Source organism: Anomalospiza imberbis, chromosome 2, assembly GCF_031753505.1.
Source record: "Anomalospiza imberbis isolate Cuckoo-Finch-1a 21T00152 chromosome 2, ASM3175350v1, whole genome shotgun sequence".
In the NCBI taxonomy this organism is placed as follows: Eukaryota; Metazoa; Chordata; class Aves; order Passeriformes; family Viduidae; genus Anomalospiza; species Anomalospiza imberbis.
This window is the reverse complement of record NC_089682.1, coordinates 29,169,570-29,313,748: the sequence shown is the minus strand read 5'-3', so window position 1 is coordinate 29,313,748 and position 144,179 is coordinate 29,169,570. Positions and strand designations below refer to the sequence as shown.

General features: G+C 36.5%; 1 long non-coding RNA gene across 2 annotated transcripts; it reads left to right on the top strand.

Moving 5' to 3' along the window:
- Nucleotides 1-40,489: 40,489 nt before the first annotated feature.
- Nucleotides 40,490-95,751, top strand: LOC137465886 (uncharacterized). 2 transcript variants are annotated; one of them, XR_010994872.1, is made up of 3 exons: nucleotides 40,490-40,688; nucleotides 46,751-46,876; nucleotides 94,280-95,751. It is a non-coding gene; the product is annotated as an uncharacterized lncRNA (long non-coding RNA). The 2 variants fall into 2 exon arrangements; XR_010994871.1 differs by lacking the exon at nucleotides 94,280-95,751 and adding an exon at nucleotides 51,049-51,129.
- Nucleotides 95,752-144,179: the final 48,428 nt, after the last annotated feature.

Sequence of the window (144,179 nt, the reverse complement as noted above, 5' to 3'; positions counted from 1 at the left end):
AAAAATTGAAATTCAGTTTTTCAAGGAGGTCTTGAAAGTGGTGCAAGTGAAAATAAAACAAAACAAAACAATAAAAAGTGATAAAGAAACAGTGATGTCCTGGCGCAAAGAACCCTTGATATACTGTGCTCATCTGTAATTATTTCTATGGCTTGTTACACTGTAACACTGTAACCATAGAATTGTAGAATAATTTCTTTTGAAAAACTCCTCTAAGATTATTAAGTCCAACTAAACTCCCAGCACTGCCAAGTCCACCATTAACCCATGTCCCCAAGTGCCACATCTATATGTCTTTTAAATACTTCCAGGGATGGTGACTTAACTACTTCTCTGGGCAGTCTGTTCTAATGTTTAACAACCCCTTTGCTGAAAATTCTTTCCTAATATCCAATCTTAACCTCCCCTGGCACAACTTAAGGCCATTTCCTCTTGTCCTATCACTTGTTACTTGGGAGAAGAGACTGAAACAACCTCAGTACAATAATTTTGAATGGCCACAGTAGGTAAAACCAAGAGTCTATCTAAATTTTCTGTCCTGTCTCAGGTAAAGGCTGGCACTGATCTTTGAAAAAATAATAAGGCAAGTATAGACTGATAAAGCTGTCTCAGTGTCTGCCAATTGATAGATTCATTCTCCATGCCAGCATTATCTATTTGATCTGTTTATTCAAATAAATCAGGAGCAAAGAAATACCCTGTCAGGGTACCACTTTGACTTAATATTTCCCAAGAGATAAGAGAACAAACAGTCAGGAAAAATGAGGAAAAAAACACCAAAAGAGTTTTTTTCTTCAGTGTCTTAACTGTGCTACCCATTGGGCACAAAATCATTACCTTATTATTTTGCTTCAACTGCGACAATGAATTAAGGGAAAGAGTCAGGACACAGAACTACTTCTTCTCCTGGGTCAGAGCAGCCCTGTGTTGCCCTTTTTAGTAAAGGCTTGACAATAAATTAGATATATTGTGAGACATACATCAAACAGATGGCAGTTCAAGGTATAATGCACAGTACTCAAGCAGGCAAGAGAACAAAGGGAAAAAAAGCTAAGTAAGCTCAGAAGTTTAAGCCAGAGCAAATTATTTATATTTCCAAGGTGCTCATCCTGGCAAGAAACTGACAGTGAGATTTCCCTTGGACAGAATCTGGGTTAAGTGAGGTGAAGGAAAATCACTTTACCAGTTTAAAATGTGTATTGTAAGGTAGACCAAAATCCTAACCTAGATGCTCCAAGCCCTACAGTCTGTGTCTACAGCTCTGTCTTTAAAGCAGTATGGGGTGGTGTGTATCACGTCCTTGGGGTACGAAAATACTTGAATCAAAGCACAGCTCTGAACCCTGAGTCCTGCTCAGCACCTTTTTTTCTTTCTGCTTGCAGTTTTCAACCAAAGAAAGAGTTGAGAAAGATGAGTCTGTAAAGGCCTGTAGTGTTATGGATGCAACAGAAACTCTTTACCTGGTCACTTCACCCGGCAGAACCTGGATGAAAATATTCTAGCTTGGAAATATTTAGACTCTTTTCCTCTTACAATGGCTTCCTTTGGTGCTCTCTGAGACTTCCATAAATAATTCATACTGAAGTACACTTACCATTATGTATCTGCAGAATCATTGTTTGAGTTTTTTATTCTGTAACATTAGCTTAAACATTTTATAAACTGCTGTGCAGGTGACAAGTTTATTAAGCCAGGAAAGATAATTGTTGTACAGAAATAGTGTTACACCACAAGTTTCACAGAACTCTTTGGTATTTATCCTATTTGTCATGTGAAAGAAAGGACTGTACTTTTCCATTGCTAAAGCCACAAATGTAAATATTCAAAAAGACACTTTAAACTGTCCAAATACAGATGGTGCAACATGAGATTTATATTCAACCTTGACCCACAATCCTATTCTTAGAAATTCATTAGGTACCCAGACCTTTCTAGGCTTGTACTAAGGAAGAAGGGAACTTCTCTACCTCCAATCACAGAATTAGTCAATTAAGGTTAATGCTCTGATCTGTTTGACTATTAGCTTTGATAATTTAAACTGGAATGTCTTCTAACAATACAAGACATACCGTCCTCATACAGAGAGCCTGCATACGAACATATGTGGTATAAAAAGGGATGGTTAAGTTGTTCAAAGACCTCTAGCAAAGTGTATGATATATTTTAAACTTATCTATATGAGGCTTTTTACTACAAATTACACTGCTGTCACTTTCATGTAGGTATATTCCGACTGCAATAGAGTCATAAGATCATTTAGATTGGGTAGTATGGAAACTACCTTAGCATATAATAACTGATAGTAATGTTAGCAGTAAATCCTCTGATGAGAACACAGAGAAATATAAGCAAATTAATTTTCCCCATATGTTTAAAACAAAATGCAGTGATTTAAAAACAAGTAGCAGAAATCACTACTCTGAATTAAAATTTTTACCTGACAGGCCTATTCCTTATTTCTAATCTTGTTTCCTTAGTGTATTGTCTAAAATAGTTCATTGAAACTGAGGGTTGAAAGTGCAGTTCTGCATTTAAGATAGTTGTAAAAAATACATTAAACTCTGTGAAGGATCTGGAAATAATTGGTGTCTCTCAGCATATGTCAGTGACAGAAACAGAAACACAACTGAATTTGCAAAGACATTTTAAAACTATGCTTGAGAATGTTTATTACTTATTTCTTTTTCTAACTAGATAAACCTCCAAGATCCCATATTTGTAGCTAGCCATAAAAGAATAAAACTCCCTGATTTCTGTGGTGCTTAGTAATGTGCATATTTTCTTTCAGACTAAAAAATATTTTATCTCAGTGTTTTATCAAAGAATTCTGATGGGATTATCTTCTGTCAGAGTTTTCACAGTGACAATACCCTGTATCAACCCAGCTGTGCAAAGCCCTCGTTGATCATGGCAGTTACTCTTGTGCAAGTAAAATACTTTTGAGTAAAAATGGTTTTGTGGAAGATGGAGGGAGAAATTAATGGGGGACTGGGGCGGTGGGCTACAGAGTTAATAATTTAGCTTTGAAACATTTATGCTACAATGAAATAGAGTTTGATCTGCAGAATGTGCAAGTAGGGGGGTATTTGCAGGCAAGATAGAAACGGGTGAAGACAGCGAAGACAGTGAAGAAGCCCAGTCAGTACTCCCAAAAATTAAAGATCTAGAAACCTTGCTCTAAGAAACTTCTAAATATGAGAAGATGGACACCAAATTTTTATATGATTTTTTTTCCAACTAAATATTAATCTCTTTTGAATACTCATTTCTATCTTCACAATTTTACAAACAGTTCTGAGATTTTTAATAAATATTCTGGAATCACAGGCAGAAACAAAGCTGCAAATATTGGCTAAGGTAAATAAAGCTCCTTCTGAGCACTGAGACAATTTCATATTTATAGTGATCTAGAAAGCAATAGAAAGTCAAGGAGACACAAGAAACTAAAAGATTAATTTTTGTAATACCTGGTTTATCTTTGTCATGTGACTGTAGATAGAGGAAAATTATGCCAGAAGTTGGCTGAGTTAATCTGAGTCAAAAAGCCACTAAAATATGGTCATATTTTAACTCTAAGTTCTGATTAAACTCATATTAATTAAAATGTTGCTAAAAAGGTATATTATACTTCCAAAATGTGACTCATCAAAAAAAAAAAAAAAAGCTTGAATTTTTAGTACCTTAAACTAATTTATATCACTATCATTAAATACTAAGAAAACTACTATTACATCAACACTTATCCCCAAAACATTGCTGACTACACTCATCAGGCTTTTCTCATCATCACAAAAATTGTTCCTGACTGAGCATTTATTCTCACAAAATTTTTATTCCTGCTAAACATGGAGCAAAATGTATATAGTCTTGAAATGTCTCTTGAGCAAACAGTTGAGAGCTATTAATAAACAAAATGTGACATGAAAAATCAGGGTATTTCAAGTGCCCCAAAAGATGTTTCTTGGCAACTCTCTAACGACTTATTGTAAAAATATTTATATTTCATCTTTTTAAAAACATATCAATAATCCTGGAAGCTTCACACTATTATTATAGATTATTCATGATTTTTTATTAAAAAGCTTCAGAAAATACAACGGGGGAAAAAACCCCACAAACAAAATTAGCCCAGCTAATGCAGTCACCAACATTAATAAAAGGTAGCAAACTTTTTCAAGTAACATACAGAATACAGATGCATTCAGTAAATGAAAAAATTTTAGAGGTGATGCCCTTTTTTACCCTCTTCTGTTGTTCCCTTATTGTGGGAAGTAAAATATCATACTATAAATGAAAACGTGAAACTAATCTGTGAAGAATTTATTATTCTGATCACTTTGCTTGTCTGACCAGACATGTTTTCTCTTGCTTAATCTGATTTTCTCTATTTAATGACATCCTTTGCATCTGCCAGAGTGGGTCCATGACCATAACAATGATCTTGATTGCAACACTGCACAGGTAGTATTAATGGATAGGTAAGAGTGGGAAAATACTAAATTGCTTTTGACAATGAATTAAAAAATGAAGGGGGAAAAAAGAGAGAGGTAATAATAAAGGTTTTTGTTTGGTTTCCTGGTATTAAACATTGAAAAGAAAATATTTTAATTTTTAGTTAAATACATATACGATTTTTGTACCTTGCCATAAACACCCAAATCCCCAAGTAATGGTTGTGTTTGGCCCAATGAACATAAGACTGTAAAACAAAATACTGCTGATTTGGCAAGCAGAGGGAACAAAGTCACCACAATCTATCATGCAAAGTGCCATGCAAAGAAAGCGTTTCAGGGGCACAGTATCCACAGAGTGACCAGGACCAGCCCTGTGGCATAAGTCATGCTCTAGCATGTTTCCACTGTCCACAGTGGAGCACCCATGGCCTTAATTGCAAACACTCTTGACTGCAAAAGCAACAGCAAGCCTTGGGATCTGCATGGCTTCTTGCACTGACACTACCTTCCAACACATAGAGAAGCCCTCTAGCAGACACTGCTATATTATTTGCACTTCCATTAAAGAAGCTCACAGATCTTGCCTCTTCCTGGCAGTTGTCCTCATTCCTTGGTCCTTCCAGAAATTGGCGAATTAAGATGTAAAGAAATGAAAGAATAGCTTTTAACTTCCTTGTCATTTCAGTGGGTTCCTGCAGGGTTTGTGCCAACTCAGATGCTCAAGTCATATTTGATTAAGCTAACTGCAATCAAGGAGGAACATTTCCAGGCCAACTCTAATAATTAAATAACAGAAAAAGTACTACCAAATCTGTTGCCCATCATGGTATGCAATCAGAGTGCCTATGCATGTAAAGTAATTACAGCTGTGGTTATCCCAAACACAATTCTGTACAATTAAAAGCAATAGATTTTCCAGCATATTCCCCTGATGTATAATCCTCCTGTTGATTTTTTTCTATATTCTATTAGAAATCATATAAAAGTGTTGCAACTCAGAGGAGAGAATAGTCTAAATATTCCATCTGTGGTATATGTTGGTTGAATCTTATGAATCATATTTATTTCTTTTTGATTAAATATGATTTTTTATTTCAAAGTAGATGGCTATGTATTAAAAACTTAACAATGCTACCTTATAGCATCAGTGTTAGTAGATAACAGATTGTAGATTACGAATGCATATTTGGCATAGGCAACAGTGTTCAATGGCATGAGGTATCCTAACAGATTCATCTGGTTTTCAATCACTTTTGACTGCTTGCAAATACGATACCTCTTTCAGTAGGTGTCAGAGTTTGCAGCTCTCTGCCATGAACTTAGACAAATTTTGTGACAGACTGTTGTCACTCACAGCTGTTTGTGTCTTAAAAGCTGCTAGTAAACAATTGTCAAGGAACCAACCTCGCGTACGCCTAAGGAAAGTGTGTTCTGAGTGAGCCACCATTTGGATGTCTTTATGTTCTAGCCCAGATTCATTCCACAGCTTGTGTTACACTACACTTAACTTTCCTCAAAGTTAATGCTATATGATCCTTAGCATATTTGCAGTTAGGCCAATTTATTTTGGATATGAGGTCCATTTAATTCTATTGTTTGATGGGTAGTTTTGTGGTGTTCGTTTTTTTTTAAGAGAAAAAGATAATGTATATGTAGTCTTACTTAATATTTATAAAGGGATGTATGCATGTATGCATGTTTGTGCAGGTGTACATACATATTTTGCTATTATAACTCTGATTACTGGGCAGTTAGTAAATAAACATCAAGTAAATAGCAAGAAAAATGATGACATTTTTAGAATAAAATGAACAAGTGAATGCTATGTTTTATGCTAAACCAGCATCCTTAGTGCATTATATCTCAATACAGGTTGCTGCACAAGGGTAAGAAATCTAGGATTAATGCTGTAAAAACACCGTTGTCATTTCAAATTGTATTGGATAAATTGAGATCAGTGTGTAATGGTGGTGAGGAAGGGCTGCTGTTTTCATCAGTATTTACCTGACATTTCCTATATGTTAGAGGTTTTAAATACATCTTTTACAGGTAATTGTCTTCTAGCATGGCCTCTGTCAAAGTCCACAATATAATATAAGCAAACAAGTACATTTTAAGTACAAATACAAGCATTTCGGATTATGGCTTCAAAGCAAATCTCAGCTGTAATTCCCATGTATGCTGTTGGAATAATTCTTACTGAATACTGAAATCCTGTTATGTCTTACCCTTCTGTATGATTACCTAGGAGCCTTTTAGCCTGACCACATTTCAAAAACCAGCAGGGTGATGAAAATCAGTGTGCATGTTCCATATAGTCATCTGCTATTCCAGATTAGTTTTAATAATTTTCAGCTTGCTTTATATGATACCACTGAACATATGGCAGCAGCTTCAGAAAAATAACAGGTTCTTAAGACTATCTGTAGAGATCAGAACATAAAAAAAATCCTTGTATGCAGATACATATGAACCAATATAAGCTTCAGTTCTGCATTCTAACTACTCAGCTTTACTGCCCATCTAAGTATGAAAGCTCATTGTGAAAGATACCCATGGAATTAGAATCACTCATATCTTTCATACTTTTTAGGTTTACTCTGGAAAGACCAGACAAAGAAAATAGGGAAAGCTGTGTTTATTTCTTTAATTTATTCCTGTAGAATCCAGACCACAATTCATGAAGGCAACACCTCTTTCTGAGGAGGATTATTCACTGGAATACTGCTGCGACTGTAATAGTAGCCTTCAACTGTAACTCACGATAATACATTATACTTGCTTATCAACTATCAGATCATTTTTAGGTTTTTTATCTAGAGAAGCTCATCTTATCATCTGAAGCACTTGTAACAGAATTAAGGCCTAGTTTGTATATAATTACAGCTTCCACAATTTTCTAGGGCTTACTTGTTTAGAAATAGTCATACCTAATATCATACATACCTAGTGAGAAGTTATGGGGACGGACACAAACAATACTACCACATAACGTCCCTGAACTGTATTTTGACTTCCCTGACTTTATTTTGACTACTGCGTTGAACCTATCATGAGACACTAAAGCTTTCAGCAAAACAGTGCAGTCCGTAGATGGTAGAAGCTTTGTTACGTAACAATATAAAACACTACGAACAGGCTGAACAGGTTACTATATATTTATCTGTGATAGTTACCTTATACTATTATGCATTTAAGTACAGGAACTCCATGATGTTAAATGCAATTGAATTTTGAGATATCCTCCATTCTTACCAATCTGCCACCATGTAATTCAAATGAAAAAGAAATAAAATGCGTTGTGCTCAAAGCTGAGTAAAGCTCATTGTAGCATCAATATGTGCTGTATTTTATTTTAATTTCCCAAGGTCCATGCCAAGGAGTTGTGCATTCCAAAAGTGTCAGTTCATGGTTATGCTTAATTCAATAAGCTTAGAATAATATCATGTCACTGATGTTTTCACTGTAATTGAAGAATAAATTAGTAAAAACAACAAAAAGGATGCACCAAAACTCTTCAATTCCATTCCATTTGACTGAACTTTCACAATGATCATTACTTCTCCTTCTTTCTTCACACCACACACCCCCTCACTAATCATTCTCTGTTTGTATTCTACTGGGTGTACTCTGGTCCAGCTGCAGGGTCTTGTAAGAAAAAGCAGACCTCAGAAGCACCCTAAACAATTTTGTACAGATAACAGGCTGGTCTATTAGTATTGAATACTCAGCTTAGTGGCTCAAATAGAAAAAAAAAAATCAGCTGATAATGCCTTTTTGCAGGATCAGCAATTGTAAGGAATTTTGTCACTTTGTGTTCAATATTCCATTGCATTATGATAGGAAGACTAAATCTGAAATTTTTTACTTTCTGCAATTATAAACTCAATCTCAAGCATAGCATTAATGTCATTATTTGCATGAAATAATATATGTAAAGAGGGAAAAATCAAAGCAAGACAGAGGGTATTTATTTCTCACCCATTTTGTCATCTTTCATATGTCAGTTTTCTGAGCTCTAAATGAGCTCTCCTCCTTCAAACAGTGGCTGCAGACCTGCTGATCCTCCTTGGGATAGTATTGGGATGTGAATCTGGGATATTTAGTAGCCCTGATACAGCAAACAAACTTCAAGACCTCTCCTACGGAGCAGCTACTACGGGGTGCGGGGGGAGGGAAGTGCATTCACAGTGCTTAATCACAGACACTTTCAAGAGAGCAAGATACTCCCTCCACAAAAAAAAAAGGGGGATAAGTGTCTCCAATGAGTCTGATCTTCTGCTTAGGCAGTGACCTAAAGCACTTAAGTGCTCTAGTTATGTGCCTAAATTTAGACAGCGTGAACCCCTCCTCCCCCCTAAGTCTATTGATATCCATAATGACATGACTCATACATCTATTTAAGTCTGTGCAGTGTTCAGTACAACCCAGTGCCTGCTGGGACCTTGAGGTTCTAGAATGATGTGTATGGATCATAATAAAATGCACAGAGTCCCTTTCCCCTAAATATAACTATGCAAAAGATCAGCATTTCCAATTATTTCTATCTTAGATATCTATTTTAGAAGAGTATCAAATGTCCTTTGGAAGTGCCTACTTCTTTGCTGATTCTAAATGGAGACTAGAAGATTAGCTTGGAGTAGATACCCAACTTTCAGGGAGTTGTAGTCAGGTGAGTCAAATCCTACCCATCTTGATTAGGATTACAATTTTGTTACACTAAATGCCAGAAGAGCATACTGACTCGCCCTGATGCATATTAAAGTAATGTCAAAAGTCACTAACTAAAAATAGCCTTTGTTTCCAAGGACTGCTGAACAATGATCATATGAATGTTAAAATAATGAGGTAGTCAGTTTGAGTAGATAATAGGTATTGCCATTTTCTTGAACAAGTCAGAGTTATACCATATAACATCCACTTTGCATGTGTTTAAATGACACCAAAACCAGTTTATCTCTGCTTTCCTTTTAAGAACAGAGAGACATATGTGCTGAATATCCAAGGTAAGATGTAGGTCCTGTGGCACCATTTCTTTCCATTCCAGGAAAGCTGCTGACAGTAACTGATAAATAAAGGACCAAAGGAAATTTTTGAAGGATTAATGGAGAAAGAAACCTCCTGACCCCCATTCCTGTATAATCTGGGTCACAGAAATATCCTTTTTCAGAGAACATGGAGGAAAAAAACCCCATCTCAAATAAAACAGGAAGAGAGAAAAAACAAAATGCTTTTTAAAATTGGCATTTCTCTACTTCCTAGACATTCAGAACTTAGAGAGCATGCCTGAATGACCATTCAAAATATTTCTTCTGGAAAATATAACTAAAATAAACTCACAAAACCCCAACCTGTCAGGAAGCTTCAACTTTATGAAACCAGTAGGTAAGCAAGTAAAATGACTCCAATCCAATTGGATTGAATGACAGAAAGGTAATGCACTAAAGGATGCATACTGCACAAAAGTCTAAAAGCTTGCTCTTACTTGGTATGAATTCTGATAGTCGTTCAATGATCCATGTTAAGATACTGGTTTTTTGTGTTAAAGGATCACATCACTGGAAAACATACAGGAACATACATGTAAAGTCTGAACAAAATCAAGGGCTGATGCCCCATGAAAGTTTTTAAGGTGCTATGTGCCTCTAATAGATGCTTAAACAGCACTATAGTTAAACTAGACTGATAGTTATGTAGAAAATCCAGCAAAACCAGTAAACTGGCATCTTGTTATTATGATAGAAAACAAATAGGGAACTTTTACTTTGACCGACAGCTACCACCAGGTGTTACTGCTTTGTATATTTCTCTGTGGATACCCTAACAAAGACAGTGTCAGCATATGAGTTCTTTTTTCACTCCTTTGAGTGTTTTGGTTTTTTTTTGTTTGTTTGTTTGTTTGGTTTTTTGTTTTGGTTTTTTTTGTTGCTAGGAAATTAACATCCAGAATTAAGGAACCTGGTGATTTAGAGTTGGCACAGGTAATAAAGCCTTGTCACATGACTGATGCTTAGTATATGACCACACTGTAAGCACTGGAATGTGCTCTCATCATATGAAAGTTAGCTTAAAAATTAGCTAATTCAGATGCCACAAACCTAGCTGGAACAACGAGGAGCTCAGTAAGAACTTCCTGTGTGAATATTCACCCACCACTCTGTTAGGCAAAGCTCCATGCTGTGTGGAGTTGCTAAACTGCTCTTGGTAGCAATAATACCTAATCCCGTTGTGCCTCCTCTGCTGTGGTCACAGCAGTGATGGTGGTGTAGAGACAGATTTGGCTTGTTGGCTGTGGAGCGCTAAAAGAGTCACAGGTTATTTTTTGCACAGCAGCCAGCATGTGTGATTCACTCCACAGAGAGCTGTCACTGAGGAAGAAGGTGCTATTTTAATGTCATCAAGATGGAACAGGACTTTGTACCATTTTCCAGCTCCAGTTCCCTGCACAGATGTTAGAGATGTCAGCCTACATTTCTGCTGTAATTTTTCAAGGAGAAAAGCTTTTGTTTCAAAATCCAAATATTCAGTGCAATTTTTTTTTTTAGAAGGAAGGCTCTCCTTGAAACTGTATCAGATCCAGAGATCCTTGAGGATCAGTGTACTTATAATAATACATGGATCATTTATACACTAGGCCATATCATCTCTTTCAGTCATCACAGTCTAATATCAAGGCCTCATGTTCACATGCTGCACTGAGCTATTAAGGACTATCGTGTCAGGCTTGCCTGGAAGAGTGGGGAGCACTTGAATGCATGGATTATTGGCGCAATAGACTGTAATGGTATGTCAATTGTCAAGGCCTGTGTGGGATACTTTCCTATGCGGATCATTAACAAAGGAGCTGACACTCTATCATGTCAGTACAGCTGCCAAGTGTACACACCAACTCTGCATATTAACACCCTTTATGAAATTCTGAGTAAGGAGAGTGTGTGCTCACTGCTGGCACTTGAAATTCACTCCATTTATGTACATTTAATAATTACATACATGCTCATGCTGCAAAAAACTGTGGCAAGAAAAAGGGGATCCCCTTTAAAAAAATTAATCAAGAAAGGTTTTACTAATGAGCAGTGAATTGCTCTTTTGTAGCACTTCCCAAAGTGACCTCAGAATGCTTTACAAATGAAGTAGCTGATGTTATCTCCATGTGACTTGCGGTATCCCTATTTCATAAATGGAAAACTGAATCAAAAATATTAGTTACAGAGGACACTCAAGTACAACCAACACTTCTGAGACCCAGAAGAAGAGACAACAGTGTACGCTACATAAAAACATATTGTGAGAATCTTTATGAACACACAGAACTATCCATCTCTCTTTCTTTTCCTTCTCTGTACTTGTAAACAGAGTTCTGTTTTTGCTAACAGCTCTTCTCTTACATGTACACTAATAGTAATTTCTCCTTTACTCTCTTTTATTAAGAAACTCAATACTTCATAAAAGTACTTCATAACTTCAGAAAACATTTACTTGCATCCAGTAGATGACAATAGAAAGATTACTCTCTTTGGTTTGCTCTCTTAAGGCCATTAAAAGTAAAAAATGAAACTTTTGGTTGCAACATTTTAGTCCTAATATATATATAGACCTTGATCCAGTCTGTTATCACCATCGTTAGTGAGACCAGATTTTACACTTGCACAAGTCTTCAGCTACAGGTAGTATGTTCTCTGCTTATGGAGATTAATTTTCTTAGTTAAGACAATCTGTTTTCTGTAGGCCAGAGCATTGATTGGTTTGTAGGGATTATCAAGAATAACTTTTCCTTACAGGTAGAATTTAAAGACAACCATCAGCATCAAGACATTATTTGGACAAGCTCCATCCACCCTTGAACACTAAATTATTTTGATTCAATGACCATAATGCTAATGGGAAGTTACATATTGATGTCTCTGATGCCAAACTGGAAGGCTGAAACAAAGCCTACTGAGGAAAAAAAAAAGCTTTTTACTGTTGTCTAATGGTCAAGAGCTCAAGTTTTGGGTTTGGGGAAGATATTCATCCAATAAGCAGAATATACAGCAGAGAAAGAAATTAGCAACCTTCTGAATGTGTTTACTTCAGTGAACGTTGCTAAGACTACAATAATGAAAATTTTATATGTAGCCACTAAATCTTTCACTCAAATAACTCGTTAAATTGTTCAGCGTTTGGTTGTACATGCTGGCATTGGTGGGTTGTTGTGGTTTTTACTTTTATTTTGTGGGGGTGAGGCGCCACAACATTCTAAACAAAATATCAAAAGGAATTGAAAACAGTCCACTGTTCCTAAATCTATTTTTACCACATTCTTGCATAAGTGGATAGTTTTTTCTGAAAGAGTTTAAATTGAAGAAACTTTTTCAAGTCCACAAGAATGAAACTAACTTAATAATTTTTTAAAAAGCCAGCACAAACCTCTAGGCAAAGCAATGTGAATTTAAAATAAAAATCAACACAACAACCATCATTTTCCAATAGTCTATTTGGTTTAAAAAGAAGAAAAATAAATCTGTACAAAGACAGAGCTAAATGTAATAAAGAGTTACAATTAATTGTTGCTGAAATTTATTTGTGGAAAGATAGAGAGACCATGAGTCAATTACAACAATGGATAATATAAAAGGAAAATGAGTGATAAGAAAAAGATACAGCTAGAAGGTTTGAAGATTATGATTATGAGACTCCAGTCTGATTTGCTAGAGGATGTACTCACCTTTTGGAGAATGAACACTCCCAATTATTATTTACACGATCAGTAGAACCCAGGAGTGAGATGAGCAGTGAAAACTAGATGTGGTCAAGGTTTACACGATCAGTAGAACCCAGGAGTGAGATGAGCAGTGAAAACTAGATGTGGTCAAGGTTATACAAGCTATAAAACATAAATAACAAGCAAACAGCATTTGTAAAGCAAGTGTTACATCTGAAAGAAAGAGATTAAGTTTAGTACAGGTTCACTTAAATTTATGACATGGTGAGGTTCTCTTCTATCTTAATCTATTTATAGAATCACAGATCACAAAATGGTTGTGGTTGAATAGGACCTCTTGAGATCATCTGATCCACCTTCCCTGCTGAGACTATCATTAACTAGAGCAGGTTGTTCAGGGCTATCTCCAGCTGGATTTTGATTATCACCAAGGATACAGACTTCAAAAATTCTCTGGACAGCCTGTCCAGTGTTCAACTATCCTAACAGTTGAAAACATTTTTTTTGTGGAATTTCCCACATTCCAGTTTATGCTTGCCCCATCTTGTATTGTCACTGAGCACAAATGAGAAAAAAGTGACTATAGTCTTTACTTCCCCATCAGGTATTAATACATGTGGATAAAATCCCCCTGAGCGTTATTTTCTTCTGGCTGAACAATCCCAGCTCTCTCAACCTCTCCTCGTATGAAAGATGCTCCTCTCCCTTAATTTTCTTTGTTGTCCTTTTCTCGACTATCTCCAGTATGTCTGTGTCTTTGTTGTTCCTGTAAGTGCAGAGATGGACCCAGATCTCACTGGGCCTAAGCAGAGGGGAAGGGTCATTTCCCTTGACTGGCTGCCAATGCCTTTCCCTATGCAGCCCAGGAAGTAGCTGGAGAACAATTGCCTTCTTTGCTGGGTCTTTATTATTTTATAAGATTTCTTTCCAGTCAGTCAGCCCTCAGCCTGTACTGGCCATAGAGTCAGATGCAGGATTTATAATTTTTCTTTTCTGCGCTTCATAAAGTTCTTGTCAGCTCATTTCTCCAGCCTGATGAATGTCAACACGGGAATGTGGTGTATTAACCACTCTTCCCAACTGCATATCATCTTCAACTTTGCTGAGGGTCTACTCTGTCCTAATCCTGGTCAGTAATGAAGGGGTTACCCAGTATTGGTCTGGTCTCACTATCAGCCTCTTGGGTGCCTTGCTATTGACTAGCCTTCAACTGGACTTCGTGAAGGTGATCACAACCCTTGGAGCTTTGGAGTTCAGTCACTTTTTAATACACCTGTCAAGGTGAACAATATCCACTGCTTTCTCCTATGTGTTCCGTGTGTCAAGAGTCTTTTAGGAGTGACAACTTACCCAAAATTCAAGCATGGAACTTTGTGAATGGCAAACAGTTAGACAAGTCTCTGTTTGCAAGCATAACTAAAGAGACATAACTTACTCACATGAACTTAGTGCATTGTTTTAGGGGATTTGGAAGGTGTCTATGTCCAACTGGATGGAACTCACCTAAAATATTTTAATTTGTTTTTTTATTTTCTTTCTGAGCATGAAAAGATCACTTTGGATCAAGGTAATCACATTAGATGGTTGAATTCTGCTAGGTTATGATAGTATGGTGATTTCCTTGTAAGTTATATACCTCTGTTGCTGTTAATCATTTCAGTCAAGTGGGGCATTCTTAGTTCACAGCCTGTTTTTGACAGTGCCAGTGGTCATCCATGCATGTGAAACTTCCAGAATCCACAGCTGTTTCCATTACTCTATGGCAGTCATCCAAACGCCTAAATTGCATCAGATGTAGTAGAATAACATGTCACAGGGAACCAAATTCACCAAAACATTTATGAAACTTTTTCTCAGTAATATTAACTGTGGCAACAATTATCAGTATTTTTTAATATGAAACATGCAATATTCTCTGTTACACAAAGGAAAGGAGCATGTGGTGCATGGGATACAGCAATACCAAAGAGTACAATTTCCATCAGATCATGGTTGCTCACTGCTTACTGTAATATTCTAGAAACATGGTTCAGTATAACACTTTGGATTGTCTGCATTTGCTTGAGATAAAGGAATCTGCTTTGATCACTTGTGCCTTCAGACAAGTCCATTAATTATCTATAAATCAGTATATTGATTTTCGGATTTTTTGTTTATAAATGTGTAAAGAAATTGCTAACAGGCCAATCATTCAACTTCATAACCTAAATGAATGTGGCCAGCAGCTACAAGATATTGTGATTTTTGGTAACAAAAGTCTTACAAGAAGTACAGACACGACATTGCCTTGAGAGACTAAAATATTTGAAACATCTGATTTGGAAATCAGAACTAACAAACTGTGTGCTGTTGGCTTTCAGCAGCTAATCTGCTTCTTTTGTTATGATTATGCAAACCACTTTTTATTGTAAAAATAATAAAAATTTAATACACATACCTGATATATTTAGAAATAACATCATGGGATCTGATAGTTTTTTTTTATAGTCTTGAAAACATTGACCTTTGCCTACTATTGCGTTCATGTTAAAAAGAAACACCTTTCTTTCAGACAAATGGATCACTTGGGCCCAAATATTCTAAACATCAATAAAGCTAATCAGGCTTAATATGGAAAGGAGTATTTAACTGAAGATTAGGCTGAGAAAACAAACTGAGAAGCAGGGTCTTCTCTTTCCTCAACTGCGAACTGAAACTGAAGAAGCTTATCATAATCAAGTGACGAGCTGAACTTAGCACTTACAGTGTCTAGCCTTATGAGCAAATAGTGATATTTATTGATGGTATTAATGTTTTTAAATAGGCTTAGACCTTTTATAATACCACCGACATTTCATTTTATGGAACACGGAATGTAGAAGCTGTAAAGTCATGATTAATATTACTAACAGTAATAAGTGGAAGTGTAATAGTCATTTTTGTGCGTATTTGCTTATATTATGTGAATGCCTTCAGTGTCTGAAGAAGCTCAATAGGGATGCAAATTTCCCCAGGTCTGGAAATTGATTGACTTCTAAAAACATTGCTCAGAGGGACAGAAAAGAGTTCAGATTATACACTTTAACTGTTAAATGACCAAAGGCTGTGATAGTCACTTAAGAGGTATGTATCCTAGCTGTGCAATTAGCTGCATTATTTAATCTTTCTCAGCATGTGCTGCTGTTCTGTGGGGGATTTGAATGTGTTCAGCATCTCAGTTCTGCAGAAAAAGATGCTAATCATCCAAAGACTTCTGAAAGAAAATTACAAGATCAGAATAAAACTGAAAGAAGTTTTGAGCAAATGAAAGAAATCAGAACAGAAAATCAGCTCTACCCTTGCCTAGCTTTGTGAAAGACTGCCAATTTTTGACTGTTGCAGCTGAGCAGTACAGTAAGAGATCTGAAAGTGAATTGCTTAGATTACCATTTCAGAAGGTCATCCATCCATACGAATAAACAAAATTTTTAAAATAATAAAGATTATCCTATAGTAGAATGGTACAAAAAGAAAAATGTAATAGGATGGTAAAAAGAACTTTTATTACCTAACTTTCAGGCTAACCTGAAGATAGAAAATTATCAGCTTATCTATGCCTCAATGATCTCCATTCTACTTTTTGTTCTTACATTTCCATTTTATGGTTAAGTAAATCTCAGTACAATGACCAAAAAACTACCCAAAATCACATCTGAGATTATAGATTATAGACCGTACTCTTAACTGACTGACTGAAGTGGCTGTGCTTAGATTTCAAGACTTATCAATTTTTTCCTCTTACCTGTTGTTTTTTGATTTTTTTTTGTTTTAGTTTTTTGTTGTTGTTGTTGTTTGTTTGGGTAAGGTTTGGGGGGGCGTTTGGTGGGGTTTTTTTGATTTTTTTGGTTTTGGTTTTGGTTTTTTGGGTTTTGTTGTTTTGGGTTTTTTTAATGCAATTACGATGAGTGCAGGTAGGGTTGGCAAGAAAGCCAGAAAAAATTGGGAATTTCTTATATCTAAGGTTTTAAGAATTATAAAATAAGGCAGAAGAAAAGGTTCTTTTCCTTTGCAAATTAATTGAGCAATTTTTTGTCTGTTGAAATGGTTAAAAATTAGAATAGTCTAGAATATCAGATATATGTGCAGTATCTTACTGTAAAACCAGTGCTTTTCTTCTTAAGTGTATGAAAACGCAAGCCTGTTTGACATACAAGAACTGCTGTGAAACAGTGGCAACTCACTTCAAAGAATGTACAGAAAATTCTGATTCTAGGATTACTATTTCTGTGGCTGTTTTTCAAAATGGAATAATAATCAGGGAAACATCACTACAGATGCTGCACTTTTCAATTTCTTGGCTAGTGGTTCAGCTCTGTCAGTAATATCTGTACCCTGTTCTATGCTTTCAACAAGAATTGCAGTTTTTCTCTTTAAAAAAGGAGAAAAGAGTTCTCAGTTTTATTCTGATATTTAAAGACTCCCTAGGGGACAGACTACCCTCTCAACACATAAGCCTTTATATCCTAATATAGACTCATATACTCACAGAATAGACTGGAAAAGATGTCTTGGATCAATAATTATAGCTGGTATCCTAGCATTGCCAAGTTCACAACTAAACCATGTACCTAAGTACCACATCTACCTGTGTTAAATACCTTCAGGGGTGGTGACTCAGCCATTTCCCTGGGCAGCCTATTGCAGTGCTTAACAATCTTTTCCATGAAAAATTATTTCCTATTTTTCAATCCAAAGCTTTCCTGCTGCAACTTGAGGTCAATTCCTCATGTCCTCTCCCTAATTAACTGGGAGAAGAGACCAGCCCTCACCTGGCTATCACATCTATTCACATACTTGTAGAGAGTGATGAGGTGTTCCTTGTGTCTTCTTTTCTTCAGACTGAACAATCCCATCTCCCTCAGCCTCTTCTCATGTGAGTCACGCTCCAGGCCCTTCACCAGCACCATTGCTCTTCTCTGGACATGCTTCAGCACCTCAATGTTTTTTCTTGTAGTGAGGGGCCCAAAACTGAGCACAGGACTTGAGGTGTGGCTTCACCAGTGCTGAGTACAGAGGGACAATCACTGTCCTGGTCCTTCTGGCAACATTATTGCTGAGACAGCCAGGCTGCCATTGGCTTCTTGGTGACCTGGGCACACTGTGGACAATGTTCAGCCTCTCTGTACCAGCACCCCCAGGCCCTTTTCCACTGGGCAGTTTTCCAGCCACTCTGTCACCAACTTGTAGCAGAGCAGGGGGCTGTTGTGACCCAAGTACAGGACCCAGCACTTCAGTTTGTGGAACCTCATACAGTTGACCTTGTCACATTTATTCAGACTGTCCAAATCCCTCTGCAGAGCCTTCCTACCCTCCAGCAGATCAGCACTCCCACCCAACTGGTTGTCATGTGCAAGCCACCACAGGGTGCACTCAATCCTCTCATCCAGATCAATGATAAAGATATCAAAGAAAATATTAGTACTGTTGGTACTAAGGGGACTTGAAGAAAATGTGTGAAAAGTGTTCACAATCCTGAAAGACTAGAGGCAGCCAGATATTTGTCATTGTTTCTGTGCACAGAGGAGAAAGTTCATGTGTATCATAAATAAGTGACATATTTCAACCTAGTCTCTTAGTCCTGGCTTCATATTAGTGGATAGTTACCAAAAAGATTTTTGGGCGGATAGTGAACTTATCCTCTGGATTATGGAACTTTAATTGTTCAGTTGAGAAAGAAAGCATTCTGTATGGTAAGAAACTCATAGCAGTTATTCAAGGACAAAATAATTACTAAACAGACAGAAATATTCTCTTCATGTCTATCTGTTTGATCTGCTGAGGAGTTAGAGATTTCACATACTGAGTGGCCATGATTTGTTTTTTGGGTTTTTTCAGTGAGTGTACTTCTTACAAGGGCAGTGCATTTAGACATCTGCAAGAATAAAAATGGTGCTTGGATAAATCCATATATTATATTTATCTATTGATATATGGATACTTACTTTGAAAACTTGACTTCTGGCCATGAATAAGGGTATCTTTGTAATATTCCTCTGAGGGAAAGAAATACAATTAGATCTCTTTTACAAAGATGAAGGAAAGAGATTAAGGACTAATCTTAGAAAGGTACCTGAGGACTATTTACAAAATGTAGCTATACTCAGATATTTCCAGAGTATGATTTACAGTACTTGAAGATGGGCTTTGAATCAACCCGTGGAGTTTCTTTCTCTTTGTCTAACTTTGTGGAGTCATCCTGGGATGATTAGTTCCCCTAGGCTAAAGTTTGCATTTGACAAGATGCAGTGCAAGCCATATTTCAGACATCTTTTCCATTAAAAGAAAAGACATGACTGAAATATTCCCTGTGCTGGCATCCAAAGCCTTAGTCTCCATTTTGGGTCTCTGTGCAATGAGAGGAGTTTGTGGAAGGAATAACCAAAAGCAGGACTCTGCTTAGGGACTCCAGTGGGTAAGGATGTGCTTTGAACACTTGTTCCAGGATATTGCTTTTATTCACTCCCAGCAGGAGGTCAAAGGAGTTCTTTCTGGAGCTGCAAAACAAGTGCTTCTTAGCCAGGTACCACCAATGCACTCTGCCCCCCTTTCTCCCTAACTCCACTTCTTTCACAACTTCTGATGGTCCCTCCCCATCTTCCTCTGCCCATAGAACAGCTGCAGGCTAATCAGGGTACTGATAATTTATTTTAGTCAAGAACACATCCAGGAGACTAAAAAGATGAAATGAGGAGTATTGAGATCTCTCAATGACTGTGGCAAGGGGAGGAAGGTCATTTCATAGAACACTCTGTAGCATTTAGTGTACTGACAGCACCTAAAATGGTTTGTGGAATTCTTTGTAAATGTCTTTTAAGATGGTGGAAAATATTTTGGCAGAGACTAGAATTATCCACCTGTCTCCTGAATCTTAGTCCACTGTCTCAATCATCAGATGATGAAATCAAGAGGAAATATGTTAGAATTAAATTAAATGCAACTTTTTTCCTTGTAGAGACTGGAAGAACTGTCATATGTATAAATGATCCACAGAAACTTGACATTTTTATACCATTTCTAAAGGTTGAATGGTGTCTTATATATATTTGTTTTTACAGAAATATTAGTTTCTGCCCGAAAATTACCAGATGGTTTGGTTGCTGTTCTTCTGCCTATTGAAGCCAGAACATTGTTTGGTTCACTATTTTTTGCCTCTATTAAAATGGAGGTTTTTGCCAGATTTTTAACAGGTGAGATACATGGAGTGATACCTAAAAATCTGTAATATATTCAGGCTGATGAGAACAACAGTGATTTAATCCACATGAATACTGATTTTAAAGATAAAAAAGCACAATATTTTGGGGGGTTGTATTTTTTTTTTTTTTTGCAATTATTTCAAATTTCGGTCAAGAATAAAATAGTGCAGCTGAGTATCTATGGGAAATGGAAACTCAGGGTATGAATTACAAAAGTTAAGAATCTCTTACACCAGAAAGCTTGGAAGGTTACAAGTTTTTTGTTGAGTGTTTTCTCCTTCATTTCCTATGCTGTTCTTAAAGCCTGTGTCCACATAGATCTGTGGATACTGATCATGGTGGTGTGTCTTCACTCATCTCCCAGTGATCCCTGTTAGGGACCTTTGTGAAGTTCAGTGTTACATGGTCAAGTTTTACTGAGCTTGTGGATGTCACAGACATCAGGGCATTCATAAGTGAGAAGGGGAGGAATAGTGACAGGTATTATGCCTATGTCCCAGTGTGGCAGGAAGACAGACACATTCAAGGAACTTGAGAGCTCAGCATTACGCCTGTGTCCCACAGCTTAGATAAAGTGTTTGATTTTAATACCACAGCCTCAAACGTGAAGACAATGCAATAAATACCAGTATTGCATTGTGGTGTCTCCATGAGATATTCATCATTGTCAGTACAGCTTTGACATAGCTCAGCTGTGGGCTTGTAGCCAGCTTGCCACTGCAGGAACTTTAGGGGTTCAAAGACAGCCCAACAACTCTATTTGGGGTGAAATTATATATGGAAATTGAGTGTATGTTAGATCAATGCCTTCCATCATTTAGGTGCTATGTTATTTATTTGAAGCCAGAAAATGTAGACTTGGAATTGTCAAACTGTGGCCTGAGTCTCATGCCTTTCACAGGTATCACCACCCTGTTATAGGTTATTTTGGCAATTCAGATCCCAAATTTTGGATCCTTGTGCTCCATGTGGATGCTAATGTAAGGCCTTAAGAGAAGACATTTGGATTTGGAAGTTCCTTGAAGATGTACTCTCACTTCTACATGAAAAGAATACTTGACATGACAGGCAGTGAGGATATATATTAAATAATTATATGAATACTAAAAATAAATCTACATCCCTCTATCAGACTTGCATTAAAATACACTTTATAACATATGGGAATGAATTTAATCAACAACAAGGCTACTTTTTTATTAACACTCATTTCTGAATGAGATATGAAAATTCCTACAGACTGAAAAGAATATTTTTCATCTGTACCCATAGATAGGTTTGAACTGCATCACTTGGAACTTCTTCCTCTCTCACCCCAGGAAGCCCTTACTGCTTTTTGGAGGAATCCCTGTCACAGAGGGCAGCCCACAGAAACAAATAATGACTCTGTCAAATTTATCTTGTGGATTTTTGCACATTCAGGCTTGTAAACCTCCACCACATCAACAGTCCTGGTGTATTCAATGTAAGTCTGTTAACATCTTATGGGGATCAGAACTGGTACAGCTTGAAAATCATGAATAGGTCCTCTCACCCCACCACCATTCTTCTGTGACAAACACATTGGAATTGGAAATTGCTTCTTTCAGGTTAATGTATCAGATTTCTTGTTGTTGAGGGCAGAACTATATGCCATTGGACTACCTGCTTTGGTCCCTTCTGCCCTTTCTTCATGCACTCTTTTGTGCAGCTTCAGAATTCCACGACCAAAGGGAAGAAGCTGGCAAGAATCAGCGGTTTGTGTACTCTGTGAGTGGCATTATGAGTGTGGGGACCTCACTCAGCAGCAGGCTATAGAAGCAGAGAAATTTATTTGCTCAGTGGTTTCTATATCAGATTGGATTCAAGTGAATTGGACAGGCAAGTGATAATTAGATCAAGTTTGGATTTCACTATATGGCCTAGGTAACCAGGACCATACCCTGCTTCTCAGATCAGAATTGCAAAGATAATGTTTCAGTCACATGAGAAAGATGAGGATGATATATTGGGAACTCAGCTGGTTTGATAAAAGGGTAGCAAATCTCTGCACACATGCACCAATGCAGAGGTTGAATCAAAGAGAGCATTTCCCAGTGTACTTTCAGTGCTCCACAGTGCTTGGAAAAAAAGTCTTTATCAGGTAAAAAAATTAGTTTCATTGGTCTGTGTGGAACAACCATTACCTTTTGAGCTGTAGTTTTCTCTACTATGCTCTGTTTTCTGCTCTGTATAGAGGATAATATAGAGATCAAATTCACTGGTCAAACTTTTAAGGAATAAATAAATAAATATTCATCTCATATCATGAGCATTAGAGCTCTTGTGTTTGACAATATGGAACATTTAATATAGCCTCTTTCATGCTTTCCTGTGTAGCATATTTCTCTTTAGTAAAATTAGGAGGTGGGGAGACAAATTGCAGTAATAAGGGTCTGAAAGGTGTGTAAAACATACGGCAAATAAAGTAATTTTCCAGTGAGTCTGTGATATTGCCGTTTCCTTTAGCAGTGTTGAGTCTCCTTCATAATAGAAGTTGCTGAGGGCTTAGAGTACTAGAAAATATAAAATACCTATGGGACATATTCCAGTACTGTACATTAAATTTGAGGATTTTACATGTGATAAAGTATGTCAGTGTTGCTTACAGGGAATTCCAGTGATACCTCAGCTTTCTTGGACTTATTATAAATCCTTTGTTGGAATTATTGCGGCTGGTTCAATAATTCAGATTAGCCCTCATGTTTATTAATGCACTACATCTGTGCAAACAACATGTCAAGCAGAGAGTTTATTGTAATTGCCTGAGCAAACAGAACCTGAAAGAAGCAATTTCCAGTTACAATGTGCTATGACAAGTAATGAGGTAATTGGCATTCTGTCCTGATTACTTCCACCTTCCTTTTCATCAGGTCTATATTGTGTGTGATAGATAGTTTTATAAGAAATGAAGGTGTTTGATAATATGGTCTGCTGCTGCTTAAGGTTAGTGATTAAAGACAATCATAATTTTCTCTCAGAGATCTTATTAGCTTTAACATTATTTATTCATATGTGTAAGATGTGGGCCCAGAATCTCTTTTTCAGTACTATACATACACTTAAAATGTAAACTCAGCTACAATCCTATTGAATGCAAAATACCTTTTTTCCAAGCTCATACAGCACGTCAACTTCTTGTGATAAAATATGTGCTCAAGCAGATGGATTATGATGAACTACTTCATGTCTATGGTTAAACATAAGCATTTCTGGTATAATATATGCTAATTTAATATCTCAATTGCAGTGTATCAATATTAATAAAATAGTTAAAGGTATGAGCTATGGTTTCACACAGATCTTCTTTTGGGGTGAAGCTGTAACTTTCTAGAAAAAAAGAATATTTTGCACTGTCTTATTTTTTAAATATTTAATTTTTAAATATTTGTCCTCAACCAAAAGCAAACATTTACAGGCTGTTTTTGTTAGGTATCTTTATTGTCCTAGTGGAACATTTGCTTAGTTATTTTTCAATCTTACTGAAAGTATTTTGAACTTTACTGGGGGGAGAAAATGAAGAAAAGAGAGAAATATATGCAGAAAACTCAGAAAAGAACTGTGTGCCTTGTGGCATCAGCTGAAGTATTTTGGACACAAAATCACAGTGTTTTTTTTCATGTATTGCTAAGGATTTGAACTTTAATAATTTACCTTTTCTCATCACAGGCATGAATTGTTGTCAAAACCCATGACACAAAAATAAACACCAAAATAGAACAATATTATGGCAAAAATCACTGTAGCTTTCCATTCAAAACAGATGCATAAAAATTCATTTTGTTAAGATTTTTGAGCAACAAAATGAGAGTTGCAATTTAGGAACATATGAAAACATGCAGATATAGAGAAAGAAAAATCTTGCCTGTTCATTGAACTTTGTGGTCTATGAACACAGCCATCATTAGAAAGACTTGAAGAGAATGTTTCTTCCTAGCTCAGCTAAAAGGCAGTATCTACCCAAAAGTTGCAAAAGCACTTTCACTTAGAGCACAGAAATTGAAAAATTAGATGATCACACTGACTATTTCAGATGAAGCATGTAGGCAGCTGCAGGTATGAGGAACCAAAAGATGGTAGGAATGAAGTCCAAATTTCAAAAATATATTTTCCCATTAATCCTAAAGTAATAAAAGAAGCCAAGATTTCTATATCTGCATGTCAGTACTGCATATAACACTAGGTCAAGGGGTCTGGCTGTTCTCTCTTCTACATGGTTATCAGTGAGAGTGTTTGTCCTTTCCATGGTACAGCTTTTGATGGAGATATCTGCTTAGCTCATACATTGCTAAGCCCAAAAACTTTAGAAAACTTTGCACTAGACAATTTCCACAGTGCCCCTAAATTATCTACTTGTGTGTACATGACTGCTTGTACCCTCTTGCTTTGGGGATTAAGGAAACACTGTTAGGAAGTGGGCAAGGCAATTAATTCAGAAAAAGTGTCAGATTTAGCAGGTTGATTGGCCAGGACTTCTCCCATGTTGACTTTTACCTACCAGGCTTAGCAGAGATGGAGGGTGGTTATAATAGTTTAGCCAAGCACTGATGGTAAAATGATCCAGTATTTTTCTTTCCTCTAGAGAATTAAATAATTTCAAAATGTTTCATGCCACCAGGTATGCAGCATTATTTTGAGATTTGTTAATTTTTATACCACTTCACAAAGGCAACTAAATTAATTAAATTTGTTATTTGCTCCCTTTCAAAAAGCATTGGTGAATGTTTGTGCAGTAGTTTTAGTGATTATCATTTTGGTGTATATTTTGTAGTATTATGTTTGAACTAGATGTTTCTTGCTGTTCGTAAACAGGTCAAGATTATAACTTCACTTTTCCTGTTTGAGTACAATAGTTCCTGTTTCACATGTTCTTATGCTGGTTGCATATGTGAAGTGAAGATGGGGCAAAAAAAGAAAGTTAAGTATGATACCCTTAAATATTCTACCAAAAGAAATACAGGAAACATGGACAAATTGAGAATCTTAGATATTTCTTCAGACTTGTTTAATTATAAAAATGCAGTGATAAACACAGCAGTTCAATAGCCCAAGTGTGGTGCTTACAAGGATAAGAGATTTATACCTTCAGCTACTGCAAAACCAAGTCTTGGTGACATAAGGAAAACTAACCTAGAAGTTTAGTAGCATGTGAAGTTATAATACCTGAATAATACCCACCTCAGTTGTTTTCTCTCAAAGATTACAAAAACACAGGTTCTGGTCATCCAGGCTGTCCATGGGAAATTGCCACTCTACATCAATAAAAATTTGGGAGAGAGCAGTGGAGTTGTCAACTCCTAATTGTTACATTCACAAAAGACTGGAAGGCTCTTCCACTAGCATAGCTGCTCTTGAGCCATTGCACAACTTTATATATTTCCACTGGGAATCGGTCCTTTATGTTATCAAAAGCAGGAGGCATTTCCTCAATTGGTATGAAGGCTGAGGCTTGTAGGTAATGGAGCTTCAAATTGAATTCTGGATTAAATCCATGCTGAGTTGCCAATCCAGTACTTTGTGTTCTTTGCCAATAGCTTTGGCTCAAGTGAAAGAAACAGGCTTTGTTCTAAACTGGTGCAAATTCCTTGGTTTCTGTGATTGTAGCTTGTTCAAAGTGAGTGATCACATATGTGAGTCTTAAGTAGAGCTGTGCAAAACTTGGCAGCTTGAGTGCACAAGGGGTTTGGTGAACCTTCATTTGGCTTCTATGTTTATGGGTTTGAATTAGTGTTAGGAAAATTAAAGGATGAGGTAGGAGATGCACTAAAAGGAAGCATCTCAAGAAGTAAAATGAGTAACAGAGATATCAAAAGTATATGTAATTAAAAGTGAGGGACTGTAAAAATAGTTTGCTACAATTTTGATACAGTCTTATTATTTAAATACATTTGTTTTAGTTTAGACATAATATACAGTATGCAAAGGTACAACCTTAAAGAGAAGTATGACCTTTTTTTTATGTTGTTTTTTTTTTTTTCCTTTTTTATTTATTTTTTTTTTTTCTGTGGAAGTGACTTCCTCACCCACTGGAAATAAGAGCAAAAGTATAACTTTCCAGAATGAACACCGACAATGATTTACTTAGTTTTGCATTGCTCATATTAGGCTTTATAATTTGTATGTCTTCCTTGCCAGAATACTCATACTCATTAGCTGTTTTCAGTTCTTTTTAATTTAAGATTTACACATTAATAAATTATGTGTAAGTCGTAGGCTATGGTAAATGGTTCTGCTAAATAGCTGCCTCAGCATCAAACTGTCTTGGAGGAGAATAGGCCCTTTTAAAGTTATCTTCATACCTTCTTTGTCCTCCAATGTTGTATTAGAGTGAAGAAATAGTAGTAGGTAGAAATTCCTCCTTTTACATGATAGGAATTTAGGGTGAGCTCATTGAGTAACTGATGAAATATACTTAAAAATGTAACTTTATGATGTTGCTTTTTCCACTGTAAGAATTGGCATTATTTCTTAATAACAATGGCAATGAAGTATTCTGGTATGCTATGCTTTTATGGATCGTGGTGTTCTCCTTGTAAGAAAATAATTTTTACCATTACCACATCACTTGTTTTTCAAATGCAAATGTAACTGATTGACTAACTATCATTTTCCCCTCAGTCTCCCTATTCAAAATTAACCTTGTGGTGTTTTTAACCACTCTCAGTGAAGAAACCCTGATCAAGACAGAAAGACAATCCAAAGTACTCCTGTCCACCACCTCAACTGTGAGTGCATGGGACCACTGGAGTGGTGAAAATGGGTGGTTTGCTCCTAATTTCTCCTGAAAACCAACTCTACTTGCTGGATAACCATGGTACCTTTCAGTTGCTTTTAAGGTGAGAAGGGTAGAAACCAGTTTGCATTAAGGATGTGACTATGATGGGATACATATGGAAATTCCATCAATGTGACGATATAAAAGGCATCTATATTTTCAAGGCAAAACTTCAAGATTTCAAACCCAATAAAGAGCAGCATAGGGCAAATAGTAAAACAGACATGGATGAAAATCTAGGATATCCATTAGCATCTGATGTTGACTCAGCAGGGGAATCCTTCCTCTGAGTTGTTCTGTAATCAGTGCTCCTGTATTTATGCATCTCATTTTTCCAAGAGCAAATGGAGCAGAGCTGGTGATTCGTACCAGTCTTTTGCATAGTAGCAATTTTGAGGTTTTAGCCAAATTTGAAGCAAATCCCAACCAGAAATTATTTTAACACAGATGTGTAGCACAAGAATTGTGGCAGAAATAGCAATTTATTTCCAAGGACCTTTCATGTGAAAGGGGCTGTCACTTGTCAGTGATCATGAGAAAATTCATGTCTGCCAATTCTACTGGTTATAGTTTTATTTGACTGGGAACATAAACCTTTGATCTAATAACAAGAGAAGACTTCTATTTCTTCAACATTATCATGCTATTCAGAAATTAGGGTACAGTTTGGGATACAGCTGCAGAATTTCTGATAGGTACACTGGCTGTTTTGTGTTATAGCATATAATTAAATATTTTAGAGCTAAATTTACCACCAAAGAAAAATATTCAGGTACCTCTAACTTTGCATTCAAAAGAAGAATATCGCTATTATTAAGTCAAATTAAATTGAGAGCAATTACAGGGAATGAAAAAAGCCACTCCCAAACTAAGTTGAAAATATACAGCTAATGAACAAAAATAAAGAGGAATGTAGGAGAAATGATGTAAAGCATTGTTTTTCTAAATGGAAAATCTTGTAAAGACAAAAAAAAAAAAAAAAGGAAAAGGAAGAGATGTCTGGCATCATTTATATTAAAATTATCCTACTGCATTAGCAAAAAAAATTAAAAATACATTCCTCCTGTAAAATGCAATAGGATCATTCAGTTGATCCATGAACACAACACAGCTTATTAAAATGCTATAATTTTTTACAACAGTTTGGAAAGAAACATTACATTTTTATCTGACTATTTACATTTTATTCCTTTAAGAACTTCATTGTGAGAGGATATGCTTTGGTTAACCAAAGAAGAATTATAATTTTGGGTAAAAATCCCTACAAAGGAAATAGTGTTTTGAGAAAATCACAAGGTGAAAGTCAACTAATTTGGTTGGCAAGAATATTTCTGTAAGGAAAGGACTTATAAGACACCTTAAAAAGAGGGAGCCAATCCATGTAACAAGAAAATCTCATTGGTTGATGTGAACACTAGCACACACACTGAACATCCCCCTTAAAAAGTATATAAATTTACAAGATACCTCGAATTTTGTTAATGTTGACAGAATATCCTGAAGTGAGAAAAATGAGCAAATGAAAGTAGAACTAGTCTATTAATTTTTGCATTTCCTTTTTTTTTTAAGAAACAAGATATATTTAATAAAAATAATTTAAAAACCCAAAACATATTTGGGATTTCACCGAATGAGTTTCTCACATAACTCTGCTAAAGATTATTTATAACAAAATCAATATATTTTTCTTAACTATTAGTATTTTTATATGTGATTATCAATAACAGTAAAAATAATCATATGAGGCCTTTTCTTATTACAATGCTTTTAAAATCCACCACAGAGTAAATGAGTTGGTAAAGTTAGTAAGGGAAATGATGTAGGATGACTTTACAGGGGAAGATATTTAGGTCTCGGTCTGAACAAATTTTTTTACCTTGCCATTTAATGTATTTCCCAAGAAAGATTATTAAATCTTAGTGTCACCATGGCTAGCACTTAGTCATTCTATAATTCTTCTAATTAGAGTATTTCTTCAACCTGATGTATTGGCAGTTAACAGTTCATTTTCCAGCCAGCTCTTATTCCAGCAAGTCATAATTGCTTGCTACACAGAGCTCTTTACACAGGATCCACAATAAACTCTTTCCTTATAATTAACTACCCTACAAGGAGGTCTCTGGTCAGCAAGTTTTGAGAACTATTTCTTATCTTCTTTCTGCATCTTACCACTACTATAAGGGCCCAAGAAACAACCCATCATCTTTCTATACGTAGTTATGACTTCAAAGTTCTGGGGAAATATTTTTTCCCCTTTGTCATCAAAGTTTACCTTATGTATGGAAGGCAGATGTTTTCTGACTTTCTATAAATGAGTATAACTAGTAGAGTCAAATGTTTTCAGGAAACAGGATTGAAAAATATTGTGAAAAAAATTACTTGGATCCAGTTTTTCTGGGAAAAAAAAGCAAATTTCTATTTTGCTACAAAGACATTTTGAAAAATGTTTAGCACCCCCAACTCATAACCAAAATATTTGTAGTTTCAAAATATCCATGTATATATGTAATTTTGTACAGTGCTGCTCTTCACTCACATAGTTTGTGACTTTTCATTCAATGCCTCTTTGTGGGTTTTTTTATTAATTTTCTTCTTTTGCAAAAATCTCACTTGTTTTCTTTCCAGCTGTTTTTCCTCTGAAACTTGCAAGATGGTCCTATGCTAAGCTGGAATGAATGCAGTTTTGCAGTCATGTTCATGATGGTATATCTTTCTACAAAGCAAGATTTGATCACATGAAAGCTCAAGAGGAAAAATAATTATGACTATCACAAAAGGAATTCAAAATATCAGCAAATTTACAGTTTTTGCATAATGAAGTAGTAGCCTTTTCATTTAGCTGTTACTCATTTTCTCTACCTACTAAACACTTACTCCAATGGGTACTAAATTTGCAATGTATCTTTTTTGCTTATTTTGCTATGATTGTCTTATTTGCTTCAGTGTATTTTTGCCATGTGTGACTTCTGGCTGAATCCATTCAGGGATTGAAGTATCTATGTGACAATTTTGTTATGCAAATTCTCTATTTAAAAATTACTATTATTTCTGAAACATGCAATTCTGTGCTGCATACCAATTGGCAATTCACATTGCAAGGCCTCCGAGCTCCTGAGGGTGGGAAGGGAACACTCCTGGAATGTGGCTCTGGGCCCCTGCACAGAACCTCTGCTTTGAGGAATCTGTTAGTAGTAGAAAAAGTGACAGGGCCAAGTTCAGTGAAAATGAGTAAAAGGAAGAATTGCTGTCATGTTTCTTCAGTGAGCCCATACTAACAAAAGGTGTGTTCATGTGAGCTCCTGCTACTTACTAGGGAAGCGTCTTGGACTGACTACGCAAACAGTTTCCTAAGTGCTGTTTTTGAGTTACGTGGAGTGAAAATTTTGATGATAGGGGTGCAGCAAAGCCATAAATTTGAGCTTCAGGATATGGAGACAGCTCCAGGTGTTCAGCCCCTGAAAGTGTATCTGAGATGTTGTGTTCCCTCTGACCCTAACTGAATTATCTAACTGAAAAAAAATTAAGTTTCATTAACCAGTCTCTCTTTAACCTTTCATACTGGTTAGGTTCGGTAGCATTTCACTCCTCATCTGCTCTTTTCTAGGTTTCAATAGGTTTTCTACAGTTTTCAATTAAGTGTCTTGGAAGTATGTCAGAATCACAGAATCACAAAATGGTTGAGGTTGTCAGGCACCTCTGGAGGTTGTCTGGTCCAATCTCCTGTTTCATCAGGGCCACCTAGAGCCAATTGCCCAAGACCTTGCCCAGATATCCATTGAATATATCCTCTGCAGAATCATCCTCACCATAAAATCTGTTTCCTGATATTTAGAGGGAAACTATTTTTAAGTTGTGCCCACTGCCTCTGGTCCTCTCAGTAGGCACCACTGATGACTCTCTGCACCCAACCTTCAGTTATTTGTACACATGGATTGGAACTTCCTGAGCCTTCTCTTCTCCAGGCTGAACAGACATGAGCCTCTCAACCTCTCCTCATATGAGAAGAGCTTCTGTCCCTTAATCAGTGGCACTTTGCTGGACTCTTTTAGTATCTTCATGTCTCTCTTGTAATGGGAAACGCTGAACTGGACCCAACACCCTAGTTGTGGCCTAATCAGTGCTGTAGAACAAAAGGATCACTGTTCTTGATCTGCTGAAAATATTTTACCTAATGCACCCCAGGATACTACTCACCCTTGTTGTAGCAGTGACACCTTGCTGGCTCATAGTCAGCTTGGTATCTAACAGGATCCTCAGATCCTTTTCTGCAAAGCCACTTTCTAGTGAGGTGGATCCCGCCTCTGCTCATTCCCGGCTTGTTCTGCTTGATCCTCCCATGCACAGGACTTTGCACTTCTACGTGTTAAAATTCCTGAGGCCCCATCAGGCTATTTCTCCAGCTGCCAAGGTCTCTCTGGAACACAGCAGAGCTGCTTGGCATATCATCCACTCCTCTCAGTTTGGTGTGATCTGCAGTCTTAGTGGGGATAGACCCTGCTCCACCATTCAGAGCAATAATGAAGGTGCTGAATAGAACTGGACCTACTTTTGACCCATGGGGTACACTACTAGGTGGTGGTGCTGTCCTCCAACAAGAATTTCCGCAGTTGATCCCCAGCTGGGCCTGGCCATTCAGTCCGCTTTCAAGAATGAGCTGAACACCTGACTACTTCAAAATAGCTATTATAATGCCATTTTTTTTTAAATTTGGTGATTTATACTAGGAAAATTATTAAAGTGACTCTTTGATTAGCTTTATCCCAGTCCAATACACATATAATTTGGCTGTAAATACCCTGAAAATTGACTTTAGTTGGTTTTTGGCCAGAATATACTAAAACTTTGCTTTTCTAAAATGAGCTAAGGTCAGGAAGTCTGCAAGCTGAATATTAACTCTCAGGCCACCAGGAGCTGGTATTCATATAATTGAAGAACATACTTAAAAGTCGAAGTCATAGCATCACTCTAGGGAGGAGAAATGAAAAGTAGCCTTGAACAGATTGTAAATATCAGCACTTTAATATTTCTCATCTAACAAAACATTAGTTAAATTCTTTACATGCAATTACTTCTTCCACAAACCCGGTTAGAGTAAAGGAGTCCTCTGCTGAAATTAAGGTATTATTAATGTAACTACTCATTCAGGCATTTTTGTTTTATTTTAGCTGCCAGGTTAATTTGCTGTAGTTAGGACAAAATTAATGGCAAGGGACATTAATATCTATCAATAAAAAAAATTAGCTGTTAAATTTTGATCTAAACAATCACTTAGGCATCTTAATCAACACTTGGGAAGAATTTTGATATCTTTGTTCATAATAGGAATTTTAAATCCAAATGTTGCCTGGTTCTGGAGGAGCACCTCACCTGGGCAGAGTGGGTGTGATGTGGAAGGGTCTAGAAGGAAGACTAGGCAGGACAGAAGGATTTGTCATTTCAACCCTATCAGTAGTTCTCATGAATTCTGACTTACATGTAAAGGATTATCTCTGAGTTTTACATCTTCATATGCGTATGTAAAAATTGTATCCAGGACCTGAACTGCAGAAGTGAGTGTCCTAGCACAAAACTATAGTGCCAAGTCTCCAGTTCAGTTTTCAGTTTCTGTTCTTATAAATCCTGGCTTTGTGTGGATCCCATGAGACTTCCAGCAGATTGGGCTGAAGTCATCTCACTGCATTGCCAAGAGCCCCACAGTGCTCTCTTGCTGAAGAATACTTGTCAATTTTTACCAAAATAAAAAACTTAAGTCTGTTCTTGAAGTCAACCCATAGACAACAGGTCACTAGATAGCAATTTGTCTTAATAAATTTGGTTTTTATATTCCATTTTAATGGCAATTTTGTATGCATTTTCTTATATGCTTTTGTAGAAGTACTCGTATTTTCATAATTCTAAACAAATTAAAAAGCAATCAGCATCTTCCACTTATTCAAAATGAATGAAATTATAGTAAATTATTTCTAAATGTTTTTGTCCCTCCTCAGCAGAAAGGTAAAGTACTGCTGACCAGAGGAAACATACCTTTTTTTTTTGTGACATGTTTTGTAAATTTTCAAATTGGAAATGTGAAAACATTTAAAATTTCATGCATAATGAGAAGCTTGAAAGTGTTGACTGCAGAGACTCCAGAAACAGAAGTTAAATGTTAAAACTGTTCATAATGTAAGAATAAAAAGTTAATGTAGAGAAAAGGGTTGCCTCTTTTCTTTTGTAAATAAAAATAAAGGAAAATAGGCAGAATGAACCAAATGTGGGAAAATTTACTTCTGTTTCTTGTATGTATTTTAGTTTCCATAAAATTTTTTTTTTTCATTTCAACTACTAATAGACATAATGTTTGGGGTTTTGTTTGGGTTTTTTTTTTTTTTTCAGTACAAGAGCTTATATTTCACAGGTCTGAGGCATTCCCCTAATGACAAAGAGTTAGAAAGGATTTGGGGAAGGAATCAGTATTTCTGCTCTGCGACTTTCAGTATTTAGGGAACTACATAATTGACGTTTACTTTCATACAATAACCCCTAGCAATGCATTAAGATACTGCACATTATAGAGCCAAAAATATATGTGGCCTGCTAGGAGCTCTTCTGTTTTTCTGTATCTGTAGGAAGTTAGAAGGCAGTTTGACTGCAGTGGCCAACAAAGGGATAAGACAAGAGTAAAAGAGATTATGGATAAAAAAATAATCTGCCTACAAAATCTCTTCTAACCTTTTGAAGCTTCCAGTATATCTTCAGGTAATATGCCAAGACTTGTGGCCATTTGGTGAAGAAACAGGTTAAAAATTACTTACAATATAGAAACACAACTGAGTCTATATGTACTTTAGTGTAAGGGGAGTGAACTTTGTGTCAGAGTTGTACTATGGAAAATTCTGGTTCCAATGCCTTTTGTTGTCAGATACTTAAATATTTTTAAAAGTATGAGGCCTTTCAGGATTTTACAGTAGGAAAAAAACGAGCAGGGAGTAGTTTGAGGTTTTCTTCATTTGTTGTGTTCTAAAGAATGGCATTCTGCCAAAATTTAGTTGTCTGTTATGCAAATAGAAGGAAATACCCTGTGGAAATAAAAAAATCACCAACAAATCTTATATAATAGTGGAAAATCCCAGACCAAAAGAAAAAAAATGTCTTCTAGTTCTAGCTGATTAGTTTGGTTTTGCAGCAGAGCAGGAATTGCTATACTTTACAGATTTCAGGGCTTACGATGCCCCTGGTTCAAGTATGAGCGGTCAGCAGAGGCCAGATGAAGGGCCAGGCTGAGACCTGCAAGACTTTCTACCTAAGTGAGAGACAAACTGCTGGATGCTTCTGTGGCTGCTGCAGCAAAAGCAGCTGAACAAAAGCCTACATTTCTTATTAAAAGGAGGAGTGAGATTTCAAAGGAATAATTTTCCTTTGCTTCTGACCTCTCCTCATGCTTTTCTGGAAAAAAAAGCACATGGATATTCATCAGAATATCCTGTATCTAGCAAAGGGGGATTAACAATCCACTATTAGTAGATTGCAATTGTGCTAGTTATTGTGTTAAGGAAAAGTCATGCATTTAAGTAAAATAAGTAAATGTTTTAACTCAGGAGCCTTAATTTCGTTCCAATTTAATTCATAAGGAAAAGAAAAAATAGCAGCAATTGTGGATGAAAAATGTAAGATAGAAAAGACTAATGAAAAAATAAAGTCCAACAGTTTTACATTATACCTTATTCCAGGGTATGAAATTAGTTGGTCCTGACTCTGCTCAGTAAGATAATATCTAGCTTCAGCCTGACTTCAAGTGAACTCTATTGATGAATGGAAAAGTCTTTTTGTCACTGGGGAAGTGCCTGAAAACAATCTGTTCCTGAGAGCAACTGAGTTGTTAGCAGAAAAGGAGACAGTCATCTGAGATGTTCCCTCATGTGTTCTATTGCTCTGAATGATACAGAAAATTGGATACTAATTCTTAGAATGTAAAGATTCCAATAAACTACTTTTAGACAAAGAAAGTTTTCTTATCTGGAATTTTTTCCCCATTATTCTCTATCTGCCTTTTCATATTGTAAGACCTCAAGGTAAGATCTCTCATACATATTTGTAAAACACTTGTGTTAATACAAATACTAAAATCCAACACAGTATTAAATATTAGCTCTTCAGTTATATTAATTCAGAATGGTTCAACTAACTCAGTTCTACTTTCTGTGAAGAGTATTAATTAAAGTAGTCAGTAAACAAAAAGATAATGATGGGGGTTTGAAACCATCTAGACTAGTTTTATCACAGTTAAACTTTTGTTTCATGGTGTTACACTTGGTGCTTCTTCCTATAACTGAAATTAGAGTCCAGGCTACACAAAATAAATGAGCTAACTGAGAGAGGCTAGTCAGGATGTGGGCTATTTTCTTCCTTGCTACTTCCTTGCTACTTTGTTTCCTGCTAGAAACAAAGAACATGTCATGATAGTGTCCTTTCCTGGTTCTAGCAAACCTGGAAACATAAAATGACTAAATAGAATATTTCCTTCTAAGGATTTTTCTTTCCACTGTATTTTTAAAAGTATTAGCCTCACTAGAAGTTGTCCAAATTAATGAAAGGGAAAATATAAAAAGAGAACAACAACAACAACAAAAAAGCATGTGAGAGGAGTAGAGGAGTTCTACTCCCTCTTCCCATTCTCCAAGAGGAGAAAAATTCTTTTCAATTCCCTTCTAGGATTCCAGTGAGTCTCACAAATATTCAGTTGTGGTCTTGACAGCTTCCCAGAGGTCTTATTTTAAGAAAATGAGTCACACCCATCTTCTGAGAAAGCAAATTATTTTAAAACACTCTTGGTTGCTGAAAATCATTATTCTTCTTGAATATCTTAAGGCTATATTAATTGCCTACAGATAAAGATATATTAATTACCTAGTGATAAATTAATCTTTAAAAATGTTGAGTTCCAATAGCAAGGCACTTGAATATAATTAAGAACTTGGGATAATTGAGAATTGTAGGGCACATCCACATACACTTCACATAAGTTTATTCAAGTTAGTCCCAAAAGAGAGGATATGTGTATGCCACACTGCTATGCCACACAGGTATACTAGCTCATGTATAGGATGCTGTATAGTGATGTGAATGTGGTATTTGCACTGGGACTAATTAGGTCACTTCACTTTTCACATTGTGATAGTTTCCAGTTCCAGAGCCAGCTGGGTATCTTTTCATGGTGCAACAGTGTTCACTATAGACATAGTCTTAAAATTATTGTGTATACACGCTTGCCTATTTGTCATGTGTACTGAATGAATTAGGATCCCCACTGGAAAACAGAACACAATTATTCATAAGGCATCACATATTTCAGGATTTTTTATTTGGGGTTTTCTAACTTTAAATGTTTGATTTTTGCCATCTGACTTTTGAAGAAAGGAAAAAACCTTAACATATTTTTATATGTTGTGACAACCCTCCATTCTGTGCTCTAACAAGTATTTGAACCACAACCTTCACAGCTGAGACTGCTATTCCTTGTAGTAGGAGACAACTATTATCTCAGTGGGGAATAGACAAACTGATGGTGTTTAATCAAAGGGTTTGGAGGGGCCCCAGAATAGGCTGACTTCCTTTCCTCAACTTCCTAACAGGGAAGCTTTTGGCCAGATGTGAGGAATGAATTACTTGGATTACTCTGATGCTAGCAAAAACAGAAATAACTTTTCTTTTTCTGTAACAAATTTTAGCTTATATTGCTTTGTATACCTGTACAGTACCCAAACATCATTACTTACAGGACATACTACTCATTGCATCAATATGTGACAAAAAAAAAAAAAAAAAAAAAAAAAAAAAGTAAAATCACTGCACAGGAGCAATGAAAATTGTGTTCAGATGATGAATTCAGAGGTATATGCAAGTTTTTTTTTCCCAAAATGTAGTTTAGGATTTTATCCCTGAAGAAGTTTCTTAAAAAAATTAAAGATAAAAATATTTTTTTCATAAATATGTATTCCCTTTTTACAGAGTTAGCATGAAACACTAAATTTTTGTATCTCCTATGACTGAAGTATGAGTAATTGCACATATAATTGAACTGCCAGATATAATTTCTCTGATTAGGAATGTACAGATTTCAGTTTGGTTTTCTAGCTTGAAACTGATCTACCATCATAGATTTGTAGGTTAACATGATCTCTTGAGATAGATTTTCATTGGTCTCTTTGTGCAAAATAAAGTCAAGCCATTCACAAACACTTAATTCTATTAAAGATTAATTCCATTATATTGTTGCAATCTTTCTGAAGTGATAAATATGACAGCAATGAGCCAGATTCATGTCTGGGATACACTGAATTTCAAAGCCCTCATCTTTAAAGGCAGATTTTTCAGATAGGGAAATAATTTTTCCGGATGTGGACTACAACCACACAAAACCATATATGATTTCAGCGAACTGGAACCAACGTACTCAGTACTAAACTGCCAGGATGTCTGATTGCTCATTAAAACTGCCAGCAAGCTACAGAAAAGTTGAAAAAGACAGTAACAAAATCACTGTTTACATTCTTGTGAACCTGAACCCATCTTTAGTGACTGCATCAATCTCAGCCTCTAGCTCCGGTGCAGAATTCATGACTTAAAGGCTTTTTGCTCATTCATAATTTTCATCATTTACAGATGGCTTGTTTAGACCCTGTTTCATAAGACACCACAGGGGAAAGCTCAGAATATTTGGTACAGCACTTATATCAGCCCAGACCTCTCCAGGGACACCAAGGGAAAGTCAAAGACATTAATAAGAGAGAACCCCTAAACCCAAAAATTAGGTACCCAGTGCAAGGTAGAGCTTAGTTAACTTTAGTATCTTAAACTCCACAGGCTGAGAAGAAAAATAATTATATTTGAAAAAAATTTCCTTTTTAAATCCTGCTTCTAATGGAGAAATCACAAGGCAAAAATTGGAGGAAGAGTCATTGCTGGTTTTAAGTTAAACTAGAAAATGAAAAATAACATGCTTGTCATAGCAAACAGTAAAACTTTTCATCATAGTTCAGACCTACTTGAAAGACTGAGATGTTACTGAAATTGGAAATACCACTGAGCTTAAGTGCAATACCACACAAGTTCTTTCCATAACACATATATTCTTCTAAGTACAACCAATATAAGAAGAATATAAACTCTGAAAGGGATACTTACAAGATAGGTTTAATTAACCTAATGTTCTTCCAATCCTTCAACAAAATGGTTCAAATATTTTCAGTATGCTAAATGTAAATAAATGAAGCAAGTTCATAAATTCAACATATTGCTTTGTTGTCTGTGAAGCTGTACTGATTTTCCAATTGGAGTAATTATAGCAATGTCATTTCTTTAATAAATATTTTTATTAATTTTTGATGCATATAAATACACAAAAGTAATAAATATGAAAAAATAGCACAAAAAGAGAATAATGCTGAAGAAAATGCAAATTATATCCGTTCATAATATCAGCAATTATCTGTATTTCTAGAATACTTTCCATTTTGTTGTCTACAAACATGCCACAGATATGAACTAGTTGCAAAGCTTCTGTGAGAAGATGAAGACTTAGCATCTCTGTTTAAACTTGCTTCAATTTTTAAGTGCCCAACATTTTTGGAGAAGTGGGTGACTAAAGGAGGAATGAACTACCCATACAACATTCTGATCAATAATAAAAATGCCTCTTTTTATCATTGATTTCCTGAAGGATCTGGGTCTTTGTGAATAGAGGAGAATTTCATCTGGAGTATGTATCAGGAAAAGAATAGAGTTGAGGGCTACTAATTTTCAGTCTCCTGTTCTATCCACCAAATCATCCTGTCCAGCTCACAGCACAGCACTGTAGCTTGAGGACATCAACTGTATGCAGTCTCAATCACTCTGGGCTGTTTGTAGGAGAGCTACTTGTCCAACTAAACTCTTTATGCAATAACTTTTGAGAAAGCCTCATTCTGCTACCATAAATGAGACTTATCATCCTCCTTCTGCCTTTTTTAGATTCTGTAGAAATTTATCTGGTCTCCTTTATTTTAGTCTATAACACTGTACCAAAAGGAATATGAATAATTAAATGATAATGTTGTCTATATGTCTTGATAGGGACATAGAGTCTGATAAAACTTTCTTGCTGTACAAAGTGTTTGTCTGGAGAACAATGACAATTTGAAATATCAATATAATTATTTCAGTAAGCACATTAACAGAGAGAAATTTATTTTAAGAAGTAAAATAATAATTTGAAAAATAAAACAGAAAAAAACCAAAAGGAAAATAGGAGGTATGTCCTACTCAGTGCGTTGAATTTTTATCTGCGAACTCTGTATTACATCAATAGAAAAGACAGAAAATTTTTCCTGCAGTTATTTCAAGACTCTGTAACCCAAATCCATATTATGATGTTGGGGAAATGTCCTGGTTTCAAGAAATTAAATGAGCCTTAATCATTTCAATTCACCAGTCTCTTATGATTTGTTCATATGATTTCACTAAGTAGTTTGATACGTTGTTTAAGAATATTCTGTTAAATAAGTAACATTTACAAGAATTTCTCTCCGTCCCTGCAGGGATAATAGAACATTATAACAGTTCCTTCATAGAGAAAGCTCTCAACTTTTAGCTCCTTTTTTGTTAAATCTAAAAATCAACTTCCTTTCTAGCAGCACTGACAAATCTATTCACAGTAGATCAAACAAAAGGGTGGAAAATGAAGTGGAAAATGTCAGGGAGATTGGTAATGTTAGAGAGGACAATAAAATCTTGAGAAAGAGGACCTGGAGTATTAAACCTCTATACAGGCTGTTGTTTCACAACAACTTGCCAGTATGATGACACTTTGATAGATAGTTTCTGGGGTTTGTCCGGAGTTTTTATGTATCTTCTGCAACACCCAGGGACTCCAGGAGCTCTGAAGGAAGCCAGAATATGATATGCAGACAGGGGTTCTGGTGACTTCTCCTTCACCTGCTCTCCTTTGCTTGGCCAAATCACAGTACATAATATTTCTTAAAAGTCATAACCTTCCACAAAACTTATTTTGGGGGAAGTGATAATGGATCACAGAAGATGTAAATATCACAGAAGAGCCCCTTTCAATCCCCATACCTACATGCCCATGCATAAAAATCATCTTGGCGTTGACTGATGATTTCTTCTAAATATGACAGATCACGAATTTCTAGCTCATTTGTTTCTTTCTCTTTCATAGAAGATCTGATTATCGGCCATGAAATTTACCTAAATAAAGATTGTGTGTGGAGCAGATTTTACGCCTTTAATTACAAAGAAGAGTTAGTTAACGTTGCTGTACCAGCCTTCCTCTCTGTTGCACGCCGATTCCACACAGTCCTTTCAGAAAAAGGAATGCCTAAAAAATGGAACTGCAACAAGGAAGGCAAAGCTGGGAGGGGATCTGTTGTAAATGCCTAGCCTAGGTGCATCCCTGGAGGTTTTCTGGCAGGAATTTGAACTTGCAGAGTCCTCAGTTCAAGTGTGCTTGTTGGGAGATCCTGATTGCAAGCCTCGGTTTTTAGAAGGTGAGCGGGTGGTTCATAATTTGGGGAGAAGAGGGTGCTGAGCTGCTTTGCCGTCAAGCCTTCTGACTGCAACAGTGGCAGGTCTGGCTTCAGTTCTGAGAAGAGAGAGGGGTTTTTGCCAAATTTTCTAACCCAAGTACCTGCATTGTTACATGCTTAGCTCTGACATGCAAATACTGACGCTCATACATATGTATGAATATGTCAGTGTCGGTCTTCAGCCGTGGATAGCTGTATGCTTGACTGGCATGTGTGTTGCTGATTACTTGATTCTTGGATTCCAATGATTTTTTGAGACAGCTGAAACCCCAATTTTTTACATTTTGTTTATTTAGTGAAATAACAAAAAAAAAAATAAAAAGGAAGAGAAGGCGAAGGTTGATTTAAGTTTGGAGGTTTGTTTTTTTTCAAGTTTTTTTTTTTTTTTTTTTTTTTTTTCCCTTTGGCTTTGGTGTTTTCTCTTAAGCTGTGTTTCAGCTTGCAGCAAGTGGTTGGCCACCCCTACCCTTCTGGTTCCTTGCTTTCTTTTACACTATTCCAGAACATGTTTCATGCCTTCCCTCTTTCTTGTTTAGACTAAATTAGCCAATGAACAACCTGACCCAGCTGCTTAGCTGTTCCCTGATCTGCATTTTACTTCTTAATGAGCTCAGAGTGACAAGCTATTTAGGCTGCTTGTTCCAGCATCAGCTCTGACTCCATCTGTAACTTTAGTGCCACTTCTTTGTCAGCAATGCCAATTACAAATGTGTGCTTTTCTAATTTACAGCACTCCACTTATAACGCCCACGCTGTGCTCCGTGTGTTCTCTCTTTGCTTCTACTGTTTGTAGTCACCTGAGCAGACCTTCAGATTGTCAGAGCAAGGGTCTGCTACATGGCTGGCATTGATCAGCTATCTATAGCACCATATACAATTTGGCACTGCATAGATCGTTTGCTCCCTTTCATCTGCCCTGAATTTGGAAAGCTCTGTCGGTTCACACGGGGTTCTACAAACCTGTCTGTGCGTTGATCCTTCTGTGAACTGGCAATCCTGGAGCAAATGTGTTCCCTTACATATGATACCGCAATATGGGAAAAAGAATTACTTACTATGCATCTGTAGGGCTATATTATATTTTTCTTGGCCTCCTCTGCATTCATCTGCAGAAAAATCTTAAATATGTTCCTCTTTTGCCCGTGAGCAATAACTACAACTTGATCCATTTCTTTGTGTGTATTGTTAAAAATGCAGAACATCCTCAAGTCTCTGCTCAGGCAAATACAGTACCAGTAAGCAGTCTCCATTTCTGCTGGTTTATAATATGGCTTACTGAGTAGTTGAAAAATTATTTGCTCTTTTCTGTTGCTGCTGCTGCTGCTGGGTGTGCATTGCCTGTTGACCACTTGGTCTTCTGAAGAGTAAGACTCATATCTAGAAAGACATTTCAGGGAGCACTAAAGGAAACAATCTATTTGGCTCCTTATCTTCTCAGACATTTCCTCAGATTTAATACCTGGTGTATTTAAAATCAATTAAAATACATAACTTCTTCATGTTATTAATAATTTACTTTTTGGTTTTAATTTCATCATATTCTGTTGCTGTTCCAATTGGTGGCTGGATATGAAAAGACCATTATTTTCTCCAGCCATGCCAGACGATACAAGAACACAATCTCAGACTATCTGATTTCATCTGAAAGTTCACTATGAGTGTTTTTTCCACTGAATTTTTTGCTCCCCATTTGCACTATTTCTTAGTAACTATGGAATACCCTTAATTATTGTAAGCAGAGGAATGAGGGAAGTCCCAAGAAAAGCATCAGGGGGGAAATGATGTATATCTGTTAAGGTAGGATAACAAGGTTCCAATAGTTACCAGGCTATATTTCTTTCATCAGATCCCATGTGGTGTTTTCAGTTGAAATGAGTGGGCATCAGCCAAGGTATTCCTGAAATGATTAAGCCCTTTATCTCCTATAGACTGTGGAAGTAGAATTTGGTTTGATGTGCAGAACAAAGAAGCAGTAGTGAGCAACATTTAGCATCTATTTCTACATTATTATTTTGCCTTCAGGAAAAAAAAAATTAGTCTTGAGATAAAATGGTTACTCATAGGTATAAGTGTTAAAAGTTGTGTGTTGTACTCACATACATAACAGTCAGAAACTATACACCAAAAAATCTGGTATTACAAAGTTTACATCTTGAATCTGTAAAACTATAGATGTAGGTTGCTGAGTTTAAATGGCCCCAAGAATAAGGCAATGCATGGATTGATTTTGAACCATTTATGATCTGTCTCTAATAACTCTTCCTTTATTAGAAGATTTACTCAATTTTTCAGGAAAACAAAACAATAGTGAACAAGCTGCTCAACTTTTAGATTTTCCTGAACAGCTGATAACTAGACCATGGAGTTTGTTTAGATTATTAAAAATGCTACCAAATTTTCAAATTTTATCAAAAATTCTACTTCAAATGTTTTTGCAGAGGGTAAATATCATTGGGAAAAATCACTAAGGCTGACATGTACAGCAAATATGGTGGAGATCTGAACATCATATCTCATTTTTTATATTAAACAAGCATAGAAAAGGTAAGTGATGGTGGTGGCCAAACCTGTGACTTTTAATTTTTAATACTGGAGGATTCAAGGTTTTTTGTTTGTTTCTTTGTTTGTTTGTTTTTTTGGTTTTTTTTTTAGTTTTTTTTTTAGTGATTCCTCACTAAAAGACCAGAAAGCTTTGAAAATTATGATCATAATTCTAAAATAATACCATTAGAATTGGTGTACTTGTCTCAGGAAATTAGATTTGCTTTTATTCTCCTGTTTTTAGTAGCTTAGGTTTTCTGAAAAGGAAGAATTACAAAGGTTTTAATCTACTTTCCACAAGAGAGATCGTGTTGATGTCTCTAAGTGTCACAGTGAAATAACTTTTTTAAATTTACTCATTTGTAAGAAGGATTCTGTCCTGTAAGAAAAACTTGTCTGTATCCTTTTTTTTTAAGTCTATTGCTAGTAAGAATTAAATAATTTATTTTAGATACATTATTTTAGTTGTAATAAGTAGATGTTATTCTGATCACAATGACTCTTTGCTACTCCTCCTTCTACTTTTCCTCTGTCTCTCCAGGCTTTTTTGGGAAACATGCTCTGGGGACTGCCAGAGGAATGAGTGTAGAGGTCTATGGATCTTGTTTTGGCCTGACTATTCATCAGCCAGTACAACAGCTATGGGACACATTTGCCAGCTAGAGCAACTTAGGGCAGTCCTGAGGTTGCTCAAAACAGCACTGGGGATTAACAGTCCCAAGAAAGATGCAGGAACTGTGGCTGTCTCTGTCACCACTTTTCACTACTGCAGTGAGAATACTTTAGCCAAGGCAGGAAAATCCGGCAAGTGAAAAAATATAGAGTGTTATAAATGTGTTATTTTTAAATAGTCACTTTTAAAATGCATGGGATCAAGATCTCCTTATTAATTTCCATTGATATTGCATCAACTGCAAAACTATTTTGTTAAGATTGGTCATTATTTCCCAATTTTTTACTTTTCCTCTTTCTTTTTTTTTGTACATCTTTTTTCCCCTCTTTTTTTTTTCACATGTGGGCTGAAACTAATAAACTAATACATGTTAAGTTCAAAACTATGCATGACAATATTTTGGTTTTTACCTCCTATATTGCACAAGTTATTGAACTTCTTGTAATTTCTGCATTGAACCTTACAACTTACAGCTTAGCTAGAATGTACCTTTTAAAAAGCTATCCAGTATTGATTTAAGGACTCCCACTGAAAAGTAATCAACTATGCCCCTCAGTAATTTACTCCAGTGATTAATTACCCTCAGTATTAATATTATGCACCTTATTTTCAATATCTCTCTTTTTTAATTCAGTATTTTCAGTGGGAAAGATAGGAGAATTTTTATACTGTTCTGTGAAGAACTGCTCAGCATTAATCTATATGAAGTAAAATAGCGTTACTCCCTCATTGCTCCCTTACTGCTCCCTTACAGATGTAACATTTCACAAGTAACAATTTGAAGCTCATTGAGTACTACAGACATATCTCTAAATAAGGGCTCAAATATGATATAAGCCCATATCCTTACCTCCCAACGAATGCCAGAGAAATACTTTTACATGGGATCTGGAGAGTGAACTGTTGTGTGTATCAAGGGGCTAAGACTGCAGGTACATTTACTCCCTGGCCTGTATTAAGAAACCACAAGGATGTAGAGGTTGTCCTTCCCCTAAGTGCATGCCTGAAAATAATGTGATTATACTGGTTAGTTTGTACAGAACCGTTTTTTGGGTAAAGATTTTTCATATATTTTCATAGAAGTCAACATGGTGATGGAGATGACTGGAGGGTATCAGCCTCTCCCCCTAATTATGAAACATAATTGTTAAAAGGAAATCAAAACCTTTGCTTATTTACAGGCTAAATTGAGGCAGCAAGAGTAGACACTGGTTAAGAATTGGTTGCATCGCCTTCAGTTCAGGCTAAAGTTTCTTGTCTGCAAATTAAACAGTACATTTGGTGTACATTTTTCTCTTCATTTCTTCATCTCCAAATGTGCTTTAGTCTTAACCTAGAGGGACCACCTGTGAGTGAGAGGGTAGTTTAGTCTCCATGCTTATTCACTCTTTGGTCTCTCTGCTGAGACTGTCAAGCCAAGAATGCCAATTAGTTCAGCATTAACAAGCCCCTTTATGTGTTCTATTGGGCCTAAGAATTGACAGCTTCAATTCTGAATTTCCTTGGTTATGTGGATTTATGTTAAATTCTTGTTTCTCATGAAAATGCTCTCAAGCCTCTAGTTGGGCTGTAACTAATTGTTTCAGAATTAAAAGTGGGTGCAAATGAAAACCTGGTCAGGTTACCCTTGGACTTGGATACACTATCAAAGCTAATCTGTACAGATCTTGCTTAACTGTGTTTACAGTGCTCCTCTGAAATATTTTTTTTTGTCTAAAACTGTGAAAAGTCTTCATTTTATATTGATGGGCATGCATGTGCCTAATCTATGAGCAAAGAGTGGGGTTTGAAGCAAGCCTTGTTCAGAAACAAATTTTGAGAAAGGAAAAGAATTTTAAATCCGTGCGCTATATAAACTGCTTTGTACATTTGATTCAATGTTAGCCCATGTCTGCAAAAGTACTGCAAGTGCTGGCTACTTAGGGACTACATAGGGTAGTTGTGCTTTCTCCTGTGCTACCCCACATGTTTAGGAAGATGTATGGGTAAACTCCAGAAAAGCATGTTACCTCACTTTTACTATTCATCATGCCCTCTTAAAAGACTTCATCATAAGAACTGCAAAGTAAAAAAAAGAAAAAAAAAACTGGCAGTGATTAGGCTACTCTATTGCTGAGATCACAGCATGTTCCAGGACCCTGTATTTTCTCATTGCTTCCCTGTGCCAAGCCCTTCCATTGAGTTCTTTTACTAGATGTAACAGGAGTGAATTTTTTTTTGCATAGGTTCTGACCCCTCCTGGGGTAAAAGTTCTTGACATAGATCCCCATGCTTCACAGTAACACCAGTATGCAATAGTATATAAGAAACTGCAAAAAAAGAGGCAAAATCAGAGAGATTGTTTCTCATTCTGCTTTTGCGTTGACTGTAAAACAGTAGTCAGCATGCCTGAAAAATGTCTCCATGCATGTTGTTTATAGCTCTGTTGCATTAGTCAGCTTCCTTTAATAAATCAGATACAAGTTGTGACATGTTGTTAATTCGATCACTAATAACCTGCTCAAATTGCAAATCTATGTCAGCAGGTTGGTGTTGATTAAGTCATAGTCACTACTAACATATTGTTTTAAATGACTGATAAATTTTATTTGCTGCAGTGATAGACTGCCTGCTCTGCTGTATTTGGTTGTGGGCTTGTGGGGGATTTTTGTTGCGGGGGGCTTTTTGGTTGTTGTGTTCTTTTTTTTTTTTTTTTTTTTTTTTTTTTTTTTTTTTTTTTTTTTTGTCTCCTTGCAAGCTTAGAAAAATGACACAAATGGCCCTGAGGTGGTCCTCTAAAGGCCTTTCTCTTCTCCTGTTTGCTGCAAAGAGAGCTGGTAGCCACTAGAGGGGAGGAGACTGCCGGCTTTACTGAGCGCTCCAGCTACAGCTTGAAGGTGCAGAGGCTGTCACCAGACTGGTTGCCCAACGAAATGGTTTAAAATATGTTATGAAGGTTAGTAAAAAAATAAAAATAAAATGTTTTTCCCTCATGCCCCCACTTCCTTTAATGCATTTGAAATATTAACTGCTCAGCACAAGGGCTATCTTAGGAGGGTTACTATCTCAGGTGATAACTGGGGGAGGGAAAAAAGCCTACCGTAATAAACATTTTGAATGTTACATCTGAAGGTAATGTGTTAAATATTTCAAGGCGAATGTTTAATTTTCTATGCAAGAATGCTGGAAAATTAGGGTGTAATCTAGGAATGACAATCATTTATTTCCTATGTGAAATGAGAAGTTTTGATTTTATGTGTTCGAAGTTTCCAATCATTTTGTCCATTCCCCTCTTCCCCCCCTCTCAAAGTATTGATGCTGAACAAATGTCTAAACTAGTAGAAAACTTAAGTATCATTCTTGCTAACTTTTTAAAACATATGGTCTGTGTTATATGTAACCAAATCTAAACCAGAATAGCAGAAAATCTCATTTTATCATCTGTAGATGGATAAATATGTATTTCTTTCTTTATATATACAGTTGACCTTTTTATTTTATTTTTTAAAACAGAGTAAAATTCTTGGTATTGTTAAAGAGCTATAATGTAGAACTGTAGCTTGTTACACTTACTCTCCTGAGTGTAATTGCACTAAGATCATTCAGTTTCCATTTGGAAAGCCAGTGGCAATTACTGGAATACAATGTATCATGCATTTGCTCACTGGATATAAAACGTATATACTAATTCGCAATAAAATGTAACAGCTGTCAGTGCATTTTCTGCTCTGTTACTTCAATAAATTGGAACTCTGACTAGAAAATGGGAATATTGCATTTTTACACACTCCGTAATGTGTTTGCTTTTTGCAAATACAATTTATTTTTTTCATGACAAAAATTGTGGTTTGTTATTACTGCTAGTGGATAAATATTCTTATATCAGAATGAATTACACATGGTATCTGTAAAGAAGTAGTAATATTTTCTGCTTTTTATTGTAGCTTGTCTCCAGTAAACAAAATGCACTTAACCTACTTCTGTCATATATTGGTATTTTATTTTATTTTATTTATTTTTTTTTAATTTTTTTTTTTAACCATTGCAATGGTTTAGGGATGGCGGGAGTCTATTTTACCCTACCTTTGCAGTTATTTGAGTAACACTGGTTAACATTTTATAGGAGACTGTTATTTCTCTCTTGGATTTATTTTTATTTTTATAAACATATATAGAGATCAATAGTTCTGGAAGACAGTTATTAACCATGACTCCTCACATTATGAACTAGTGCATCTGAGTTTTATTTAAGATAAAATGCCTGCACATTTGTGTAATTTTGTTACTTGAGGTCAGACTTTTCACAGATAATTAGCCTTTTACACACTGTGAAATCAACCTGCATTGGTTATTTGGCTAGACTCTTTGCTTCTGTTCTTTATTTCCCAGAAGGTTAACGTGCTGAAAATCTAGCTGCAAGCACATAGTACTGTCTCTTTGTGTTGCTAATTATCCCGTTGCATAATTATTAATATCAGGAGCAGGAAGAGGAAACAAGCACACCAAATAGTCATGAATGCTAGTGTTCTGGCAGGAAGCTAGTCCTGCATTAATAAAATGTGCCTGTGCCAATATCACAGAAGATAGGAGCGTTCCTTGTTAAGGATCATTTATTAACTGAGATCATCTTTTAGTTCGCCTTGGGGTAATGACTAATGTCAATGGCAAATTTCACAGTTGTCTAGAGAAATGAATTAAATTTGTAATAAAAAGCCCTTCGGCTTGTTGTACATGTTCATTTATTGGAGTAGTTGAACTAGGAGAACTGTAAGGCAACCAAGAACATTGGCTTAATTTTCCTTACATATAATAGTGACCTTTAGCTTCATATTGAAAAAGTTACCTATTATAGACTGGTAAATTAAATGAGAAGTTCCTCTAATGCAAAATAAACTAAGTGACTGAGCTAAGTTAAACGGCCCTTGAGCTTATGAGGTTTTTGGCAGAAACAAATTCTTTTTTTTTGCTACATCTGTTCTGCACCAGCCTTCTGAAGGTGGTTTGGTATCTAATCAGTCAGATAAAGCATTACAAACTGGGATGCGAAGAAGTAGTTAGAAGCTCATCCTGTAGGATACCAGGATGATTACAATCTTGGGACAGTACAGTGACATTTTTCACATTGAAATTGTGGGTTTTTTGAAAACTTTCAAATGTTCTTTATATGATATCGTTCATATAAAGTCAAAGCAACCTGCATCCATTAATAAAAAGGGTGTGTTGGAGCTTACTTTTTTAAAAAATTATGTGTGCATTGAAAAACAGAAGAAAGTTTTATATTGTCACTGCAGAGAATAAATATGAAATTTACAGGAAAATATCAAAATGTAAAGAGAAATGGCATGCACCACAGCACAGATGGAATGAGAATGATAAAATTTCTCTTTTTCTAGGTCAAAGGACAAGAGAAGTTTTGATTTTGGGGTATATATGTTTTAGTTTTAGGAAAGATGACAAGCCCTGCCCCACCACCAATTCAATACAGACTGTATCTAATGGTTAATGTGGTGGGTTTCTCTCTTTCAAAGAGAGATGAGATATGAGAAAACAAAACAAAACAAAACAAAAAGTATGGGGAAATACCAGCAGACAGCAAGAGAAAAATACTTTAGCTGTTGAAAGAAAATGGAGGTGGGAATACATCTACTTTGCCATCGAGACCTAGCAGGGCTCAGGATGTGCTTTTATGGTGACTCCCTGAAATTGTACTGCAGTACTTGGAAAATGGACAAAATCAATACAATAGTGCTGTCTTACTCTGCCTGTTTTTCAAAGTTCATGACAAAATTGCAGCACCAATGTTTTCAAAATGACTTCTCTGTTTGTATAAATTCTCCATTTAATTCTGTGTAGTAGGTGCTTTGGTGTGATCCGCTGCTGGAATCCTGTGTTTATTTCCATCAAATTTATTATGGCAATCATTTAGTTTATTTACTCGGAAGGTTCCTGAAGTTTTAAAAGTTTTGTAGATGTGAAATTTTCTTTCTGCTTTATTCAACAACATAAAATAACTTTTGGCATTCTAGTGACTTTAATGAATGCTTTCCCCATAAAATAATATTTAAAATATATTTTCATGTGAATTAAAGGATGCTTTTACTATAACTGATGAGGCTGAGCAAAAAAACATTGGAGTGACTAATAAAATCATGAAAATACTGTTAGTATGAATTCTTAATGGCTCCCACTGCAAACCATAGGTTGTTGACAGACATGCAGACATAAGAAGATTTTACAGAATTTTGGCAACTCTTGACTACAATATTGTTGTGTGACCAAATCAAGATTGAATTATTTCAAATGTAAAATTAGGTTGTGGAGGAAAGGTTATAGTCAAGTGTAGTATTCAGAGAGTGTAATACATCCACGGGGAGTCAGTGTTGCCGGGGTTCTTTTTTGCACCAGTCCATTAATGGACCCAAACTAGGGAGGCAGAAAATAGGGAGTTAAATGCAGAGGTACAAAGCTGCTAATGGTTACTGTTTATTTTTTCTGACAGAGAAGGTCAACTTTAATTTTGTATCTGTCACATGCCTGAATTCTAATGTATCATGTTAGCAGCTTTTAAGAATATTCTGGAGATGGTTACCAGAAGATAATGCAGAAATGAAGCATGGTGGCATTCGTAGGTGGGGGAGGGAAAGAGCAGGTTTACATTGTCCTTTGGTGTAAATCATTGTTAAGTTTAGAGGGACAGCTATCTTTCTTTAAAGTCCAGACTAATATTCATGGCACTGACAGGATGATAACTAACTGAAGAAAAATTGTCACCTACATGGCTCTGAGTAAAATCGAAAAGTTTATATTTTATTCCATTTTGAAATCCAGAAAAAAACACTTGAGAATATCTTTTTCTTAAGCAGTAAAAAAAGGTTTTGTTTAGCCGTATGTAGTGAAATTGCATTTTCCTCACTAGCAAGAATGTACAGCAGCAGGAGACTTTCATTTCAAAAAGTCTGCTCTAAAATCCAGCCACTGAAAGTTGTGAACATAGTAAGCAAGTCCTATGTTTTTAAAATTATTATTCTAATGCCTGTTCAGAATATGGACATGGGCATGTATAAAAAGTGTGGTTTACATAAAGTTTTCAGTATGTTTATTTAAGTGGGTTTTTGTTTGTTTTTTAAGGAAAGAAGAAAAAAGTGTAATCCAAGTTAAAACTTGATCTGAGTGACAGAAACATTCTAATTTGGGGGTTGATATATACAGGTGATCATATACAGGTACTGATAAATTTCAATATGCAGTTCTATGAAGAAAACAAAGAATTTTTTTATGTGTAAGGAAAATGAGAGTAACTCATACATAATTTTTTCCACAATTTTTTTCTTTGCTAGGTGGTGTGTGACCAATACTATAAAACATTTTAAAAAACTCAATGAAACCAATGTCCTTATAGCCAGAAATATGACAGTGTGTAATTATTGCACAATTAAATGAAATGACTGAATATATATTTTCTTAAAATTCAAGTGCTGTCATCAGCATTTACAAAATTAATACCTGGAGTACCTGCAGCACATGTCAAAATATTTCGGAAATTTCAGTGTGAGGAATATCTGAAATTCGGGCTATTGTTACTCAAGTCAGTCAAATATGGATTTAGAGTGGCTAGGTTTTAAAATGCTGGCTCACCTTTGGGCTTTTTGTATTGTTTTATTCTTTTTTTTTTTCATTTTTTTAGCCCTTTAGGAAGAGATAATTTTTCTTTCCTCTCTTTACTTAGACTTAATTTTGTATTTTCTACCAAGAGGCATATTCTATTCTGGATTTGTTTTTGTTTTAATTTTTCCACCTTTGTAAGCTGTAGTATTTACTTTTCCCAGACTTAGCTGACCAAGAAATACAGCAACGTGGAAGAAATAAAGCAGATATGGGTGGGGTTCTCTAAAACAAATTCAATTTCTCTCTATGCATTTCTATGCTGTGGAATAGACTTTATGCTTATTCACACAGAGGGAGTTTAGAAATGTTTTTAGAAAATGCAGATGTGTAAAGCATTCTTAATAAGGATGGGAAAAGAGTTTGCACTCCCCTTTTAACCACTCTCTCACCTCAGCCCTTTTCAGCATGTAACCTTATTCTCTGTGGGATTACTTGGATGAAAACCAATTAGAGAACTGCTCACACAATATAAATGCATACAGATTAGTACAGATTGAACGGTACCAATGCCAACTAATCATACAGTATATAAAGTCCTAAACAATATAGATATTAAGGAATGATAGGGAAATGGACTCATATTGTTATAAAACTGAGCACAAAATGTAAGCAGCATAAAACTGTTTATTTAAATAATAAATAAAGTATAGGTTTTCATTTGCCCCTCCTTTATTTTTTCCCTTTGTGGCAATCTGCCCATAGACAAAACTAAGTGTACCAAAGAAAAGTCAGCCTACATGCCTTCATGGTAACGTTACTTTATTGCTGCTGTTTTCCGTCCTTTAACTGTCCATCCTCTTGATAACCTCGAATGCAGAGTTTATTCTCCAGCTGGGATGAGAATGAGAAAATGGTCTCCTCTGACGTGGATGCTGATTCCATACAAAGGTGTCTGGGAGGGACAAATAGAAACTGTGAATATAACTGAGTTATTTTAATGCATGGCCCCCAAGGACTGTGTGACCTGAAGGGTTTGCTTTGCTGAGGGAAGCCTACAAGAGGATGACTACAGAACCATGAGATCAGCCATTGTTTCCTTTTGCGTTGCTGTTGTCAATTCCTGACATTCCAGGGAGGATATTTTGAGGAATATATATAGTACTTTTTTCTCCTCACAACTGTTGCCCAGCAATGGAAATAGAATGATGAAAAAATTCAGGTTTCATGCTGTCTTCATACTATAATGTCTTTTCTGATATGCCTACAGCTTTGGTCATTTGTTCTTCCTTTACCTTTTATTTATGTTTTTTCTGTTAGTATAAATAGGAAAATGTTTCAATGATTCAACTCTAGGCTTTCTGTTGAGCAGTAAGCTCTTCCTACCTCCTTCTTATGATGTTTCTTTGCTATATATAATCATAGTGAAAATTTCTGACTTTTTAAAGTAATATAGACAATTATCATTCTGTTCCTAATTAGTCATGTGAGGTACCTGTTATTTACTTTAATATTGGAAAAGCTTCTTAATCCTTGAAAAACATTTTGGCAACAGTGTTGAAATAATATGACAGAATTTTGAGTGTCTTGCTTCATAACTTCTCCTGGGCAATTGTCTCACTGATCTCTTAGTTGCTGGACCAAATTCTCCACTGTCTGAAAGTGACAGAGTAAGGAATCTATCTAGATATAGCTACAAATCAAAAGAAACACACATAAAAGAACTGAGTCATACTCAGTTTGGAAAAAGAAACCCTTAACTAAAGGAAGTGGAATAGTTTACAGGAGGGATTGTTGTGTACATTGGTCTTCTCCAGAACAGCTGTCATTTTTAGATCAGCTGTGATTATGCATTGAGTTTTACTCTGAAAGTGTTTACTATAGCATTCAGGAAAAAAAAAAGGCTAATTACTATAGTCACTCTCTGTACTATATAGTGTCTGTTTTTCTCTAGCTTCAAAGAAGAGAGAAAAGAAATCCTTCCTACCATAGTTGTTACATAATTTTAGCTGGATTTTTGTGCTCAACTTTTGATAGAGATGTGCAGGAACTCAAATGCCTGAATTCATTAAGCTCTCACTGCTCAGTTCTGTTGCTGCAATTCAGAGCCAAATCCTGACTGTATGCTCAGATACTAATTATGTCCTAAAATGAGTGTTGGATTGGCCCTTGTGCGTGTGGCACCCTCATCAGATGATGTCTAGGTGCTGTAATTTCCTTAGTTGGAGTAGTCTAATAATGATTTCTGTATCATGAAAGAAAGTAATTTTAGAAGTGATGGAGAGAGAGCAAGAGCTAGCAGAGAGGATGGTACCTAAGCAGAGCGACTTCTTTACAGACCAGGACAGAGCAGCAGGGGCCTGATGTCTGATATGAGTTCATGTAATCCACTCCTCCTTTCATGGTTTGCCCAGGTTTTGAAGACTTCATTAATTGCTGCTTTGGTAGAACTTTCCATTTCAGACCTCAAATGAAAGTACACATGAGCAAATATGAGTACTATGTTGAAGCTTCTGGATTTTGACTGGAGATGGGATCACTGGGGTTATTCATGTCAAGTATCAGTGAATTTGAAGGAATACTGACCTTTTCCAAGAAAAATTCAGGCCTGATCATTTGAACTTTTAGAGGGAATAATCTTTTGTCATTAATATTAATAATTTCTCAGATTTTCTTGAATGAGATTCTTTTTTTCTCAGATTCCTTTTACTGCCATTGCCTTAACTCCTTGGTCCAGATGCAGGAAGGAGCCAGTTGTCTCCATTGCATTACTGTGGAGTGAAAGACCCTGTCCCTCCCCAAAAGGCAAAAATGTGTGTTTTCAGTTCATTTGAATGTTTAAGCCATATCAGGGAAAAATATTAATTACTATAATAACCAACACTGAAGATGAAAATTTTTCATTTAGAGCACTTTGCCACATCACTTATCACTCCAAGTTAAAGTAAGCATAATTTGAAAGGAATTATTAACATATAATAAGCAGGACTATATTATACCATTGGCCACTGAAGATTTATTCTTTTTTCTTATCTGTCACAGATTTGTCAAGGACCAGTCAGGGAACTGAGGTATCACAAGTCTGAAGGGTTTAAAATAGTGAAAAACCTATTAGGTCATCAACTCCTCCCTTCTGCTAGGAGAAATTTGTTACTGACAGTGTAGTCTGAAGTGCTTTGTCCACTTCAATTTTTAATGACACTTGTTGTTGTCCAGAAGTTCTGGCAGGACAAACATCTTACAGGAAAAAAAAACCCATCAGTGGACAGAAACTACTAATTTAGGAAATTATATGGAAGTTAGGGGTTTTGTGTGAGTCTTCTGAAATCTCACAAGGCATCTGTCCAGAAACAGTAAAAAAGTATGGGTTAAGAGTGGGAAGATGTCCACAGTTCTTGAACATAAACCCTAAATGATAGCAGAGCATTGATTTTTTAATAACAATTTTTATGTTGTTCTATAAAAATGTATTGTAGGAAAAAAAGTAAGGGATGGAGGTTTGCATTTGAGTGGACAAAGGAGAAAATTAGCTGCCAAGGGTAATAGAATCTGTGCAGTACAACACTCTTTCTATTTCAAGCAGAGGACAGTGTAAGAAAGCGGCACAGTGCTTACTGATTCATCTCAAAAACCATGCTGAATCCTGAAAACCTGCCAGAACTAACAAGATATCATGGGTGAATTCCTGTTCCCCAACAAATGAGCAAGGATCTTGCCATTGACTTCCTTGGGGTTAGGATTTCACACAGTAGTTGAAATTTCTGTTGTGCGGTGTGGAGCTGAGGGGTCACTGAGACTTCGACTCATGAATATGCACACACAGTGCTATACTGGGAAGTGAAACGTGGGCTCCAAAGAAACAGGCTCCAAAAAATCAGTCTGAGATGCTTTCTGTACCATCTCCTGACCGGGTCTCATTTCTACTAGGCTGATACTAATCCCAGACATTCCTTATGAATTTACATTCCAGAGAACAATAACCTACCTGAAAGACTGCATTTTCTCTAATTCCCTTTTAATATCCTGTTCATGTTCCTGAGTGTACAAGTAATTGATATGTTGTTGTTATGCTTAGGTTTCAGGGGTATTTTAGAATACTGTCTTCAAGGAAGTGGTGTCAGGGGCATCATGCGAATTGTGAAGGAAAGCAATGCCATAGCTGACTACCTCCTGTGACCAATAAACCTCTGTGCCATGCTCTTTCAGATTTCACTCTGTCATTGATATTGTCAGTTCCAGGCTTCCCTGCTGCTTCATATTTACTATCCTAGGCTGTGGGGGAGGGGAGGAAAAACTGCCCTCCAAAGAGTAGAGGTCTTATTCAGTGGGAATCCTGAAGATCAGGCTGAAGAACTTCAGTGGATCAGTGGTGTATGCCTTAGTAGATGTGATGCTGCATTTCATACTGTTTGGAGCATCTGCTTGTGTTGGAGCATCTGAACGTGCCTTGGATACTTTTGTAACACTTACAGCAATAATTTTCATTGAGCTCATTCTCATCTCTCATTTTAATAATTTAGATTTAATATGGAAGGAATTATAAGTATGGCCTCCTAGTCAAATTGTGAAAGATGTTCAGTATATGTGTTCATGAAAACCTCACATTTTTATAGATTGTCCACACTCAATGCTAGAAAAACTTGAACAAAGGAGCAAATAGTCTTTGGAACAGTAGAAATGGTGTATTTCTGGGTATAAAATGTTTGGAACAGTATCGACTCAATCTGATTTTTTCTTCATCATTTTCAAAAATGATCCTTGTTTTTCACTATTATATTCCCCACATCAAAACATGATTTTAATATGTTAACATTTTAACAACATTTTAATATGTTTCTGGTACCCTGGGAAGAGTTGAACAGAGCATGTTCATATTAGAAAACTCAGAAAATATACATCAGAAGACATAGTATCCATCAAGACCAGAGATAAAAATTTAAAAATAAAACCCAAGAAATTCTCAGCCAATACTTGTTATTCATGCTAAAAATTATGTTCCCTTTATCCATTTTTCATTTCTATACCAGAAAAAGGTGCAGTTTTAGTCATCCATGAACACTCCACACCCAAAACATAGCACCACTATAGGGAGATCTCTATACAAAATACCAATTTTGCTATATAACTTATTTTTCTAATAAACTTTGCAGTGGTATAAAGAAAATTGGACCACATTTGTCGCTTGTCCTTCCTCAAGGCAGCACAGAGTTTTAGATTTGTGAAGTGGACACTGAGGAAGAGAATGGCCCTGTAATGTAGTTCACCACTTGCTCTCTATGGGAAATTTAGGATGGCTTCCTTAAGAGCAGTTTACAGTATAGATATGACTGAGGTCCCTTATGTAGCTGGCCAGGTTTTTATGCTGAAGTCATTTGTAGAATCAGTAGAATAAGAGTTGACTAGATCTTGTTTGTACTGAAGTCTGCTGCTGGAGGTGATAGTCTTGTAAATGTCTGTAATGCAGAAGAAATACTATGGGTGGGCCTGTGTCTGAGGACAGAATGAAAATACAGATAGTAGGATTCAGCTGGCTTTAATTCAAGTCATTGCTCCCAAATGTCCAGTAATGGCCACCTACTGATCCTGGTCCAGCTGGCAGCATGTGCATATAAAGGTCTCTGTGGAGATAAACAGCAATTAAATCACAGAGAGAGAGAGAGAGAGAGAGGCAGAAAGCAATTGCTGTTGAAGAAGCTAATACTGGGAAATACCACAAAACCAAGTTTCTACTGCAGGTGTAACATTATTTCGTATAGGATTTAAGCTGCATGCACCAAAGTAGAAAACACTGATGTCCTGAGCATATTGGGGAGGAAGAGAGCTGGATATGATTTACACTGTTCAAGGCCACAGTGTTTGTGCTACTGTGATGGAAAGACATATGGTGCTTGCTTGAAGCAAGCCGAATACAAGCAGAGGTCAGTCTTGCACTGGTGAACAGGATCTTGCATGTAGATATACAGTGCTACTGGAATTCAGCAATGGTTAGCACAGCTTCCTTTTCCATTGTGGACATTGTAGAACTGGGGTTAAAAGATGTAACTGTGCTCATCACTGGAGAGGTTACCCAGAAAAACGTATTTGTTTGCAGCAGTGATAGTATAATTTCTGTTATAGGAGCCTTGTGCCTTTGTTAAGAATTTTTCTTTCACCAAAATATGATTCTTTTAGACACTTCATTCTCATGGTATTTAAAGGAAATAGACTGGGTTAATACCCAGGAAATTCCTTCTTAGAGAATGGAATTTACTATTTTGGATATTTACATTAATATTTTTTTTCCTATTGAAATGTCTGTGAAGGAAAAAACATCCTGGAGTGAAATTTTATTTACCTATATAGGATTTTTAAAGGAATTTTGTTTTCAGGTGCATTAACTCAGCCAGCCTTTCTGTTGGTTAGCATTTAGATTTTGTTAAAAAATCTGAATTTATGTCTCTCCTTCTCATGCACTCTCTAAGTTTAACTCACATAGAACCAGTAGATGGTAATTTTGTTTCCTTCCTCATACAGTAAAAAATAACCTCTTCGCATTAAGATGACTTTGCTTTTTTGCAAAGATGTAGTACGCAGGTCAAAATCAATATGTATCCAAATCCTTTGTGGCAAGAAAAGATGGATAAAATGCTTTGAGACAAAATTTTAAAAACAAACACTGTAATTAGCTTTTATTTAGTCTTTTTTTTTTTAAGACAATGATTTCCATTTCATATGGAAATGTAGATTTCTTCAGAGTAATTTCATGTTCTTTTTGGTTTAAAGCAACTTTTTTCCTTTGATTACTGAAATATGCAGTTCTCTCTATTTAACACGTAATATCAAATCAACATACTTCCCCCTTCCTTTTTTTGCTGATGACAGTCAGCAGAAATCATGTTCCAAAGTGCCCTGAGAACAAGGACATTGATCTCAAGTGAGACTCTTGTGCCACCTTCCCCTTGTCACTTTCAGCTGTAATTTGTTAAGATACCAGCTCTAAATTATTAAACACTTTATAAGTATAAATAATTCAGCAGTCAACAAATAAAGTGACAGCCCATTAATCAGTTCCTGTTCATGTACATAGGTGGCATGCTGTGGTCTGTGGTGGGGTATGAATTCTGCTGAAGTCCGTGCGCTTTGCAGCAGCGCTGCTTCTTCTCACATCAGGAAAAGGTTTGTGTGCATCTTCTAGGGCTTGTCATTTATTTGCACAAAATCCAATGAGCTCCTGCTAAGCTCTAAGGTGGCTCAGTGGTGAATTGAGTCTTTTACTGTATGAGACCACACTGATATGCACTCTTTCCTTCTGACCTGGGTTTAAATCTTTCAAGGGCCAACCCAGCTTGGAAACACCAGAAATCCGGCAGTGTGCCTGTAAGCAGGAATACTGCAAACTGACATGGTCCAAATGACAGAAGGAAAGCTCTTTGCTATTTCAGGCATCATCTGAACAAGGGAAGCAGTGTGTGAATCAAGCTGAGGTTCTTGTATGCTGCCCTTAAGGTCAGCAGGCATCCCCTCCTCAGGATTTCAGTAAAGTTCTTGTCAAACACCAGTAGCATGTACCAATGAAAGGCTGTTTTCAGAGCACCATATTTTCCAAATCCAAAGTATTATTAAGGTTTTTCAGTACAAAGGTGGCCTATTTCATACTCCTGAAATTCTACCAAGAAGTGATCAATGGACACAAATGCTGCACAAATATCCTTGGAAATTTTTATCCCAACATGTCACAAAAATCTAGGTAAACCTGTGTATGACGACTATGCACTGTGCTTAGACATGATGTTATTTTAGGGGAAAAAAAGAAAAGAAAAAATTTTTGGAATGTATTTTAAAAAATGCTGTATGAATTTTTGTGTTTTTAAATCACTGTTTGACAAACATAAATGTAGAGTGAACGCCTTTAAGTCTTCATTTTCAACACTGCAGGTGTTGCAAATTTGGATTGGCAGTAAAAAGTTTCCTCAGGAAGAATGAGAAAATGGTTGTTTAACAGCTTTCCATTTTCATCTTGCATAGAGAGCCTGGGAAATTCTTGTTGTAATGGAGAGACTACAAAGAGGCAACTGAAATGATCCTAAGTCAAGGATCAATCCATCACACATAGGAAAAGATTATGTATGTGTCAATCTCTCTTGCTTTTTGATGCAGAACAAATGGATGTTACCCTTTGTAAATGGTTTATATGAATGCCAGTGCAGCGTTTTAATAGAACAGGCCAAGGACAGGGAGACCTCAGACTTCAGCACAGTCAGGGTTTCTTGCTGGATAAAGCACTAGACTGGAACTTGCAAGACCTAAGCTCTGCTCTCACCAAGCTGTTAGATGACCTTGAACAAGTCACTTCACCCCTACACAGCACCCTTATAAAACTGTGATAATGATATTGACCTCTTTTGTTACAAAAGTGTGAGGTCTAGTGTTTAAAAGTCCTGCTTAAGAACAAGTGGTGGTGTCACCCTGTGTGTAGTTGGAGCTTGGATGAGACAATTTTTGGATGACATACATGCAAGTGAAGGGATTCTAAATTACACCGGTGATTTAATTTGCATAAGTGCTTGAAAAGATAAAAGTGAGCACCTGTGATGAAGCTGGTCTGAATAATATATAGTAAGTAGGTGCAATGGAAGTAACAAGAGAATAATGTGGTTCAGAAACTGAATATGAGAAATGACAAGCAACTGGCAAAGGAAAGATTTCACTGAAAAGAATGTGATTCTGTAGTGAAGCTGGGATACAGATTTTGTAAAAATAAAACAATTTGGATTTTTTTTTTTTGAATGGGATCATATTAAACCTGTGAAGTTCTCACATGTAAATAAAGATTAGGCTCATATCTTTCCTGCAGTAGAATGGATGCAGAAATCTATTGGTGGAGAACTTACTAGGACATAGGACTGCTTATTGCAAAGTCAGAGCATCACAGAGCTAACTGAGGGTGAGGGAAACATATATGAGATATTACTTTTCTGACTATTAAAAGATAGTCTCTGGTCAAGGGATCAGGTTTCTGGATAATGAGTGCTTTTAAGGTCTGCAAGGTTAAGATGATGTGGCATCAGCTATATATAAAATGCTAGTGCTGCCACTTGAGGCAGAGCTCAAGGTGAAAGTTAAAACTGTCATGGAACAAGGTGGCTGAAAAAAGTTGCAAGGCCAATTGACTGGATCAGCAGTATGGTGGCAGTTAGAAAGACAGGCAAACTGATGATCTGCATCAATCCAAAGGACCTCAATAGCATACTAAAGTGCTTATACTGTTCCCTGCCAACAGTCACTGAAATATTGCCAAATCAAGCGAACACAATAGTCTTTTCAGTCATGGATGCCAGAGATGGCTTCTGGCAAGCAAAACTGGATGCAGCAAACAGTAACTTGACAACTTTCTGGACCCTGTTTGGGTGCTATCAGTGGCTGACAATGCCATACAGAACAGAAATTGCTTGAGGGGGTACCAGCAGAGATTGCACACAGCCCCTGAGGGTTGTCTGCTGCAGATATCAGTGCAGATGACATTGTTTATACTCATGTGGGAGGGCAATGATTGAGCTATGGCCAACCATGATCATAAATTTTCTCTGGTAGAGACAGAAGACAGCAAGAAAGAATAGTCATGAGCAAGCATAGGAATACTGTACCAGCTCAAAACAAAACTCTCTAACCCCTGTTTCTAGTGGAGGCTAGTGGAGGAAGCCAAGAAGTACAAAAACATGTCAAATGCCCAGTGATAACACCACAGATTTCTCCTACAGAGAAATTTGAGGAGCTAGAGATGGCAGTAGAGCAATACACATCCTTGCATGTTATCCCTGAAATCCACAGGACCATCAGTAGCTTTTGAGAGGTATTATTTCACCCTCTTTTTCCCTTCCCTTCCCTTCCCTTCCCTTCCCTTCCCTTCCCTTCCCTTCCCTTCCCTTCCCTTCCCTTCCCTTCCCTTCCCTTCCCCTTTATGATTCTTTAATATACTGACTTATTTTTTTATACATGTGCTTATGTTTCTGAAGATATGTTATAAGAGAGTGAGAAGAAGGTCTTTTACTAGAAGTATAACTGTAAACATTAAAGAAAGCTAAAATTTAAATGAGAAAAATCATCCAGAAACAACAATAAAAAGAAAAAAAACTCCCAAACCCAAAAATGTTATTATTGTTTCTGATTATCCGTTAAATAAGCTGTCTCATTTTTGATAGATATACCAGTTTACTTTGTTAACCTAAAAAAAGAAAAAAGCCTTATTTAAACTATTCACTGCTGAATTTACATTGTGGTTGTCTTTGGCTTCTGTTACACATCGAGCCAATGCTTTCAGAGAACTCTTTATAGAGGATCCAATATGTATTTCCTGAGCTGTAACCACCGATTCTGAATGCAGAATCGTGTAGACTTCGTTGGCATTCCCCAGATGCATTACCTTATATTTAGCCACTAAATCCCAGCTGCCACCCTTCTGGCCACTCTTTTTTGAGGGAAGTCTTTGCAGGTCCTCAACATTTGCACAGCTCAAAAGAAAAAAAAAAAAAAAAAAAAAAAAAGAAAGAAAAAATTAGTAGGGTCTGTAGAGTTGGAGATTTTAGCATTCACACCCTTTTCCAGATCACTGATGATTTATATTGGAAAACAGCAGCACAAGCACCAGTTGATGGGACAACATCCTACTGTATTCCATCTAGAAAATTAAAGAACATTTGGTCTATAAAGGTCTATGTTAGGATGTTTTATTCCTAGCCTTTAATCAGCTTTTAATCCATAAAAGACCCCCTCTACCAATCCTGCCACAGTTTAATTTATTTAATAATCTTTGGTGTCAAGGACTTTAAAAATGCAAGTACATCCACATTTCTGCTGACATTGTCAGCACAGTAGGGTAGCATATCAAGGTAGTATTTCCTTTACAGAAATCAGACCATTTCCTTTGTAACAACATTGTTTTTCTTTTTTTTTTTTTCTTTTCTTTTTTTTTTTTTTTCTCTTTTTTCTTTTTTTTTTTTTTTTGGGTGAGGATGGAATTCTGCCTTTCTTAGGATAATTTCTTGAGACCTTTTTGAGATGAGCGGTACATTGGCAATCTGTCAGTCTTCTGCCACAGTAACCTTTCATAATGTAGCTTACACATTGCAGCCAAAAGTCCTGTAAATTCGGATCTAAGTTGCCTCAGACCTCTTGGATGAAGGTCATGCAGTTTAATATCTTGCTTCTTATATCAAACTGATCTACCTAGTTCAACTTAATGCCTGTTTGAGGTCTTGCATGAATGTCCAATACTAGAAACAAAATAATCACAGATCTACAAAATATTATGACTTGGAAGGGACCAATAAGGATCATCAAGTCCAAATCTTAGCCCTGAACAGGACATCCAGAATATTCATGTGCCTGGGAACACTGTCCAAATGCTTGAACTCTATCAGGCTTGGTGTTGTGATCACTTCCCTGGGAAGCCTGTTCCAGTGCCCAAACATCCTCTGGGTGAAGAATTTTTTTCTAATTGCCAACTTAAACCTCCCCGACACTGGTTCAGGCCATTGCCTCGGGTCCTGTCACTGGTCACCACAGAGAAGAGATCTGTGCCTGTCCCTCAGCTTCCCTTCATGAAGAACCTCATGAGGTCTCCACTCACTCTTCTCCAGCATGAGCAAGCCAATTGACCTAATTTTCTCCTCATAAGCTTCTCGTACACCATTCTTGTGTCCCTCCTTTGGATGCTCTCCAATAGCCTTATGTCTTTTTTATTGTGGCACCCAGAACTGTTCACATGACTCACGGTGAGGCCGCCCCAATCCTCCATCCCCTCCCTTGCCTGGCTGGTCATGCTGTGCCTGATGCCCCCAGGACAGGGTTGGCCCTCCTGGCTGCCAGGGCACTGCTGGCTTATATTCAACTTGCCATCCACCAGGACCCCCAGGGATCTTTCCATGGCACTGCTCTCCAACCTCTCATTCCCCATTCTCTCCGTACATCTAGGGTTGTCCCATCTCCTGTGTAGAATTCAGCGCTTGCCCGTGTTAAACTTCATACAGCTGGTGGTTTCCCAGCTCTCTAATTTGTCTAAACTCTCCCTTCAGGGTTTTTCTGCCTTCCAGGGAGTCAACAGCTCCTCCCAGCTTTGTATTATCTGCCAATTTACTAGTATCCCTTTAGTCATCTGTCCAGGTTGTTTACAAAGATGTTGAAGAGCAATCTGTTTGATGTGAAAGCAGACCCTGATATTTAAAATGCTTTAATTCAAAACTAATAAAGAAATAAAATTATGAGTGAACTGAATTAAAGGGAAGGTTTCAGAACATAATGGAAAAGAAGTGAGAGTGTTCATTCACCTGTAATATAAATCAATTCTTGCCTGGTAGTTACAGGCTGGATGTTTCCCATAATATTTCTACTTGTAGCTTCTTTGTATACTTTGCTACACATATTATTGCCCTTGCATATAGAAATATGTAATGAATTTTCAGAACCAATCCATGGTTAAACCAATATATTTTATACCTGGTTTTTATTTGAAAATTGTTTCCTAGGAAGGCATACATATATTTATATTTGCCTTTTAGAAGATGAAGAATAACACCTGGCATGTATCTCTCTACAGAAAATGTTTAGCTTCACATCACACATCTTCCTTGTTAGGAAATGAAGAGTTAATTAATCTCCCTTAGCTACTCTCCATTTATAGTTCAATCAGGGAGTACATTCTAGAAGAATCAAATCCAGTAAAGTTCATAGACATTGCAGTAATTTTGTACCACTATATCATACTACCAGAGAGGATATCAAGATTAGAGTTTTCATGCTGAATATTGAACACATCAGACTGAAGATGTGGAGTTCTTAATTGCCAGAATGGGAGTGTCTATGCTGAAAATAAACTTGCAATGGAGAAATTTCACTCATCAACTTGCAAGACATAGGACTTGTTCCTTTTATATGTTATTTTTTTTTCACTTAGGCAGTAAATTCTCTGAAAAATAAAATATTATTCTTATGTGCTGAAAAGTCTTGGCCAGTGTCTGTGGAGAAGAGAGGGTTATTTATTGGCCAGTATTGGTGGAGAAGGGAACATTATACCTTCTTGAACCAACAAGACATTTTTTTACCCATGTTTTATTCCACAGAGGGAAGTCCTAACTGTTTTCTTCACCTTCTCCTGGAACAGTGTCTTAATCATCAATGTTGTTGCCAGCACTGTATCTTATAAAAATTTACATTCTCATTTGTAGACCTTCTCCTGGGAGCTGAACATTTCTGCAGCTTCAAGCAAAAGAGGAAATTTAAATTGTTTTGTTATAGTACATAGGTGTATAATATCTAAAATATTTAGTTAATGGGGAAAAGGTGTCTTCTAGCAATTTTGAAAAAAAGGCCCTCACTCTTTCAATTTTTAAGTAGAAATTCCCAAATGAATACAGCTGGTTTTGGATAGGGAGAAATATAAACAAAGTGTTTCTGAGTTGTTTACTCTGTTTCTGGTGCAATGAAAAATCAAAATTCTGTTTAGTCTAGATTGGATGTTTTCCCTTCCTATTTTAGTTAATGAACTTCTCACTTCTTTCAATTCCTCAATGTCCCACTCCCCCAAATAACCAAGATTCCCAACATAGTCACATCAATATTAATAAAGAATGAGTGTTTTGTGATTTTTGGATGAGACTAGCATTACCTCTCAGGGAAATCTATTCAGCACATTGTGTTTTATATAAAATATGGTAGCGTAGCAAAAGCGAAAAAGATGAGATTTTAGGTTAAAGGCTGAAAATCTCTCTTGGAAATTATATTATGAAAATGAAGTAGAAAAATCATTTCTGTACTGCAGAGGAATAAAAACTAACAAAAGCAGATTTTTTGCTCACAAAATGATGAAATTTTCCCCATAATGCTTTGGGCCAAATTATTTTATTCAATGCAATTTAAATATTTCATTTTGATTTCCTTATTAATGATTTTTTCTAGAAGCAATTTCACTCTGGGAAGAAATTTTGAAATAAACGTTCAATTCAAAAAATGCTAAATAGGGCACTTGGGTGTTATTGAAATACCTAGCTTTATTTCAAGCTGACATGCTTTACAAATGCTGTAGTTTTTATTAAAATTTTATGTTAAGTAGTTCAAAATTGTGTGATTATAAATTTGTGAGTCAAGTCTATTGCCAGGGAAATATAATACACCTTAAAGAAACAGGTGGTTGGGTATGTATACCTTGCATCGTACTGATCAGGAACTATTTAAGTGATACATGGAAGAGAGTTTAGTGTGCTGATACATTTCCAATTTATGGGCAGAATTGGTTATTGGGCTTGTTTTTTCGAGGGGGGTCCAGGGATAGAGATGGTGGCTACATTCTTCATTTCAATTATAGCAAGAAATAATATTCAGTAAGTACAACATGCATGTGTTCTACAGAGTGGATGCAACCCCTGGGATCCACAAATGCTAAAGAGCTTCCAGGTTTGTAATCCTGATATTTGGAGTACTGCAACTACAGGGTGCACTGTGCCATGAAGCTGCTGATGGTTTAGATCTAACCTCTGGAAACATTACATGGCTGTTGCTGCTTATTGTTTGCATCTATGTAATGCCAAAGGAACAAGGACTCTCCAGTGCCAGGTGGTGCACAGAGATCGGACAGACAGCCCTGGCTCCAGAGACAGAGAGGGCACTAGAAACAGACTCAAATAAATAACCAAGCACAAGGAAGCAGTCAGCTTGCTGTGATAGTTAGTAGACCCTGTGAACATATCAAGATTGTAAGATGCACTGCAGAAGGTGACTTAATGAGAAATTGAAAGTTGAATAATGAATTAGTTTAAATATTTGTTCCAGAGAAACCCTCTTTAGTCCAAATGAAATTAACATCTTGGAAAACAACACAATGGTGCTTGCAATGAAGTTTAACAAATGAGAGTGGATGTTTGCATCAGTGATTTACCAACTCTTGTCTCTTAACAGTAATAAAAAAAATAAAAAAGTAGCCCAAGTTTAACAGTAAGGCAATCTGAGAGTGTAAATTTAGATGGTCAATAACAAGCCCAAGAAGGGATACAAAGGTGAGAGATTAGCTCTACGAACCTGGCAGAATGAACCTTATAGCAAAAGTTTGGATAGATACGAGTAGGGCAGTTTCTCAAGGCCATGTAGAATAACGCGACTGCAATTAAAACTCATGCTAATTATACCCTACTCAAAAAGGATTATGTCCTAGACATGTTGTGTGGAAATGGGTGTGGTAACAACCTGTGGCAAATGGTCAGACTTCAAAGAACATTCTGGGATGTGGCAGAGGCACAATGGTACTGAGGGCTCCCTGGCCAGGAAAGCATCTCATTCCTTTCTGAAGGAATGGCTGCAATAATTTTCTGTTGTAAGTGTTAATGTTATTTTGTTGAAAGTCAGGTGAATTACAATCTGGTTAAAAAAATGAGATAGATCCTTGTCTTATACAAACAATCACCACCCCACCTGTTTTAATGATAGTTGTCAGTCAAAAAAAGTTAACTCTGGACTCCTCAGCATGAAGATTCATTTTCCATCCATATTTCAGGGAAATACGTAGACATTTAAACATACTGCAGACACTGCCGAAATAGATCTGAATAATAAGAACTAAGCATTATCAGTACTAGAAATATAAAATTTAGTTCTGTATTAGAAAAAAATATCAATCTTAGTTACTTTAAAGATAAAGATATTTTAATAGTTAAAAATAGGTGCATTTGTCAAAGATTATAAATTATCATCAATTGCTGGTTTTAGCTAATTTAAATTTGACTATTTTTCAGTCACTGTGAAATTCTGGTGTAGGTTTGGGAAAGCAGTTAAAAAATACAACCTATAGGAAGCTTTCAACTTTGTATGTATTTAGAGATTGAAAATGAGACAGCATGCTATTTCAGATAGGCATAATATTAGAAGCATCAGCTAATGAGATGTTATGTGTTATGACTTTTTAATGTATTATTTATGGAAAACTTTTACTAGGTTATCTATCACTCAAAATAAATGAAATATAGCCATTTTATTAATCATATTTATCAATCACCATTGTGCTTGAGGAATAGGTTTTTCATGTCAAGAACAAGAAAGCATACATACTATTTTCATTTTATTCTGCATGGGTAGAGCTTCATAACAGAAAATGATATACAGGAAATAATTTTAACTTCAGTATAATATTCTTTCATGCTAGAAATTCAGAGCAATTCAGAAACATTAAAGATAGGAGACAGAAGGTGCAAAGAAAGGACAAAATTATCCAAAGAATAAGCAGTAGAATATGGAAAGAACCAAAAGATTTAATCTGATCTTGGCTGGAAAGCATCTTTAACTGAAAGGTAGTGACACTTTCTGGAAAAAAATAGGGGTCTTTAAGAAAGTGAGAGATAGAAAGTTGCAGATTCACTTTTCAACCTCAACAGAAGCTAAAACAAAGCATAACTTCTTGCATACATGTCTTTGGAGATGTCTTCAACTTCCAGAAAGCCTGATCTCATCACTGAGGGGCTTTGAGTCTGCACCAGCCTCTCTGGGTGCATATCTGTGTTCTCCTACACACCAACACTACCCTTACTGCAAGTATACAGTGGGGACTGCTGACCTGTGCTGTTATATTTAAAAACATAATGAAAAAAGAAAAAAAAAAAAAAAAGAATACTTTTTAACCACTGAGAGGAATCTAATGTTGCTTCAGGACAAAGTTTGACTGAACATATGACTAGACACATGGAATCGAATTAGTTAGCCACACAAAACAACTGAGTGAATTTTTATTCCTTATAGGAAAGCAACTAAAAAAGACCTGTGCATCCAAATTTTGTAACAGTTTTAATAGACATATGCATTTTTTTTTCTGGTTATTTTTTTCTTATTTTTTAACAGGAGGTATCTTAGTGGCTCAACAAAATTGGATAGAGCAATTTTTGGTTATTAAAGTACATGGAAATGACAAAAGCAAAATGCAGAAATATATAATTATTTATGTAAAATTATTACACAGTTATTAAGATTTTGTATTCATGATTCTTATAGTATTCATATGAAAACAGCCTGCAAGAAGGAGAGAGAAGGGATCCCAAGTATCAAAACAACTACAGGAACATAAACTATTTTGCAACAAAGGTGTATCATTACCATGTCATGGATCATTGTCCAACATGCATAGCAACCTGGTGCCATGGAAAATAGACGAATGCAAGTCCCGTCCTTGATGTTTACACTTACAAGGGCAAGCGGTTAGCAGAAACAAATGACTATATCCTGTAATCAATAATTACCAACTGGGGAAACTGAACTGTAATCACTGAACAAAATGGTTATTTAATCAGAAGGTATTACTATGTTTTATTCAATATTTAAGCTCATTGGGTATTTACTTGGTTATTTTGAACTTATATCGTTTTAAATTGGTTTTGCTCAATAGAAACAATAGAAGACTTCAATAGAAGTCTGAAAATCAGTAATTTTTGAGGGTGTCTGAAACCTAGGTGGACCTTTGATCTTGAAGACTCCTATAAATTGGTTTCTGCATACCATTTATGTGCCAGCAGCTTAATTTTTTTAATTGACCTTCAGATCAAGAGAAATAGATCTCTGATTCATTATATCTCAGACTTCCTCTTCGTATATCAAAGTTACAGGTTGCTTTAACTACAGAAATTTTAAACTGCCTTTCAGTTTTTATTTTGTAGAAATCCTTTTCAGCTTCACTGTCGTTGGAGTTATTTTGTATGACATGAGTTTTTTGTGTGCCTGTGAGCCTCTCTCCTGTCATGTCTTAGTTTTGACTCTTAGGAAATATTACCTCATTTAACCACAAAAATTGCACTTAAAATGCATGGCAATAGCAACTGTAATTTTGCCCTGGCTTTATCAGGAAAAAGCTCTGAACATTTAGTGTGCTAAGCAGTGTGCGAAGACAAATATTGGATGAAAGACTGTAGACTTCTAAGTGACTTTTTGGGAGTGTAGACTGATTGTTTCACAGGAACCTTAGGTCACTGAGGCAGTATCTCAGCACTGTGTTTAAGCTAGGTCTCTTGACTCTATAGACACTGGAGAATATCTGATGGTCTACCACAATGCTTTATCCTATGCAAATACTTCAATTACTGAACTGTGCTCTGAAAGTGCATTATCTCTAAAGAGAACCAACAGCAACCTTAGTTCTTAAGGGAAACAAGGCTTGGTCCTGCCTTGACCCTAATGGTCAAGTTCAGATTAGATGTACCTTGCTCAAAGATATGGGAGAACCTAATCCTAAAATGACTCCATTTGTTGAATCATAAACTAGCAGTTGTGACACACAGTTTATGTTTTGTAACTTTTTATGGCTCTTTCACTAAGCTAAAATGTTTCTGGAAAAGTGTCCTCTTTTCTTTACTAGAAGACAGATCAAACTGTGCTTCCTTTGCTGCTTCCAATCAAGCTAAGCTTTGGATCCATACGTAAATCCATACTCCACTGTCTGGACTCCTCTTCCTGAAGCACAACAGAGAAATTTTGAAGATGAAGCAAACTTGCAGATGACTGCAGTTTTCTCTTCTGACTTAATTTCAGATAAATGTACTACTGCATTTCTCAAAAAGAAAAATTAAAAAAAAATACAAAAACAGCTCCTGTGGTTGGTTCTTCACACTTGATGCTTTGAAGATCCAAATATTTTTCTGTTCAGTTCTCTAACCATTAAAATTTTCATTTGTACAGAATTTTTGTGTGCTTTCCACTGAATAACAGGTTCTTTGTTCTTAGAGAAATATAAAATATTGACATTCCTTCCTATAACCTTACCTTTTTATTAATGAATGAGAGGCAAATCCAAAACTAGGAATAGAAAAAATGTCACTCAAGTTTTATTTAATTTTTTTTTGGAAGATTTTGTATTTTAAATTCCATGTCCACTTCCATTCCTCAGTAAAGCATGTATAACAATAGAAAGAGTAGGGAATGCAAAGAATTTACTGAACAGAATCTTTTGCAAAAGAAATAAGAATTTTCTATTACAGAATCTGCTATGTGTGGACATAATGAAAATAACTTTTTTTTTCATTTGTGATTGTGTGGTAATAGCAATCCTTTAAAGTGTCCTACTTTGGCAGCTTTGAAGTTTGGTATTTTTTGTGCACTTCTTTACCCATTAACTTGTTTTTCCTGCCTTCCTGCTCACTTGCTTGCAAGATGAATGCAAGTATAGAGATACATACCAGTTCTGAAATGAAATTCCATGTTTAGACAGTCTCTGCTTCTAGAATCAGCTAAGAAAGGAGGCAATCCCTTTTGGTCCTTATGGCTGCAGTCTATCAGGAGGAGCATAGAATTAGCAGTGGAGTATTGGGTTGTAGATTTCAATGTTCTTATAATAAGCAACATCATAATGCAATCTCACTGAGATGGTTATCAAACTCAGCATTTAGACTACCCCTCACACCTCTTGCCCAACACTCTGCTCTGCACTAGTGCGGCCTCACCTTGAGTCCTGTGTGCAGTTTTGGTCACCTCAATATAAGAAATGAGTTCATTAGAGAGTGTCCAAAGGAGGGAAAGGAAGATGGTCAAGGGCCTTAAAGGAGAAAATTGCATGAGGAGCAGCTGAGGTCACTCAGTCTGCTCAGCCTGGAGAAGAGGAGACTGTGGAGGGACTCCATCAAAGTCTACAACTTCCTCACAAGGAGAATGGAGGTAGCAGGCACTGATCTCTTCTCTGCGGTGACCAGTGGCAGGACCCAAGGGAATGGCCTGAAACAGTGTCAGAGGAGGTTTAGGTTGGATATTAGGAAAAGGTTCTTCATCCAAATTGTGTTTGGGCACTAGAATAGGCCCCCCAGGGAAGTGGCCACAGCACCAAGCCTGACAGAGTTCAAGAAGCATTTGCACAATGCTCCCAGGTGCATAGGAAGACTTTTGAACATGGTCTTGTGCAGAGCCAGGACTTCAACTCGATGGTCCTTGTGGATCCCTTTCAAATCAGCATATTCCATGAATCTGTGAAAATTATCATTGTTAGCTGATTTCTGTAGCAAAGAGGAATGTGGTAGTTTCTGGATTAAATTTCCTCATCCTTATTTTATAACTGTGTTTTCTTATTTTTATGTTTTGCCTTAAATAAATGGGTTTTTTTCCTCCTTCCTTTTTTTGTTCATTGTCAGATTTATGAACAAGACCTGTAGTCCTTCTCCTATTGTTCACTTATTTAATCTTTGTGTTTCTTCTTAAACAGTGACATCTTCATTGCTTTATCATATTAATATAACTTTTTTTTTTTTTTTTAATTCTAGTTAAAATTTACTTCTCACAAACATATCTGTAGAGACTGTTCTAAGCAAGGTCTTATGCTAGGGTCGTAATACTTTTTGATTGCTTGTTGATCTCCCTCCTCACTTCAAAGACTCCAGAATCACAAACAAATTTCAGGCACTTGCATGAGATCAGCAACTTGTCATCATTTTGTGACCTAATGATTTCTTTGAGACTAGATCTATTCATCTGCACCATTCCCCTGTCTAAAAAAAGTCAGTGTATCTCACTAAATAAAGATACCTTCTTATTCTAGCACAATGAATGTTTGGTAGTTTTGCAGTTACATCCATGTTTCTAATTTTAAATTCCCATTTGTGTTTGTTCTAAGTCTGTCATGTTTTGATATGGCTAACCAGCTATCAATTTGCCATATTCATTAATTCTAGCTCTTAAAGGTAACTGTTCTCCTGAATCTCAACAATATCCAGCAAAAATCTTTGCTACAGGTCATAAGACCAGCATGGATGAGAGTCAAAGGAAGTTGGAAGGAACTTCTGGAGGTCTGTAGTATGACCTTCTGATCAAAGCAAGGCTAACCAAGTTCTTTAGGGTCTTGTCTGGTCATTTTATGGAAACTCCCAAGGCAGGGCACAGTATTGTATGACAGAGACCATCCTGTGCTTCAGACTGAGTCCACTGTGGCTTTCCTCTATTTCAGTTATGAGTGTGGATGATGTGAAATAAAGCTTATCAATGAACAGAGGCTTTTGTCCCCATATTCAGGCAAGGGTAGATATATGTTTGCTCTAAAGATAAGAGAGAAGAGGGACTCTGGCCTCTGCCCAAAGCATGCAATGTGTGGATGTGCTGTCTGGAGCCCAGCCCCAACACTGACTAAAATCTTTTCATAGCAGTGGCTTCCCTAACGTGGGACTCTGAATATTTCCTCTCTCAGACCTCTTCCAGAAAATATAGTACGACAAGTTTTATAGGCAATAATTTCTGCATCTTTGACGATTCCTGGAAGAATCTAAGAAATATTTGGATCATGTCAGCATTGAAGAAGAGAAACAAGGAAAGACTCTACATCCTAATGGTAGCTAACAAAGGAATGATTGTCTAGCATATCTTCTTTATTGTCATTTGACAGATTTTCCTTTTTCTGTCTGTGAAAACGGACTACTACTCTATTATTTCTTATTTAAAATCTCTTATCGGTCAAGACTGTCTCAATCCCAGAAGGCAAGAAGATGTGAATAAGTAACTTTGGAGCTTGTATTAGAGCTGAGATTACTGCTTAGGGACTCTGATACGTAACATGTGACCTCTATATCCCATCATTATTTTGTCTACAATAGACTGCTCTCATATTGGTGATCAAGCTAGGAATCACTAAGAGAAATTTATACATTACTTTTGAATAACAAATATGTTTGAGAAAATTAGTCTGTTCACAGATAACTCACAGTTACCACCCTGTGATAACCCCTTTTTCATTTAGGGTGAGTAAAAGGTTGGAAACAATTATTTTGTGCCTCTCTTTCTCAAAGTTTAAGGTCATTTAGAGAGCATGTGTTTATAAGACAGAATTCTTTTTTACTGTAGGCTTGGATTTTTTTATTATTGAAAAGAAGTATGCAGTTTTAAATAGCAAAAATTATAATACTGTGCCTTTCAGGTAAGAAAGTTTTAGATTTTTCCACTGTAGAAGCTGTGACTTTTTCTTGCATGTGAGAAACCACAGTAAAAGAGACAGCAGATATCCAGTGCAGTGGAAACTGCGCAGTGAACTGGCATATGCAGTCTGGTGCAATGTATTCTTCAAATGTATGCCTGTGCTGGAGTCTGCAGTATCCCGTCATTTTTGCACATGTCAAAACCACTGAAGACTGTTGGAAATTCCTATAAGGAAAATATACTCTAGGGGGATTTTGGTCTCTCTCGGGACAAATATCACTACGTATTCCAGGAAGCTGCTTATGAACAAAGAAAGGGAAACATGAAAGACAAGGGTCATTTTTTTTTTTTTTTACTTAGAGCACCACTCATATTCTTTTGAGAAATACAAGGAGAAGAGGGCTTCTTACTTTGGCAATAGATTTTAATGTAAAGAAAATTATATTAGATTTAGAGACCACGTAAACAGTTAAACGAACAAGAGGGATCAAATTCAGGTAAAGATACTTTCAATATGCTTCATTATAATTCTCTGCAGTACAGAGATCCTGATAACATCCTTCAAGTCATATGTTATCACTTCTGCCAGTTATTATTAGAGCTACTTGAAAATTAAGTTAGCATCAGTACAAGTGAGGACAACAAAGCCTGATACTCAGGCTGATGTCTGGTCAACAATACAGGATATTTAATTTTTTTAAAATTTTTTCAAAGCATTTAACTTACCTTAATCGCAAATGGAAAGTTGATAAAAGACTGGTGGAACTTTGGGACAGTCAGAGATTATTATCTACATGCCTTCAGTTTTAGGCTGATCATTTCCTAATATACACTATCAAGTCAGAGCTGATTCAGTTTACTTTTTTTTTTTCTTTTCTTTTTTTTTTTTTTTTTTTTTCTTTTTGAGGTGATATAGTTCTTCTGGATCAAGTTATGATCAAATTTTGATTTTCAGACATAGGTACTTCCTTCAAACTCCTGGTTGGTCAAAACAATTTCTTTAGTCCCCTTCCTGGGTTTACTGCTACACTAAATCAGGCAAAAAGCTTATGCTGACATCTGCAAAAAGAATTTCTTAGAGAATTTTGTAGGTTTTTTTAAAAGCTGATTCTGCCTTTTTCCTTCAGACCTACAATATGTGCTTTCATTGTTCACACACCAACTTATGAATATGTTGATGCCGTTTTCTCTTTTTTTAAGCTCCCATCTGAGTTCTGTTCATCACAGATGTTTAGACACACAGCTGTCCATCTACAGTGGTTCTGCATGAAAGACCATGGCTGCTGTGTACAAAGAAGGGATTCAGGCAAAATTTACTATAAATAGATAGCATTGTCTGCTTCTTCATTCTTCACTGGAGTCCTAAGTTCTGGAATTGGAATATTTGCTACTTTATCAAAATAGTTTTTGCCTTCTGCCTCTGCTGAACTAAAAGATGAAGTGCAACCTGAGCATTTATTATGGCTGTTTTTTGTGAAAGGTTTCCATTCTTTCTGAACCAAGGAAGCTGGCTACTCTGGCAGGGTCCCAGGCAACATGTCGTGCACAGTGAACATGGGCACATAATGTGTGCTGTTACACAATGTGGCATCTTCACCTGTACAAGTCGGCAAACTTCACATAAGATAAACTGCTTGAAAATGCTTCAAGGTCATGCTATTAATGTCTTAAAGCATTTGATTTAGAGAACAGATCTGCATGCAGCATGATAAGCCCCTCTGAAAACTGTGGAGCAGCAGCATAATATCTGAGAGCATTGTGGCAAATTGGGAAGTTGAGATGGAGCTGCTAATTATTCCAAGGCATATTTCTGAAAGGACAGGAGGTGTGGGATGTTCTCTGCCAAAAGCCCCTATTTCTTGAATGCTCTCACCATCTCCATATGCACATATGAAACTTAAGCTATGCTGTGTGTATAAGCTGTAGATAATGTGGTCTTATCTATTGCTTGAAACCTTGAAAATCAGTAAGATACAATTCAATAATGATGAGGGCAGCAGTGGAATAATTTGGGTAAGACTGGATTATCAAAAAACAAAGAAGAATCTGCAATTAGCATCTGTTACAGACCCCCAGGACTATAAGAGAGTGAGAAAAAATATTCATAGAACAACTCTGGAGTAGTTCAAAACCACACAGTACTGTCCCAGAGGGGACTGTAACTGTCCAAACATCTGTTAAATTATAAAGCTACTGTAAATGTAGATCAGATTCCTATGCACAAATGAAAGTGTGTGGATCCTAAAAAGGATTCCTATCTTTAGTAGTGAAGCACCTTATCAAAAATATCATGCTAATAAGTCAGTTAGGAGAAGCTACACTGAAAAATGAGCTATATTAAGGGTACACGAATACAACTGGAAAATTCTAGTGAAAATGTGCCATTTCAAGTCAGGAATATATCAATAAAAGAAATTATAATGTCACAAGAAAAAAATATTTTTAGTATGAGACTAATATTTACCTGATTCAGTGTTATTGCAGGAACAATATCTACATAGATATAGAGATATAGAAAAGACATGAGTAAGCAATTTGACAAGGAAGAGCTTTAATGAAGGTTTATAAATAAGAGTCATTCAATAACTGTCTGAGATGTTGTTAAAGGTTTCATGATAGCTGTACACACCTTGAAACTGCTAGAAATTGAGAGGAATTGTCTGAGTAAGAAATTCCTTTCTTTTTTTCATAGAGCATATCCCTTTAGTTGTCCTCTTCCTTTTTTTCTTTCCTTTGAAGAATAACCCATTGTTTCTCTTCCATATTGGATAAGGATTGGAACACCCGCAGAAGAAGTTGTTTGAGATGCTGGCATTTAATGGTATTTACCTGCTGACTCCTGCCTTCATTGGTCAGTAAGGATCAGCAAATGTTTGACTTTGGAGATATTTGGAGAAGGTCAAATGTTTTGAGATATCTGGAGAAGGTTGTTGATCTGCCTTTTAAACCATGTGGTTTCCAAAGGTGTTTGATTCAAAGTGGAAACAATTTTTAGTGATACCCCAATCTTTTGTTTCCCTTTCAATGACTTCTGGCACTTTCATAACAATGCACCAAAATTTCAGGGTTCATCTTTTGGTGCTTCATCCAGGTAAACCAAAGTGTATCTGACTGAGGTGTAGCTGCTTGACCTCCATTCACTTGCTCAACAGAGGTAAAGCAAAGAGAACTATTTGAGTAACCAGAAAAAATGTTACTGGTCACCAAGCTATGTTTAGTCTTTTATTGACCATTTCTTGCTTCTTCCACCAGCACAAAAAGGTGCATGCTGCAATTTATAATGTTAATGAGATATGAGAGGCACACATAAAAAAGCACTAGGTTCACACTGGATATCTGTGAGAGGTACACATTTTTAAATATCTGTATGTGGTTCATTAGCACAGGTAATTGAGTTCCAACATATTTCTCCTTTGACTCTTTTTAGAAGGATGGTCTATAAAGTAAGAAACAAAGAAAATTACTTTTAAGGTACTGTGGTATTTTTTTAATTTGAGCCATAATGGAAACTTTTTGTCACTCTACTATTGTATTTTATTTTAAGTGAATATTTACATACCCAAAAAGAAGCCCTCTCCATATTCAGAGATAAGTACTTTAATACAGCCACTTATGTTGTGTATTTAAGCAGGTGTTTTGCAAAAGAGCAAAATACTTGCTTGTAACAGGCTGTGATGACATGGGCATCCTGAGAATATAAATTTTTATGAAGAATAGGCCCCCTGGCAATTACAGATGTGTTAGTGACTTTCTATTTTCACTAAGAATATCTCAAAATCCATTCACTCTGTGCATTTCTGGTTTGCAGAGTTTTTTAAATAGAAGAGAAGACATTTTACTTTCCTTCTATAAATTACAGTTTATTCTCAGAAGCCATTTCATACCCTGCTTTTATTTATTTCTAATAATGCATTTTTTCATCAGGCTCCAAAATGGGAAGAGATGAATTAAAATGCAGAATTTCAGAACTTCTTTTCTAATTCTTTTTATCCTGGGGTTGCTTACTTAGTCTTATAATTGTCAGGATATGTCACATAGTTGAGAATTCATTTCTATGAAGTCCCTGTATTCTGCCTTCTTCATTATGGCAAAAGTGCCACAGTTAACTTCCTCTCAAAGTCAAATTACCATGTTGTTCTCCTCAGTCATGACTTTGGACCCTGTCAATAAAAATTCTATTCTGCCATGTAGCCTACCTATATCTTGTTTGTAGTCAACTTTTTCCCTTGGGATTCATTTTCATCTGTGGTTGCTGAATTCAATCCCAAGCTTTAATTTTTTTTTTTTTTTTGAGACCTGTCCTCAGTTCTTCCACATGTATTAATGACTTGAATATTTTGTTGTCTCCTTTAGGCACCGAATTTCCTCTTCAAGTGCATGGGCAACCTGTAATCCTAAACTCCTTGATAGAGACCGACTATTTCTTGATTTATGTCTACTTTTAAAGGTAATTTATGTTTATTTCATCCAAAATGCTGGACTTTTGGCCCCTAGATGGTTCTGTCTGTTTCCAACGTGCTTTGTTGATGAATTCAGTCACTCCCTTCATAAAACTATGAAAGTGATGGAACAGAATAGCGCAGTGATTTTTTTTTTCTTTTGTGGGAGGAGAAAGAATTTATTTGCTGAAGAAATTAAATTTCTGGCAACTCAGAGCTGTTTGTAACTTTAGTTTCAATGTGTGAACTAACTGTGCCTGAAGAAACATTTAGAAATATTCAAAAAGCACTGCCATTGGCTTTTTACCAACTGATAAGGCGTGTAGCTCAGATAGCTCAGCTGTCTGAGGTGACTTGAAAGTGGAAGAGAGGAAAAACTCAGCCCCACTGCAGGAGCTGCCGTTTAACTCCACTGGGTCAAGGAGGAAAAGAAGCACTAAAAGAAACACAGTGGCCTTGTGGTTGATTGGAATTGATGCTCCTGTTGTCATTGAGGACAGCATTAAGAAACCCATCCTAAAATGTCATATGATATCATGATTTTTACAGATGTGACAGAAGGAATGTCAGTCTGCTCAGACAAACGTGCTGATGTGATCTTGGGTCTTCCATGACCTGGTGGAATAATCTAACCACCCTGACACTGGATAAGAGGGGAGATAAAGCAAACTGGGATCTCCTTAAACACAAGGCTCTGGAGGATAAAACAAGCAGTCACAGGGTTTATTAGTAGTGAAGTAACATCTGGAGAAATGTATCCAAGTCATATTTGCATTCATGATGTACATTTATAACTTCTGTCCATGGAGAATGTACAGCTTAATTGACAGGAAAAGCAGAGGGTGAAAAGAAAAATAGGGACACAACGACTGAAAATTGTGTACCTGAAAGAAAGATCGAAGAAGCACAAAGGTTTCTGTTGTTTGTCACAGCTAGCACCCATCCTTCCATTTTATCACTCTTAAATTATCTTCTTATGTTCATAACACATCCTACAAAAATTTTCATTTGCTCTTTCCTCCCACACTTCTACCACCTTTGTTTACAAAACACACTTAATATTATACAAAGGTGTATTTTGTGATACAATAGTGATTTAGTTGTGATATACGAATGATGTTAGAAATATTGTTGGGTCGCTTATGGACATTAAGTATATTCAAAAGTCAGGAGAACATTAAATGAGATTATTTCAGCTGTGCACATTTACATAATATTTGACAATGTTTGTAACTCCCATGCAGTTTGGATATTCATAACAAGGACTAATATTTGTGCTCCAAATGGTATACGTGCCTCTCATGTAAGCTGAAGGTTTTTGTGTTCTAGGTGGCACTCCTGATGTTCAAACCTGAGCCTTTTAAAAGCTACTGTCTTTCCATTCTTGATGCCTCATTGTCTTTGCTCAGTGCTGGCCACAGAAACAACAAAATCACTTTCAGTATTCATAGGCAGCGATAAGAGAACATCAATCTTAGTCACTCAGAAAGAGAAGGTTGCGTGTTACACTATGACATGAAATAACTCACACATGGATGCTAGACGCAAAAGGGGAAAGGAAAGAACCTAAAAAAGTAAACTTTATTTTCTGACTCCACTCTATATACAATAGTAAAAGTGACAGTGGATTGGAACGTGAAACTCTCCAACTACACTGGTCAAACCAACAGTCTATCAATTCTCTCCACCCACAAAGAAGAATGAAAAACAATCACTATTTATATGAACAGTGAGAAAATTATGTAGAAATATGTAAATATCTGAAGGCGTAAGAAACTTTTAGAAGAGCTTTAAAACTCTCAAAAGAACAGGGCAACAGCTGTGTTTAAGAAGTTGGTTCAAGAAAAACACAGAACAAAATGACTATCAGTGAAGATGAAGGGAGCCTGTTTCTGCCCAACACAATAAAAATGTGAGCAGCTCATACCTTTCTGTCAATGACACCCACAGGACTCATTATTACCATTCCCTGAAAATACTGCTAGGATTGATGAAATGCAGTGCTACCATCTATACTGCCATTAAACTGGGACACTTCAATTAAAAAAAAAATTAAAAATTTGATCTATGAATTTCCATTATTGCTTTTCCTTGTCCACTGGGCCAAAAAATACCATGTCTGCCCTTCTCCTCCCACTGTTCCTCCTTGTCTCTCTCCCTACTTTCCCTCACATAAACATCTCCAGGCTCCTTTTGGACTTGGCAATCCTCTCAAAGAGGGGGGTACGCCAGTTTGAGGGTAATCTTAGACAGCATTCTGCTCTAAAATACAGAAAATCTATGCTTACATAGCATAGGAACTGTGCTTTAGCAGACTGGACACTATAGAATAATATTTGGTGCTACATTCGAAAGTAACTGCAAGTATTTCAACTTGTGTATTTATTAAATTTTTCCAGTGGTGCACAACCCATCCCCCTGTTTGTTTGGATTATTTACTCTATAGTATTTTCTCTTATCTCTCACTAGGTTTAAATATTATGAAAAAAAGCTTTTCTGCAGCTTCTATCTGCTGTGCCTCTTCCCTCCACACCGATTAGACATTTTTTTGTGCTTGTTTCCAGAATAAAGGAACTCCTCTGAAATTGCCACAGTGTTTGAATTTATGGACCTACTCTTTTATATTACTCACCACCAGTGATGTCTCATGCTTGATAAAAGGTGACAGCTGCATTCTTCAAAGGGACAATTGTGCTCAAGACATTCAATAGGTGTTAAGTGAGCAGTTGTTATCTGTGATACTGCTGGTGGCCAAGACCTACCAAAACAGTAGAGGTGCTATTACTGCTGCTCCTCTTGCCTGCTGCAGCATTTGGCAAGCACTGCCAGTCAGCAGGGAGTGGTTAGGGTGAAGGAGACCCAATCAGGCATACTGTAATTTACATCTGATTGATGAATGCATAAAGAGTGAGGAAACACCAATTAGAAATAAAATTGTGGCCACTAAGGATTTTGGATGTGCTTCTCTTACCCTCTGCTCCTGAGTACAACCCAGAAACCTTGGAAGGTCTGATAGACGAAATTCAAAAGGCAAACTCGGTGTACATCCACAGCTTAATTTGGATTGCATTCAATGTTTGTAATACTTTGCAAAATGTATTACAAAATGTTTATTTTGCAAAATTTTTACTCAAGTTTTAAATAAAAATTTAATTTTTAAGGGTAGAATTATGAATCATTTGTATTCTCATTCTAAGCATGGTTCCTGATTATAATAATTATCTAAAACTAGCTTTTGGTATGATTTTGAAATTTTTTATTCAACTATAATAGTAACTTGAAATAAATTTAGTATTCCTTTCTTAGAATGCACTGATTTTAAATACATCTAAATATTTTTTCAGATTTTCTATGCTGAGTGAAACAGCCTTACTTCAACATTTTGTCTCTAAGCCAGTATTGCCAGTGTATGCTTTTGATCTGTATGACCTGCTTTTCTGAATCCTTCCTCTCTTTCTGTTTTTCTGTGTGTGTTCCCAGTAGAGTGATCGATATAATTTATCTCAGTATAGAAGAATTGGAGTTGATATTGATTACGCTATGTTAGATTTTGAAATTCCTTTGTAAATGTGTAAAACCTGAGAACATCTACCATTCATCTACCAACACCTTAAAAGAATCATTCTCCCTCTGACCATGTAATTGTTAAATTGTGCATGCAAAATGGCTAGAGGACATTCTATCCCTTTTCCAGCAGGTTATCAGGCAAAACTTGCCAGAGAACATTGTGTTGTTTATATATGCTCCAGTTTAAGAACTCAAAGGTCAATAGTTGCCAAAAGCAGTTTCACTTAGTAGCTTACTACTTTTCCCAAGCTCTGCAACCTGCCTCACCAGTGATCCTTATCATTTATTAGTGAAAGTGTACATATGCAGCTCCTAGATCTCTACCCATGGGCAAGCAATCTTGGTTTACTGAAATAATCTGTCCACCTTCTAGTATAATTAGTCATGATGATTAATTACCTGAATAAACAAATATTACCTGTAAATACAATGAGCTTACATTGTAATGTTTCTATTTCCTAACACTTCATACTGACTGAATCTGCAGTGCAACTTGATTGACTGAAAGTTTTCCCTGGGTTGGAGTTAGCCTTTCTTTTTTTTTCTTCCATAAAATAGCTAAGAATTGTATCTTTTTTCTGTTTTGTGTTTGCTTGTTTGCTTTTTAAATTAAAAGAAAATCATTATACTAATTTTTCTAGATCACAAGAGAGAGTGTCACCAAATATTTAAATTGCATCTGCTTCAACAGCTTGATTTTGTCTTCAAATCATTTATGACATCCTATTGATTTAAAGGGGTTGTTTCTGTTGCATGCTGATGGAATTGAAATGAAAATTAAGGTTATCTTCCTTTTTTTTTGTCAGGGGGAGATTTTTCTTTTGTTTACAGGTTTTCTTTTTTGACTTAAAATGAATAAAAAAATATATATTATTTTTCACTTTAACAGTCATTTTAAATGACACTTCCAGGCAGGAAGTTCTGTAAAAATTGATAGATTTTTGTTTAACTAAAAGGTATTCCAAGGTGCTGATAATAATACTGTGGTTGGCAAATACTGCTAATAATTCTGTTTATTTCAGAGTTGTCCTTTTTTCCTGAACACTTACCTTTGGTAATTCTGGTGTTTAGCTAAAGTTTTCTTTTAGTCCAAACTGTCCAATAATTATTGCTCAAACCAACTCAGTGCAAAGAGTACCAAGATAAAAAGGTAAAGAACAAAACTTTATTTTAAAATTTTGCAGCTTAAAATGTAAAGACATTCATACTAAGTAACTACATAAAAAATCCAAGCAAAATTACCATGGTGCTGAAATTTGCAGATAATTGTGGATGTAATTTAGGGATTTCGGAATACTGCTATATTTTCAAATGTGTGTATGTATTAAACAAACAAACAAAAAGGCACGAAAAAAAACCCCAGACACTAAACCCAAACTCAAAAATACAGAAGCCTTTATATTTATTGAAAGTAGAGTGCTTACGGAATAAATACATGCTCAAATGGATTTGGCCTTGTTTTCTTCTAATTGTGATAACATCATTCAATCAAATAATATAGTTAATGAACATTAAAGCAAGAAAGAACAAAAAAAGCCCCAAATGGACAATGATGGGAAAACAGTAGCTGCAGTAAACGAAATTAATCTAAGAAAATAAAGCATTCAATTATCATGGAGCATCTGAAAGAAAAGAAATGAAAACAGATTGTCATCAGATTCTTTCTTGTCCCCAAAAGTTTGATACTATTTCTTTAGGGAATAGTTTGCAAATGATGTATATAATATGTGTAACACAACCATAAACAGCCATGTAATTTGCCTCACTTACAATCTGTTCCATGATCTTTGTTCATCCTAAAGAAGAAGGAAAAGGTGCAGATCTTGAAACAGTAGGATGGGGCAATATATCAGAGCTGCAGTTAATAAAACTGGTTTGTGACATTTACAATTGTAAATGTTTACCTGTTTTTCATTGCACGTATTCCAGAGTTTATCCTAGCTCTGGCTTTTCAGGTTCTTTGTTGAATATTTCTTAACCTATTTTAACATAGATAATGTTAAATATAGCAAACAATAAAGACAATCAATGGGAAATTATGTTTATATATTAAAATGTAGACTTCATTCAGGTATAGAAATAGTGAAAGTAGTCTCCTTGTGACATAGGCAGCAAAGTATTTATCCCCTGCTTTTTCTTGGGCTTGGCTAGATCTGTTTGAGTACCAGTAACTGAGCAGGATTAAAGAAAAACCCATAGAGGAGAAAATTACATATCTGAAGTATTAACTGGTGTATTCAGTGATGTTTACACTTTCTTTCAACCAAACATGTTATGCTCAGGTCTGTAACTCATCTGCACTTTTAAACTCTTCTTAGCTAAAAGATAGTTTACTATGCAGGGTCTGTGAGAGGGTGGAGAATGTCTCCAACAAGTTGCTGTCAAAACAAGAGAAAACAAAATGCCATCATTTTTGTTGTCCTTTTTCCACTCCACTCCATCCAACCCCCAGCTGTGCATGGCCACTTGCCACTGACCCCTACCTTGTCCCATTTTCATTCACCCTTTAAGGTTACACTTGACTACACTGAGCAGCACTGCATTTGGGAAACGATCACACAGCAGAAATTTCCAGCAGAAATCTGGGCAGGAACAGGAGCAGCTCAGTGCAGACTTGGGGCCTTCAAAGGTGGTCAGCCCAGACATGCTGCTCCTGACAAATTTTATTGTGTCTATTACAGGCTGCAGGATCACTGGAGTGAAAATGCAGGATGTGAATCTTAGCTGGGAATGGCTGAGGAGATGTTTCCATTATAGAATCATAGAATCTGTGCTATTTATGCAATTGAAATCCCGTTTATTACTGGGATACTACTATGATTCTTCTCTCCTCTTGCTTTGCCCACAAAGCATCCACCTTCTCATCAAACAAAACAGTTAAGGCAATCAGAGAGTATTTTGTGCTATAAAGGCTGATCCAGTGATAATGTTGATTCTTCAGATCTTTTTATTGGAAAAGTAAAATATTTTTGCAGATAAAGACATTCTGGGGCAAAAAATGAATATGGCAGCAGATAATGGAAAATGGTCTTATCTGAGTATTTAAATAAATTCCATTTTAATATATATCAGAAATAATCCCTTTTAAAAAATCCAGTGATTGACCCTTTGCCTGCATTCAAAGTAAAAAAAAAGCACAGTAAAGTGATGGTGTAAATGAGAAGAAAAGCACATCCTTTGTTTATATTTATGCATTATACTGCCTACATGTATGCATAGGGATGACTGAACAGTCTTAAAGGATTAATACATATGCAAGTTCTTCATTTTTACCCTCAGATCATTAGTTATCTGTGAAACAGTAACGGAAAGAAAGTATGCAATATAGAGCTGATCAAGAAAACCCTTTACTGGCTGTTTCCATATGTATTTAAGCAGGATTTCCAGGTGTGTTCTTGAAAATAAACTTACTTCTGTCAGGGAAAATGGTAACATTGGTACAGCCTTTTAAAAATCAGTATTTGAATTGAAAATATTGTATTTGGTGCCATTTGAAGTCAAATTGTTGACCATACATCTGAATAAGATTAAAAAAATAATTTCTGCTTGGCTTCAGAAAGAGAAAATGCAAAGTATGCTTATGACATGACAGTTGATTGAGTGTATACATGGATGCTGTGATTTTTGTGTTTTGCTTCCTACATTAAAAAAAAAACCAAAAAAACAACAACAAACAAACAAACAAGCAAACATGAGAATCTCTAACAGACTAAAATGTAGCAAAAAAAAAAAAAAACAGGCTTAAGATATTTTAAAATATTTTTTAAGTAATGGAAAATGTTTTATACTGTTGTAATGTTGAAGACAGCATTAGTTCTCTATGGCAAAACATGCAAAATTCATGAAAAGAAAAAATAATGTGGTTATCTTAACATTGTTGTTTTGTGCATATGCCCAGCAATAAAGGTATTTAAATACAATCAGTTTCACAAATATAGTCACATATATCAGCTTCTCAGCTTGCATATTTTAATGCACACTATTGCATACTTTTGCATATTAATTCTAGGGGGAAAAAATGCCATTTTTGTATGTTTGCATTAATGTTGTCCTAATCATCTGTCTGGTCTGTCTTAGTTGTCTCTGGGTAGTGACCCAAAGAAGAATTGCCTTTTTGCAGTGTTTAAAGATTAATGTAAAAAGTCTTATCTTTTTTGGCCTGATGCACAATTATAACTACTGTGGGAATAAAGATCTTTGTCTATGACAGCTACCGTGTCTCTGCTTGGATTCCAATTTTTTGTCTTCTGCCCTATCTTCCATATCATGTTTCCACTTTGGTCTTATGCTCTGGTATCTCAAAATATTAATAAAATGTGCTTTCATAAAATCTTCTTTGGAAACATTCCTGAAAAAGGCACAGTTGGGGAAGCAAGAGATACCCAGGACAAGTAAATCCTCATTGAGTTTCCTAGCTATTACTCTTTCTTTTTTATCCCTACCTGAGTGACCTCTCAGTGTCTACTGTTGAAGTATTATTGTTGTTTATCATAGATGCATAGCAAGTGGGGCTGGAAGGGAGATAGAAAGAATGCTCAATCCCTTCTCCTACCCTGAGGCAGAACCAGCTGTATCTAAATCTTCCCTGACAGATGTTTGTCTGTCCCGATTTTAAAAACCTCCAGTCTGGGGATTCCAAAAATTCCCTAGGCAATCTATTCCTTTACTTCACCATCTCACAGGGAGAGAGCTTGTTTCTTCTTTTGTCTTTTCTAACGTCTAAACTCAATAATAAGCTCCATATTGCAGTTTTCATCATTATCCTCTCTTGCATCTTCAACAAACATGGACAGCAATCTGCAGTCTTTCCCTTGAAGCCACCTTTCTTATATTGGAAGATTAATGTTTGAATATTAATACCAGGTTTTGTCTTTTCTTATGATTAAGAAATATTACAATTTGGTTTTCTGCCATTGCACATTCCCTTCCCTTCCCTTCCCTTCCCTTCCCTTCCCTTCCCTTCCCTTCCCTTCCCTTCCCTTCCCTTCCCTTCCCTTCCCTTCCCTTCCCTTCCCTTCCCTTCCCTTCCCTTTCTTGCAACTAAGCTGTTTTTTTTGCTTAATCTCCTTATTTGGATCTAATATATCCACATGAGACAATAATTGCATGGGACAAAAATGTGTTGAAACTTGAAGTGCTCAGTGCAGGACCCATCCTATAGTGAATGCCTACATCCTTTACACAGCCAATGGAAAGGCCAACTAGTGGCTTCCTAAAGGAGATCCTGAGTTTGTTTTACATTAGGTAACTAAATAGTACAGTAGGTCTTTTGGAGGAGCAGTGAAGAGTGGTGACTGAAAGAGGAAGAAGGAATGAGAAACAAAGCAAATTATGTGTAAAAATTAAGACAACGTACCTACTGGTAATTAATTGTGTAGACAGAATACTCCATATCTGAAGTCCTGAGAAATCATTGTCTTTGTAGACATTATTGGTCCAACAAGTGGATTGAAGAACAAAGGGGAGAAGATCTAGCTGTGGAGATATCACCTTGCTAGAAAGATTCTGCTAGCTGCAGGAAAAGGTCTGTACTTTCATTTTAACCCCTTAGACAACTGCACTGACTAGAGCAGCTGCTAAATAATGTGACACTGTGTGTTTGCTCAGGGACAAACACAGGAGTCCCTACCTTATTTGCAGATTAACATTTAACTCATGGGAATTCTGGGCTGATTTTTGTGGTGGTGTAGTTATAAAAGAAAAATAAATGCTCTTTATTCTTTTTTTTGTCCTTTTTAATGCAGCTCACATTAAAAAAACCCAGTGGAATTCAATTTCTGAATAACCATTAATATGTTGCTCACATTTCAGACAATTCTACTTTGTTTTGGGCATATTAGATTGTGTTCTTTTGATATGTTTAATTTTTGCAATTGAAGCTTTCTGAACTCACAGTGAGGTATTTGTAGAAAGTTAATTAGCCCATGCAAATTCACTAGCATCTGTTTTCTACTTTAAAATAATTGAAATTGTCCTTTATGGTACAGTTTGAAAAATTAAATTATTAGTAAAATTTTATGCTATACAAATGACTGAGGCTGTGTTGCAGCCTTCAGACAGGTCTGATCAACTTTCTTAGGCTGCTCACTGGAAACAAAAAATCAATTTTACTAAGTTGAGTAGCATATTAAAGACCTGATAAATACCTTGAAAGATAAAGTCAGACAATATTCTCCCATATCTTTCTGTAAAACACATTATCAGTCTTGGTGAAAATAAGTCTGAGGTAGCTGGTGTTGTTACATTTTAAGTATTGACCTTGCACAAATTAGGCCATAATCTTGTTATCAAACTGATATAGAAGGAGGTGGACATCTTAAAGATCAGGAGACAGCAGCATTTTCAGAACTAAAACCAGCACTACTTATTGGACTAATCAGAAAATGTTTGGGTTGAATTCATCCCACTACACTGTAGACACTAAAATGAAAAACGTACCATGACTCCAACTGCAAGTTAAGGAAAAAAACAGTAGGAGACTTTAGAAGACCAAATTCCAGATGTTTTGAAAATGCCTGGACCTGAGATCATATGAGCACTCTGCTAACTTCATCATATAGCAGGAGAGTCTGTGAAATCTGTCATAATCTAACAGGTTAAGGATTGGAATCTGGGAGATATCGCAGCCTTTTCCCATTACTTGTATTTGAGTCCATGTGTTTTTTTCCATTTTAGAAAGCTTTTCTATCAAACAATATCAACAATATCAAAAGAGATCAAACAGACATTTAGAAATCTTCAGTAAAGGTAGCAAAATTTAGTATGGTTATGTTTTCTTTAGCAATCTGTTTTCTGTTGTCTCTTAGAATGGTATCTCTTAGTAGACAAAATTTTTAACAAAAATGTACTCTCATGGAAATTCCCCTTTACCATTCCAGTCTCAAAATTATCTCTTTTAAAGACATTGCTGTGATATAAGGTTTTCTATACATTTTCATGTATCTTTTACAAGGTATCTTAGGGAATTATAAAAATCTTCTTTCACAGTCTTTACTATATGAATATTCAGTGTAGAGGTGGCTACCAGTGTTGAGCAAAAATTCCTTAAAGTATATAAAAAATATTTAGATCTGGAAAACCAGCGTGCTATGGCAATTAACACTGCTGACCCGCAAAGAGTACTTCAGAGGATGGTACCACGAAATGAACAATTGTGTTATACAATTGCAGTAACAAAGATTATAACCACAAACAGATGGAATATATTACTGAGAATATCTCTTAGTGATTTTACCAATCAATATTAAAAGTAAAAACGCCTTTCAATATTTTTATGATAATCATCATTGATCAGTGGCAACAGGAGGGGTGGCTATGTTTGCATACACCTCTCCATGGAGTTTGCTACTAGAGGCTGCCACTATCTCACTGCCACTATCTCCCTTTGCTGAGAAGAAAAAGCTACAAGGATGCATTTAAGCACTCACAATAACTTACACTATTTGGCAATCAGTTGCAGCAGGGATCCACCCAGATCATCAAGTTATGAATGCAACATAACCTCTCTGCCAAGTGTGTAGCACTTGAAGTCTGTGCAGTGCCTAAGAATCCTTTAAAATATGTCACCTGTTTGGCTTATTCCCTGATTGATAGCTGTAAGCACTCCATGCCTTAGAAACTTTAAAAAATAGACATCTGGATTTTCTTGACAGGTGATTTTTTTCCTTACTTGCAAAACACTTGGGAATCCTTCAGTACATGAATAACTTTAAATGGGAAAACAGATAAATAACAAGTTGTGTATTAAAATACTTCCTCAAGAAGTACACGAGAGTAATGACAGTGTTCCTAACTTCAGTTCATAACACTCACTTATGGGTGAAACCCTAGAGACAGACAGAGGATGCAATAAGGTCATCCTCCCCCAGCCTTTCTGGGGCCATTCAGTGACTTGGCACCAGCTGCCTTGATCAGCTTTGATACAGCCAAGCAGATCAGCAGGTATTAGCTGTGGGTGGCAAACCCCCCATGTAGGTCACCTTCAGCCAGTTGTCTGAAATTAAGATTACTGAGGGCTGTCGATCTTGTGGTGATGTTTCAGGGATACCACCAGGTCAGTCAGTCTTACCAAGGTTTTGGCAAGAAATCAGACTACATATTAGAACAAATTGATGAAATTTTAACTAAAATTTGAAGAAGGAGATGAAAATGTATCATACAGAACAAGTTTATTTGTAGTCCTTGTATGCCATCTACATTTGTAGGCCTTCTCTGTGAAAAAACACATTCATGTAGGACACAGACTGTGCTGCCATTTCTAGGTTTTGTTATGGAGGCTATTAGCTTGTACTTGACAAGCGAGTTTTATTTTTCAGCTCCTTTCTCTGGAAATATCCAGGAACAAAAAGAGCATGGCTAAGGAACATTTTGATTTTGCTGACATTCATATGAGTACTGAAATGACTGTGTATGGAGCTCTTAAGCATATAGAGGAAAGAATGCAACTTCACTGCTTATTGACGGCATCTGAAAAATATGTTACCATCACTGTTTGACAAAGGAAAACAACCTTAAGCTTCTGATTGTCATGCCCTGATCCTGATAATCCTGACCTTTCTTCATTCTTAAATTCTTATTATTTACTACCGAGAAACATAAATAACATGAGATTTCAGTATCAACAGATTTTGCAGTTGAAGTTTCAGAAACACAGATCACAAAAATTTTGGCTGTGACTGCCAAAATAAAGAGTTTCTTCAGGCAAAGATCTAAGAAATCTTTTGCTTTAAAGAAGAAATCTGGCACGTCTTTTTTTTCACCTTTTATAGAAGAATTGACAGCAACTTCCAAATGGCATACTGAATTTCAGCACTGTTAAGACTTATGAAGTTATACTAATTGTAACTCACTTATCCCAATCCTTAATCACTGTCACCACCTAAAATTAAATGAAGAAGTCAGTAGGATATTGACAAATTATGTAAGTGATGTAGGAATAGGACTTGAATTTGCATTGACTTGTGGTCCAGAATTATTGTTTTGCTCTGAAAAATCTTGGGACTTTCCGTTCTGTTTGCTTTCTTGTGCCCTTAATCCTAAGAAAAACCCCATATTTTGGGTCCCAATAGTACCAGTCAAGCAGTTTGCAGAAGTAACTACAATATGTCTGTTTTACCATGGATGCTAATGGCATTCTTTGTTGAAGCAAATGATTGGGCACTAATTTCTTAGTGCAAGAAAAAGCCATGAAAACAAAATTGTCCTGAAACAGCATGGTATCTTAAAAAAGGATGTAGTATGCTTAAATGTTTGTAAATGATGATTTTATTCACTTTGGAAGACAATCTATCTTCATCAGTGAGGATGCAAAATGTAAAATTGAGACTGTAATAGCTACTTACCCACCCTTTCACTCCTACACACACTACTTAGAAACTCTAGAAGCTGAAATTTCTATCTCTGCTGTGAAATAGAGAAGTACTTCTTCTTACTTCAGATACCTGAAAAGGTGATTTATCAAACTCCTTCTTCTTCATGTGATTCTATAAAATCAGATAGCATATTGAACTGATTGCTATAATTTTTCAAAGTTTGTTTTCCTGATTGTAGCAGATGCATATCATGAGCTGTTTTAATATCAAAAGATGTTGTTTATGGATATGTTATTACATTCCTATACGTGTGTTTCCTCCATAATGACAAAATATGCATTTTCATGTAAATTTTCACAGATAAAGTATTTTAAGGTAAAGGACCTAATTGCTTTAAATGCATTTATTAACAGAGATCATTAGCAAAATATTTTAATCACTATAGTTTATGTAGACTAAATGTAAGCTTTTATTAATACAAGCTAAGCACTCATTATAAATTTGCACAGAAAATGATAAAATATTATGTATGAAATGAATCATTAGCATGGACCATTAAGTCCTCTATTTTCCTTTAATTGAATTTGTCAGTAGTACCCTCTTTAACTGAAAACCAGTCATAACCACAAAATTAAATAATAATTAAAGAAACAACTATTCAAAGAGTTGCTTGGTAGCTAAGGTGCCATTTAACCAAAACAGCAATTTAATGTAAATTGCAGCCCATGTAGACATAGTTCTGAAAATTATACATCCTGTGGTTCATATACGTTTGAATTAGCAAAACATTTTCACAGGCTAGATGTTCTTATAGTGGTTCTGTAAGCATGAAGGAAGACTGAATAAATTGGTGAAAATAGGTATAAATAGACCTATAGCAATTAAAGCTAATTAAGACTTTACAGAAATAAATTGCTGGCTGTTCTGTAAAATTTTAGCAGATTAGAAAATGCACCAACTTACAGTATGGGCATTCAGTCATTCAGTAAAAATGCACTGGATGTGAAACCAAAAATAATTCTTTCCCTACTGATGTTTTCTACTAACTTTATCTAATTATTAAAAGGTAGGTGGAACCTTCTTTTTACAGAAACTTTGGTGCACTGCCCTTTTCACACACAAAAATAAAAAACAAACCAAAAAACTAAACACACTCACAAAAAAAAAAAAAAAAAAAAAAAAAAAAAAAAACCACAACAGAACACCAAAAACCAAACAACAAAAAACCCCCCAAAAACCAAAAACCCCCATACAAATTAGGAACAAATCCAACAAACACCACTAGCATGTTTGAGAGGAAAGTGGGTTTTGCTCTTTCTGAATAAGCAAAGATGCAGCTTGAAAGAGGTCCAAGAGCCTCCATTGCATATATAGAGACTTGCTGTCGCTGCTTTAGAACATAGATTGGGACTATACATTCTTATTGATTATGATTGTCTCACATCAATTACTTCTGAGACAGTGGTTTTTTAGTCAGAATATCTGTTTTGCACAACCAGCAGGGGGAGGCAAGATTTAAGGAAATAAACTGGGAAAACTTCAGGGAAGCAAGTCCTTTTTAAAAGGGGAGGGCAGTTGAAAGCTTTGAACAAAGGAGAGAGGTGAGTAATACAAGACAGGAGGGTTAAGCTGGTATTTTGATGGCTATTTTCATGTCTATCAAACCATAACATGCAGTTGCCACATGTGTGAAATTTGAAAGAGCTTGCATCAGTTTGTCCATTTTTGCAATGCAACCCAATTTTCTTACTGTGGATATATAGTTGTAGTAAAGAATATTTTATTTCCATTTCCTAGTAATGCAAAGTAATATGAAAGAACAGAGCTGTAAGTAAACGATGTTACAAGTTTCAAAGACAATGTCTCTTGTTTAAATATTTCACATAATTGACTACTTGTGTTTAAGAACCAATGAAAGAGATGCACAGCTGGACTGAATACCCTAAAATTATTTTCAGAAATACATATCTCATTGTACTTTTTAATTCTTACTTATACAGCTTTCATTCATCTGAACAATTTACAAAACAACTTGTGTCGCTATTATGGTTAAATTTTGATTCTGCTAAGAGCATTTCAAGATATTTTCAGAGAGAGGACCTAACGTTTTGATGTATATTCATGTCTTCTCCCTGTTTTTTGTAATGTAGGGGCACGAGCCGCATGATGAGGACTAAGAGTCAATGTGTGTGCTTGTTGCTGCACAGGATCTATTTTTCAGAGCAGGAAAGGGTGCAGACCTGCTGTGAACGAAAGGGCTGCTCAGCTGTGTGACTGTTCTGCACCAGGAAGAGTGAAAGGTACAACCAAACCCTAAGAGCTTCTTTGGTAAACGTGCACATGCAAAGCTGCCTGCTGAATAACTGGCCCACGAATTTCATCAGGACTTCTTACAGGTTGCTGAGTGAACAGCAAAGTATACCGTGTGAACCACAGATTAATATCCTGCTGGTTACCTATGTGAATCATCAAGGAGCCTTTTCAGCTCATTGCTCCTTCTGTACTCCTCCACAGATCACACCTGTTATCTGTCTCAGTTCTGCTTGCCTCCACACAGTCTAGACTACTCTTTTCAAATATGATTGAAGTGTGTGTGCATGTCTATTTAAAACCCTACTAATTATATACACATTTATTTTATATGTATAAACCCTTAAGAGCATATAGACTTAAAAAGGAGGTGTATGCTACCATTTTCAACTGTAGACCAACATGGCAAGAGGCAGCAGCCTGCTGCCCCTAAGTGTCTGAGGTACAGGATGCCACTTGCACAACAGACCTCAGGGGTATGGTATGGTATGGTATGGTATGGTATGGTATGGTATGGTATGGTATGGTATAGTTGCTGTTGTTATTACCTTAATCCTAACTTTCTAGGCTCTCATGATACTGAGTCTCAAAGAAGCATGCAGATATAACAGTTACTTGTAATTACAGCTTTGACGAGTTATTTGAATCAATGTATTCCAGAGCACAGGAAAAGTTCCAGCCTCATGGCTTTGATACTGACAGATCTGGTGCAAAGTGGGTGTTTGGATACAATGCCAAGCATAATTGGTGCCAGCAGTGGAGATTACATGTGCTGGCTCTATGGAAGCTTTTAGACTTATACAATTGTTGGGAACAGGGCCATGCATGGTAGCATACATGAAGTCAGAGTACAGCCTTTATGTGAAACTGATATTAATTTGGTCTCAGCCTTCAGTATGATTTTTGGAAATAAGAAGGAATACAGACCTTATTGCTTTGGTTCTGCACTTCTGTCAAGTTCTTCACTCAAATCAGAGGGTAGATACTGGCACCATCCTCCAGATTCAGCTGCTCTTCTTCACCAGGTTTCAAATATAGCATCTAGAAATTTTTATTTTGCCTCCTCCAGTAAGGCCATCTGTTCCCATAGCTTTCTCTCAAAACACCTGGCGTTATCTTTTTTAGAATTTCTGGACTTCTATGAGGTTTTTTTTTATCATGTTTAGGGGAAAATAAAGATTTTAAAATACACTTTTAAAGTGAAGAGTACACATATTGCTTTTGTTCCTGTTCCCATTTGTCATGCAGGAAAGTGACAGGCCATTCTGGCTGAATTCAGAAGTCCATTTCACTTACAGTCCTCCAGGATAAAATGCCTATTGAAGATGCCTTACAAGGTGAAAAGGAATTGTGTGTAAAAACTGAGTGACAATACTTCAAAGCTCAAACACGGGATTATTTTATTGAAATCCTTACAGGAAATAGTTGGTTTAATTCCCTTTCTCCACAGTAAGAAGTTTTAGCACATTGCAACAGTTTTCCATAAAACTTATTGTCTTAACAAAAAAATATTATTACTTAAATAACTAAAGGTCTGGATTTAAAACCACAAATTCACAACCTGGAAGCACCCCACAAACCCTTTGTGATTTTGCAGTTGCATGACAAAGATATGAAGGTTTGATGGATCTAAGAAGGGATTTGTGGTCTGGAGAACTCAGTGAAATTCCTTGGCCTGTCTTATGCAGAATGTCAGACTAGACTCTGGTGATCACTTAAAATAGAATAATTTAAAACAGATTCAGTTCCAGCAGTTTCTGAAAGGTCTGGTAAGACTTAGTGAATTAGCATTTGGAAAGTTAAATCATACTCATGCTTCAAGTAGTCACAGCTTCTCCTCGGCACACTTTTTTTTCTATGTGAATAACCAGGTATGAGTAATGTTTCTTGACCAGCAAAAGCATCTGCATCTAAGACACCTGAACTGCACCTGCTCCTCTGCTGTCTGTAAAATTTGAAGGAGGAAGACTTCTTGGCTGAGAAGCTGAAAAGTTTTGGATCCAGTGGCTGTCCCATCATATGTACCATCTTCACATTACACTGCAAGTGAACCTGCCTAAAGTAAAGACTTATTTCAGGGATAAAATTTGGGACCAGTGTCAAATGCCTGGCTGATCCAGTTGTATAACTTATGCTAAGCTACAGAGACAACCCAGACAACTCTTAAGAAATTGTTACAAGCTTGTGTTAAAGCACTTCTAAAGAGGGAAGGATGCTCCAGAGCCAAACCCCATCAAGCCAATGTCTTTAATATATGATTTTAAAGATAAAGCACTGAAGTAATTTATAAATTGTCTGTCACCAATAGCTGAACAACACCTTCTTTCCAAGCAAGCTTGAGTTACACTTGAGAAAGTATGTCCTGGCTGAGCATTTAACATCATTCAACCTGCTGAAGTTGGGTTTCAAAGTGATATGGGCACAGATGCAGTGTTCAAAGGCCAATCAGCTGTGTCTGACACCATATACCACCATATGCTTTTAGACAAAATAAAGTGCATGAGAGAAAATCAATGCATATTATGACTGATACAATTTCTATCTGAAAAAGGACAAATTTCCCCATAATCAGCAATGATTTCTATGTTTAACTCTGTAAGAAGAGCTAATAGTGGAGGCTACAGCATTCTGTACCACATGGGAATACGCTTGAGTCTGTATTATCCAGTGTCTTTGCGACAAATCAAAAGTCCATTCTCATAGCAGAAGTATTATTTCTGCTAGTATTTGTAAGTCTGACTACATTAAAGGCTTCACATGAGTACAAACCAGATTTATGTTCATGTTCCTCAGGTTTTCACATTACACTAACAAAACCCAATTACAAACCAGCCCAAACCTATCTGATTAAACAGTGAGTATCCTTTCTTCTTTTTTTTTTTTTTTTTTTTTCTTTCTGGAATCACAAGTCCAGTAAATTTAGTGTGATTTGGAACAGGCTATTGTTTGTCCACTGTTGCAATCCTGTTTGTTTTGGGCATAGGTAGAAAAGTTCCATGCACAGAATTGTATACTGAAGAACCTCAAAAATTCTAAATGGACAATAACCTGAGAACATTATGAATGACTACACTTGCACTCTCCAAGGGCTTATTATAAAAACAAGAAGGGGTCATTCATGCAGAGAAGTTAGACAGTCTTAAAAGAATGTTGCAACTTTACTATTTAATGCCTTTGACTGGATGAATGGAACAAACTGCCTGGGCATTTTGGGATCGCCCCACTGAAAACCAAAAGCACAGCTGTGAATAAAGTGGAATCCTTCTAACAGATTGAAGACTGAGGTACTGCTAGGGCATGCTGCAGCTGTTGGCCAGCTGCTGTAAGATTTCCAGCTACAATGGAGCCATTTAATAAATCATCAAGGGTTCTGCATCCCATTCAGTTTGTTTAGTGAAAAAAGGGAAAATGATCACTGACTTTTTCAAATACCTACTTGGGAGTTCAAGGATAGACAGACCAGTCTGGACATGTTTGACTTGTGTTCAAGAGAGTTGATAGCACAGAAGATTTATATGAGTGTAATACATAGACATGCCAACATGGAAAATCACAGATCAAAAAACATCTTAATGTACCATGGATGGTAATTCTTCTGTGGAGCAAGTCACAGCATGCAAACAATTTTGGAAAAACCACACAGTGACCCCAGAAGGACATAAGAAAAAAACGCCCCTGGTGCTCAGAAATTTTATTATTCAATTTCCTTGTGCTATTACATTTTGACCAGCATGTATCCTTTATATTTCAAATAAGAACTATAGAAAGATTTTCCAGAGAAGTTCACATAGATGAATATTAAGAAAAATAGTGCTGTCCTGTACTAGATAATCTCTTTCAATAACAAGTTCAGCTTTTTTGTATATTTGTTTTTTAAATTCTGAGACCTATCCACATCTTAATCAGAGGCACCACAGGACAATTCAAAAAATACTATAAGGCTTTTGACTTACAGATCACACCGATTCCCTGTCTCAGGTAAACAATGTAAATTATTAATTTGATTTTCCTTTTAAAAATGAGCTGGGTGTTTCAGAACGAGTTCAGATTGCTTATCCCCATTTATACTTTTTTGTCTGTCTCTGCATCTCATGACTTTTTAAATATATATATCACTTCCTTTTCGAATTTGAACCTCTAAAAGATACTTCTCCTTCTGATTTTAAGGGAAATTAATAATTTTATTTTATGATGTTATATAATAATGCCAATTATCCAAAGATGCTTAGGAAAGAGTATTTGAAGTAAATTTTACATGGATTAGCTTGATGCAAAAAAACTCAACAATACAAACACTCCAAGTTTTTCAGTGTTATTAATTATTTGCCTGTGCTTTTGTCAGAACAATATTTTATGAGTATAGATTTCTGCTGGTCTTATATATTTGATCTTGAAATTTGGTAATACAAATTCCACTCAGATGTTACATTACTTCCATTTGTTTTTTGCCTTTCCTGTCCTGAAGATTGCCAGCAGGATTAGATTTATATAGGGTACTTTCAATAGTGTATCCAAAATGTTTTTATTGCAACAATGTGCAAAAAGTCTTCTCAAGAGCAACCACAATATTAGAAGTTTTACAAGGCCAAATTGGATGTGCTGTGCCCCTCAGAGTGCAAAGGAACAAATAAAGGGACAAAGGAACAAATAAAGGGACAAATAGTTGAGGCTGAGATCAAAGAGTAAAGAAAATTCTGTCGTTAAGAGTATGAAGTGGAAGCATCATATGATAAAGAACATGTCAAATAGTACCAGCACTAGAAAGGAAATGAGAAGTCAGGTGAAGTTAAAAAGTCAGAGAGGCTATCAGTGCAGAAACAGAAGTAATCCAAGGTGGCAATTTGGCACCACATTGCAGAAGAAAGAAGAATGTTGAAATTACTTGTAAATTCATCACATGAGATTTCACTTTGTCAGGACAAAATCTTTTTCTCCACAATTATATGGAGAAAAAATTACCTTTAACAGCTCATCTGCCACACCTCATATTCCAGATGATTTTACACACCTTGATAAAGCAGATCTTGTACTTGAAAAACACTTGGATTTCAGCAGTGGGTTCACCATTAGTAACAGCCAAATTCCCACTCAAACTCTCACCCATTTGCCCTGCCTCAGCAGGATAAGAAGAGATAAAAAGAAAACCAGGTAGAAAAATATTTGTGGACAGAGATAAAGCTATAGAGATTGCTTACCAATTACTATGACTGGCAGAAGAGAAAAATTAATCTATTGATTAAAATTGATTTGGATAGTGAGAAACAAATAAAATAAAATGACAAACATTACAGCCATAACTTTTTTGCTCAATTTTCCAGGCTCTACCTCACTCCTTTACTCCAGTCTCATTTACTCGTGTAATGTGGTAGAATGGGAAGTGGAGAATAAGGGCTATGGTCTGTACATGTGAGTTTGTTTCTCCTCTTCCTCTTCATACTTTTAATCTAAACCAGCATGGATTGTCAATAAGGTTCCTTGCCCTTCATGAAATATCCACTGTCTCCCAGACTGAGAATCTTCTCCACATCCTGCTCTGACCTTGGTGTTCTCTCTGCTGTTTCTCCCCATTGGGTTGGCCTTTTTTTTTCTTTTTTTTTCTAATTCTTTCCTCTTGTGTCCATATTTGTTTGTCATTTATTTAATATGTCTTCCTGTAGGTGACACCAGCTTGGCTGCTGGGTCCTGCCATGAGTCTGCTGGAGGTGTCTGGCATCATCTGTGTGCAGCATAGGGCAGCCTTTGGTCTCTTCTCACACTTGCACAATGTCATGGCTGATATAAGGCCACCTACACCAATCATGGCTTTACATTGTGCTTCAGTGAGGCTGCTTCCACTGGAGGCACACAAATCTTCAGGACTGAATTAGTATTTTCTAAGAGAGTTTCTGCTATGTGAGGTGTGTGTGGTTTTGCAAGGTACAGTGACAGAGGTGAAAAGTCCACACCTGGAAAAGAGAGTAACAGGAAAGTGAAAGAACTTCAAATGTCAAAATCACCTGCTTTTGCTCTCACAAATCTTCCAGGGTATCAGTGTTCTGTAAATGATGCCTGACATGACCCAGTAGCAAAGCTTTACTTTTCAGGACAGGGGGAGCTGGTGAATCCTGACACAGTGATCCTCATCTTAGTCATACTACCTTCAAGTTTTCAATCCAGGTCAGACAGTATTTCCCATTCAATCTCTATTTTTATTTAGTCAGGACTCTAACTACAGGTCTGACATTGCCATAAAGATTTTTTCTAAAAGCGAGAACTTGCCTGACTAACATTGAAAAGGAATATTGTTAGTAGAATCATTAATAGAACTCCAAACGTATTTTCAAAAGAAAATAGGTCCTGTATTATATATTGAAAGAAAATCTGAGTGAATTCAGAACAAGGTGGAAAAAACTGAGTCAGTAGAGGAATTCAATGGAATTATACAATTTCAATTATTCTTGTACTTCAGTGGGAACATAAGTGAACTCTAGAAGGGAGGAATTATTTGGCATCTCTCTTGAGATGAGCCATTTCCAGGTTTCCACAGCACTGGAGTGGGAGAGATCTTTGTGCTCCCTTGAGGATTTACAAGGATGAGATCTTCCTCAGAGAGTGAAAGAAGTTGCTGTGGAAACACCTAATACCAATTCAATATAATAACAGTATACAATTTGTTATTTTGGGCAAAAACATATTTGTCATAATGATGAGAGAAAAGAAAAAAAAAAGGTAAGACAGTCTCCACACTCTTAGTGGGTAATTAGTAATGGTGAATAAACCCAAACCACTTTTAATATAATTCCTGAATGTGTGCTCAGCTTGGATCTTTATTTTAAAATTTCATAACACATGACATGATATGTCATGCAGTCACTTTGTAAATGTCAAGTTCTTAATGGAAAAGAAGTCTTTCATTGTTTATTCAACTTACGCTGTACATCCAACAGCACTCAGGACTAAATTTGTGCTGTCTAGTTGCAGGTTCATCACATCTAAATGGAAAAAACTGTTGTTTTAAATTTCGGTGGTCTTTTTTTTGCGGGGTGGTGGGGTTCCTGGTTTTTTGTTTGTTTTGGGGGTTGATTTTTTTTTTTTTGCTTTTCAGTTTGTTTTCTTTTTTTTTTGGGGAGGGGGAGGTATTTTGGCCCCAAAAGCAGTGGAGACGCTAAAAGACTGTAAACAATCAAGAAGCCTGAGTGAGGGCTGAATCACCTTCTTCACATTCAGAAGAATGCCTTTTCCTCTATTTTCATCTGTAACAAGTGATAAGGGCTGTTTCTAACTTAATTCCATGAATAGATGGATGAACATGGGATAGTCTACATTGTTGTACTTATTATTTTGTCTGTCGTTTCTGCTTCCTCTTGGTTAGAGAAATATGTTTTGTTTGAGCTCACAAGCATGCTTCTTCACAGAATTTTCTAGGATTTTGGAATTAGGAAATTAGGAAATATCTCACTTTTTCCAAAATTTTTTGAGGAAAGGATGTCAAATAAGGAGACATCCATTGATTTCACCTGATTTCTGAAAGCAGATTAAAAGTGTTAGCTTTTTGGGCATTAGCAAGAGGGAATGTAAATTTTTGGTTGGCTAAGTTCCCTAAGATTCTTAGGAGAATATCTGAGCCGAGGCAGAGAGAAACAGCTACTGAACAGTCTGGCAAGCAGATGTGGATAGAGAGCAAAACATAACAGGGTGATGTTTGCTAGTGGCACAGTTATTATGTGTAATATCCTACTCAGAGTAAAGCATTCTTGCTCAGGGAAACCATAGTGATTCATATGTGGTTGTGAATGAGTTCCTAATAATGCTCTAAAATTCTCTGGAGTTTGTAAAGGAATTCTGGCATTGCTCTTTAATAAAAACCAACACATTTCCTATGCTCCCTTCCCAGTACAAACAAAATCTGATTCTGCCATTATTAATAGAACCTATAAGAAAATTACTTATTTGGAGTGTGTAGTAGGACTAGTAACACAATAAAGCATGGGCAAATATAAATGAGATTTGAGCTAGGAGACTAATTTTAACAAAATTTTGAATTGCATTCCTCAAAAGAAAAAAAAAGAAGGTAACCAACAGTAGAAATGTTGATTAGAGCTGGTCAAAACCATCAGATCTTCCCTGCTTTGCATGACTTATTCATTTGGCTTCAGCATGATGTGTGTATTTAATTTTAGACCAAACACTTTAAAGCCCAAACAACTGGAAGGAAATTTAATGTAGAAACATGGTTTTGAAAGGAACCTGCTCCAACAGGTCCATATCTTCCTTGTGCTGAGGACCCTAGAGCTGGACGCAGAACTTCAGGTGGGGTCTCACAAGGGCAGAGCAGAGGTACAGAATCACCTCCCTTGCCCTTCCAGTCACACTTTAGATGCAGCCCGAGATACAGTTGGCTTTCCCAGTTGTAACTCCACATTGCTGGCTCCAGTTTTTCATCTGCTAATATCCCCAATTCCTTCTTTGCAGGGCTCAAAATCTATTCATCTTTCAGTCTGTATTGATACTGATGATTGCTCCAACTCAGGTGCAGAACATTGCACTTAGCTGTGTTGTATTTCTTGAGGTTTAAAGGTTCACCTATATATATCTAGTTATTCACATTAAGTAAATATTTTCTGTCACAGATAATTTCAATTTATGTAGCACATGTAGCATAGAGGGTTGACCCTGGCTGGATGCCAGGCACCCATCAAAGATGCTCTACCACTCCCCTCCACAAGTGGAGTGGGGAGAGAAAATATAACAAAGGTTGAGATACTGAATTGAGATAAGGGGCAGAGAGGACACACAGAATACTCTCACCGGCAAAACAGACTTAACTTGGGGATTTAAATGTTTTATTACTAACAAAATCAGAGCAGGGCAATGAAAAGTAATCTTAAAAATACCTTCCCCCACCCCTCCCTCCTTTTCAAGCTGTACCTCCTTCCCCTCAGCAGTGTAGGGAGATGGGAAGTGGGTGTTACAGACAGGTCATCACATGTTGTCCCTGCTGCTACTCAGAAAGAAGAGTTCTACTGCTGCAGTGTGGAGTCCCTCCAATGGGAGACAGTCCCCCATGGACTTCTACAATGCAAGTCCATCTCACAGGAAAGAGTTCTCCACAAAATGCTACAATGTGGGTCACTTTTCAACAGATGTCCTTCAGGAACAGCCTGCTCCAGCATGAGTTCCCCACAGAATCATGAGTCCTACTAGTAAAACTGCTCCAGCATGGGTTCCTCTCTTCACTGGTCTACAGGTCCCAGCATGGGCTTCTCATGGGTTCACAGCTTCCTCTCAGGCATCCACCTGCTCCAGTGTGGGTCTTCTCCATGGACTGAAGATGGACCTCTGCATCCCGGTGGTCCTCCATGGGCTGCAGGGGTACAGCTGCCTCACCATGATCTTCCCCACAGTGTGCAGGGAAATCTCTGCTCCAGAGTCTGGAGCAACTCCTTCCCCTCCTTCTGACCTTGCTGTTCATTGACTTGTTCCTCTGACATATTTGTACTTGTCTCTTTTCTGGTTGCAATCACATCTGTGCAATAACTTTTTTTTTTTTTTACCTTTTTAAGTGTGTTATCACAGTGGCATTACCACCATTGCGGCACATCCATCCTGGATCTGCCTGGCACTGGCTCTGCTGAACACGGAGGAAGCTTCTAACAGCTTCTCAATGAAGTGACCTCTGTAGCCTCTCTGCGACAAAAACCTGATCATGTGAACCCAATACAGCAGACCAATAAATATTTCCACAAGAACCTTCCTTGACCATAGTTTTCTAAAAGGTTTCCATACATGGCTATAGAGATTGCTGTATTCTGCTTTAGCATGCTAGTATTTCTTCAGTGTGATGGTTTTTACCATATTATCACTTAGGAGCCATAAGACTGGACTTTGCTTGTCATAACTCAAACCATTTGCATAATTCATTTCCTAGTACAATGTTGTTTTCAAAATCCTTGTCTGAACGTGGGGTGAAATCCCTTAAGAAAAGACTAAAAAACACTGATGGTCCCATATTGCCACTGTGAATTTGGTTCCACAAGGTCTGCTTGGTGGTGGTTTTCTTGTCACCATGACAAAACATTTCCTAGCAGCCTGGGCAACACTGGTGGCTAATCACTAGCTACATTTTCACAGGGCATTTCAGTCATGTGAAATGAGTGTGCATTGGCATGGTGCTTCCATACGTCCCAGACCTGTACATTCATCTTGGAGACATTGTGTTTTGGTGCTGACAAATCGGAATCTATCATCAAAGTGGAATAAGAAAAAGCACACAAGTAAATCTACATAATCTTTCAGAGGTTTGACACAATGTCTGAACCTCACATATTGTCAAATATTTTGGTCTAGCAACAGGGCGGTGGAAAGTGTAGATTGGCAATAAAGCTAGAAAGAAGTTTTCCAGCAAAGCAAATGCTGATTTGTTTATCCTGAAAGGTTTTGTTTAGGCACAGCTGGAACTAGCATATGTCAATAATATAAATAAAGGCACAGCCTCACCTTTCCTTCAGTGACATTCTGTGTAATTTCCTACTGATTTCAGATTAATTTGGTGCTTAATAATTTGCAGTGACGTTTGAGCTTCCTCTACAATGAAAATTACTGATATGTAGAAAACCATGCTAACTTGCCAAAACCCCTCAGGGTTTCATTCATTTATCCTGCAGAAACAAAAGAGATTTATGGGCATCTCTTTCTCTGCATAATGCTTGGGGCAGGAACTCTGTTATACTATTATTGACATAAAAGCTGAAAATTATGTTAGACTTTACCTGCTTGTCTATTACGTGCCACGGAATATGTATGTGTGCAACTGCATTAAAACTTCGCAAAATGATGTGAGATATTTAAAAAAGAAGATGGTTATTGTCTCATCAGTTAATAATTAGGCAGTATGAACTGGTTCTGGCCAATTAGACAGGAAGTGTTTTTATTTTCTAAGACAATAGAACCTATCAATAGCATTCCATAGTAAAACAAGTTAATTAATTTTATTAACAAAACATAAATTCTAAAATGAAACACAAATTTGAGTGGGTAAGTACCCATGCTAAATGGTGTCTTATAACAATAAAATCTTATTCAACTGGTTGGGCAGGTTATTCATAGGGCTTCACACTTTCCTACTTGCTGGGAAGCAACAGGCATGCTTGGTTACTTTGAAACTTCTGCTGAGGGGAAAGATTGCCATTCAGTAATAGACTAACTCTGGTGTGGGGCCTGTCTGTAGCATTTTTGAGCTTTTCATATCAGATGAGATTCTGTATATTTGTCTGTCTTTGAAAAGAAAATGCCAGAAAAGTGATGATGCTCCTGCTGTTAAAATCTAATGCAACGTCATAGGCTGTTCTTTACATGTGCTTGGTCTCAGGGGCTTACAAGCATGAACATGAATGAATTTTCTCAACCCTTGACTCATGGGGTAAATCTATCCAGAGACATTAGACCACTAAAATGAATCTGCAGGAGCAAAAGGTCTAACAGGTCGCTGCAGCAATTCAAAGCATGCTGGTGCCAGTCCCAGAGCACTTACACCAAAGCTAGAAATTGCACATATATAATAATCTTATTGTTTTCACTTGCAAATTCTCAGTGATTTAAATTCATTATAGAACCAACACTCTTGTAAAGCTTTTTCTTCTGATCTTGTCCCAAGTGCCTGATTGCAGTCATCAAATATACCATACTAAGTATTTATATAAATATATCATAAAATAATCAAATATGATGAGCTATTCCCTTTGTTCCTTTATGTTGATACACTTTTCACAAAATATTTAATATGCTCCTGAAAATGATGGTGCCAGTGATAAAGCTAGTTTGCAGTTTCATAGATAATTTATGGAAGTTATAAAAAATGAACCAAATTGTCATAACAACATGACAATGTGAACATTCATGTTTACATAGTGTCCACATACTGTACAAATACTGAATATTAATATGAAATGAGAATTTATAAAATTTGCAATAAACATAATGTAGAAAAAATAACAACTTGATACAATCTCTGCTTATATTGCAACATATAAAGAGATCTTACTTTATGAATGGCTTTGACATTTCCTTTAATGTGTATTGTTTTACACCCTTAACCACAAATCCTGGTATATTTTAAATGTAAATTAGATCATATCTATCCTGTTTCTCCTTTCAGATAAACAGTCACTCTAATTCAAGAGCAGGGAAGAGAGTCCATAGACAGCATTTTATAAACATACTTGGCACAAATTCATCCCATGGGGTGCAAATAGCAAAATATCTCTTCTCATAAGGTAGCTATGGTTTCTTCAGTGATTCTGTTGGCTTGCAGTAAAGTTATGCACAGTTCTTCGCCTGAATATAGGCATTTATTGCTGTTTTGAAATACTTTAAGACATTCTCCTGGGGTGGGCAGATGGTGCACAGGATCTGTGTGAGATCCACCCCTTCATGATGTTCATCTGGAGCAGCAGTGATGGCCAGGAAGGACACAATGTCAAATGACACTCGATAGTTTTAGGCCACCAGATAAACCTGTATTGATACCCAGTAACATAACTCTTCTAAGGACAGCCTTTGCACATGATCATTGCCTTGCAGCCATGGCAAAGGATGATGTTATCTGTCTGCTAATTGTTTGTTCTGGTGGCATCTTCTCTATGGTTCACTGATAGCTGAAGAAACTGTATGAATCATGAGACCTGTGCCTTTGTACTCTGTGAATACCCTGAGAGTATTACAGTTATAATTATAATACTTGAACTGTGTTTATTTCAGTAATCTATTAATTACTCTACTAGCAACTGGGAATGAGTCCTGAGATTTTAATTTTCCTAGTGACTCTAAAGTCAGCTTTTTCTAATACTTTTCACTAAGGACTACCATTAGGCCTGCTGAACTGTGGGCTTACGTAGCAAATTAGAAGTGGCATAGGCCACTGGCTGCCTGTATGCATCAGTAAATTTGAAGCTTTGGGTCAAAATTTAAACAATGTCTATCTAGTCTTAGGTAACACCTAACAGTTCCTCCTCAGAGGTTGCTGAGAAGTTCAATGTCATGTTCCTTCATGGCAGAATTGCTCTTAATTATCCCAATCTCTCACTCTTTCTCCTCACTGACAGTTGTAAACCTGAAGTTAGATAACCCAAAATGTTTTTTTAAATTTAGATGAGATTAAAGGAGGCTTTAAGGACTTGGTTTCCCCACTACATTGATGAATTAACGTTATATTTCTGCTGTCTCATTAGGTGTTTAAAAGTAAAGTTAGGAAGTCCTGATTAACATTTTAGGACTTTTTTGTTATTGATACTCACAATGTGACTGTTGTAATGTTTGGAATACAAATATTACAGTTGGATGATGTAGACCACATCTTCTGAGGTGCACAGTGCACATACTTTTTCATCACTTGGTAAGTCATCCACATATTACCATATTAGCTGATCTGAGGGTATCATAATCATAAAAGATTTGTGTAATATTAAAACTTGAAATACTATTTGAATACTGCTAGCCTTCAAAAACTTTGTAGACGAATAAATGACTGAAATCACTTATGTAGAAAAAGGTCCCCTGCACCTTCATTCTGTACTAGCAAATAAGACACTACAGAAATTTGATACCCCTTTCAGCCTCCTTCACTGCACAGTACCCAGCATGCTCATTTCCAAGAACAAATACTATGCAACTCGGATCAAAAGAAGGAAAGGTAATTTTTACTTCTGATAATTAATTTCTATGCCTAAATTTTATCTTGCTTTTAACCTAAGTGGTGCTGCTGTTCACAGCTTACTCTTGCTTTTACCATTCATTATGTGAAATTGTATTCATTTTTTAATCTATTTTTTTTAAATATTGTGTGTATTATGCACTATTGATGTCTATTTTAAAAAGTCTGGGCAAAGATGCACACAATTAGATTTGCTTCTAATTTAAAGAGTCTTTCTGAAGGCTGAAAACCTTTCAGGTACAAATCAAAATAACTGCAGCAGTCTTTGTATTATTTCTGTCTTGGCATGTATGAACAAATCCATGGTAATCAATTCAAAAGGTATTAGAGCCATTATTGGTTGTAATTATCATGACACCTGGGTCCAGACTTGTGAAATAATTATTAAAGGCATCACCAGTGTACAAAGGTTTTGTTAATCATTGATTTTATATCAGTAACTGCTTAATGGATTTTGTGACTCTTAATATGAAGATGAGTGTTTCACTTCCAGAAGCATCAAAAATAAGGAAAATAAATAAAACTAAATAAAACACACACTATCATAGAAGTGAATCAGAAGTACAGAGTTAAGGTGAAGATACCACCATCCTTGAAAACTTCAGGTTTAAAAATCAGAACTGGCTTGCTTGAAAAATGTCAGTGTTATATATTGAAATAGCTTGCTGCCAAATAAAATATATGCAACTGGATTTATAGTGAGAGATTAAGGAAGGGGCCTTGGAGTCTCCTTTTTCTTAATGCTATATGTGTGCTTGATTTTTTTTAGTTATTTTTTGCAGCTGTGCTGCTGAATATCTGAAACTCAGCGTGTTCTAGTCACTATTCCTTCCTGTGCCCCTTTCCCCCTAAGGAAATAGGGGCAGATAGTAGCATTTGGAGTTTAGAGTAATTTGCCACATTCTCTGTAGCACCACAAGGCTTTTCTCTGGACACCTCTGTTAAGATTTTTTGGTCCAGGGTAATCTTTTTGCACTGAGGATTAGAAAAATTGGCTCCTAAGTTAAGCATTCAATACTAACAGATATGAATATCCCATTCTTTTTCCCTTCTGCCTTATTCATATGCAATTTTGTTCAGCATGCTACTGCATATGCTGGTTTTGGCCTAAAACTGATGTGTCCATTGATCTTCAGTGGTGATTAATAGAATGGGCATCCTACAGAGACTGAAATCATTACCCCTGTGGAAGATCAAACCTACCCACATCAGGGTACTAAGGTCTTTTAACACCTGTCTTCTAGTCAGTCTTGACATGTAGTGCTACCTGCCTTGAGCAGTGGGTCAGTCTTTTATTAGTTAACACTTCATTTTGACCTATTATAGGCCTAGATAAAACTGGTTTCCTGCAATTCCTGTAGCAGAGATCAAAAGGTGTGATTTAGATACTTATGTGTCTAAAAGTCCTGAAGCAAAACAAGTTGATGTTTAGGTCCCTGTAGTTACAGTCACACTTCATGCAATTCTGGTAGATGGCCAAGAGATGTAGCTTTATGAGGATACTAGGTCACACTATTATTTGGTGTGCATACAAGATGCAAAATGTTGTTAATCAGGTCTTAATTTGGCCATATCTTTGAAAAGGAAGATACAAAGCATATATCTGAGGCTCAGCAGTTTAAATGTCACTGATTTAAGAGAGTGAATCTAAGTGTTAGGTAAAAAACTTTATGACTAAGGGATGATGGAAAGTAATGAATTTCTGAAAACTCCTGGCTAGCCAGGAGAGAAAGTTATATGGAACAGATTTTGCAGCAGTGACTGAAGAAATCCAGTCCTGAAATAGAAGCTGTAGTAGTGACATTTCTGTCTTGTGGCTATTTTTACTTAAAGGTCTAAATAGAAATGGAGAATTAGAAAATAAAAAGCAAAAACTGACTCCAAAATGCCTAAATAAAACTCATTCTCGTTTTATGTCAGAGGACAAGATCTCTGAAACTGATGGTGAACTGAGTGTCATAGGAGAAAATGATCCTGCATGTTTTAGCTGCTTCAGTAACAAAACACATTAATTGTCAAAATGGAGAATAGGAGAAAGGAAGTGTGAGTCAAAGTTGCATAAAATGTGTGAATCTAAATGACTGCACGTGTATATCAAACTGATTATACTGTATATAGCTCCTTTGGGAAGTGATGGAAATCCTAGCACAAAGAGAATTCTTGGTTCTTCCAACCATCTGTGAAATAATATCCACTAGCTTTGGCTGATAAAATTTTGTAGAAGTTCATCCATGCTGTGTCTGGGTATGTATATACAAGTAAGAAATACATATATATGTGTGCATATATATACACATGAATGTATAATTATATTTATATTCATACACATGTATTAAAAAGGCCCCTCAAGAGGAATACAGTGGTCTTGAACCATCTATTCTTCTGGATTGAGTTCCAAAAAGTATTTTTTCTCCACACCCTCTACTGTTACATATAGAGACAACTGGTTTCCTGTGTGAAACCACTAGAATAAATAACAAATCCAGGACAGTGTTAATGCAGCTTTTCCATAACCAGTGATATCTCTGGTAAGAGATGCCAAAGGCTGACACTTGGAATCTTCTTCATGGAGCAATCTTTATCCTCTGCCCATTTATTGAATTCAGCTGAGCTGGTGAGATGAAAAGTGTACTACAAATTTGTCATACTAAAATTTTATTTTAGCATGCCCTTCTCTATTTATTCCACATTTATGTGAGCATTATACAAAAGAAAAAAAAGTGATGGTGTTAGAAATAAAGCGTGGCTTACTGAAACTAATCAGAAGATAGGACTAAGGACAGAAAGAATTAAATGAGATTATATCTTTATCATATCTTCTTAATAAGTAATCTGAAAATCTAAATAGCTATTCATTTGCTATTATGTGCCATGCAAAATGGCAGCAGTATCTACACTGCATGAGTTGCTGGAATTAAGTACAGTAAAGAAGCGGGAGAAAATCCAGATGGGCTGTTTAACCTATTTGAGATTGTTTACCTTGAAAAATAAAAGATGAAACCTTTTCTACTTAAAAAAAATAAAAAAATAAAAAAGAGAGGGTTTAGAAAATTGTCCTAGTAAAATAGCGAAGAATGGGTTTACTTACTAGATTGAAATAAACTCCATATATTTTAAAATATGGAAATACGTAAGACTTGTACTATAGAGGATCCAAATCAAAAGTAATTGAAAGAAAATTACAAGCATTAGAAAAATAATTCAATAGCATACTCAAATTATTTGACTTATCCAGATATCTAAATTGATATGACATTATTTAGAAGTACCAGTATGCAAATGTCAGGCTGTGATAAAATATATACTTCCACCAAAAAGGAACTCATAGTGAGGAGAGGAATGCTCCTTTTTGTGCAGTACTTCTGTTGAAAAGAGTGACAGAAATCCATCGATGCACATTTGCAACAGTAGTGGATTGCACCATGCAAGGGAAAAGAAACTCCCATGCCTGAGGAAGATAATTACACCAGACATTATGTTTGAGTACATCACATAGGCAAGCAGTGAAGCAGTGGGAGTAACACAGTTGGAGAACACCTACAAGGAGAGAGTTTTAGCAACAATTATACTGTTTGGTTACAAAACTGAATAAGGAAAAGGAAAATGATCAAGCAAGCCTAAATACCTTGGTTCTACAGTTTTATAACTAATATGTTCCTGGATACAGTTTCTGGAAGAAATAATACTAACATTTACAGCTGACAATGTGATTGAATGAGTGACATCGCAGAGCAAAAACTATAGGAAATGTCTGCTCCTTTGCTCAGCAGAAATATTGTCCACATCCATGAGAATGGCAATGAAATACTTACCCCCGTGTCCCCCTGGAATTACAAGACTAGCCCAGATCTGAGAGAGCTCTGGGGGAAATATTTCAGGGTTAACGCAAAAGATTCCAAAAGAGGCTCTAACCCCCGATGTGGTCCAAGACGTTTATTCCATAGGAGGAAGAGGGAAAGAGAGCGAATCAGGAAGGAACAGGGCATTACCTAGACCCCTGTTCAGGAAGAGCCAATTGGCTCCCAGCCAATGGGGTCCATAAAGAAAGGAAGGGTTAAACTAACATGGTTATAGCTACAGGGGTCACTGAAGGGGGGAAAAAACATTCCCCAGAGCAATGCAACATGGCAAGACGTGGACAGCATCTGTTATATACAGTGCGTGAACAAAATGTAAAATGAAAAGAAAATAAAAATGATCACAAAGTTTATTCTGTTTGCAAACCAGTATCAAGACTTGATATTAGAATTACAGAAAGGCATTGTACCTTGGAGGAAGATCAGAAAGGATCCTTTAGTTCAGAAAGGAACTAGTCATGTAGTATCTATGAGATTGATGCAGATTCAAGACTGCTCTGCTTATGCAAACCACTCTGTAGGTGACAATGTCTTCAAAAGTCTGGAGAGAAAGAGAACACACTATGAAGCTCACAAGCTCCTAGCAAATTCCCTAGAAAAATATGGAAGTCAAAACATGGATCAATCCTTGCAAAAATAAAACAAAATAAACTCCATGACCTTGGATTCCACAAAGACAATTTATTTACATTTTATGGTGGATGTGGCAAAAAGTTCAGCAATTTAGCTATTTTCAACACTCCTTTCTGAAGATGGTGTTTTATCAGATAAAAAGGTACATGAAATACAAATTTAAAAATGCAGAAAATTCACACAAGTATTTGAATACGCATGGTGTCAAAAATTATGTGAAATTATAAGAATTGCGGCCAGGGATCTCAGAGATGTCAATGCAGACATAGTGATGTTGTAGAATTTTTGTCATAAGACACTACCAGTATGAAATTCTTAGATTTCTTCCTATTCTTGAAAGAAAAATCCATCAAGGACTCTTAAGCCCAAAGCTGCCATCATGGCTTAATAAGTCCCAGGGCTGGGAGCTGGGAAGTATCACAGCTGTTTCCCTGTTCTTATGTTGTTCTCTATGTGTCTGCTGTTGTGCACTGTTGGAGATGGGAAATAGACCATGGGTCTGACCAGTTTGACCAATTTTGTAGGTACAGATAGAGACCATTGATGTCAATAAAAAATATTTATTCTTGAATTAAACCAAAGTGTTTCTCACTGTCATTGGAAGTTGCAAATATAATCAAATTTCATCAGTCTAGGTGGTGGAATAGCAAGACTTGTAGAACTTTACAAAATCCTAGCGAGCATTCAGGACAAGGCTCCAACCTCTGCACCATCACAACTTCTTACATGATCATATAACCACAGAGAGGTGCAAGTGAAAGATGAAGAGAAGCCATAGAAGAAAACCATGGAGCATGTTCTTCTTTCTTTCTAGAAGAAAACCATGGAGCAGAAAAAAAGTATGCACTTCAAAATGTCAGGTAGAAATTAAACTATATCTTACCAGAAACAAGATTTCAAGCAGCTATGTTAGAACAAAAATATCTAAGAGTAAGTAGTCGAAGTAAAGAAGATTTCAAAAGACGTACTATTACAAGTATGTCTAAAGACATGTCTATTACAAGCATACCAACTTTGCCTTTGCTTTTGATAGACTATATTAAACAAGGCCACAAAATGAACGGAGTAGTTCTGAAGAAAAAAAAAAAAAAAGAATAACTACTTCCAGAGTGAATCATGGAAATGTATTACTCTATTTTTCTCAATGTCTTAAATCAATAGTCCAAAACACAACAGCAAAGATTGTACAAAAATTCAAGGAGAAATTAGCCAAGAAAAATGAGGACAATAAAAATATTTACTCCAACTTTGTAAAGCATCTAATCATACCTGTGGAAACCATTGCTCAGTTTGAGTATGGATGGAAGAGCAGAAAGGTGTCATCAGTGCTACCTGCAGAGTAACCTCTTCCCCTGTGCAGTTGCTAAGGATAGCCACTGCTTTGGATAAATGGAAGAAGACCAAAATCATTCTAACACATATCTACACATTGCTGAATTTTTTTATGGAAATGTCTGAAATGTCAAAATGAAGTTCCAGTAATTTGTGGTATGGTAGCTGAACATACAACTGAATGGTTTATATGAAACATAGACAGCAAGTGCACACCATCCAGCTAAGGCCAAAGATCCCCAAGGGATCACAGTCTGCAAGCGGGATTACCTATGGAGAACAGCAGCATCTAAGAAAACCAGCTGTTACACTACAAATCTCTGAAAATCCAGTGTCTTTGGAAATATGACATATCCCAGCCAGGAGGCAGTACAGATGTCAGAAGAACCTGCTGTGTACCTAAACGTAAGGAAAGACTTGCTGGCCAAACATAAGGCCAAAAGTTCAAAACCAAAAAGTGGCAGTACCATAACATCTGAGATTGTTATTCAGGCAGGTTGGAAAAGGTGTCTCAAAGTTTGGTTTCACCACAGTGAACAGCTGTGGCAATGCAAATAAATAGAAGAATCTTCTTGCAAAGAGGAATCCTGAAAGTGTGCATCCTTCTTTCTCTTTTTCCAGCTTTTTTGGTTTTTGTTTGTTGGTTTATTTGTGCATAAGTAACCCTCGTATTGCAAATAAATAAGGTGAAGAGATAGGAAGTCCTTGTTCATTTACCCAGTGCTTTGCCTAGGAGTAATTTAAAAAGAAGGAATCGTAGCACAGATCTATATGCTGTAAAGATGAAGATGACACACATGTATTTGGTATTCTCACCAGAAGAACCCAGTGTCTGGAAAAGATGATCCCACAAAGGCAGAGCAGTTGGCTTGGACTAAACTAAGAAATGTTTAGCTAGATAATGGGAATGTTTGGAATTACTTGGGAACCATTAGCTGCTCGAGAATCAGACCACATGACAGCATCAAACATTCCAGGCAATAGCAATTAGAGAAAAGGTTAATCCACAATGAAGTTTTGCCACCGTGTCCACCTAACGTCCACTTGGGTCAACCCGGCCAGCAATGACACGGCTGGCGGCAGGGGACACTCTCCTATGTTCTGATGGAATTTGGAGAGCATCTCAGGGCCAAGCACCCACGCAGTTGATCCTGGTTGTTGGCGACGACCGCGGAAAGAAATGGGCTGACTCTCTGCTGGGCGCTGAAGTTTATTGAAGAGCCCCTAAGAGCTCTGCTTCAGGGGGAGCAACCAGTCAAGAGCCCTGAGGGACGAAGTGCAACAGTTTATAAACTGGGGAGGAGAAAAGGGAGGGAATCACCCCACGACCAATGAGGGATTTTAGGGGAGTGGAAACCAGGGAGATAGATGGATGCAATCCCCAATGAGGAAGGCAGGGAGGAGGGATCCCTGGCCCTCGCCCAATCACTCGATGCCCTTAGTGGAAGGTTCTAGACAGGTGGGATGGGGAGTCGAGTGATGGACAAGGCACCAGGGAGGGAACAGGGGAATGATCCAGCAGTTTTCTGCTGATTGACTCTAGGGGAGGAGGAGGGGATTAGCATATAAGGAAAGAGGTAGTTAAGGGTAAGACCACTGGGGAAAATAGGGGTGCAGGAGCAAACCATTACAGAAATAACATAAGGTACAAAAACACAATACAACAAAGTTTTTCATTTTTCTTTGAGGAAATTCTGAACTCATCTCAAGAACTATCTTTTCTTGAATACTCCAACCCTTGTGTTTTCAGGATTGGTGAAAATCCCAAGAAAGGTAGAGACAGTATGGTCTGTAACAGTGCATCTCAGAGCAGCAAAACACATATGTAAACACATGTCCCCTTTTATATCAGAATTTGTGGGTCAGACTTTACGACAATTTTCTCCAAGACTTTCTATTAACGTCTCTACCACCATAAGGTGTGTCAGCTTGGGACATGCTCATTCCCTTTCCTCCCTGCTTCAGCCTGCTTTAGAATGAAACCAGAAAACAGGAATCCTGGCTTGCCTCTTGGTAGTCCAAGGGTCTCTGTGTTGAGCACAGTGCAATTCTGCATCAAAAATGTGACCTTAGTTATTACATAAGTTAAAGTGTTAAATCTTTACCTTTTAATATGAAGATATGTAAATTCAGAACTGCAGAGGACATGTTTTAGAGAGGCAAGGATTTTTTTAAAGGTGAAGTAAAGAACTGAGGTGCAAAAGTTTATTTAGGGAGAAGAAACAAAATTAAAAGGATTGAACTTCTCCGGTACTGAGTTTGAATGAAAAAGTAATGGTTACGTATTTTCAGATTATTTCTGATTCAGAACTGTTCATATTTCATATTGCTGAATAGTGTGTGACTCCTGAAGAGTTAATTGCAGATAAAGGGTTGGAAGTAATTTATTTCAGAAAGTCTTCTAGTTATATCAATTCAGGATGCCATATCAAATTTGTACTATTTACAGTTTATCAATCTATCTTTAAAAGTCTGTGAAGATAACAAAGCTCTTCATATTTAAAAACCCACATAAGATTAAAAAGATTGTTAATGCTTACTAGGGTTGCAAGTGAAGTTAATTGAGAAATTAAAACATTGACAGCCAGTGAAAAAAAAAAGAAAGAAAAGACACTTCAGCCATTCTTTTTGCTTCCTTTAGCTTTCCTTTCATCATGATGCTTCTTAAAGCCATTCATTAGTTTTGTCATTGTGGGTGAACTTTATGGAAGGAAGAGTAAAATCTTTGATGACAAATACCTAACAAGCTTCTGAAGCCAAGGAGCTGTGGAGCCAAGGAGCTGTGCCTGCCAGGGGAACTAGAAAAGAAGGGGTGTGTGGGGGGGGAGGGGGAATCGGGGGTAAAGAAGGAGAAATTAAAAGCCAGGAGCAGGGTTACCCACGTTGTAAAGGAAAGAGAACGTGAGACTGGAAACCGGATGTGAGTGGCAGTCTGCCAAGGCAACAGTTACGCCATCTGCAGCAGGGTCAGAAGTCAGAGTCATCTTTGAAAGTAAGCCCCCAAGAAGACATCTAAACAGAACCAAGGAGGGCACTCTCCCTGCTTTGTGAGGATACCCAATATGTTGCTGACAGTTTCCTGCCAGAGCTGCACACAGGCACCGTATGCAATGGAAATGCTGCTTCAAGGTGGAGGAGCTGCCCCAAGCCCTCTCCTGGGGCACCAAGCACACACTGTGCGGGGTGCTGCTGGTGGGACCCTGGGGTGTGCCAGGGGTGGCTGCAGTACTTCGTCTGCTCTGCCATAAACCTGCTTCACTGACAGCCTGAAAATGGGAAAAAATGGCACCAGCAAATGAAGGAGATTACTGGCAAGCACAGGGTAGCAGCAAAGGCAGTCTGGCCACAAGAGACATTGCCTGGAGGGCAAAGGAGGGCCAGAGCATCAGGGAACACCACCCTGCCCTTGGTGGCAGTTGTGCCACACATGGTTGGCTTCTCTGTGAATGTGTCAGAGACAGATTTGGGCATTCTGATCACAGATTTTTGCCAGTTTTTACTTGAACTGTATTTCTTTCTCCCCACTCCCCCCAGAAAAATGATATTGGAAAAAACTATAACATCCAGCAAACAGTGGCCTTTGGTACATGATCTGAGTCAAATGACAGGGACAGCATATAGAGTCTACTCTCACCTGCACTTCAGTTTATCATGTCTGGAAACCAACCTTTGTAAATATTTTCCCTTATTTTCTTTTTTCCCCCTTTTTCATTTTTTCTTTTTGCTTTTTCCTTTTTTAACCCCCATTTTTCTCTGTTTTTTTGATTATTCTATTTTATTCCTCAAGGTGCATAGGTATTCCATCTTTTTCCAGGACAGCATTATGTGAGGCATATGAGGAGGAGGGGTCTTGAAATGCTTCTGTTCTAATAATCTTCTTCCAGAAGGAGAGAACAGGGCAAAAGGCTAGCGAGAAATTTATTGTCTAGCAGGCAGTGTGTAATTACCATAACTTACCAAAAAAAAAAAAAAAAAAAAAAAAGGAAAAATTCCACATGTTGGCGTGTTTGATTTAATGCCATCAGAAGTGTAAGGTTACATGAAATAAATGGCTAATTGGGTTAATTTAATAGCAGGTTAAATCTTTCTTTTATTTTGTGCTAAAGGAACATTAAAATGGTGCAGTTTTGAAGTGGTCTTAGGAAAGTAAAGTAGAGTTTCTTGATAAAAAAAAATATATAGTGCTCCTACTGCTAGGTTTATGGTGGGAGCTACTGGCATTCTTCCAGTTCACCGCATGAGAATCTAAGCTGCCTGTACAAGTACAGAATTTAGCATTGGGTCTTAAGGTTTTGGTTGGCATGTTGCCAAAGATGTTATGTATTTAGCTGGGAAAATTGCCTAGAAGTTAATTGAGAGGAAAACACTAATATACATCCTCCACCACCTTAAAAAATGCTATGGATGTGCATATGTTGCTGATCCTTGATAAGAGAGGAATGTTTCCAGTAAAGAATTAGCTTAAAATTAGTCTAAAATTGTCTAGATTTAATTTTTCAAGCCTCTCCCTTCACTACATTCACAGGAAATGTTGCTGTTTCTCCTCTCTTTTCATTCTCCCTGCTTGCACCATCCTCAGACAGGCCAGCAGTAAGCCATGACATGATCATGGTCTTCTTTGGAGTGGGCAGAGCTGGAGCACGACAGTGTTGTGCCAACTCCCAGCATCAGGCAAGAGTAAATCTCCCCTTTCCTCTGCCCCAATTCCTTTTCTTGTGAAAGCCCAAAAGTTTATGATGTGGCTGGTTGTCTTACAACCACCATCATCCAGTAAAATCTGGAAGCTCACTTACAGAGTGGACATTGACACTTAAACCACTTCAGAGCAGCAGATGGCTCTTCTTTCTACACAACCTGCCATGCTGCACTATATCACCTAGCAGAGCATCTTGGGAACACCAAGGGCCTGGAAAAGCCCCATTACGCTGAGCAGTGAAACCTCAGCAATTCAGCAATTTTTCATCTTGTCAGAAAAATTAGGTTTTTTTCTTCTCAGTAAGTGAAAGATTGTCGTTAAACTGTAGTGAGCCAGTCTGCAGCAGCAGACCTTAAGTGGTTAATGATCACATCTGTAAGTAGGCTCCAGATCAGACAATAGGCTATCTTTTGGAGCAAGGAGGCTGGGAGGCAAGAGGCACAGGAAAACAAAATTAGGAACTTACTGAAAACAAATGAGTAAAAGGCTTTCTTCCAATTGTGACCAGCTGTCTTCTTTTGTACACCCAGTGGATGCTCCTGATGCACTGATCTAGAAGAGACATAAGCAAAGTAGAAACAATGACATTTCGCTACTGTATGAATTCCCTCTCCCTTCACTTAATCCTGTTCTTACTGGGGTCTTGTGCTGAAAGCTGATAATTTTGATGGCCCCTGAATAAAGCCGGTAGCTTGAATTCCTGCCACCAGCCCCCATATAATGAATTGGGCTAATGAATGCTAGTAAGTGGTAGGAATCTGTGACCAGCTGCATCAAGGCAGGTAATACAGCTCAGATTTAATTGGGAGCAGGTATTGGAAGGCTGTATTACTTTAATTGGTGAGGGGGTTTTATAAATGGAAGGGACAAAGTATAATGGACAAATTGTGCTGTACAATAGCACTTAAGCCGGGATTGTATGCATTCGTTAATCTGTTGAGGAATGAGGCAATTCTAAACAATTTTCTCAGTGAAACCAACTCCAGAAAGCTTGTCCCTTTTGTTCTCCCTTGGGAAAATGCAAGATTGAAACAGAAAATACCTTTACCGAGGCAATCATTTGCCACGTGTGGAAAGCGGATACAGCTGTAAACTATGAAAGAGGGATCTTTGTAGTACAATAAAGGATGGAAAAAGAGATAAAGCTGGGGATAAGAGTGGGCCTGTCACTGCATCCAAAGACGGAATAAAGTGATGACATTTACAGTGACAGATGAGACTGTAAAGGGAACTCAGGACAACTTAGAGAGGGAAATTTGATATTTAAAGAAAGGGCTCTGATAATTAAAAGTAGCATTACATTAAACTGTTACGCATGTCATTAGTGACAGAAGGGAACTGGCGCCTTTTGAAAAGTTAATGATTCGCACAGACCTGCTCTTGAAACTTTGTATGTAGTAAAGTTCACTTGAATACAGCATACTGTATGCAACACGGCATAAATTTTCTCTGTGTTTCATAGTAGGAAATAAGAAAGTTATATGATAATATGGAAGGTGTACTGTAAATACCATATGCCAATGTGTGTGCAGTGTGGGTGTGTATGTGTAGAATCGTTGTACGCTGGAGGTCCAAGGTAGAGTTGAAAACCCAGCATATATAAATATTGTCAAAAATGCTCATTCTGTGGAATCTTTGGAAAAGGCAGGGTGTCTTTTTCTCAAGGCACAGGTTCACACATTTTATTTTTGTCTTGTTTGTGTTTAACTAGATCTGTTCAACCTAGTGTGCCTATGGCAACAGAAGATAGCTTAAAGAATAACCTCTAAAGGTAGAGTGTATTTAAAGTGAAAGAACACAACACAAGCAGCCAATTTATATGTCTGGTGCAGCTGTAATGGGTTAAGATACCATTTTCAACCTAGTTCTTCTGGCGGGGTTTTTGCCCCAATGTACTTTGTTACAGGAGGGAAAACAAGACGGATTGTATGTCCTTCAGTGTTCATGTAGGATGGGAAGTGGGAGGAGAAAAACCAAACAAAGCTGAAAATGAGTGCTGAATGGGCTTTCCCAGGATCCCCAGGTGGGTTTCATGTATTGCCTAATGTTGAAAAATGAGACAGATTCAGCTTTCTGTACTGGTTGTGAAGGCTGAATTATCTTACGCTTACTATTGTTCATGACTTAAAGTCAATACACAAAGCTGGAGCTTATTTCAGAAATTCTTTGTCAGTAAAAACAATTTTGTATTCTTTAATATTTTTTCATTTTTACAGATAAGGATATAATTTGGTCTTAAGCTCAAAAAATATTTATATATATATGCACAATATAAGTTCTAAATTAAAATTATATACAAGAGCAATGTTATTAACTTCTAAAAAGGAGAATGAAATTAATACTTATCTATTAGTGTGAAAGAATCATAATTTTTTTGCAGAAATCTGTGGTTAGCTCTGTGAGAATGGTAGCAAAGTTCTCCAGAAAGCAGGTGAATAATACAATAAAATAATCTATGACAGGAAAACAAAATACACACAGAACTACTTATGTGGTGAGATATCATTTTTTAGCTCTCTAAATAAGATGCTTAAACAGTGACAGACACATAAGAATAAAGCCGGAAAATAACTTAAATTCAAAAATAAAACACCATTTATGTGATCTGTGCCAGCTTAATTGAAATCCTAAAAAGGAGTACTGATCAATCACTGAAAGTGTCCTAAGATCAATTTTATTTAATAATCATGACTATTTAATATGGACAAAATAAAGCAGTTTAAGGTCACCCTCTCCTCTGTCATATAAAGTGTTATCCCTGTAGTGCATCTCTCTCCCTAATCATATGACATTAAATGATTTTCGGGGAAACTCACTTCACAGAGGAAAAAGGACTTTTTTTCAAAAAAGCCTGTATTCCTGATCTTAGCAAATTAAGATCAGACTCAGAAAGTGCAATGACTTTAGTGGGCTGATTAAATGTTCCTAAGGAAGTTGGGACCACAAACTCTATGAAACTCTGGATTATCTTCTCTCTCTCTCTGAGGCTCAGATGAATATCTAAACACAAAGAAAAAAAAATCTTTTTTTTCTTTAGCCTGAAGAGAAATAGCCAAATATCATTAAAGTTTGGATAGCTTGCTTCCTCCGTCTGTGCATGTGTACATATATATATATTTAAATATGTGTTTGAAATTAAAAAAATGTTTTCAGAAGACAGTTCTGAAAATAGTAGCCCTGTCACAGAGTTTCACTATCTACATCTGCTTGCGACTGCCGTTAAATTCCTATTCTTCAGACCTAAAGGGACATCAAGGAAAACAAAAACCAACAGTTAATTTACAATTTGAGAAAGGTCAGAGATCACTGTGCCTTGGCACTGAAGTTCTTTGGAACAGAAGCATGTGTTGTGTCCTACTTTTCCTGGTTAATGTGCATGAATCATGACTTTGAAAAGCTAGTTCTGTGGTCTTTGGAGTTAGAGTTCTCCCTGAAACCCTGCTGGAGTGCAGAGCTGAGCAGCATCTCTGGCATTCAACAAACCACCACACTGTTTCAGTTTTCAAGCAGCTGCTTTGTGCCATCTCCATGACACCAGTAATAGCTGGCTATTACTCATCTGTGTTAAGTGATATTAGAAGAGAGGAACTAGCACTGACTGGTTGTCTGTCTTCTCACAAGATCCCCAAATAGGTCTCACCACACTGGTCTGTGGCTCACTGATGGAGATCTTCTTTTTCTGGAGCACCTGTGGTTTTCTGTGCAAAATAGCATATAGGGTTTGTAACTTATGCTTGCCTCTCCCAGGAAAAGGACATTAATTAATAAAATAAGTTTATTATCTATCCTCCATAAATATTATTCTTCATGAAAGATACTAGTCTAGTTGTGGGATTCTCTGAAGGTGGTACTGAGAGGAGATTCTGCCAGTGGGAACAACATGTGGTCTGTATGTTGGAAGAACTTAAGGATACAGTCCACTGTACAGTCCAGCTGAAATCCTTTTGTACAGTACCTACAACTGTTTCTGGAAATAGGTGGGTTTGATCCCCTTGTTTTAATAGCTACTACTGAAAGGTCAGATTATTGTCTGACCCTTCCACTAGTCAGCATAAGTGATTGTGTCACTTGTGAATGCTTGTTTAGCTCCAACATCTGCAGCTGGGGCAGCAGACTCCATGCAATCCCCATCATGTCTGGGCTGCACAAGGGAAAAGCCACAGGAAAACAATGACCTGTGGCCTCATCAGAATGCCAGCATCTCTGCTGACTGAGCCCAGCACAGAGATAGAAGTGATTGCCCAAGCTGACCCATGATGTAACTCCCAGAGCCTTGGTGGTCTTCCCCAGGATATACTGCATTGCACTATACTGTGGGTAGAAGTGTTTGATAGCAGCCTGGTTTACCTCAAGTGACTAATTTATAAAGAAATGAAAGAAAGCTCCAGGTGGTAAAAGTTGCAGAAAAGAGGATAAATGAAATCTGAGAAGCAAATAGTAAAGGACTCTATTGAATGTAAATCAGTCACTGGAATTTACATCCCAGTTTTTTCTCATTGCTATATGTATTTGAGATTTTGCTATATTCATTTTTCATCAGGAACTTCTTAAGATAAATAGATACTATTTTTACCTCTACATATATAAGATTAAAACAGTGAGGGAGTCTTGAGGTAATGTACATTAGTTTATTCCTCTCTTTTCTGAGGTATGATTTCCACAGCTTATTTGGATCTCTTCTCTCCTGATTTCATAATTTCAAAATAAAACATAAAGTACATTCAACATCCTAGGAGAAAGAAAGAAAGAAAGAGTGAGCAAGTTTTGCTTTCAGAAATGAGTTTTCTCTGCCTACGCAGCCATGTTGAGACCATTCTACCAGATCCAGCACAAGGATGTAAGCTCTTCAGAAGATGTTATGTTCTGTGCAACTGAAGAATGGAAAGAAAGGCAAAGGAGAATTCTTCTTTGGGAAATACTGTTTTGTCAAAGTAGACAATGAATCATAAATAGCCAGAGAGCGAGAAAAAAATAATGGAAAATCTTTACTTCTGCTCCAACTGGGTGAAATTAAAGAAACTCTGGAGAAGTCAAAGGAGTTGTGCATAATATGCCTGGATTTCACAAGGACGCAGTCAAGATTTCTACAATGACAAATTTTGTTCAACTTCAGTGTCTTTACTGGAATTTGTAATTGTGGTTTCACCACTAATAGACACACTGGGCCCCCACTCACTGTGTTGGAGCTGCAAAAACAGCAATGAATGTGGAAAGAAGGATGAAATATGCCTGAGTATGCCTGTGTATTTTTCAATTTAAACTGGGGAAGTCTCTGTTTACATGAATTAAAGCCTATGAGTATTTTGGCAAACTTATTGAGAACAATTTGTTAGTACTGCAAGAAAGGGTCTTAACAACTGACTTTCTTAAGAGATTTCTAGGTCTCCCTTCTTTTCATTTTAGTATTTATCTTACAATTTTATCTCCCACTTTGGCTTAAAAATAACTTTAGAGTACAAAAGTATAGCTGATAGTACTGATAAAAACCAAAAGAACTTAAAATCCCTAAGCAGTTTAGATGAGGTTTGGATTTTGAAATTATGTTCCTTTTTCTATTATCACTATAAATTAGTTCAGTCTCTCTTTTTCCTCGCTCATTAACCTCCTTCCCAGAAGCAGAGGCATTCCAGTCACAATGGCTCACAGACAAACACTGTAAACTTGTCCTGCCCACTTGTATCTTTGACCTGAGAAGAGGAAAGGTAAAAACTACTTGAGAACCAAGTCAGTGAGTTTTGGAAACCTCTGGAGCCAAAAAGTGCTGTGGGTGTTTCGATTGTGCAACCTATCTTTGAAAGACCAGCCATTGCCATGTGAAAGTTAATAAATCATGAAAATGTTGTCAACTCTGCTTCCAAAAATGTAGGTGACATTTTCTTTAAACCACTCTAAAAGTTTTTTTCCCCTATATATGTTGGTCTACGTTCCCTCCCCTCTTAGAAGAAAATTATTATTGTGTTTTTAGATTCAGTATCCAGTTACAGTAAGAGCATGTTTTTTCACTTTTTGGCAAGAATAATTTAAATCAGTTCCTGGCTGAGCTTTCTCAGTCATTGTTGAATTTTTCTTTAGAAAAATATTGGGTTTGCTCACTGCTTATGATTAATTTTGAAGCTAAGAGAATGATGCCTGACTGGAAAAATAAATTTTAAAAAATTAAAAAAAAAAAAAAAAAACTAAAAAACCAAATACATGACATCCATGTCAGCCATCTCCAATTTTCAAACAAGTTTTTTGTAAAATGATTGTGAGTGGATCCCTCTTGACATGAAACACAGTCCTGAGCATGAACTATCATATCTGTCTGAGCATTTTGGTAAGCTCAACCACAGATTTAACTGTAACACTTCCACTGTTTTTCTTCTGGTTCTTTCCTTCAGTTTCTTATAGTTTGGGAAAAAAAGTTATGTCTCTTCATTGACTCTTATTAGTAGGAGATAATCCTTCTTATTGACTTAGGTGGACACAAAAGACTAGTATTAAAGTATTCAGTAGAGGTTACTTAAATTTTAGTAGGCATGGATATGATCTGGATTTTTTGCTGTACTTTGGCATTCTGGAAGCATAATTCACTGGGAGTATTTAACAGAAACGAATATGCTTCTTCAGGCAAAGGCATTAATCAGCAGTGGTCTTGCATCAGGACTCTCCAGTCTTTTATGTGGCCAGCAAGTATTCCTATCAGGGGCGACACTCACCTCTCCTCTTGGTGCTGAACCACATCAGAAAAGGGTGTCTACTTGAGCTGAGAGACAATTTCATGCTTACTTCCATTTTTCTAGTTTTCTCTTTGGTTTTTTGTTTCTTTCTCTCTCCCCAGGCTCCATTCAGATGTATTTTAAATGTGAAAGTTTTCCTGTTCAGAATCTTTCATGCTGGCTGAGCACATACAGTTGGTTGTATTGGAGCTCGCCTTACAGTTAGTGGGCAGCTGCTGATGTTTAGCACCAAATATCAGCTTGTTTCACCCAGCCTTCAATACCTAATGCTTTACTCTGCTGTAAAGCACAAGGCTTTATACTCCAGTGCTCTATAGTTACATATTTATCTTCCACATTTCTTAAGGCAAAACTCACTGATGTTTTTCTCTGATGTGCTCATAATTCAAATACCATGTTTGCTGTCAACAAGTCATCTGATTCAAGAACCTTTGACTTTTTCTTTTTTTTTTTAAGAGGAAGATGAGGAGTAGCAACCTTCACATCTTAAAAATATTATGCCTCTAGGGGACCGGTCATTATCCTGCAGTAGGTATTTCAAGTTGGCAAATCAATGGAGAAGATCAGGGATGAAGATGAAAGACCCAGCTAGTCTTGACCCTTGCCACTTCTATTTTTTTAAGTCTCCTTCAGTGCTGATCATGCAAAGAGTTGAGCTTAGGCTTATTTTACCACCAGCCAAGGTAGAGAAAACTCATCCTTCTTTTGAACTTATCCTTCTTTTCTCCAAAGGCTTTTTGAAACAGCCTCAGGTTTAGGGTTAATGTTTTGTCTTTCTATTGCTCAAGACTTTATTCTTTGCCTAAGGAATTTGTGAGAATATTCCTTTCTTCTCATGTTGTAATGACCATCATGTCATGACAGTAATGATGACAATCATGACAGACGATCTGGTTTTACAACCCTAGAACTAGGAATTTGAGAGCAGGTATGTCATCATAAAAGCTTTTGGTCTAAAACAGGGCTAAGTATGATAAATGAATAATTTACTTTGTGCATCGCTGAAGAGTGTTCCTTTAATGCAGAAACATATTCTGCTTTATAGTGAACCCTGAAGTGTTAAAATGTGTCAGGTATTAGGAAACGGAAGGCTTCTCCATATGGACGTGGACAAGGTTATTATCTCTGCTGCTCTGCAGAGAAAATTTTTAAAGTTACAAGTTATTTTGTAATGGATGAAGTCTACCTGCTATTTTGCTTCTATTAGTCAACCTTATTTCATTGTCTATATACACTAGCAAATCAGCAGCATTTTGAGTCAGCTAAGAATCAACTAAAGTGTAATCTCTGTCTTTAAAAGAGATTACTATACATTAACCTCACTGTGATACTCTGAAAAAATGTTTTAATGATACCAAGATCCCAATATAAGGTTTGTAAAAAGTTCATGAACAGAAAAGTTCATACAACCGTCTATTAAAGAAAGAGATTCTAGTACCTTACTTGAAACTGCTTAAATTTGCATGATTTTAAAGGCATCCAATATTTCCTTGAAAATATAATGTCTTTCAAAGTGTTTCCTGTAAGCCTCCTCCTCTGAAGTTGTAGGTTAGAGATGTTGTAGGGTTTTATGTTGTAAAGTTTCATGTTATTTTATTCATCAAAAATGCAGAGTCCTCATGTGACTAACATGGGTGAAGAGGTATGCATGCTTTCCATGTTTAGTCCTCACACTGTAGTTGAATGTGGGACTCTCTTTTGGTATTATGAAGGAAAACACTTAATTTTTTCCGCAATTAATTTCACTGAAGGAAGATTTACCCCATAATTAGTTAATTCCCTCTACACATTTTCTCAGCAGTGACCAACTCCTATTAGTGCAGTATTTAGACTTATTCTTGATCATGTAAATTTTAGCATATGCTTTAACATAACTGGTGGAACATTAAGCCCTCAAAGTGCATTAGTCACAGTTTTAGATTAATCCTTAGATTAAAACTCAAATGAGGTTTTAGTAATCTCTTAGATTCCAGCTTCTTCACAGTCTATAAAGACCTTAATTTATGAAATGTTCACCACTCTCTAGCTTGCTCCTCAACAGATGTGACTTGATTCCTCTTTGTGCCAAAACTGTGCCTTGATTCATCTGTTTTTAGTGTGAAGGGATGGGAGGACCATGGGGGAAAGGTCACTGAAGACTTGTGAGTTTCCAATCTAGACACATTTTCTCTGTCACCAAAATGCTGCCTTACATTCTTTGAAAATGATCAGAAAAGGTTTTCTCTGTAAAATCAAAACTCATACCCCATATTTTTGCATTACACACAAATATGTTCCTTCAGAGTCATAGGAGCTGCAGAATTTAAAGTCTAAAGAAAAGAAATAGCTGGTTTTAAGTAAGAAATTAATTCATTGGTATTAGTTTTACTTCAAACCTAACAGTCTTGCAAAATTTTAGCTGCTTCAGTGTCAGATATAACCACGGCACCTTACTTATTCTCAGGTTTGGTGAGCTCTGCCTGGGAGTCCGTTCTGCTGCAGTTGCTTGCTTTAGGAGATGTCTGAGTAACATACTAGTGCCCCTGTTTGACAGAACCATATTCAAAACATGTTTGATCTTGTGTTAGGATGTGAGGACTGTTTATAGACCTTTACATGTTCAGTTCCTGATGCTATTATCAAGATAGTTTGGGATTTATAAACTCAAGTTACTGAAATGTGAGTCAATACCCTTTATTGTTGATGCTGGAATACTAAATCTGACAAATACTGTAAAAACTAATCAAAGCAAAATTTGGTCTATGCTGGTTATTCTGAAAGGCCATTTCTTTCCATTTTTTTCTGTCTTTTCATGTACTTTCCAACAGAGATCTGCATAGCTATTTATATTCATATTTCTGTAGTCTTTTTTTGGTTAACCCAAAGTTTATGTGTTGTATTCATTCAACTTGGTAATCTTTGGTTCTTAGTGAGATTGCATGAAAAAACACACAAACAACCCTTTCTCACGTTTGAGCACTGTGAGTAACAACTTGCAGTTGCTACTGTGAAGACAGAAGATCTCCTGATGAAAGTATCTCATTGTCATATCTGAAATGTAGTTACAGCACCAGAGAATGTGGAGGCAGCATTGTCTCATTGAAGAATAAAACCAGATAGATCACTGCTTTTGTTCATGGTTTTATACCTAAACACTAGCCCTTACTACTACTTCCACACCTTTGTTCCTTCACACCCGAGGCTGAAATAGGCCATGTTTGTTTTGGGTTTTTTTTGGGTTTTTTTACAGGGTTTCTTTCTTTAGTGCTCATGCTCAACACAATCTTTTACGATGGGAAGTTTGCTGATTCATTTTTGTAACTTCCTGTTGGTTCCTGTGAGCCTCATGGACAAGGACTTTTACTAATACTGTCATAAAAACTTCATCTTCAGCTGACGGGAGGGTTTTAAAAATTAGGAGCAGAAGCAATTATGTTAATAAAGCATATTTACTTTAGACATGATAAGTGCTTTATGATCTGGGAACAGTCAGATTTTATCATTGAGGCTGAATTGTTGAGCACAGCAGTATTACTAGTTAGGAGGTAAAATTGATCTGGAAAAAATAGTTTGCATTATCAGTTACTTCTCTGTCAACCTTCTATCTCTCTTGATCGAGAAATGAAGTCCTCGGAAAATGAATGTACAAAACAAATGTCTCTTGTACAGCAAGATGTTCTTTAATTTACTTCCTTTTGTTTAAAAGTGATGTCTGTTTAGCACATTGGTTTAGATATGATTTAAGGCAGTTGACATGACAGATTGAAAACTTAAAATGTAGCATGAATAATACACAGTAAATTTATGTTGGGATGTTTTTATTCACTAGGGAGCCCTGAATAAGTTAGCAGCACTTGCAGCCACAACTTGTATACAGGGGAATAATTTGTATTTATTCCTTTCCTCCATGGAGCTAACTTGTATATATATATAGATATATACATACACATATATGTATGCACGTTTGTGTGTATGTATTCATGCATAATATATGAGTATGTGTATACGTATACACATATAGTCAGCTGAGATTCACACACACACACAATCCATGCAGTTTATTAACAGTTAGCATATCATCTCTAAGTGGAGCTTACTGCAATTTGAGATGTGCCCTGCTAGGAGCTAATGAGCAAACTCCTGCCTAATATTGACAATTAATCAGGCATAAAAGCATCTAGGATCAGGACCCATTGCCAAGCATAGAAGACTCATACAGACTTCAATGAAACATGATATGTGAACAAATTTGTCTAATTGTATATCAGTCCTATGAAAAAATTCCCACCAAAAGACTTAATTATCCACAGTACAGAAGCAATGGATCTATCTCAGAATGTTACTGGCTTTTTGGTTTGTTATAAGCCATTTACCGTAACTAATAAATTGAAGGAAGTATCATTATGTTTTCTTGCCAGTGTTCCTATTTTAATTGGTCTTGTATACTTGAGCCAATATCTGTGCATTGACTAGAGTAACTCAGTAATGATTGCACAATAAAAAGTGACCACTATTGGCTGATCACTTTTCTTCCATTGATGTGGGAAGATTTGTTCTCAAACTGATAAAATTAAACTCAAAAGTCAAAAAAATCCCCCCAAACTAACAAAGAGTGCAGTAAAAGGTACAACCTTATAGCTTATAATAAAAGAATAAAAACATTATTGCTAATATGGAAAACATATATTTGTTCAGGTTATGTGAGCTTAATACTGCTAAAATATCTTCTATACAACTTTTTTTCTTCTAGAATAAAACAGTGTACCACTTTCTAGTTTAAAATCATGGTACAGGCTTTTTTTTTAGCAACATCAATAGAAAGCCTGTTATGACACACAACAGAAAACCACTTGAAGTATTGCTGTTACTCACTACAGAAGAATGATTTGTGGAAAGATAAGATGCTTTGGCCTTGAGACACACACGAGTAAATTGGGTAGTTTTCCTAAGAAGCATCCTTGTTGAACTGTTTTCCTTTTCCATTTCAGTTGACAATATGGATCTGTAGTATATTGTTGGATCTGCTGTGTGATAACACAACAAAGCCTGTGTTCTGCTCTCAGCAGTGCTATTTATACCTTGTAACATTTTTCAAAGTACTGCTTTAGTGTTCTTCCACTGTTCAAAAAGAAAAAAAAAAAAAAAAAGCCCAGCCAAAACAACACAAGATAACCTGCCCCCAAAACAGATAAATAAATAAATAAATAAATACAGCCATAAGTCAGATTCAAGCCTAGATATTTCCGTGACAGTGAAGCTCCTTTTTCAGTTGATTTACAGAGGAAGAGCTGCATCTTGCAAAAGATGTAATATGAGCCAGTCCACCCTTTACAACTGGAGAAGGCAAGAGCTGCTCAGATAATTTCTTAAGCCTGTTACTGTGAATGGAGAGAAAGGATGGTCTCTGGAATTGGGCTGAGGGCTGATGAGTAGCTGTCATCCAAAAATCTCCTCACCAGTGAGAGCACAAACTGCAGTCTCAAGTGGAAGGCAAGAGCAGTGAAGGAAGCAAGCCAAGCACCTTCTAATTTTTATTTGAAAATGGCTGATAGTAAGAAAGCTCAGTATGACTGCTGAGCTTTCATATTGAAGTGTATCTTCCTGTGGTCTCTGGGAGAGACCCTTCTGTCCTGGATGCCAATCAGCTGTGATCAGCCAGAAGCTGAAGTGATACTTACTCATTCTTGGAAATCAGTGGAAGAAGCAGGAAAAGATTTATGCTAGGCAACAGCACAAGGCTTAAGTCATCCTTAGGCAGCAAAGAGAAGCGGGAAAAAAAGAGGCTGCTTAAAAATTTATTACTGGTATATTTTGAAATATATGGCTCACCAATACCAAAACAAGACTAAGCATGACTTTCCCTTATACTCAGAATTTACATTTTCCTGGTCAACACTGAACTTTTTGGCAATGGCTAGCTTTTAATATTGACCATTTTGTGTGAGTGTAGATGTGTTTGTGCATGTCCATGCCTCACCTAAAAATCAAAAAAAATTGATGGCCGCAGGTAAAATTATTAATTTCTCTTAAAGTTACAGTACACAGTGAGATTACAAATCAGCAAAAGATATATCCAATAACTTATATTGGGGGGTGTGTGTATGTGTGCATTTATTATTATTATTATTATTATTATTTCCAATTTTTATGATATGAAAGGGCAAGACAAGAAAGAAAAAAAATAAGGAAGAAAGAAAATGCAACACTTCATTAATTGACTTCCTTTAGCATCCCAATATCCTGATAAAATTGCTGGATAGCCTCTGTGGCTTCAATATAGATAACATGCTTTTTTGCAGCACAGAATTACTTCTTTTTTTAATGAGTGTAGGGAAAAAATTAATATGAAGGACATTATATTCTTGGGTATAAACTTCAAAAGATGGGTTATCTTTCTATTAAGGACATCTCTCATTTTCTAGAGATAGATAATTTCCTCTCTTTTTGAAACATTATTTGTCTTGGCTAATCACAATAAAAGGGAAATATATTAACAGCTGTACTGTCATAAATCTGATTTTCTCTTAATTCATAGTAAATCAGCAGTTTCATGGATAATTTGCTACACCCAAAGCATGCAGACATAGAAATACAGCCATCACAGAAAATTTTCTGCTGCAAGGAACAGGAAGAAAAAGTCTGTTAAAATCAGATGTAGCACCTTTATGCTTCTCTTTTTTCTTGCTATCTTTCCTAAATAGAGTCTTTAGAACTCATGGTATCTCTCAAAATAGTAAACATTATTTCTTTCTCATCATTAAAAGTCTTCCCTCACCAAACTCACAGTCATACAATTAAGAGTCAAGACAAAACTATGCTAGGTTTAGCACTCTAGGGCAGCACTCTAAGGGAGGAAGTTGCTGAAACTTGGATCTCTCCTTTATTCCCTCTGCAGCTCGTGTTACTTTGCTTACATTTTTGGCATGGTCACAGCAGCACACTAACTTAAAAAGGAACAACTGCCTTTGCCCAGCTCTAGGCTGTTCAATTTTTTTTTTCTACATGCTTTCCCTCTTACCCATTTGGAGTATCTGAATGAAAAACATTGAAAGCAGTTCTATAACACATCTTGCAATTGGAAAAAAAATACCTGTGACAGTATATGTGTGTATACATACATATAGGTACAGATACATATACAGACATAGATAATAATAACTACATATACCTCTATAAAATATACACAAATGCATATATCAACCTGAAATTTCAAGACAGCATAGAATGGTTCTGTTAATTTTTAGGTGTTTATTTTTAATATGCTAATATATAAACATTTTAAAATGTTTAATAAATTTCTTTGACTATTGGCTCTTCAGCCCGGTTCCTGATCCAGGCTCACTGGGACAGAGCAATGATGTCAGAGAAGGACAGTCACATCACTGCAGACTGTGAAGAAGCAGGTGACATCAAGGTGAGGAGCAGGTCATCTTCCTCAGTGTTTGGGAGCTGTCTGATGTTCCTGGGAGAACAGTCCTCAATGCAAAGTGTAGCTTGAAGAGATAAAATTATTTAGCGATTGAAAGCAAACTTTTGAAAACCATTTTGGGATTTTTTTTTCACTTTTCTGTTGAAAAATTAATAGAAAAAAATCAGGGAATGAATTTCTATGTCAGAAAAGTTTATGTTTCAAAATATGCTTGCCAGCTGGCATGAGCCTGGGCTGTTTTTGAGTCTTGTCTCCAGGATCCACCGGTTGTCTTGAAGACTGATGTAGAGTTACATGTGAGGCTGGGAGACAGAGAATTGCAGTGCCCACCTGCACCAGCCAACAGGTTTGGGACACCTAAAAGCAGGGCAACTGTTGAGTCACCAAGTGCATTATGCTTTTTTGCCTGTATGCACTGGTGACACTCAGCTTTAGCTTTCTTTTTAGTTCCTAATTTTCCTTTTTAGTTCTGCCTCAAATCATTAGCATTTAGGGTGAAGGCATGCACATGTTGCTTTTACCATCTAATAATGGTTAGTCAATACAAGGTACAACTGCTCTTGCTAATGTTCCCTTGAAAAGCAGCAGAATCAGTGTCTGGTGGGGGCATCCACTGAGTCATCCAGCCTCTTTTCAAGACAACATAAAAATAAGCCATGAAGGTAATGCATAGGTGAAGTGACAAATTTTTGAGATAGCTACAGTTTGATGCATACAAAAGTTCTTGGACTTTGAAAGGAAAGATAATTTCCCTCCAGACTTGTGAGATTCTTTGTAGAAGCCACCATAGTACAATACTTTTATCCAGGCAACATAATGTGTCGCTTTCTCCAGAAAGCCTTGAAGTAGAGTCCTAACTGAAAAGTTGTAATAAAAATGTAAGTAGTCATGGGATTAGAGGCAAAGTTCTTTCCTGAGTTTCAATCTCATTAAAAGAGAGAAAAAACAAAACTTAGGAAAAACTGAATTACTTTCAAGGTGGAAAAGGGATTTGGAACCAAACCTTGTTCCTGCAGACTCTTTTTCTTTGAGCTTGGTCTGTAGCACATGGTTTTCAATTGCACTCCATGTGTTTACAATGCTATGTATATAGGTGTTATATATGTAATGTATATATGTGTTATTATGTAACATATGTGTGCTGGTTTATTATTTTTAATTTTTTTATCTATTGCACCTTTATTACAATATGTTACTTTTAACAGCCATAGAGGAAGAAATTAGTTAAATTGCTGAAATAGTTAAAAAACACTTAATTTTTTTCAAAAGCATTTATTAAGTTCCTACATTACAGAAGTTCAGAAGACTGCTAAAAAGAAGGTAGTACTGTTTGTACAAATATTCAAAATTTTAATGTCAAAAGTACAGAATAGGAAGAGAGAGGTAAACTGTGCAGAAGACAGAATAAAACTGGGCTTTAGTTCCTGAGAGAGGCTATAAAATATGAGTCATGAAAACCTTGTAAAGGGACAGCATAACTTTTTAAAATAAAACTTCATAGTAACACAGTTGGAATTAAAATAAAATTTAAATTTCATGTTTATGTGCCTTAGAGAAAGATACTAAAACAGAAGTTAATGAGAAACTATTTGTGTTAGCATTCATTGCAATGAAATACCATTTTTTGTTCCTAACTTAGAGTTATTAAGGAATGTATTATGAGTCTGAGGAACATCATTTTTCATTACATATCTGCCTTTTCATATGATAAATAACTTTTTAAAAATTTATATGTTATGCTTGTAAATATCCTTTAAATAACCTTCAAGCATTTTGTCCATATATTGAAGATAAAGGAGAAACTTGATTTTGATATTTTCCTGATTTTAAATGACATACAGAAAAATATGTATATATTTCATGGTTTAAACATGTGTAAGCTGTACATTTTCTTCTAATGAGGACTTTAGAAGCAAAAATGACGTGTTGTGCAATGTTACTGCCACGGAAGTAGAAGAGAGAAAGAGTACAAAATTTAAGATTTCTGTCAGAGATAACTTTGTTATTTTGGTGATTTGGATATGAACATTACTAATTTTAAGTGTAGCAGAGCAGCAGCTAAAGGCAGGAGCATGCTGCCTTCGCCCAGACTGGGCTATCAGAGCCACTGCGCCAAGCTGACTTTCAGTGGGTGTCCCTTTTATGCAAGAAAAGCCAGGTGAACCTCTGCTCCCCTCCCACATGAATCTTTGCACTGCTGGAAATAGGTGACTAACAGAAAAAAAAAAAACTTCAGCAAGAATCAGGGCAACGAGGGGAAAGGGCAGGAATAAGAAAAGGAGCCACCATAAGAGCTGTTCAGCAAAGTGTGCCTTACCCACCAAACCCAATTGCATGTAATGCAACAGCATAAACATGAATCCAAATTTTTGGAATATTTATTGGAAAGGCTATTTAATGCTGTTTTTGTCTGTTAACTTTCTTTAGAAAATTGTAGTTGACTAGAGTTAATTCCACTTAAAATTATGTGATTTCAACTTCAGTTGAAGAAGGGATTTAAAGTTATTTATTGATAGCAGAAGATTCAATAGATATATTTGTTGCTCACCCCATTGTAACAGAAGGTATATTTAAAGCATTCTCTATGAAAATACAGAGAAAGCAAAGAGAATTTTAAAATAAAATTTCTTTGAGTCAAAATAGAAGCTATCTCATCTTATCATTTAGAAACAACTAAAAAAAAAAGTTGTTATGAATCATTTGTCTGTGTCCTTATTTTGATTTTTTAATGTAGCTTATGCATTTAAAGTTTCTGGGTTCAATTGTTCAACAAGTTCTAGAGAACAGCTTAGAGGAGATTGGAGAGAATATATTTTCTCTCCCTAAATTTATCCAGACAAAGGTGGCTGGAACAAACTTTCTTGCCCCTCTTTAGAAACAAAAATCAACTTTGGGCCAAGAAAAAGAATCTAAAATTCCAGACCCTGAGGAACTGATTGCAAAAACTCATAACAAGTGAAATAGGTGAAAAAACCAACATTTCCCAAGTGTTCCAGAAGTAGTGAAAAAAAAATTCTGTGTGTATTTTAAAAAATATTGCAAAAACATATCCAAATAGTAATGTCAAATATAATTTCTCATTAGCCTTATATAGGTAAAAATGTTTAGCAACACTAAACAATAAGGTATTCAAAATATAGAACATCTAGTTTAATGCAGATTAATTTTTAACAAGAATTCCTATGCAGTAGGCAGATAGTTCCCACATTCCATTGTGATTGACAAGCCTGACATATGGAATAGTTCACAAATTCCCAGGTGACTGACAGATGGAGAATAGAAAGGCGGATAAAGTTGCCTAGAGAGCTGAGGACGATTTCATATTCAGCGGTTTTGATCAAAAGGATTCCAGATCTCACACTAAATTTAGCACCGCTGGCAATTAGTGCATGATTTATTCAGTCCTTTCATTTGCTGGTTGACAAATGGAAAACAAGCACAAAATTAAAAATAAGTTTATTTCCAGCATTTCGGATATTTAAAATGTGTGTGTCTTTGTTTGCACATAAATTAACATGAGATGAATTTATAGTGAGATTAAATCTGAAATGGAGATGCAAGCAATAAATAAGAGCTTTTTTATGTATCTTTCAGGCAGAACAGGTGTTTGAATTAAGAAATACTAATATGTTTAGCAGCATGACTCCACCTTTAGCATTAGGGAGTCGATGTTTCCCTAAATTTAGAATAATCTTTCCAAAATTTAAGATTCTTTCATAAGCTTCCAGCATAGGTGACCATCTGTAAGTCAATACTAATGCTTTTTAGACCAATAATAATAAGGAAAAGCTATACCCATGCTTTTTGAACACAACTGAAGAACTGCAATTTTCCTACTGATGTGCCTGCATAATTCTTATAAGTGGCAGTTAAACACAAACACAGAACAAGAGAATCTTCTGAGTAGTGGAAAACGTCATTATTTATGAAAAATAGAAAGGAAACTCTTCAGATCTGCTAGTAAAACTTGTTGAAACTAGAGCCCAATTTCTCATCCATTCTACTCACTTTGGAGTGAAGAGTCATTTCCTCCAAAACAATGAATTCATATGAGCCTTCTGAATAGAATATGGCAATATCTCATCCAAAAATGGGGAGCACAGCATGGTATTCCATTTCTGGGGGAACCTATGATCTGGGAAATTTCAGTTGTGTGCATTCAATGGAGAAAACAATCTATAAAGAAAGATAAGAAATGTTCATTTCTGAATCTAACCCTGAATTTAGTGAGCTTGTGCTTATTCTGAGGGATAATGCAGGCAACATGAAATTCTGTGTACATCTTTTAAAACCACAAGTACTGTCCTAAATGGCTTGTGGAAAATGCCATAGTTTTCAGCCTGTAAGGCTGTGAGCCTGTAAGTCTACAAAAGGCTCTTTTTTGCAACAAATAGAGAGATGTTAAGCTAATCTGAATGCAAAAAAAGCCAAACAAAAAGCTGCTGCTCTCAGTGAAAAGGTGTAAACTACTGATGGTACATGTTTTAAATCCTGAGACTTAGACAACTGAGAATAAAACCTGCATACCATCATTTAAAATTATTTTCTAACAGCTTGAGGTATTAATTTATTTTTTTTTTTTCTGGCTTCAGAAACCTGGAAATAGTAGCAGGTAGTGGTGCGGTGTAACTCTGTAGTGCACCTATCTCCTAAGACAGAAACGTTTCCCGAGCCTCTGTGAAAACTCAGCTCATTGCTTTAGGAAGTCATTGAGTTAGCATGACACCAGTGTAGCCCAGCCTGAGGAGCACAGCACACTTTGTGCTTCCTTGCACTCAATTTCCCATCTTCACAAGAACCTGTGGTTTATTATTACCATTTTCTCCTCCTCTGGATATCTTTTCTTTGCTCCCAGCAGCAACCCAAAGTAATTCCCAGGCAAGCAGCATCAGAGCAGAATTTTTTTTTCTTTTACAGAATTCCCTCTCCAGTCTCCTCAAGCACTAGAGCAAAATAAAATCGTTGTCTCTCTACAAATGTGATTCTCCTCAGATTTTTTGCACCTCTGAAACAGTAAGTCTCCCATCTCCTCCCCTTCCTCTATATTTATTTTCACATTTAAGAAGAAAAAAAAAACCAAAAAAAAAACCAAAAAAACCAAACCAAAACAAAAAACACCCCATAAAAACAAACAAACAAAACAACAACAAAAATAAACCACAAAACAAAATAAAAGAACAAACCAGTAACTGTTGCATTCACAGTACCTACAGCTGTGTGGTCTACATACCAACTTTTGAGTGAATGCATAGAATACCCATATTTTTGGTATGAAGGAGAACAGCTCACAGAGAAAATACATGTAGTAGATTGTCCCTAGCTAATCTAGGAAGATAGAATTTTTGTCTGCTCATGTAAGTTATGGTATTTCCTCTGTCTACTCCAGATCCTAAAAGACGAACATTTGATTCACTGAATCACTGGCATTTACACATATCTAAAACTCACTTGATCCAAAATAGTTTTCTTCTCCTTCAGGGACAGGAGAGAAGGCAGCAGGAATGAAAAGGGAAGTACCATGTGCTCACTAAACCCTTCTAATAGGCTAAGAGCCTGGAATATCTGCTCCACAGAGCTGCATCATTGTCCTTTCCTTTATTGCATCTAAGCAGTAAATGTCACCATCTTTCCAAAAAAAAAGCAGTCTGCTTTCATGGGCACAACCATGAAGCTGCCATTGTGCAGGAGACACTAAGTGAATGGTAACTCTATCACTATTTTCCAAGACGTGCCTGTTTTGCTCTTTTCAGTTTTTTTTCATGTCCCTCTTAGTTTTTTCTCTCTTTCTGACAGACAGGAAGGCAGTGCTTACTGGTTTCTGCTAAGGCAATGTATCCTTTTACTACACAGCTACACAGACTAAAGACATGCATTTAAAATGTAATGTGAAATTCTATAAATTCAAATTATTCCAGGCAGGTTGGATCCAATCCAAACATTGGATATTTTACGCTTCTGTCCTGTGGTTACCAGTGCTTCAACATTCTTCCTTATTCTGTGATGAGTGTTGTTGCTAGCTTTGTACTAGTAAGCTAGGAAGAGTTTTGCTGAACTGGAAGTGGAGTTGATCCAACTTTCATCCTTTCTTTCTTGCCACCATCACTCTGAGACATCTCAGAGACCTTAAGGAGTTCCCAATATACCCATTATGGTATTATTTTTTCATATGTGTTTCTCATTAACCAGATTTTAAATCCTTGAATTAAAGATCTGTCTTGTTCACCTTTTGCTGGTGAGGCCCTGCACTTAATGAGGGCATGATCACACCAGAGCTGGCTGTGAAGTAATAGAGGAATCATAAAGGTAAAGAATTTGTCTCCTTGTGAGTTGCCTTCCCTGCACTTGAGTGAATACCAATAACCAATATTTCATTTTTTTCCTGTATAGTTCAGATAGTTCATTTGGTGAATTGTTTACTACGTTGACTGTTTTCATATGGTATTGTTTCTTTGCCATGACTACATGACTAAACTTTTAAATAAGATACTAGGAGAGTAATGAAGAGAGTGAATTCACTGGTAGCAAAAAAATCAGATTTGTGTCACATCTTCATGAATCTGTCTTTCATTATCTGACTAGCTGGAGTTTATATCCATCACTATTTTAGCCTCTGCTGATTTTTCACTTCATCATAATGTTTTGGTTAAATTCAATAATCCTCTTTCTGGGCTGGATTCTGCTTTCAATTATGGTAGTGTAAATCTAGAAGAACCTCACTAAAGGACAATATAGTTATTTTTATTTGTTCCATTGTAACACAAAACGGAGATTGTCTGCTCTACATGTGCTGCTAGGTCCCTATAATAATCTTTAAAATCTCTTTATTTGTTTACAGACACAGCATTTTTCCCCCAAAAGCCTTTATCACTTGCTCTGTGTGTGTTGTAAGGAAGGAGAGAAGTGTTCTTCCCTGATATTTTTTTCTTAGCCCTTTTATTTTTCTCTCCAGACACTATATTATGTGTTTAACTACTTAATATTATTTCCTCCCTGTCCACCCATCTGTTTATTTTAGTTGCTTCTTCCTCTTGGCTGGCTTCTGTATAGACTCTCCCCATATGCCTGCTAGGAATGTGAATGAATATGATTAACAAGCACTGAAATGCACAAATAAGATCTTACTTGAAACTCTGTTTCAGGATCTGCGTATGGTGGGTGTTTCAGACAGTGTCTGTTTCTCAGCACATTAAATATCCTGAACATAGGTGTACAGACAAGAGTGAGTCCACACAATGACACGGTGTTTCCTTGCAACTGACGAGTAAGTCTTGTGTAGTGATCCTTTCTGCCTAATAGCCCTCTTCGTGCACTGCAGCAACAGTGGCTAACAGCTCTACAGAGAAGCATGTGCTGTGCATTTGCATCTGTGTAGCAGATACGCAGAGCGGAGTCCTGCCAAAGCCTCTGGAAGTGTCACATCTTACATGGGTGGTGCAACTTCCTCTGCCTCTGCACAAGCCCTACCGCTGCTGAATTCTTCCAGGGTTCTGCTAGCTTTTACACATATAATTTAACCCAGTGTTACTTCTCTGCATGAAAGTACCCTGTGGAGCTCTGCTCACCGAGGGCTTCCTGTTGTACCAGAGGTTGCAGCAACATGCCAGACCTTAGAGTCTTTTGACGAAGCAACAGGTTGAGAGAGCTGAGAAATTAAGACTGTGGGGAAAAAGATGGCAAAGATAAAACCTACCAAAGCTTAGCATAATGAGTTCTGTGACTGGGAATAGCTATCAGCTCAGCAAGTTATACAAAATAAATCCTGAACCCTTTTACTTTGCTTTCTGAATGCCTTATCTGAATAATCTTAAGGCTGATTTTCTGAATTATTTAGCTGTATTTAGTAGATCTTTCTCATCTGCGTGCAATCACAAAAAAACACAAAATCTATCCCAAAGAAAAAGTTTTCTGCCAAGTGACGGGAGCTTCAGATCCCAAGCCAACTCCCTTGTTTCAGCATTAATACTTAGAAGATAGCTGTTACTCGTGATCTTTCTGTCCCAGGAAATGGCAATACTTGTCTTTCATAAACTTTGAACTTATAGATGGACAAATGTTTATAGACCAAATAGAAACAATATGTATTTATTTTTCAGTTTGGCCAGGAATTTGAAAATGATTCATTTTCAATTGGCCTGAAAAATCTGTTTGTGGAAGTGCTGCCATAAGTGGTCAATTCTTTGATCACTCTGGGTAATGCTAGAAAACTTCACTACAAATAATTTTCAGTGATTATTGATTTACATTTTCATAGTCAATATATTTGGCTGTGATTGCATCCCCTTTGTGCTTGAACTCTGCAAGTCTGGTTAAGTCTTACTGGCACCACTGCTTATTGAAAAAGACCTTTAAATGCAGCTGCTGCAGAGTGCTTATACTAGGAAGCCAAATCACAAGGGCCACAGCAATCCAACAGCAACACAGAAATGGTGCCAGCAGGCTCATGACTGCTCAGTGTTTGATTCCACAACTTAAACAAAAATCCAAAAATATGAAATGTTTGGCTATGTTTGAGGGGACAGTGCATGTATACATAGATGTAGGAGGAGGTAACTGATAAAAAATACTATTTTCTCGAACAGAATAGGAAGTGAAATTAATTAAACATACTATTCACTTATGAATAAGTCCTCCTATGTGTTGGTCAAATTCCAGAATATGCCCACTGAAAACTTGGCAAAAATCCAGAATTCAGTAGGCCCTCGGTTCTCCAACTGTGTGTGAGTCTGAGTAGGTGTAGAGCTTCATTGACAGGGCTCCCAGCCTGCTGCACAGTATGGACCTTTGGAAAGAAAACTTGTGTGCATCTGAGTATGTGTAACTGGCTACATATTTGGAACCCAGATTTTATCATTAATAATAAAGTCAGAGCTAAATGGTTGGTGATAAGTTGCTGAAATTCAGAGGAAGAAATTTGAAAACATATGGTAAGATTTGGTTGAAATCCAATGGAATAAAGTAATTGAATTTTGTACAAAGGCCACAGAAGGGAAATGGGAAATGTGCAATGATAAATTAATGTGTGGCCAAGGGTTACATGTCTTATCCAGCAATATATACACTAGAAAGTAAAAAAGTCAGTGTGGGTAAATAAAGATGTGAAAAAGTAATTAAGGGTTGAGACACAGGCATATGTGAGGTACAAAACACCCAGGTATGAGAGAGTTCTGGGAGTATTAGAAAATGAATTTCACAAAAAATTATGAGGAAAGCAAAGGTGAAAAATGAAATGAGAATCACAGAAAAGTTTAGATATATATTAAGGCATTTTTCAAGTATCTAGGGAATGGGAGGTCACTGAAGGAGGCAGCAGTGCCTCAAACAGAATAGAAGGATAATTTATTGAGAGGTAGATGCTTCAGAAGAATTAAATGTTTTCTTTGATTTATTGTTCATAAAAGGAATGGGGGACGTATGCCAGGAATAGACAAATACCAAAGGAAAACAGGTTCATGCCAGAATTAAAAAAATCAGAAAACTTTGGCATAGGCTCTCAGCTGATGAAAATCTGCTGGGTTCCCTTGCCCTCAGCAGAGCCAGTTAACCCATTAAGGTGATTTGGAGACATTTATCTCATATTTCCCAGTTCTACATAGAATACTTTGCTGAAGTATATAAATATTCTTTTTTTTTCTTCTTTCTTTTCACTGATTTGGGTGGAAGCTTGTTGCATGGGCTTCAGAGTAGACTTTCCATTCCATAATTTATTCACTGGATGAACTTATGTAGAAATTGAGGGTGCTAGCTATAAGTTTAATGTATATTCCTTTGTATATCATAGTTCCAATGATAAGAGGAGTAATATACAAATAGAGAAAAACAGCCATACTTGTTTCAGTCTGGGAACGACAAAATTGAAGAGACTATTTTGGCCAATGCTAAGGTATATGATTTATTGGGTACAGAATATGTTTTCCTTCTGGCATTTTCAGTACAGGGACTGACTCTGTAATCCTGCAAGTTTGATAGTGTAACACTTCATCTGTGAGCAGTGAGACGTGTGACGGTGGAGAAGCAAGTTAGAAGTTCTGTAAAAGAAGATTCCTGTGTGAATTTAACAATTTTTGGTAGCACATTTAATGAGTCATCATACTGACTCGTAGGACTTCAGGATTCCATAGCCTGTCAGGATCAGACATACTTCAGTACCCTCTAAGAATCCAATGGCAGAGCAGTTCTAACACAAAGTTTAGTGTAGTGCCATGTGTGCAGCAAGAAGTGTCTTATCTTCTTTTTTTCCATCAGTCCTGCTGCTAATGTTGGATGGAGATGAATCTTTTTCTTGTGACCAAAATCCTGGGGATTTTTCTGGTTTCTTTCAGCATGTTCATTTTCACAAAGCTCTAAACTTAGCCTCCCACTGAAAATCATAGTGCGTTTTCTACATTTTCTTGTTATGATTTTGTTGGATTGCCTTAAGCAAAATATTTTCATTGAGTAATAATGATCAAAATCCTGATGTCAGTGACATCTTACTGCCATATGGGAACCTGTGGAAAAGCACTTTGTGTTGACACCTGGGTCAGGATTTTGCAGTCACATTCACTGGGTTGGTGAGGAGCAACTTGAGCAGGGAGGAGGAGGGCAGTCTTAGAAACATAACCCAGTTACTTCCAGTTTTGTTTTTCTCCCTTTAGGTACTCAGCAGGAAGGCAATGACAAAGCTACCTTGCTTGTTTCCATTTAATAATGCAAAAAAAAAAAAAAAATTTGTGAACCAGTAAACAGAGCAAGCAGAAAAAAGTGTTCTGCAGATGAGGCAATGCCAGTAACAAAATTGAAATCTACAAGCCAAATTTTTTGTGAAAACATTTTAATCGTTTTCATACAGCTCTAAAATTAGCCCCAGTGACAGAAAACAAAACTTAATGTTAATGTATTTGTAGCTCTAAGGTGCGCTGATTTATTTATGAACAGTGAATATTTTATGAAGTTGAATGAGTATTGCAAAAAAGAAGATGAATATTCACTTCAGTTTTAGAAATGGGTTGTTGTGTTTACGCCTTTTCTCTGATCACTTTCTATGAACCTTCTAGTGATTGAAATGCAATTCCCTTGAACTGATATCAAACTGTACTGTCTGAGGGCACTCAAGGATAGTGGATATAAAACTCAACCTGAATGAATCACATAAGGACTTGACCCCATCCATCTCAGTTAGGAAAAGTCCACATGCAAATGTACTGTGACTAGATTTGGAAATGTATTTTCTAGAATAATTCTTGTTTGTTAATTTTCTATTGAAAAATTATATTTAATCGCATAAAACATTTTGAATAAGGCAAGTGTATTTCTTTAAAAATTTAGTTTCAAGAAAAAAACATATCAGTAAAGTTGAAATATTCTGGTTTAGCACTTCCAAAAGGCAGTTTCATTTTTCAAAACTTTTTGAATTGCTTCCCATGTAAAAAAATATTCTTCATATATTACCCAAATCAGTCACATATAAAAAAAATCTAATAAAAAAGATTTTTTACACAATACATTTGATGTAATTAAAAACCACAAACTTCTCCTGGAAGTTTAAAATCTTTCAAGTCCTTATTAATCACATTCTGTCACCATTTGTACATTTTCAGAAAAAAATACAGCTATTTTTAGGTATAGCATTGATATTCAAGCTGATTAATATATTCTCCATATATATGGGCATGTGTGTGTGTTTCTGAAAAACCTCCCAGACAAATTTTTGTGACAGGATGTCAATCAGACTATAGTGATTTCTTCTTACTAGCTCAAATATTTAAAGGCTTTTCAGATCAATAAAGTAGAGGCAAACTCTATTGAAAGTGCTTATAGGAGAGAATTATGTGAAGAATGGTTATGGATGCTTTTTCAACGAATTAGAAGGTCCAAGAGAAGGGCTAGCATCAAAGGAAGCTTTTGGTAAAAAGCGTATTTTTTCTCCAGTGCAGTGCTCACAAACAATGATATAATTTATCTGACTCCAAAGCTTTTCTACCAGTGCACCACTTTCATGCACAGTATCAAAGGACTACCAACAGCAAAATCATAGACAACAAATATGTCCATTTGCCCATACCATGCAAAAATCATGGTCAAATATCAGTCACCCTGGCATTGGTGTGGAATTGAGAGCTCAGGCAGTACTGTTCAAATACATTTTGCTGAAGTGCATGTTGTTTGGGGTCTGTTTCTTGACTACTTAAGGCAAGGAAAATCTTTGTACAGTCCCCCGGTGCTTTTTAACAAGGAGAATTTCTAAAATTACTTGATGAAACCAAGACATAACAGAAAGTTAAAAGTGAGAAGCACACAGGATTAGATGTTAAGAACAATGTGCACCTAAAACCTATGCAAAAAAGGAAAATATTAAAGAGTGCAACCTGTCCTTAAAATAAAAAATAAATTGAAGATCCTTGTCTTAAACAGTGGAAGCAGGGATTCTGTATAACAAGGTTGTGGAGTTTGTCCCCCCAAGCCCCAGAGGACCAAGATCAGCAGTGACAATCAGGCTTTGCCTCTTATCTCACCACCAGAGTGTTTCTCTAGCTCTGGGATATGCTGGCCCTTTGGTAAGGTGATAACTAATGTGAGATTTCAAGATTAATTTTTCTTAGCACCTTTTTTTTCAAAGTTGTCTACACCATAATTTTCTGTGATGCCCTGATAAGGACACATCACTACAAAGGGAGGAGGCTGGGCTTCCTCAGCATAGACCTTCAATTGAATCCTTATTTATGGTAAAAATAGAAAAGGTGCACCATGTGTTGACCTTGGCCACCAGCCTGTTAGTCAGTATAATCCTGGCAGAGACACCTTACTAGATATGATCATCAAAAAGTGGATTATGTAGCT